We start from the raw sequence: 121896 nt of genomic DNA on the forward strand, positions 1-121896 counted from the left end.
TCATAGTAATTGAGGAGATTTGCATGGAGGCAGTTCATGTACCTGTAGATGAACCTTGGATTATTAATAGTGGTGCATCGCGCCACATGACCAATCGGAAGGATTGGCATACCTCTCTACTGCGGTAGGGAATGACATCCTGGTAGCAGTCAGCAATGATGTAAAATGTCCAATAAAAGGACAAGGTACAATTGCTCTCAAGTCGGATGGAGTTGTAAAATAGTTGTTCGATGTTCTTTATGTGCCAGATATCAAGAGGAACTTGTTGTCCATTTCTGCGATCATGGATCAGGACCTCAAAGTTCAATTCAATAAGAATGGTGCACAGATTTTGGATCTTCAAGGGAAGGTCATTGGTAAAGGTACATGGCACAACAACATCTATGAACTCTTAGCTTTCAATGCTCGAGCTGATGTGAAGAACACTGCGCTGTGGCATGAGAGGTTTGGTCATCTAAACCTTAGTTCTTTAAAGGAGATGCATAAAAGTGGAATGATTGCAGACCTACCAGAAATTACAGATCTGCTCGATGTATATGAAGCTTGCATGATGGGCAAGCAGCATCGGTAGTCCTTTCCTAAAGAGGCCAATAGGGAAAAGGCTCCTCTAGAGCTCATTCACACGGACCTCTACGAAAAGATGGAGATGGAAGCTTTGGGTGGTTCCTACTACTTCATGACACTGATCGACGACTACAGTAGAAGGATATGGATATACTTCCTGAAGACTAAAGATGAGGCTTTTAGTAAGTTCAAAGAATGGCATGTAATGGTCAAGAAAGAAATGGGGATTCAAAGAATGGCATGTAATGGTCGAGAAAGAAACAGGGAGGAAGGTGAAGAAGTTGAGATCAGACAGAGGTGGTGAGTTCACATCAAGTGAATTCGAAAGTTACTGCAAAAGTCACGGGATCAAGAGGCAGAAACCCCCGCCACATACATAACAGCAAAATGGAGTAGCAGAACACAAGATGCATGTCATCTGCGAAATGGGCAAGAGTATGATGAAAGGGAAAGATTTGCCAAAGACTTTTTGGGCTGAAGCATGTAACACGGCAGTTTACATTCTAAATCGTAGCTACACGAAGGTTGTGAACTCTATTGCAGGCCTTTTCTGGTAAGAAACCTTCAGCTGCACATTTCAGAGTTTTTGGATGTGACTGTTTTGTGCATGTCCCTGATGCTAACAGGACCAAATGGGAACCGAAGAGCTAGAAGTGTATTTTCTTGGGCTACAGTGAAGAGGCAAAGGGTTACCGTCTCTATAACCCTATTACCAAGAAGGTAATAGTAAGTCGTGATGTGGTCTTCTCAGAATAGCCGCATCAATTGGAGGAGGATGCTTCCTTCCCAGACAACTAGGACTAGGATATCCATCCAGTACAATCACCAACAGTAGACCGAACTCCCCCAATGGTGCTTGGGAGGATTCAAGACAAAGAAGAGGAAGAAGAGCCTGCGGAACCACAATAGCAACAGCCATTCCCGAAGTGGGTAAAGCAACTTTTAGATGACAGAGAACCTCTAGCCATTGAGGAGGAACCATCCGAACACCGCCGGTCCAAGAGATTAGAGGAGCAAAGAAGGGCGTAGGAACACTTGGTCAACTACGCTTTGATGACCGAGGTGATCCGTGCTGAAGAACCCAAGTGTCTTGAAGAGGCACAAGGTGATGATAGGTGGATGGAGGCTATGCAGTCAGAGTATGGCCCCATAATGAAGAACAACACTTGGGACCTTATGGATCGACCACTAAAATGCAAGGTAATCGGAACCAAGTGGGTGTACAAGACCAAGTACAAGTCCGACGGCACGTTGGATAAGTACAAGGCTCGGCTCATGGCAAAAGGATTCACACAGGTACATGGTTTTGATTATCAGGATACTTTTGCTCCCACATCTCGATTAACCACAATTCATAGTGTTTTGGCTATAGCATCACAAGAAAGTTGGCTTGTGTTTCAGATGGATGTAAAATCCGCCTTTCTAAATGGAGATTCAAGGAGGAGGTATACATGGAACAACCACCAGGTTTTGTGATCCCCAGTTGAGAAGGTAAAGTCTGTAAACTGAAGAAGGCACTTTACGGGCTGAAACAGGCCCCACGAGCATGGTACCAGCAGATTGATGCCTACTTTTTGCAAAACGGGTTCAGGAGGAGCCCATCTGATGCAAATTCATATAACTACATAGAAGGAGGCAGGTGTATAACCGTGGTCCTTTACATGGATGACCTTGTCATAATAGGGAACCAAGAAAAGAAGATCTTGTAGACAAAGTAGTTGCTAGGAAGAGAGTTTGAAATGATAGACCTCGGACTCATGCATTTATGTTTGGGGATTGAAGTTTGGTAAGAGCCAAAATAGATCTTCATCTCACAGCTGAAGTATGCTAGAGAGATACTGAAGGCATTTGGCATGCTGAGTGCAAGACAGTTGGCACCCCTATGGAGGTTGATGTGAAGCTCTCAAACGAGGATTCATCACCACTGGTGGATGAAGCGAAGTACAGAAGGCTTGTGGGCAGCTTGATTTACTTGTGCAACACGCAGCTGGACATCAGCTTTGCGACTAGTGTACTAAGCAGGTTTTCCAATAAGCCCCAGGGAGGGCAAGGATGCGGGTGCTGAAATACATCAAAGGCACACTTGATTATGGCATCACCTATACCAAGGGCAACATCTTGACTAGATTCTGTGACTCAGATTGGGCAGGAGACGTGGACAGCATGAGATCAGTGACAAGGTTACTATTTTTTACTTGGATCTGGAGCTGTGTCATGGGTCAGCAAGAAGCAACCTACAGGGAACCAACTAACTCTACTTGTAAGCCCCCCCATATGAGGAGAAGGCATTTGAGTAGCTCGGTTATCTGGTAGGTCTTGGTTTGGACACCAGATGGGGGCCATGTGTGGCCTGATGGCTGGATAGCTTCAGATAGAGTTGGCACACTGCCAACTAGGCTACATGCAAGTGCAGGAAGGCATCCCATGACTAACCGTAGTGAGGGTAGATGAAGCATTTTTTGATGCAACCCACTCTCGGGTTGCGGGGCCCATTTGGAGCCCCAGATGATCTCGGATGCCTGTGGGCCGAACGGAGATCATAGGTTAGTTGCTCTATTCTGTGCCACAGTTCTATCATGTGGTCGGTGGCCTATTTCGGGACCGACCTCCAGTCAGCCGGTTTGGGCAGACTGGGTCGGTCTCCTAATTGGGTCTAATCAACTACGACTGGTGGCTATATAAGAGCAAGCCCGTGAAGTCCATTATCATCACTGGCTATAGCAACCCTGATTCCTTAGCATCCAGTCTCCGTCCTCTACTATTTTTAGTATGCCATCGAAGCTTCTCTCACAAGAGCGCACGGCTGTTAGGCAGCACCATCTATTGTATCAGTTTTATAGTAATCAAAATTTTGATTCTCCATACTAACTGCTTTTCTCTCTTGCATACGAGATCCTGTTATCTGTTGAGCATAGACGTATTGTTTTCTTATAGGCTGGACTCCGTAGGTACTTCACACTTTGGTGCAGGTGGACGGTTGGTGTTTGAGGCAACTGTGGTAAGTCTACTTCTTCTCATTTAATGTATTGTTCTATTTGTTTTACTACATATTGCATCCACTTTATCTCACTCTCGTAAATTGGGCCCATAACAAGCTGCGATGGGTCGCCTTCCTACAAACACAGAGACGAGATGCACGTTTTGTGTAGAAACAAAGCTGTGGTTTATTGAGCAAGAGGCACTGGGAGGGATGATCGATTGGGCTGAGGTGGCTGCTCGCACAGTATAAGTCTACTCCTACTTGTAATCTCACTTTTTAAACTATTTTATTCTTTAAGTTTCAATTTAATTTCCAATTAATATGGTTTCACTCTTAGAATCAAAGCTCGAATGTCCCATCAGTGGAGGTGAGCAGTGACGATGAGGGATTAGAGGCTTACACGGCTTCGATGAGGGCCAAGGATCAGGTGCAGCTCATGAGGGCCAAGGATCAAGTGCAGCAGATGAGGGCCAGGGATCAAGCCAACGCGATGAGGATGAGGGCGAGGATGAGGACGACGATTTGAATGAGCAGTAGTAGTAGTAGTAGTAGTAGTATTAGTAGTAGTTTGCATATACTTCACCATGTATATGCTTTTGTATATCGGCTCGATTGAGCAATTTTGTGTCACCCTTTTCGAAAGGACAATTTTATAACAAACAATGTTGTATATCTTCGACATGTATACACTTTTGTCACTCAGTTCATTTGAGCAATTTTTTATCACCCTTTCCACAAGGAAAATTTTGTAACAAAAAACATTCTTTTGTAATTACTAAATAAAAAACATTAGTGGGGCAAAACAAGGCTTTTTGAGGCCCTGTTTAGTCCCACTAATGTTTTTTCAAAGCTTCTATTAATCGTCACTTTATAGAAACGTTTACCAATGTCGCTATATAGTGACATTTACCAATGTTGCTATAGCGATGTTTATTAGTATCGCTATATAGCGACGCTTATATAGCGACCGTTCTTTTTTTATGCTTATAGTGACATAAATACCGACCTTTGCACTCATAAAAAAAAAACTTTTTAGTGTAAAAAAGGTTAGTATTTCCATCGAAAAAGGGCCTATGCCTTGTAGTGATGTTATCATGATTTTTGCAAAAATTTTATGGAGGAGGTTATTGGAAGACATTCCTTTGACAAACTTTGTGCCATAAAGAGTGTAGTTAAGAAGAAAGAATTCATTTTTCTATTCTTAAGGACCCCCGTCAACATGATATTACAAGAGGTTGCAACTAATTTAGAGAATCTTATAGATCCATAAGAAGTTGTCCATGCATGTGATGTTGCTGGCATTAGTCGGCAAGGGTACTTAGCTGTGTATAATGTCTTTGTAAATGCACTTTGAGGTCAAGGCATTAAGAATCCTCTATTGCCGAGACCAGTATACATTAGAAATGGAAGGAAAGAAGCAAATTCTGCTGTTCAAGATTTGTTGGGTGGATTTATACACATCTCAGAAAGCATGACATTGGAAGGCACAAACAAGACAAATGTCCAACATAGAAAAAAGAAAGGAGGACCAACTACCAAAGGGGCAAAGCAAGGACCAAGAACAGCATAATAATGTTTCTTTAGATGTACATAGGGTCTAAGCTGCAATGGTGGAGTTTTACAACATGAAAGCATGGGGTAGGTTAAAATTATATTGTTTAGAGAGGTACAGTTTTTGTTGAAATCTTTTCTAATCATGTAAATCTTTTAATCTTTCAGATTGTGAAGGAAAGTTAGTATTCATTATCAAATTGGATGAGTGTGAGGTTGTAAAAGGCCACATGTTGGACAGGGTTAGTATTACTTTGATGAATAAAGCCCTCGGACATGACAAAGATAAGGAAATTAGGGAAGATTTTAGTGTGCAATCGGAAAAGCACATTTAGTGGCTTGCTGCGTTTGAACTTCCTAAAGAGACACACTCATTCTTGAAATGGGTATTTGATAGATCTCCAATTCCAAGTGTCATAGATGCATAAACGAAAGCTTCAAGTTGAAGGGTTCGGATCATTTAAAGTTGAATGGCACATGGCAGGAGATCTTAAGACATTGAAGTGTATGTTTGGAATGGAATTGAGTGCAAATGCGACATATATGTGTCTTTATTGTATGCACTCACAACAACTTCAAAGAAGTAACATAGGAATACATAGAGGGAAAGAGCAAATAAAAAGAGGAAAAGACTTTGGGAATGTTAAAGATGTAATGAATGACGTAATAGATGATGATGCTAACAAACGGATGTATTGGAGCAATGGAACGATGGAGTAATGAGCTGCAATCAGGATGTTGCACCCAATAGAGATCAAAATGATAAAAATTGGGATACAATTTTAAACATTCCATTACAAAGAGTGCATTTTTGTGTGTTACATGTAAAGATGCGGCTCATTGATAAATTGCTTTACTTGCACATTGTATATGTATGGAACATGAAACTCGAGGAGAGAGCGACATCATAATAGCAAGGGTCGAAGCTTTACTCTCGAGCACGGGTCTACATGGGGGGAATGTAAACCTAATCAAAGATGCACAATTGTCAGGAAAATCAAGAGATCATTCAAATAAAGTGTCCATGGGGTTATCTAAGACACAAAGGTTTTTGTTCAATCATGGAAAACATCGATTAAATCTGCATTGGAATTATTGGAAAAAGTTATATGATTGGACCACTAATTTGGAAGCTCATCCTCATGTCAGAACCTTGACAATACGTGTTTGGAAAGAATTGGATAATCTGGTAAAAATCTTGAGGAAGCCTTCCATAGACGATGATGATGTGCAACTATATAAAGTCATCGTGAAAGAGTTCATTGACGCCATGGTAGATGGATGGGATGAATCACACATTACTCACTACATGGTGTGTTTGATCTTTGCCTTTTTTCAAAATCTTAATTGCAATCAATTTATTCTTGTTTACCTCATGTGTTTTTTCTATGTATGCAGCACATTCTTTATGCTCATGGTCCATAATTTCTTCGCCAATATGGGTCCTTGAATGCTTGGAGTGCCAAGGGATGGAAAAGTCTCATTATAGAGCTCGAGGTGCTTATTTCAAGCGTACACAACATAGAGGGGGGATTAATGGAAGTAATGCTCTTCATGAGATGTTCAAGTGGTTCTAACGTGGTATAGTCAAGTCCTCCTATGCAAGGAATAAAGCTTTGCAAACAGAGTTAGCCCAAGTAGTTCATCGAACTCAAATGAGTAAAAGAAGGCATTCATGGATATCTTCACAAGCTTCCCAAAAACATAGAAGTTGGATGGCAACCAGAAGTCGTGTTGGAAAGCGTTGGATCGCTAAACCAAATGTACTTTGATGTTATTTAAAATTGCACTTCAACATTTCTTGTGGACATTTGATTAATTGGCTCTCTTTTTTTAAAACAAGCATTAAATTTTGTACTTGTGGACCTAACAAGGGCGAGCGATGAGAAAAGGTTGGGAGAGCGATGACCTTGGGCTAAGAAACCCTATTTATCATGGGAGTTCAAGGTAAATTTCAAAAACCCCTTAAATAAGTTCCCAAAATAAACACCCCTCTTTACGTAATTTTTCCCTAAAGTTGAATGAAAAAACCCAATGTTTTAATGAAGAAAAAGGGGGTAAAGGGGGAAAGGGGGGGGGGGGTGGGGGGGGGCTAACTAATAATGATGCACAAAATAAATGTACCCCTATATATATGAAAATACCTTCATTTTCTCAGTACCACTAGTACTCTCTCATACTAGTACATTCCTTACTACCATCACATCTCCCATAGCCCCACCATCACTGACATGGCAAGAACAAAGCAGACTAGAAGACCACTTGATTCCAGAACAAGTCTCCCAAGTTGATTCCAGAACAAGTCTCCCAATCCCTCCCGATGTATACAATGCAATGATCGAAGAGAGAAGAAAGAGGAGGTAGGAGGTAGGAGGAGGAGGAGGAGGAGGAGGAGAGGACAGAAACCGATGAGTAAATAGATGATGATGAAGAAGATCATGGGGAGCAATCAAATCCTCGGAGTCAACAGCCCGAGGCACCTCAAGAGCCAGAAAGCAGGCCGAAAGAACAAGAGTGCAAAAGATGCAGATTCGAAGAATGGGCCAAAGGACAAGAAGATGCCAGGAAAATGCGGATTCAATTGGCTCAACAACAAAGGCACGAATGGAGAGCCAACAACGACGACCCACATGGAACAATGCCACTCAAGACTTTCAATATTCTAGACAGGGTGGAAAATCTTTACCAGAATTGCATCACATAACAAAAGTAAAAGGCAAAGCTAACAGTAGGTGAGGTGGAGGTGAGATGGAGGTGGAGGTGGAGGTGGAGGTGGAGGTGGAGGAGGAGGAGGAGGAGGAGTCCCTAGAAGACACCACAAAAAGCCTAGAATGAAGGCTCTTCAAGAGATAAGAAAGTATCAAATTAGTGTGAACCTTCTATTGTACTCCAGAGAAAAAATCCAGTTGCAAAAAAGATGAACCGCACGATTCAAGAAAAGTTTCAATGTATGCTTTCCAATGCAAGTCTTTCTGGTGCTTTTTGGGATGAGGCAATGAAGACTATAGTGCATGTGATCAATAGATCACCTAGTAAGGGTCTTAGCACATGGATGGGGCTAGCATGGGTTTAGGATGGGAATCTTTTTGTCATCATTACTCCCGTCCTACACCAAGTGGTCTAGGATGGATTAAGAATGGGAGTAGCCACTTTTTCTCCCATCCTGGGGACCATGGCCTCTAGATCCTGGTAGCCAGAATGGGTTTCTCTTTTGTTAGGGATTCAAAAACACCCAACCATCCCTAGTTCTTTTTTTGTTAGTACATGGTGGGATAGGAATAGGATAGAAATATGCATGGGACCACCTTTTCCCATTCCCATCCTATTTCTTCCCATGTGCTAAGCCCCTAAGAGTTTGGATGGTGGTATTCCTAAAGAGGCATGGAGTGGCAAGAATCCCTCTTACTCTCATTTGTGTATATTTGGGTGTGAGGCATATGCACATGTGCCAAAAGAGCTTCGGAAGAAGCTAGATCCTAAGTCTAGGAAATGCATCTTTCTAGGTTATGGTGAAAGTGGAGAGATTTTCTATTGGCTAGCAAGAACAATTATGAGCTGGATGCATTGAAGGCCAAGTTGCATGAGGCCTTTAATGATGAAGGATTTGGGACCTACACGTTATATTCTTGGTATGTGAATCACACATGATGGGAGTAGGAAACTCCTTTGGCTTTGACAGAACGATTATGTTACAAAAGGATTGCAGCATTTCAATATGGAGGGGGGGAAGGCAGTAAGTACTCCATTGCCTCCATATGTGAAATTGAGTTAGACAGATAGTCCAAATCAGATGAGGAGAAGGCTTCTCCATTAAAGGCACATTGGCCTTTAAGTGGGAGGTTGTGGGGGTTAAAGGCCATTGGACCTTAACCCTAGCTATGTACAATACTCAAAGACATATATGGATGACATAGAAGATTAGGGTGTTCTGCACCCACCAAAACTTGTGTGGCTCTCTCTTCTAGCTCTCCCTCTCTCTCACCTTCTTCCATTCTGCTTCCATTGTTGAAATCTCTCAACCCTAACCCTAAAGGGGTTTGTATATATTCTACATTTTTAGCTAAATTTAGTGTACAATTAGTCATTTGTTGTGCGGCTCTCTAGTTGTTCCCTCTCTCCTCATCTCCACTCTTCTCCTCTCCCCTCTTCATATTTTGTCACTATGTTAGTGCCAGTATATACCGATGCTAAAGAGTGTCGGTATATATTGAGACTTATACTGAGAAAAGTCGCTCGTTGACTATACCGATGGTTTTCACACCTGTGCATGCTAATCGTCGAGAGGTAAGTGACAGAAAAGGATGAAGGTATAGTAGTGTTGAGTTAGCATAATGTTGGAGGGAAATGCTTCCAAGGAAGCACACAGCCTCAATGGAGTCCACCCTAGCCTTCTTGATGCTCAATAAAGAGATCTCAATTTGAGAGATCCATTTATTTCACGTTCCAATATAAGATTTAAAATTTGCTGCTCATTCAAAATTAAATAGAGTATAAGGCAATATATGATAATAAGCACACCTTGGCAGGATATACTATCCAAGCAACAAAGGAATCAATCGTAGATATAGTAATGCACCACAATCCTATGAGCATTCAAGAATTAATGTCTATTTGAAGCACATAGAAGGGCATGTATGTATGTATCCAATATTAAAATATTTCCAAAGTGATTAAAGTGATGTTTTCTTAGCTATGTGACTAGATAGTGTCCTTTGCCTATGACCATAATATGACACAAAATATTTTGATTAAACTGAGTTGAAGATCTAAAATAAAGTGTCAGATAATGCTAATGAGAGAGGAAGAGATGTCGCTATGATGATTATATATATTCAATATTATAGATATTTCCAAAGTGATCAAAGTGATGTTGTATAAAGCTCCAAAGTAATAAGAGTGATCCAATATCAAAAATGTTTCCAAAGTGATCAAAGTGATGTTGTAGAAAGTCAAGGACACTGCCTCTTTTCGAACACCAATGGGACACATGCATTTCCATTTTTAAAGAATACTAAGCTTAGTGGCCTAGAGTCCCATCATTGAGAAATATTGTACAATGCCAATCCTCTCTAAATAGACGGCCGCAGATAGGAGGTATGTATACAAAATTTTCACCAAATCCCCTTTCAAAAATTGAATGGGGCAAGGGGTGCTCTCCACACTCATCGAGGAGGGGGTACCCAATCAAGAGGGGCATTGGCTGGGTGAATCTAGACTTTGTTGATGATATCATCGATACACTGTTCTGTGAACAGCTCCACATCCAGTTTAGAGTAGAATGTACAATGTGTGCCTTAAACCGTGTTTAAATGATTATCTGGATGGCACCACCGGGCCTCCAATCACCACAGTGGCTCGGAATTCTTTTGCCCTCATTTAGGATTTATTGCAACAAGGACTAAAATACTAGTAAAGTAGAAAATAGTATTCCACTTATCCATGTGAGTTTGCTTCTTTTGGTAAATCCCAATCTAGCCACTACTCTTGTTTTGTAAATCTCAAACGATAAATCCCATACTTTTTTTTAGTGTATCCCAAACAACCACCAGCATGCTATCATTAAATTGTTGCAAAGTGCTATACTAAAACATAATATCTTGTAATAATAGAAGCAAAACACCATGCTAGTGGCAGTTAATATCCTAGTGTGCAACTAACATCCGAGCTACAACCAACCAGTGCTATATTAAAACGAATCGCATTGCTACAAAGGGCTATCATAAAATAGATACATTACCCAAGTAAACTTTGGTGAACATTAATAATTTAATAGGTTACATACAAATTACGTAGATTACATCTCAAAGACTCCTTTCCTTCAAGGGGTTGGTTCCACATTGTTTTGAGAAGGTCACCTTTTTGAGCTTCCTGATTGCAAGCTCGGTCCTCCTTGTGCTCCTTTCTGGAAGGGGGTTGGTTCCTCCCTTTAGGGGCTAGTTCCACGGCTAGTTCCACATTGTTTTGAGCAAGTTGCCTTTTTGTGATCCGTAATTGTAGGCTTGGCCCTCCTTGCTCCTTTCCTGAAGGGGTCTAGTTCCTCCCTTCAAGGACTGGTTCCACATTGCTTTGAGCCGATTGCCTTTTTGAGCTCCCTGATTGCAAGCTCGGCTATCCTTGCTCCTTTCCTGAAGGGGGCTGGTTCCTCCCTTCAGGGGGCTAGCCCCTCCCTTCATGTCACTTCCTCCTTCCTTGCTTTGAGCTCCTTGGTTGCAGGCTCAGCCCTTCTTGCCCTTTCCTGAAGGGGTTTGGTTCCTCCCTTTAGGCTCCTTTTCTTCGTAGTCAGAGATTCTACAATTCAAGCTCCTTATCTTTTGTAAATTTTTCCCAAATGACAAATTGAGCGCTGTAGCATATACTTTCTCATTATGGATAGTTGTAGTAGGCATGCATATTTAACCTGCTGTCCATGACCTAGGCAGCGGCACATTATGTACTCTACATACCGATCTTGTATGCACAAACACCCCAAAGCAAAAAACATGCACAAGGTGGCAGTACGCAAGCCATTGGATCATGCAGTCATCTATGATGGGGGTATGGTAGACCATGCATTTTGGACCCTATTGCAGATCGACTTTGAGAAAGAGACATCACATCCTTGCAGTTGCTCTACTACTGCTTGAACCTGCTAGAACTTTACGGTTCCTTTCATATTAGGAAAGAAATGCATTGTCTTCTTCAGCACATTCTGGAGGTCTATTGGCAAGCTAGAAAGCTTGAATCCACTATCTTTACTAATCTGAGTGTTGGGATATACATCCAGAATATCATGTCAATTCCATGGCTTCTCCAAGAAGTGTGCTTGCAAATTGCCTCTAGTCTTGCCTAGCACATTTTCAATCATGCTTTCAATGATGGTAATCTTCTGACCTTGATAAACTATTTGTCCCTTCTTCACCTTCACCTCCTGTACCAACCTGGTGAAGTTGGTGAGAGCATCTAAATTGGACTTTTGAATAACGAGTGAGGAGCTCCCTTATATCGTGATTTCAAGATCGGGGGAGGAGATGCTCTCACATTGTACTATAGAGGGGGAGCTCCCGGACTCTACAAAGGAGAGGAAATATTATGTGAGGAGCTCTCGAACTGTGCAAGGTAGGAGGAAAGATTATGTGAGGAGCTTTCACACTGTGTAGACACATTTTGGAGCTCAATGTGTCCATGGGGATCCATTATGAGAGGGGACAGAAGTTGCAAGAAGAGTGCAAGTGAGAAATAAATGGTCGAGAGGGATAGAAGACAAAATAGTGACATAAATGGAATAGTGGATGCTTAAGTTTGCAGTCCTAGTGCAAGGGAGAAAGAAATAGTCAAGAGCAATAGAAGACAAAACAGTGAAGGGAATGGAATAGTGGAGGCTTAATTTTGCAGCCCCACTGCAAGGGAGAAAGAAACAGTCGAGATGGATATAAGACAAGACAATGAAGGGAAAGGAATTGTCAAGATGAGAGCCACCACAGTAGTTGGCCCGAATTTTGATTAATTCAAGAAGACAATACTACCTTGCATGGTATTGAGTGATTAGAGGTGATCAAGCTTCATGATTTACATCTATGGTAATTACTGCCACCTTAAGTTTGCATTCAATGAGGATACTTGAGATCCTCTTGAGATACTTTATTATATCTTATGTATGATGCAAATTTTGGTATTTTTGACATCATCGGCGCGTCTAGAGCGGACCAAAACTGGGTCCAACTTGTCAAATTGCTTTCATTTGTACAGGTGGCTTTTCGGGCCTTTTTGGCATTTTTCGAGCTTCAAGGGCTTGTTTCCGATGTTTCAAAAGTCTTTCCAAAGGTTTTGGCCTACTCCAGATGCACCGATGATGTCAAAAATACCAAATTTTGCACCATACGTCAGTGGGGCTATGTCATATTTTATTATTTTAGAGGAATGAAAAATGAAAAAATCGTGAATTTCTCTCTGGGCCCCAAAATGAGCTCCATTTTTTCCTAATTTATGGCCGATGGTGGTGGCTTCGAGGTGGTGTCTAAGATTACCAGCCACATCTGTAGTGGTGGCTAAGATCCCACTGGGCTAGTAGTTAATTACCAGCCACCACAATGGCCTGCAATTACTCACCTGCCAGTTACCACCACCAAGCTTGCATGATCAGTAGAGTATAGTTAATTACCATTCACCGGGCTTGCATGCTTATTAGTAGAGTGTAGCTAATTACCAGTTAATTATTAGGACAGTGACATCCGCTTCATGATTACCAGCCATGCTGTAATTAATTACTACTACTGTCGGTGGCAAGGTGGTGCCTAAGATTCCACTGGGCTGGCAGTTAATTACCAGCCATCGTGGTGGCCTATAATTAAAATGGATCATGATTATTTGGATGGCACACCGGGCCTCCATGTGAAAAGGGAGAAGAAGAAGGTGATCTCCGGTGGCTTAAACTTTGATTAATATAAGGTACGTGGCATTTGGCATTTGGCTACTTTGCTAAATGTGGCTCATGGTTATTTGGATGGCATCCTCCTCAAAATTTTGATCAATTAAGGCGGTGGCTTAAAATGGCTCATGATTATTTGGATGGCACACCGGGCCTTTGAGTGAAAAGGGAGAAGAAGAAGATGATCCCTGGTGACTCAAACTTTGATTAATATAAAGTCTATGGTATTTGGCATTTGGCATTTGGCTACTTTGCTTGAAAATGGCTCATGAATATTTGGATGGCACCCTCCTCGGATTTTGATTAATTGAGGTGGTGGTTTAAAATGCCTTCAGTCACCACGGTGGCTCGAATTTTGTAATATATAAGGTCCGTGGCATTTGCCACTTGGCATTTGGCTACTTCGCTCTCATCTGCCCCTTCTCTGCCACTTTGCTCCATGCACCCTCCTCCAGCTCTCTTCTACCCTTGCTCTACTTTGCTCCATGCTCACTCATCCAACTCTCATCCACTCATCTACTCCCCTGCTCATCCGCTCCATTGCTCACCCACTCTTTTCACCATGCCTATAACTGCTATTACCCCTTGATGCAATGTGATCCCAATCTTTTTTGCCTTCTTGGATAAGGTCATTGTGTTGCACTCGTTAGGATTTGAAATGCTCTCTCTTGTGGAATCTCTTCGTTCCCTTGGTCGATTCCCCCCACATCTGCATGTCACCACCTTAGATGGCATGCACACCTATGGCCTCTATATGGATGTGCTCTATGGATTCACCACAAATGTTGATGAAGGGCTAAGGATTTTCACTATAGACTACTCTTGTCTTGTTGGGGGGGGCGTATTTTGAGTCCTACATTTGTGCAATGTGCACGCGGTCTTCAGCCTCTCTAGCATCTCCTCCATCAGCTCCCCAAAATATTTGAATGTAGCAAGCTGTGCTGGTGTCAATACTGAGTTGTAAAGATATCCTCTTGCTCAATGAGGCTGGATGCAATCTTTTGGCCTCTAAGGCTCTCAGTGGTATTTGGCTTGCTAGATGTAATCTTTTAGTCTCAAAGGCTCTTAGCAATTGCTGAGTTTTTACAAATGTAATCTCTTTTTTTAATTTGAGGCTCTCAGTATAAAGTGTTGTTAGTTTTTATATAAACCACTCAACAATGGGGCTGAGTGGTTATGCTCGCTAGATGTAATCTTTTGGCCTCTAAGAATCTCAGCAATTGCTGAGTTTTTATAAATGTAAGATCTTATGTTCAATTTTTGCTCTCATTATACATTGTTATTAATTTTTATATAACCATTATTGGATATAGATGTAATCTCTTTTGATCAATTTTTACTTGATGAATTATAGTTGATTATCTGGATGGCACCACCGGGCCTCCAGTCACCATGGTGGCTCAGAATATTTTTGCCCTCATTTAGGATTTATTGCAACAAGGACTAAAATACCAGTAAGGTAGGACTACATTTTCCTTGGTTTGGGACCAAAGTAGCACTAAAATAGCTCCAACAACCCACCATGGTGGTTGCATGGAGATACATCTAGAAAAATATAATTAAACTTTTAGAAAATACAATTGACGATATGGCCCTTGAGGGGTCCCCTCTAGGGGCAAGGGCCATATTGACTTGCATTATACAATATCCAGGATGCCACTGCATAGATATGGCATGTTGATATGGCCCTTGCCTCTAAAGGGAGGGCCATATCGACAATTGCATTTTCCTTGGCTGCATAAGAAAATACATTTTCCTTGGTGCACTAATATATAACTCCAAGAACTTGTATGGCCATGCCCCTAAAGGTAGGGCCATATCGACAATTGCATTTTCCTTGGCTGCACAAGAAAATACATTTTCCTTGGTGCACTAATATATAACTCCAAGGACCAGTACGTCTGTTGTCATAGATCTCCTTCTATTTGCCAACACGGTGGTCATCATAGATCTCCTTCAGTAATGAGTAAAAATAGGTGACTCCATAACTCCAAGAACTAGCATGGTGGTCGCGCTCCACGACAACCTTGAATTTTCATGATCTGCATGGGTGCACTGCCCGGTGAGATAGGTGGCAAAGCTATTGCAAAAGGCTCAATGATGACAAGTACTCAGTCCAGAGACTGTGCTACACGAAGCAAGGTAGAGCTACCATGTGTTGAGCTCTACGGTGTTTAGAATTATAGATTGCATCTCATTATTATGCCAAAAACTAGTGTAGTGGTCGCTCCAAGCCAACCTTGAATTTTCATGATCTACATGGGTGCGCTACCTGATGATAGGTGGCAAAGCTGCGGCAAAGGGCTACACGATGATAGATGCTCAAGCTAGAGACTATGCTGCATGATGTAGTCAGGCTAGAGACTACGTTGTGCAAAGCCAGGCAGAGTTACCGTGTGTCGAGCTCTATGGTGTTCAAAATAAATAGATTTTGTCTCATTATTATGCAATTGCGGCATCATGACATCCAAAAAATTTCCAGTGAGAGTGGGGCACTGGGGGTCTACCCCAGATTAAAAATCTCACCCAAGAGCTCCCCAAGAGTGTCTGGCATCGTGGCTCCAAAATGTCCCAACAAATAGTTCTGTGATTGGCTACATCCAAGCAAATGTTGGTCGAATATGGAAATGGAGTTCAAAAGTAAGTTCACTTACTCTCAATGTTACGATGGTTGAAAATTTTTATTTCTTATAAGTTTGATTATTGTACAATCTATTGAAATTACAAACTATATTTTATGCTATAAGATTAATGTTATGGTTTCTTATAGTCATATCCACATCCAAGAAGTGATGATCAAGATATTGAATTGCAATTTTTGGGAAGAAGTGCTTCATGAAAGTCCAGCTCACCAGATGTATTGAGTATTTTTTTTTTCCATTCAAAATTTGGGTAAGCATGAATATCTTTTTCCTAATCTTTTTTGGGATATATATGGGTTTAATATTTTATGATATGTCAAATATGCGACCTATGAGTTTTTTTGTTGTTTTATGAATAGTGATTAGAAATCTTGCTCGAGGAAAACAAAGGCAACTCGAGTTGTAAAGGAAAGTGATTGTTCTTAAAATTTGATGGTACATATTAGGAGAGCAAAGCAAGAAAAGACATGCAAATTCTTATATCCAATGATACCGAAAATGAAGATCATTTGTCAGCTTGCTAATCCCATGAAGGAGATGATTGCATGAATAATTGTGCCACACACTTTCATTCCACACTCTCAAAGCATTTATAAAAATAAGATCTCTCACAAACACATAGAAAGGTCATACCTGCATGCCAACTAATCTAATGATCAATGGTACACCACATGCACATGGATGCAAGTTCAGAAAAGATGCCACTACTAAAGAGGATGCATAGAAAGAGCCCACCGCCTCAACCACGAGACCCCCTCCACAATTTGTAGCCATCTACATCCTCTTAACCACGGCGACCACAGGCCTTTGTGGTCCAAAGCGATAGCTCTGAAGAGGATTTAGTGCATGACCATGGAGAACAAATGCCATACCAATCACCACCAGCCTACACAACCATTGATGGGGCCCAGTCAATGGAACTTGTTTGGCCACCCACATCAACTTATGCTCTTTCCCAAGAAGCAACATCTTACCTAGAGCAAAGGGGTCTAGGCAGTTTGCATGAGAGTCTGAAATCCTTGGAGGACAGTCCTACAATGACCACATACATCAGGGACTTTCTCCATTCTTACCACTCCATCAATGCACAAGTTGGCAAGTACGATACAATCACTGTACATCAGAGCCCACTTAACATTATCCTCGATAGTACCATCATTCAAAGGGCTTTCTCACTGCCAACACACGGTGCCAAATACCTTACACAGCCTGACGATGCAAAGTTTCTCAAAGTATAGCCTCTCCTCACCAAGGGCACACTGTTCCATAGGGATAGCTCCAGAGCAGCCTACTAGTCAAGAACCTAGTAGCTAGAACCCTACTCACCAAGAACTTGGTCATGAGACTCTAGAGCAGCCTACTAGTTAGGTGCTTGGAACTGAAGAGCAAGCTACTAGGCAAGACGATACTAGCTAGGACCTTGCTACTGAGACTCCAATCTTAGAGCAACCTAACAGTCAGGACCCTGGTAGTCAAGAGTGCATTGAGGACATTGGTACTGTCTTTGAGCAGCCTATTAATCAAGATCATGGTAGTCAAGGGCCTGGCATTAAGGACATTGGTACTGAGGAACATGATGGCTGATGGCTTTGTAATCACAAGTTTTGAACTTCGCAAGTTAGCCACAAGGGGAGCTAGTGCCAGATCAACAGTATGACTATTGTACACAAGGGACTGAAATACCATTGGAACAACCTCCCACAAGTACTACAGAATCATCGAGATGGCTACATGGGCACCACTTGTATCAGCAGTATCGCCAGTCCTCATCACCATCTGTTATTCTCCAACATCAAGCTAGCCAAACGATCCAAATGTCAAAACTATTCACTAGCTTGGCCAAGGAAGAATACGCAAGAGAATTGGACAGACAGACTGCAACAGAAATCGAAGACCAATTCCAGGCAATCGCCATAGAGGTCGAGGCACTTCGAGTGTAGATAGATGAAAAGGAGGTAGAAGAAGTGCGCATGAACCAAGCTCTCCAAGCTCAAGAGAAGGCAGTGAGGGATGTGACCTCCAACCTCCACCAAAGTCAAACACAACTAACAACAGCAGTACAAGCAACGGCAATCCTATAGACCTACTATAACTCCTTAACATCCGCACATGCTCAAAAGATGGAGGTAGTGGCACAAGCTCGACTCACTTTAATTCACAAAGAAGAAGAGCTCTAGGATTGCAAAGACAAGCTTGAAGACATGAAACAATCTTTGGCGGTACGTGCCTTCAGCATTGACGAGCTTACAAGGGAATGCAGAATCTTAAAGAACCAACTTGCTACCGCTAAAGAGGCCAGCACTTCACAAGCACAAGTCTTGGACCAATGGTCCAATACTAGTGAAGACATTCCTCAACAGGCAAAGGTCACCTTACAAATGAGAAAGATTAAGGAGGCATATACAACCATCTACCAGAAATACAAAGAAAAAATGAATGAGATGCACTCCCAAAAGATAATCATCTCCAAGCTTGAACTCCAATTGCTAGTGCACAACAATGAGTGCACAACAATGAGGCAATGGAAGACAACATCAATGAAGCCCCACTACAACGCACAACGGGTGTGTACCAAGAGCTTGTGGCTGCTCTACAAGTGGAAGATCACCTCAACGCACGCGTGCTTATCCAATGGAAGTAACTCCAAATCAAGATCATATCTACTTATCCAACAATCAAATGGGAATGTTCCATAGGGACCAAAACTCTACACATAATTTGCCAAGACTTGTCTAAAGATGAGAAAAGTATCTTCTGCCTGTCTATACATGCTAGGTTTATAGCACTCAAGAAGGATGCTTTCATTGCATATGTATGCCTCATGGGTAGTCCTCCCCTCAGGGTTATTGCTGGATTGTTGCCATTGCTACAAAGGCCATCACTATTATTTGCAAGGCATGACATAACCGACATCCCACCCATGTAGCTGATGATCCCATCGCACCAGCAAAAAGAAGTGTCGAAAGATGACAGGGCCTACTATCTCACATCCAACTTCCCATATCTAACCACTCTCTCTACCAACCTCATAACCTCACTTACTTTTGCTGCTACCACCCTCTTAACCTTCTCCGAGCTCCATCCTAACATCTATTCCCTCCATCGTCTCTTTGCTCATGCCTCTCACCATTTTCAACTAACCCAACAGTTACAAACTTAAGAGCCCCTCACACCTAGCTTCTTCCCCTCCCTTGCTAATCCTAGCCTTGAGGATTACCAAGCTGCTTAAGCCATTTGCCCTATTCTTCCCCCGCTCCCCTCTGCTCCCCCTTCCACAACTAACACTCTTCCATATTTCTCCCCCATGTCCCCAGATTCTCTCCCTGCCCCGTCATCACCTCCGACACTACTTGTGCTTCCATCAGCAGAAAATGACATAGTATTTGATTTTGAATATCAGGATCCAAATAATCCAATTCGTACTCCCATGCCAAGTTCCAATGATGGGTATGATTTTGATGAGATACCACTTCCCAGTAACACCATCAAGGAATTTTGGAGCAAATATCATGATATAAAAACTCGAGGTGGATGGACCCTAGACAACTTTCCTACCAACCTTCATCCGCGTCAAATTAGAGAAGGTTGGATAAGCAAGTTGGATCCACAACCATGGATGATTTTTTCTATACAGTTCCATGACATAAAAAATGAATAGCCAACATACATACTTTGGATGAAGATCGCACCATTAATTGGCCAATGATCGAACCATACTCTAGTGTATAGACCTCTTCTTGCAAATCACCATGCAAGAAAGCATTCTTTACATCCATCTGATGTAAGACCATCCCTTTGATGCAGCCATAGCAATGACTGCTCTTACGGTTGCCATCCTTGCAACCAAACTGAATGTTTCTTCATAATCAATGCCATATTTTTGTGCATACCCCTTGACAACTAATCTTGCCTTGTATCTGTTCACGGAACCATCTGCATTGTGCTTCACCATATAAACCCACTTGCAGCCAATTGCATTCTTGTCTTTAGGCAAAGGCACCAATTCCCATGTAGCATTTGCTTCCAAGGAATCCATTTCTTCATCCATGGCTTTCTTCCATTTTTCTTTTCCCATGGCTTGCTCAAAAGAAGTGGGTTCTGGTTCATGTATCACTTTGACCATATAGGCATAGTGAATGGCTGTAAATCCATCATATTTCAACCTGTCCACAGGATACTTAACTCTGGTAGACCTGTGCAGAATAGGCTCACTACTAGGTGCTCTCAAAACATCCCTTGTCTTCCTTACTCCAGGTGTAACAACAGAAGGAATACCCAACTCATCATCATGGCTTTGTTCTGAGCCACTGGATTCACCATCCACATAAGAGTGATCTGCCTTCACATCAAACATGCGCTGATCTACTTTCTCTTTTCCTTTTGTGATACTTGCATACCACTATCTGCATTGCTTTGAGGAGATCCTCCTGATCTCAATCTGCCTGTCCATGGTGAAGTATGTGAACCACTGCTAGAGGACATTATAGGTCCACTAATATTTTGTGATTGCTGCTGTGAATTCTATGCAGCATTACCATTTTGTGCATCTACATCATCAATCACATTTATTGGTTTATACCAGCTGCTCATCTCATCAAAAACAACGTCTCTGCTTACTGTAAACTTACGAGTAGAAGGGTTATAGCATCTATACTCTTTCTGCTGTAGAGAATAACCAATAAAGATGCACTTCTCAGCTTTTTGGATCCAACTTGGATCTCAACTCATCTGGCACATGAACATAGGCAATGCAACCAAAACTTTCAAATGAGAAATATCTGGTTTCCTACCAGTATACCTCTCCTCTGGCGTCATGCCATGTATTGCTGCAGTGGGATTCTTGTTCATTATGAAGACTACTGTAGCAACTACTTCAGCCCAATAATAATCTGGCAGGTCTTTTTCGTTGAGCATGGCACGAGATACCTCTCCAATATGCCTGTTTTTCCTTTTTGCAAGTTCATTTTGCTGTGGGATTTGACTGCATGAATATTGCTGCTTTATGCCATGCTCCTGCAGGAACCTTGCAAACTCATTTGAGAGGTACTCTCCCCCTCCATTTGACCTTAGGCATTTTATTTGCAAGCCTGTTTCTTTCTCAACCATAGCTTTAGAAGCTTTGAAATGCCCAAACACTTCACTTTTCTTTTTCATAAAATACACCCAAACTTTTCTGCTGTAGTCATCAATAAAAGTGACAAAATAATGACAGCCTCCAATAGATGCAGCTTTAGTAGTCCACACATCAGAGTGGATTAATTCCAATGGTCTCTTACTCTCTTGAACATGCCTCTTTTCCAAATTGACAGGCTTCACATACCTTATGCATTTCTGCAACCTTGAACTTAGGCAATCCTGCAATAATATTTTGGGCTTGCATTAAGTCGTTGTACATTAACATGACCAATGTGTTTATGCCAGATATCAATATCTGCAACTACACCGGTTCCATGTGCAAACATTGCTGCACTCAATTCAGGCATGTCTGCATCCAACGTAAACATCGTGCCTTTCTGCGACCTTTATTTTTCCTATCCTCAACAAAGCATCCATGAGGATTAAATTTGACCTGCAAGCCCTGCTCAACCGTTTGACAAACAGAAACTAGGTTCTTGGTGATATTTGGGACATGAAATACATTAGACAAGTATTTCTTTTTCCCATCCTGCATAGACAAAGGAATTTTACCAATCTGCACAATAGGATGTGCAATATCATCACTAGTCTCCACAAATCCTGGTCTTTCCATTTTCCTTGCATCCTGCATACATTCTGCATGACCTATCATGTGGTTTGATGCACCTGAGTCAACATACCACACATCATTGCTTTCTTCTGCACTTGTCACAGAATTGGTCATGTGCTGCACCATAAACAAATGCTCATTTCTGTCATCACCCTGTCTACTAGAAGATGCATAATTGCCTTGCTGCAATTTTCTAGTCATGATGTTATTCTGCTTTTTATAGCATTCTTTAACCATATGACCCATTTTACCACAATAGTAGCATTCAACAATGTTGTTTGCATTTTGGCCTCTCTGCCATGCACCACGACCTCTTTGGCTCTCCTTGCCTCTAAAGTTACCACGTCCTCCATAGGACTGGTTTTCTTGAATTTGTTGCATATTATGATTTTTGCCACGGCCTCCAGATCGGCCTGCTCTACCTCTGCCTCTATCTCTTCCAGCATTTGAGTAGAAGATAGTTTCTTTTGAAGTTCCTCCTAAAGAAGATGCACCACCATTTCTCTGCTCTTCAGAAATTAGAAGAGCAATCAACTCCTCACAATCAGGAAAATTCTCACGGATGGCAATGGATGTACGGAATTGTGCATAATCCTTTCCTAGACCATTCAAGGTCACAAAAACTAAATCATCATCTTCCACTGGCTACCCAATAGAAGCAAGTGCATCTGCAATCTTCTTCACCTTCATGTGGTAGTCATTGATGCTCATATTTTCTCTCTGCACATTATGCAACTCCTGCTTGAGCTGCATTTTCCTGGCTTGCGTATTTGTGCTATACATTTTTATCAAAGTATCCCACGCCTCCTTCGGCGTGCTTGCATCCTAAATATGCACAATCATAGAATCTGAAATACTGATAGACAGCCAGTACATAAATTTTCTGGCTCTCTCATGCCAGCCTTTAAATGCCTACAACTCCTATTGATTGGGAACATTAGGAATAACTAGTTCTTATTCAGCTTCAGTAATGAACTCCCAATAGCGTTTTCCCTTAAGGAAATTTTTCATTCTAAACTTCCATGCTTGGAAGTTGTTCTTATCAATCTTTTTAGTGACTATCTGTGAAAGAGCATCAGACGCCATTACAGAACACTGCAAAAATATTCTGTCACTGCAAAAAACACAACTTCTACCTCACAAGGGCAAATCTGCAAAACTGACAAAAGTGGTATTTGACCACATAGTCACTTCCTAGTGACGATTTTGCATCAACAGGCAATAAGAATGATTTTGTCACTCCCAATATCTTTGCGCACAGGCATACGATGCAATTTCTATAGCAACTTTTCACCGACCTACGGACCAGTGGTCACACAGCAAAAACAAGGCACTTTTCTGAGTGCCTGCGAAAAACTTCCGCCACCAAAACTGGCCCCGAAATGGCCTCGAATCAAAATACTGCCCTCTCGCCACACCGCGAAGGACGTCCCAATCTGAGACAGTGCACTCTTGCACTTTCCGACTATGCTACCTGCAGAGATTTGCTCCCAAACTCGAAAAAGGAAAGCAACACTGATCCTCTTACCGAGATAGGGGAATATACACAAAGGTGGAGGCTGAAAACAATTTTCCTTTTCTTTTTGTTGTGAAAGCCAAAAGAACTCTCTCTAAGTACAAAAGGAATAGGTGAACTCTATATGTGGGTCTCAAACCAAACTCAGCTAACCTAGGTGGCATACTAACTGAGCCACTAACTAGAGTACATAAAGATAGCTGTCATCTAGCTATTATTCATGGGCGGTGTACCAACCGCATCTGCAGCTAACAAGTCGGTGACATAAATGCACAACAGTCACTCTGGCATATCACGAGTGGAGCTCGATATCTCAACATTAGTCCCATCTTCATCAGCACAGTCTGATTCTAGTGATGTACAACCATCACTTTCATGCATGGATCCGACTCCATCTTTTGCCACAGCTGCTACTATAGACACATAGTAAGAGTTCAATTATGATCATGCAGTTATTCAATGGGTAAGTCCTCAATATGAGGCACTCACATCTCAAGCCACATGTAGAGATTTATGCCATAGTGTATTCAACTCTTCAGGTGATTCCATTCCAGCATCCATCATTGATGCTTTCACCTCTGACACAGAGCATACCTTGGACACAGTTCCCCTTAGCAGTTCAGATTGACAAATCAATCTACAGGACATTCTAGCTTCAGCTCAGTCATGCTGCATTGCATCATGCTTGTTATATCATGCTTGTTATGTGAACCACCTCTTTCGATCAGCAAATCATTCCTCAACACCAGGATACATATGCATTAGTGCAGTCCTGCCCTAGTGCAGTGGACATCATCAAGTTCAGCCATAGTGCAACTTGGGGAGACTCGATGTTTCATCATTCTCTTATGGGTGTCGTATTCCTTCATCCAGCATTCGCCACCACACATGCCTCAAGGACATTTTATGCATTCTCAGTTGTATTTCAAGCTTCTAGGCCTTTATACTATCAGTTGTGTCTTGATGAGCCTACAACAGATGCTACATCCTATGTCGATGGATGTTTAGCCATGCACATATCAGACGACCTTCAGCTCATGACAGTTGAGCATACAGGTTTGACAGGTTGCCATACCTTGTCATTTGTATGGGCATTTTCATCAGTAGAGTAGTGTATCATCATACCCGCATCTTTGACAATGCATGGCAACATGATGATCAAATTGAGGGTGAGGTAAACAAAGAAAATAAGTCAGATGAACATAAAGCTAAAGCCCAACTCTTTGAAGATTGTAAAATGCAAATAAGCTCACTTCAATCATTGGGTGAAGAAAACATTTCTCTCACAAGGAGTAGCTTGGAGTGGAGGCTCCATCGGCATCTCTTCAACATCCTTACGACACGTGAGTCACCATCGAGACTACACAGAGTCCCCTAATCACCTCTACTTCATATCAAAGCAAACAAAAATTCAGCAAACAGTTCTGACATATTTCAGGCAATTTGATGAAGGTTGGATGCATTCCAAAGGTTGGAAACAATCTGAAAGTTGTATTTTTACTCTAACAGACCTGAGGATGCAAAAATAGTAATCTATGTGATATTTTATTCAGCAAATGATGGGCAGTTGGATTAGTTTTGACAGCCCGAAACTAGTCCGAAGTCGAAATTCAATCATGGAAATCCTTCTAATTCAGAGTTCAGTATTCCAGTGGTTCAATCGAGGTCAAATGAAGATTATTCAGAGGAAAATGATGGATTACTTTGGGGACTCTACACTAACATATGCTGCAAATGTTGGAGCTTTATCGGCATATTTCTATTTGCTTTATCGGAGCAATGTTTCCATTCCATGCCAGTGGAATGTGGACATGCATGGTTCTACTTATTTTTTATGAACTAGCATGGATGACATTATATTTCATGGGTTCCCAGCCGTGGCATGTAGCCATGAAATGGTACAATTGTAATCAGTAGAACTTGCAGCATGGAAGTTAGGAAGGGTTCATGTCTACGTTGTTCAATGCTTTTCTTTGATGAGAAACTATATCTGGATTGCTCTTTGTCTTTTGAATATGATCTTACTGTACTTTCTTTTCACTGTTTTCTATTAATGGTTGACAAAGCTCAATCTTTGAGTGTTCACGGATGATTCCACCTTGAACGATGACCAACCCCTACCTGAACATCTACTACTAACCCGGATGCTCCATTATGTTCAGGATATGGGGTGGACCATCTATACAAGGACTATCCCATGAGAAGGGCACCTAGAATGGCCCCTAATCCTAAGACCAGCATCAATATTCTGAGTATTGAGAGAGGCCAGGCGTCTTGAGTTTCATTGAGTGTGATCATGAGGGCCCAAGCTAGGGCTATGAGTAAATAAATCCATAAACAGGCCAAGAAAGAAAAAGCGACCACATCTCCATCCAAGGGCAAGGGCCATGCAAGTGCAATCAAAGTAGGGAAGGGATCAGATTGAGTCCTCATTCAAAGTGGTTTGGATGAGGACACTGCCACAATTTCTACCTCCACATCTTCAAGACCTGCCCGATCAACCCTAGATCCTACGACTCCTTAGATAGAAGCAAAGGGCAATGTGAGAGAGGTACAATCGCACAGCTGGGACTTAAATCTAGTCAGCCATAATGAAGACCCTGACCTTGCTATTGAGAAGCGATGCCTCACAGAGGCACAACAACTAGTCCATGAGTGCCATGAGAAATTTGAGCAAAGGCTCTGGACTAATAGGGCATAGACACCATTCATCCAAACCATCAAGCCCTAATAAAAGCCCCCAAACTTTTGCCCATCCTAGAAAAGTTGGATGAGGAAGTCTCAAATAGCACATCAGTGGGACGATCGCTCTTACAACACAAAATGTTTGAAGAGGATCCTACCTGGCACCAGGCTATAGATGAGGACCATGTGTCCTTTTATAGGTTCAAAGAACTGCAGTTAGAAGGCCAAGAGCTGATTAGCGAACCTCAGGATGTGACAGGGCTCGCCGCATTCTTGTCCATAGAGGTAAAAATGCCTATAGGTGTCCTACTAAGAGGAACCCCATCCTTTGGAGAGATCACTCCAATTGGATAAATGGACAAATGGTCACCCCTAGGTAGTCGAAGCCCTCATGAAAGAGCCAAATTTACTAAAGAAACCGATCAACAAACTAGGCTAGTGCTTTGAGAGTGATGATATAAATGATGTGCTTTCGATCACCTACTAGAGCAAGAGTGCTATAGCAATATTGGATGGAAGGGTGTGAGTTAACATTGTCACCAAACAGTGCTAAGAAAAATGGGGAAGTCTCAAGATGGAAAGCACTAATCTGCTAGCCAATGGAGTGAAAGCCCAGTCAGTAGGAGTTTCAAGGGACATTAAGACCAATCAAGAGTTGGTGGTCCTCTATCTTAACCTAACATTGAAAAATGCAAGGCTCTCTAAGTTGTGCAGTTGAAGAATCAGATATTAATGAATACATTACGCTTATGGGAAACTATTTTAAATCCAAGTGTGTGCTTGCCTTAAATGCGCATAGCCACCAAATGTGCTTTTCTAATTACATAATGAAGTGTTTTGAGTCTGGTGTTGTAATTCATGGATCAAGAGCTTATTCATTAGTGTGATAGTCACTTATTTAATCTTTTTCTCCTTGACAATTTCACATTTGTCCCGCTTTATAACAAATTGCAGATGTCCTTGGCACTCTTCAAATAAGATACTACAAAACTTAACCATTCTCCTTTGTACTTGTTAAAGATTGACAAAAATTGTTAAAAGGATTATATATAGTGTTTCTCTTGTCACTTTCGTACAATGCTCCAATATGCAAACAATGTCCAATATAATCATCTACTTGTTGGCTGAGTAGGCCTCTTAACTTCAACACTTCTGCAAGCTTATGTAAGAGCACATGTTTTATTCTCTAATCTTTCAAGGTTATTGAAACTACGAAAATAGAGGTGTAACCTTTTCTGTTCACTCTGCTCTCATCACGTGCCCCTTGGATTTTGTTCACATCAACGTTGTTGCTATCTACAAAGTGTTGCACAACATTGTGTTTGATTTTTAAATTCGTTCGCCTCTAGCATACTTTTTGAAACTGTAGTTGACAATAGACCTTTAATTTGTTTTATTGGAAGGACATTAGGATCAATATTCTCCTTAGAGGCTCAAGAAATTCCTACTCTAAGAACAAACACAAGGGTTTCTCTATGCTCAATTGCTATTATCATCGAGAGATCATTGTCCTTGTGTTGCATTCAAAATAGCAAAAGCAAAAGAAAACTTACCTTGCTTCTTGAACTCTATGCTTACATCCTCTACTATCATCTTTCAATTCTGCAATGCTGCAAATGTTTCTATTTCTGAATCTATCTCCCAATGGAATGGCTTTTTCTTTGGCTTTCCTCAACTTCTCCTTCATTTTCATGTGTTCTTCGGTCTCCTTCTGTAGTTGCTCTTTCAATCTAGAGCTTTCTGCTACCTTTTGCAATTTCATCTCCGTCTCCTGTTGGTACAAGCGCTTATACATTTCTGCAACAACAGATCGAGTACTAACGTATCCATGCAGTCCTTAACTGCCATTGCCTACAAACTTTAGCATTGTTGTCAGACTGAAAAATGGAGGACATTTTCGGATAAATGCCTCCATCTTCAATGCGAATCCATTTTTGTGTATTTTGGAGGACACATAAAAGAAGAAATTGTGAATTTCTTACAGGCCCCAAAATGAGTTCCCTTTTTTCCTAATGCACAGATCTGAGCCACAAACACCTAGTAAAGAGGCCTTTTATAGGCCAGCTAGAGGAACAGACAGGTCGGGCAGACCTAGTCTATTCCAGTATGCTAGCCAACCAAGCTGGTCAGCTGACTGTCCTTCCCACAAAGTGCCAGTTGGCAACTCCAGGGGCTAGACCATGCCCCTATATAAAAACCCCCCATTCAGTTTTACAAGCAGTTCCCCCTCACAGCCTCTCGTGTGATTCTATTCCTACAGGCATTTCTGATGCAGCATAAATTCCTTCAAGCTGTTGGAACCCTACAATGGATCCTTACAGGTTCACCATATTGGTGCTACAATAAATATACAGTTCTATTTGAGAGTGAATCGGTGTTAATAATGTGTACTATTTCCTGGGAAAGTCTTTATTACTGTGCCATAATAGGGAGCATATGGGAAGCTACTTCATCTGTAGGAGCTGCTGTGGAGCTGTGGATGAAGATGGACCTGCTGATGATGCTGGGGCTGATGTTGCTGGTCCAAGGGCTGGAACTAAGGCACCATCTGTTGTTGCTATGAAAGCTACTGTAGAAGCTAAGTTTGGGTGAAGTGGAGGAACTATTTTTACACTGGAAGATGGAAGACTGGTGGATTTTCTAGGAATAGGGTTGCTGACAGGCCAACCCTGGTCGTCCGGTCAATGCCGACCATTGACCAAGTCAGTCAAATGTCAATAAAGTCAACATGTTGATTTTTTGACTAGAAAGGTCAACTTTATGTTTTTTTAACTTCTTTGCCTATCATGTGTATGACCTAGAGGTGTTGACAATCCTATATGTCTTCAATTGTAGTGACTATATCGGGTACTAAACACAGTTTTAGAAACATCTGATGGCTTTATACGGATCTGATGGAAGATCAATCTTTGTAGAGCAAGACGCAGCTTAAAAAGCAGATCATCCGTCCACGGAAGTGAATTCTTATTTTTCATGGTGAATCAACTCGACCCCTTCTAATCAATGCACACATGCGAAAGCTGCCATCTTCTTAGCAAGAAGAGCTAGAGCTTCCCATGGTAATGTACTGGGGGGAATATGACCCATATTGACGTAGTCCTATGGTTGTCTATAGCAATCTTGTCTTCCCTCTGCTTGGCTGAACTTACAAAGCTTGTCAGAAAACAGGCTCATCTTGAAAGCAACAGTAGTATACACTCCCATATTTTATTATCAAGTTACGCTCTTTTGCAATTACTAAAAGCGATAGTGTAGGATTGCTATTAACGTGAATCACACATATGTCTGATCTATGGACTATAGAGATAACATGAGTCTTGTTATTAACTTGTGAGTCCTCATGCTAAGATTCATTAGGTGGAAACTCATGTCCTCTTTATAATCATCCATCCAAAGTTCAATGCATGATACAATACGGTCCCAAACCTTCAAATTGCTCTATTTAAAGCCAATTGACCATATACATATACTAACTTGGCACTTTTACAAGTCAGATTTCTGCACCAAACATAGTTTACAGGAGTTGATTGTTGTCAAGCCACACACATACTGGTGTTCCCCTGACTCATCCAGTAAAGTGGATTGTGTCATGTGGCAATGTACTGAAAATTATAACCCAATCTGGGACTATCATTAAAATGGTGTATTTCAACCAAAGAAACAGACTAATTACTTAATACTTCCATTACATGCCTTTACCTTGCATGCAAGCCAAGCTTTGCCAAAAAAGCAAAGCGGAGCATGCAACTGAGCAACTCATCTACAGGTTCATGATCTGTGACTTTGTTTTCAGGAGCCACTTCTTGGCTCAATCAACCAACAGATCCTCTATGCAAGTATCCTGAGCAAATTGGATCAATTATTTGCTCTCTCGAAGCCTAAAGAGCTCGGTACCGGGTTGACACCAGACTCATGAAGAAAAACTCATTTTCTTCTGCATTTAAAAGAAAAAAATGAGATTCTCTAAGATTCATCTAAAGGATCACGTTTTCAAATTTGCTCAAGAAGCTGGACCCCATGCCATAAAAGCACTCCTAGTAGATCCCTGGCTATGAGTTCACATACTGGTTAGACAATGAAAGGAGGCTCACATCCAAGCTATAGACCCAGATGACGCAGAGTCACCTCCAGGCTTAAGCTTTAGGGTTACCCTCTTGAGCTAGAGCATTCAACAAAAAGCCATGGTGTCCCATATCGCCATGACACACCTGAGGGTGTCATGCCGAAGTCTTACTGAACTGGCTAACACTGAAGGTCAAGCCATGTGTATGGCTTGAGCCCTGCAGCTACAATTTACAAACCTTGAGTAACTTCCCTAAACCTCCCCTTACAGGCCAGTTAACCAGTCCTTAGCCTCGAGGGTTATTCCATACCCACTATGCCTAGGTTAATATATAGCACAAGAGGGTAACATCGATATATAACCTGAGCTATAAGGTTAATATATAGCACAAGAGGGTAACATCGATATATAACCTGAGCTATAAGGTCTGACCAAACCGCAGGAGATCGTGTTGAAGCCCATGAAGCAAAAATCTGACCAAACCACAAGAGATTGTATCATAGCCCCTGAAGAAAATGTGCCAGCTTGTCCTTATAACAAGGTTTGAGATTATCCTTGAAGAAAATGTGTGAGCTCGAACTATTTTGACTGCTAAAACTGAGTGGCTAGCTAAGTGAGATGTTGCCAAAGTGGATGGCTCTTTCCCTTTGTCATGTCAAAAGATTAAATACCAATGGCGAAACAGCTCTGCTCTTGACACAACTGTGAACTTATGTGCACGCCACTATTGCCAACATGTGCTCCTTTTTGCAAAACTAGCAAGCGTGTTTCATTGGAAATTCTTGACACAAACTCGTAAATATCTAAAGAATCTACTAGCTCTATGGGCTGCTCTGGAGATCTCTTACACTGAACAGCCATGTATTGCTCAACAGCTGAGAGAAGCTTGGTGATTAAAAAACCCCAGCAATCTTACGTGCCAAACAGAAAAATCAAAATGATGTCTGTAAAAGAAACTAAAGAATACTACTGAAGAGTCAAGGTAGGTTAAAGAAGGAAAAGTCATGCAAAGGTCCAAGCAAACTGTGGCAAGACCATCTGAGGTGATTATTCCTACCAATGGGTGACCTTAAAATCTACAAATTTTCTCCTATTTGGGTCATCGTCGAGGGCACGTGCTGAAAATGGGAGAAAAGGGGAGGGGGAAGATGTCTACCTATTAGGGGAGGAAAGTTCAAGTGTCCTCAACCTGCCACAGTTGGCCTTACCTTCTTCAAGCTTGCTGTCCACCCAATTACTACAAATAGCTGGATAAGCTCCAAGCTCCACCTTGGTCATGCTGCTTAGCTTGCCTCTGTAGATTAAGCTCTTCAAGAAGAGCTCCGGCACTGGTATGAATATAGCATGCTTAAGATTGACTGTCTGTCATCTCGTGCATGCATATATGCTAAACTGATATGCTACTTAAACTGGACTTGCAAGAAAGTAAAATGTAATGGAAGGCAGAGACAGGCATCGTACACATCACCAATGCAAAGCCCCTTCAGATAGTGTTCATTTACATGTTATTATCTTGAAGATCTGAAAGTGCAATGCCATGATAACACAAAGAGGAGGCTGCTGCTCATGGCATCAACCACTCCTTGCAATGGATGGGAGGTACAGCTGCCATGGCCTTTTTACAGACCCTTTGATGAATTTCTGCTGGCCCGACTCATTGCCTGGCCGAACGGACAGACCAGCATCAGACCAACGGTCAACCAGTGCAAACTGGTCCCAACCCCAGGCACTGGAGTGCTCGCACAATGGGCTGCAGCTACACACTCAAATGCATCACACATGACAGTGTATACTAAAAGCACCCAAAGGGATGCATGCTACACAGACTGACCAGCCTATTCTGCTGGTCAGTCCTTCCGTGTTGTTCTTCTACTTCAATCAACAGGAGACTTGTGCAGGCTGAGCAGCCTACCCTGCTGGTGGGCCCTCCATGTTCTCGTTCTACTTCTCAATTCTCTCAACCATTTTCATGGAAGACAAAAACTCAAGTTGTAACGGCCTCTCAAATACTTAGTCTGCCTGAGCTGATATTATGGTCGGTTAGCCTATTTATTCTTTAAAATTGGCATTACCGGTGTAACTTGCGAGGCTTCAATTCCTAGAGCTCACTTGGACTGCCAATGTTACATCTAGGGTATTGTATTCTGTATTTTTATCTGTAGTAGTTGTATGATGTGTTGTTACAAGTTTAGTTGCAAACAGTTCTTTAAGGCGCTGGTGCATCAATGAAATATCAAAATGCTTTGTATAATCAGAGAGTACTTTCAGGACAAATTTTACGCTGAATGCAAATAATAAATGGTAAATTGGGTCTACCTCCCAAGGTATTCAGATTTTGTTAGTCCGAGTATACACAGAAAATAATTCAAGGGGCGACCCACTGACGAGGGGTTCATTTTGTTGTCCCGAATCTAGATGCAATTCGCCAGCATACAACAGAAACCATGAAAACATTTGTCAGATCAAGCTTGATCTGAGAAAATATATTTTTCGACCATTTTTCCATAAGGAAGGCCGATGCAAAAAGAGGAAAGCCTGTTGCGTTTTCTGCACCATTTGTATTGCCACGTCTTCTATTGCTCTGGTGAATCCAGCTTGCTCATTCCAGACAGAGATTGATACTGCATGTGGGAGTCGTCAAGAAGTTTCCTACGGCCTGGCCTTCTTAGCAGCAGTGCACGCTTTATTGCTCTGTAAGTTGCCACCTGCAATACAGACATCTGTTTATCAGCAGGTTTAACCGGAATCTCTCCAACTCCAATAAGAGTTTATCTCTTCTATGCGTCTGTTTGAGATGATCAGTCTATCGAGGCAAAATCCAGATAGTGAAATTCGCTTACAAAGAATCGAGAGCCTCTCCTTCGCAGCCTACACAAGACTCTTCTGCTTCCCCCTTTTCTGTGTATTCTGTGCTTCCCTGTCACCGAAGATCGGTATGTCGTGGACGGTAAGGTTCCCGGAAAATGGTCCTGTTTCTTAGAGACAATTCGCCTTTCGTCCATTGCCCACTTTGCGTCTGTTTCTGCAATATGTTTGGAGTCGAAACAAGGACGGTCTTCAACAGCATCCTTCTCACAAACGACTCCGCTTTTTTGACGTTCCTCCCCGTCCTCCAAGAGATAAGAGTTCCCCTCAATCCGACCATCACTGGTAGCAAAACGATGGAAGTAAGCGCCGCTTTCGAGAAGGTGTACGCTCTTTCCGCGTCCTCTTCGAAACATATTTGCGAAGTACTTAAAATTCCTCCCGGGGCTAAAACAATTTCGGTTGCTCTCCACGCATTCATCATCCGTTGGACCTAAATATCGATAGGGCGACGTCCTCGGAACGATGGTGGCAACATAAGGAGAGGGAAGCTGATAATCGACCTTCAACTTGGCTTCATAAGCATCCCCATTCGCGGGCGTATCTGCTGCGGCTGCGTGAGAGCTTGGGGAAGGACTGGGCTCAACGGAATTGGAAGAGTTAGCTGACGGGGACTGAGGAGCCTCCGTAGCTGTAGGCTCCGATGAATGTATCGCATTATCAGACCTTCCAAGCTCCAAGGCAGGCTCATCCTTCGAAGAACGTCGATGGTGACCAGGGAAGAGGTGTTGCAAGACGCGCCAAGAATGCGTGCTGTTCCGATGACGGCCATGGCTAAAGCTAATGTCGCAAGGAAGGTGAGAAGCGGATGAAGGCACAGAAACGAGGCGAGGGGGGAGAGGCAAGGAGTGGAAGGGAGAAGCAAGCTCGCGAGGCTTGGGCTTGCCGGGGAAATCTTCCCAGAGGAAGGGGATGGAGGCAGGCGTTCTGGCTGGTGTGATTGGCGATGGAGTGAGCTCCCATGGCATGATTTGGAGCAGGAATTTGGCTGCAGGGGAAGCTTTGAGATCGATTGTGGCTTCGTCCGTCGAAATTTCGCTCAAGTTTCTGCTGAGAATTCGTTCGACACGCTTCCTCCTCAGCGTCTCTGCCTTCTCTGCTGTTTCTTCCAAGTCTGGCCTCGCCATAGCCACCTCCAGCTCCGGCAATGGTGCCTTCAACCTCGTCCTCGCTGCTGATGATCTCCTTCTTCTTCCCACGCCGCTTATCCCGCTGTCGTCCTGCGCTTTCACCACCTCCCTCCTCGAATTTTCCTCGCTCCACTGCTCTTCCAACGTGCATTCGTCCATCGACGCAGCTTTTTTCCTCTCCCTCGCCGCCGATGGCGAACTCTGCTCCCTCCTCAGCAATTGTCGGCCCGCCGAAGCCCTCTCCGCCTCCACCACCCCCCTGCTCTTGAAAATTGGAAAGGAACCGTTGCCTCCGGAAAACAGTTCTGCTCTTGGACTTACAATCAGCGGGGTTTGGAACGAGAAGTCGTCATCAGCTCCGCCGTTTTCCTGTGTAACGTCCTCGCCCGGAATCGCGAGCTTGTCGCACAGGTCGCGAGCCATACTTCCAGGCCGCGCTGCATTATTGCCCTCGGCGCACCCTGCAATCTGATCCTTCCGCAGGCCGATGCCATCGACAGGGAAGAGCTGGAGCTGCGAGAGATCGAGTTTCTCAAAATCGGAACTGGTAAGGAGTATGGAAACGATGGTTTCCGTGGAGTCGGGAGCAGCAACAACGGATCGCAAGCTGTCGCTGATGATGAGGGGCATAGTCAACGTCCTACGCTTGCAACTTCGCAAGCACAGCCTGCGATTCTGCAAGGAAATTGTCGAGCGATGGAGCACATGCACCGATTTTCTCAAATAATTGAGGACGAAGAAAAGTATGCTCGAGCAGGAAAATTTGCAGGTCGTCGAGCGGAATTGATTCAAAAACTCTGCAAAACGGCAGCAATCAAGCTCAAAACCGCTGTAAAAGGTGCAGCAAATGCGCCGAACGTCCTAGGATCAAGCATGTTGGTCGACCCGCGGATGACAAAACGAAGAACTGGACGCTGCACGAACAAGCAAACGTCCGCACGGGTCTTGGCAAAAGTGTAATTAAAAACGGCAGCAAACGCACCGATTTTCGCAAGGATGGAGCACGAAATCTTGTGTGCAGGAAGCTACAGAATCAAGAGACGAGACAGCGAATGCACAGAATCAAGAGAAGAGACAGCAAATGCGCAGGGAAGCGTGTCGGAAGATTACCGGGATCAAGTGAAACGGGATGAATGTGAGCCGAATTCTTTTGTGCATGAAATGGAGAGCCAGAAAGCTGGTGGACAGGAGAAGAGTCAAGGTTGATGAACGGAATGTGGACGGAAAAAGGATTGAAGAAGAAGATGGATGACGGAGATTTGGACGGAAATTTTGGATGATGGTGAAGTGACGACAAGATGGTACTTGCACCTTTGAAACTTTGAAGTCCTCTTTATTTTTGTCTTTCTACTTTTCCACAAAGTCTCTCTCACACATCATTTTTTTCTCAACACATGGAGAATTTGCAGTTTTTCCTTGCGCATTTGCTGATTTTTTAGAGCGCATTCCCCCCCATAGCACAGCTTGCCCTCAGAGTGTTCCGCCGTGTCGGACCATCCATCCTAATCCGTCTTTTCCGCCATGCTTCCTTCATCTCTTCCATCCTTCGCTATCTCTCACCCTGGGCACATGGAGGGTTTTGCGGAAGGTTCAGGCAAGATTCCAGCAAAAATGCCTACCGGAAGCCTATCGGATGCCTGACGAATGCAAAGGGATTGCACCGTCAGGTAAGGTCCAGCAAGAGGGGATATCCGATTGGAATGGAGGAACGATCCTCTCATGTGCCCCTATTTCCGGCAAGGTCCATCAACCTTCCGGCAGCCATGTGCCCCTGATTCTGATAAGTCTACCCTTAGCGGATTGCAATCGGAATCCTATCATGTGCCCAAGCTATCTGATCTGTTGTCATGCATCTGCACACAGTCTACAACAATCTACACAACAGACGAACCTCCTCATTTTCAGGGCCCCCTATTATCAAGCCTAACATCAACTAAATACCCGATGTTAGCGGAGCCCTCTACTACTGCTAGAAATATGGCGAATTTCAAGGTAATCTACACGAGAACAACTCCAAACTGTATTTGCAAGAAATAGGCACTGCATTTCATGGGCATGGGAATGCCCTCTCAGCTCGCTTTGAAGTTCTCTCTCACCGAAATTTGCGGAATTTTGAGCCAGTGCGTGCGCGACACCATTTGTGCGTAGATCGCGGCACGAATGGCGCATCGGGGGTAACTTAATCGAGAGCCCCATTTCCCTGCTAGGTTGTCGACTCTATTATGTTATGGAAAGGCTACAAGAGATAATAACTAGCCATTTAGAAACAAATCTCAGCCATAGTGTTTAGGTGTGCTAACATTATTTGCTACAAAGTAGAAACACTCTAAGGAGGAATTAGTTCTAAGTTTAGAATTTCAAAACATGACAGAAGTGTGGGCCTTTTGGTTTGGAGAGGCATTCTCTATCCTTCTAGCTAAACAATTTTAGCATGAGGATTCTCATGTTGGTTTGGAGAGGTCTTCTCTATCCTTCCAGCAAAAAAATTAGCATGCGGATTCTCATGTTGGAGCTACTCTTGTTGCCCCAATCATTTGCTTGGTGGCAACTTGAATTTTCTCACGACCTTGAAGCAACAAAAGGAGCAACGTGTCGGAATATCGAACTCTACCATTTGCAACATGTTGGAATCTCTAACTCTACAATCTACATCGACCAAAAAGAAGGCAAATGCCTTTTGCATGCTATTTGTAAAGTGCTTTGAGACCTGAGATCACATCTCTTAGTGTTCCCTTTTCATCAAATAGAATGTTAAAAGGTCTCCAAAATGCAAAATCTTATCTCAAGATGTTATTGTTAATCAAAGAGGGGCCTGCATGGGAATAAGTAGGTTCTAATCCAAAAAATATATAGGATCCAATATAACAAGATAATAAAGGATAACGAGGCTAGCATGACCCATCTATTATGAAAACATCTAAGATACCTATTGCATGTGTTTTAACATTAAAAAAGATCGCAACCTAAAAGAGAACTGTAATTTGATGAATTACAAAAAGGGCCATTAAATATAGGAACCCATCTTAAAACGATTGTGGATAAATAAATTTCTTGAAAATGACTTGAAAGAATTTTTGCAACTCATAGAAAATTTTAAGCATATGGAGTTAGCAAAAGACGAAAGACGATTAGTTCAGTGATTTTACACCGGAGGATGTGTATTACTTTATTTGTTATTCAATCTAAGGGTAGCCAAGGGAAACATGTGTACGCACCTACGGGGTATTAACCATGCCACCTTGCATCTATGATGGAGCCACACAACAACCCACACTAAGCCCATGGGAAGGGCCCTTTGTGATGGGCCCATGGACTAGGCTATCACCTTAAAGGTTGGACTCTAGATATAAAAAGCTTGGAATAGACAAATAGCAAAGCCTTTTAAGGTGACTGGTATATTGATAACAACACCCATTGGAAGGGCCCTTTGTGATGGGTCCATGGCCTAGGCTATCACTTAAAGGTTGAACTCTAGATATAAAAAACTTGGAATAGACAAATAGCAAAGCCTTTTAGGGTGACTAGTATATTGATAACAACACCTTGCTCAAGGTGAAACTATGTTTGTGAAGGGATTTCAATCCTATTTGTGTGGACTAGCTTGTTACACTTGTCTTGTTGTAGCAAGTGTCCTTCTCTTACAATTCCTCTCAGTTTGTCTTACAATTCCTCTTAATTTCCACTCCTAAATTGACTAACTCTCTTAGATGAGGTGTTCTTGCCATTGTTGAGTGCTTGGACGTTCAGCTCTCCCTTCCACATGATATTCCTTCACTTGACTTTTCCCCCCATTCCCTTTCCCATGCGATCATATTCATGGAGGGATTTATTCATTTTTATATCGACTATCTTGTAACATTTGTGTTTGTTTTAACCAATAACCTTCTCTTACACTAAAGTTTGTTATCACCAATAATCTTGTCTTACACTTCCTCTCAATTTTCACTCCTACATTAGCTAGCTCTGTTGGATGAGATATTCTTGCCAAGGTTAAGTGGTTCAGCTTTTAACTCTCCCCTCCATGTGAGATTCCTTCACTTGACTTTCCCCCCATTCCTTTCTTCATGCTATCATGATGAGAGAGAGAGAGAGAGAGAGAGAGAGAGAGAGAGAGAGAGAGAGGGAGAGAGGGAGAGAGAGAGAGAGAGAGGGAGGGAGGGAGGGGGAGGGAGGGGGAGAGAGAGAGAGAGAGAGAGAGAGAGAGAGAGAGAGAGAGAGAGAGAGAGAGAATGAATGTCTATCACGTCTCGGGTGCATTGGTGACTCCCTTGTTTTTCTCCAAGCTTTGTTTTTCTCCATCTAAGATATAATCCCTCACAACATAATCTCTTCCTCATCTTGCGTTTGCTTTAAATCCCTTTATAGTGTCCTCCTTCTTGTCTCTTTGCTTGAAAACTGGAGTCACTACAAAGAAATAACACCTATTTCAACACCTATTTCAACACTATTCTCAATGCTATTTTGATGCTATTGCAATTTGAAAAAATTCAAGAAGCAATTATTTTATTCAATATCAACATAGGTATAAGCATCAAAAACATAATGTCAAAATAAGAATCACTTTTAGCATAGCATGAGTATTCCATTTATAGCATACCAACACATAGCAACACTATGCGCACAAAGTTTTCAGTATGCAGTCCATGTCTATGTCAGGAGGCAAATTCAGCTTTCATTTTGAAAATGTAGACCTAGTTGGGAGCATTAGTTGGGAGCAACAGTGCAGGCTATGGGTTGGCAGTATTGAGGAGCTTCAAAATTAGGTCAAATGGAACGATTTGACTGATGTTAGATGGCTGACAATTAGTCATGTATATGTTCTATACCCACCTAAAATAGTTTTTGATTTGGATAAGTCTAACCCATTCATCTGAGTGTGTTTTTTTCAGCAAGAAAGTTGATTTTCTGCAATCCATAAGTGACAATGCATGGCAAAGTGATGATCCAATTGAGGGTGAGGTAAACAAAGAAAAGAAGTCAAATGAAGATAAATTTGAAGAACAACACTTTCAAGATTTCAAAATGCAAATAAGTTTAGTTCAATCATTGGGTGAAGAAAATGGTAAGGTTGATATTCCAGAGGGATCACTCATTGAAGTGGTTTCCCAAACAGAAATTTCAGCTTTGAAGGACGATATATATGAAAGGTTTTATGATGCTTTTATTGAGTTTGAGGATAAATTCTGTGATGCAAAAGATGATATTATGCAATCAGAATTTGGTTTACATTCAGATTTGAATGATGGTACAATTTTCAACCTTTGGCAAGATGCAAGTGCAAGAGCACAATGTGAAAAATCAAATGCAACAAAAACAAAAACAAAATCAAAAAATGAGAATGCTGATGTTGATGTTGATGATGAAGAAATGCAAAAGGTGAAAGATGAGGGTAAGTGGAAGAGCCCAAATCAGATCCAAAAGAGCCCAAAAAGGAGCCAGAAGAGATCGGAGGAGTTCCAAAATCAATTCCACTTCATACCACGAATATGCAGATACTTGGCAAGTGTTCAAGGTCAAAATATACAGCAAATGAAAGCTTGGAATCATGAAAAACAACAAACAGAAATTCAGCAAACTGACAAAGAGAGGAATTTCATGAAGTCTAAATGATAGAAAAGCAATAATTTTTGTGTTCTTTAATTCAGCATATCTTGTTCAAACAGTCCTGATCATTCAGTCCAAAATTCAAAATGTTCGAATGTGGTAGATTTCATTCCGAAATCAAAATTCAATCATTGAAATCAATGAAATCCAGAATTCAAATTTTCAGTGGTGGTTTGATGAATGGAATTTAATTCAGATTTTTCAAAGACAAATGAATGATTTCTTTGAGAACTCTACACCGACATATGTTGCGGATGCTGGAGCTTCATCAACGCATTCTTATTTGCTTGATCGAAGCGATATATCCATTCTGCGCCAATGGAATGTGAACATACTTATTTATGCATGGTTCTATTTATTCATTTTGTATCTCGCATGGATGACATTGTATTTTATGGGTTCCCACCCTTTGCATGTTGCCATAAAATGGGAGCACTATATTTACACTCACATAATGATGATATGCACTATTTACTGCATAATAATCTCTTTCTTTTGGAGATTAGTGAACAGCTATGTATGGGGGTGGTTTGAACCTTGGTACTACACCAAGCTCTTCACTCTACTAACCACATGGTCTGGGATTGATGTGACATTTACATCATGAACGGGGTCTACTAACTTCCATTAGATTGAACCTTAGAATAAATCGGTGGGTCCAAGTCTTGGAATTTTTCAAATTCCAACCACCGGGTGTGCCAGTGTGAGGGGATAACTAGGCACATAGAATAAGGTTAGTGAATAGTCACATGGAGGGATGTGAAGGGGGGTGTGAATGGACCCTTGAGGTTCCAATTGCCAACTTCCCTTAGTCTTCTATCTTGGGGAACTCAATCAAGGATTGCACGTATGCAGAATGAGAATAATTCCTCTACTTGTATTTCTGAGTTTCTGAAATTCTGTTCTAGTTCCGAAATTCCGAATGAGGAAAGTCTATTTATCACCTTTGAGTTCCTATAATCTAATAGGTAGAATTCTAGAATAAGTCTCTACCTATTACAATAAGGTCCTTTAAGGTCCATGTTTGAGAGAGAGAGAGAGAGAGAGAGAGACACACACACACACAAAGACCAGACATAGGGAGAGAGAGAGAGGCCAGACATAGAGAGAGAGTCGATGTTTTTTAAATGTTTGTGCACACGCACGCATGTGCATGTGTTTGTGTGTGTCTGTGTGCCTACGTGCGTGTGTGTGTGCATGTTTGTGTATGTGTGTGTGTGTGTGTGTGTGTGTGTGTGCGCGCGTGCATGTGTGCATGTGTGGGTGGGTGGGTGGGTGGGTGTGTGTGTGTGTGTGTGTGTGTGTGTGTGTGTGTGTGTGTGTGTGTGTGTGTGTGTGTGTGTGTGTGTGTGTGTGTGTGTGTGTGTGTGTGTGTGTGTGTGTGAGAGAGAGAGAGAGAGAGAGAGAGAGATTTCTTGCTCTTCCTACTCATTTTTTTGGTTTCTTCTTCACCCTCTCCCTCTCTCAATTTGACTCAGCTACATCTTTTGAATTCGACTCAACTAAACTCTATCCTAAAACGTACGGTAGCACTATATCACTGAGCAATAGCTCCAATAGTAAGATAAATTTGACAAACATCTAAAATGCACTATACAAAGCAACATTCTGACCCAACTTCAAATACTTTGAATGGCAAGTAAAGAAACAAAGATGGTGTGACTCAAACGTGATGGTAAATAGAGAAAGATCAAAGACAAATGATGGACCAGCCACTTAACTCTATAATATGTTAGCATATGATGCATATATGTCCAATCCCTCAAAGGAAACGACAAAAACGATGGGCCAATCACACAACTAATAATGATACCATTCATGCTAGCACATGATGCATCTATGTCCAATCCCTGAAGATCAATAAGGTCCAGCTCGGTATCATAAACTATTACATACCTCTTGGAATGAAATGTCAAAAGTAGGTTTCACTCATGTGGAGCTTAGTCAATAACTCTATATCATCAAATTGATATGAGTGCTATGAATAGCTCCATGAGAGCTACATGTTAGACACTATTTGGTGCTCTGGCTAGAGGCTTACACATATACAACCAAGAGTGTCTAGCCACGAGAAAACTACATATGAGCTACTACTGGCTAGAGGTTTACACATGTACAATCAAGAGTGTCAAACCATGAGAATATTACCACTATGGGACTTATGCTGAATATATCAATCCACAATTCTCTCTCAAAAAACAAAGTTATGTTTTGTTAGCATGATCCAACCATGTGGATGGGAGAGAAGTATTCAAGAACTCTGTGAATCAAGTCGTGGTGGACGAACTCTGTCGCAAAGATCAAGCATGTAGAGAATAATGACAAGTGTGTGTAGAGAATAGCCAAGAGGGTGTACAAGGCTAGTGTATGTGTAGGAACCAATTCCAAAAAATAGTCATTCAAGGTGATTGTAAATGGTTGCATATGTGTGCAACATGTGTGCAACTATCCTAAATCCAAGAGAGAGAGAACTCTGCCAAGTGTCACAAATATTTGGTATGATAAATTTCCAACTACCAAGAGTACCAAGCGGGTGTTAGATGTACGAGTGTGAGAATCGATGATAAAATCAAGGGGAATGACATTGGTGGGAACTAATTGGGTGATTTATCCAATGGCTCGCTTGAATTGGTGGAGTTCAATATCCTCTAAGATTGTGCTAGACTATAGCTAGACTACCCGTCGATGAGTAGAACAGCAATAAAAGGTTTTTACTTCATTAATTTTACATGGTGGATGGCTGCAATAGATCAGGAGGTGGTTTTGATGAGAGGATTGAATGATTTTGAACTGTGGAAAAGTTAGAATGCATATTTGATCAGGATCTACTATGTTTTACACCAATGCAAAATTTGTGAAGGATCTAAGGCCATGGCTGGTTGAAAATTGTGCCAACCTTTTTCCAAGGAGTATTTTAAAATGATGTGGCACCATGTAATGATGTGGTAGTGTGCATTCACATGGTGCTCATAAAAGTGTGCCTATGTGGCACTATGTGCTTAGGTTGCATTGATGGCATGGCATGTTGATGTAGCATGTGCATACCACTTTTTGATGATGTGGTATTTTAATTGCACTTGGTGTTGGGATCTATTGATGTGGTTAGATGATGTGGCTATTGTTGACATGGCTAAATGAAATGGCACTCTTGAGATGTGGTTGATGATGTGGCATATGTGTTGACTAGATACTCTATTGATGATGTGGTAGTGACATGTGCCCACTCATGACATGGTAATGTGGATAAGGTTGCCACATGGAAAATGTTGACCTAGGGTTTGCTAACCCTATCTAGCCTAATTTTTCGCTATTTGCCGCATGTGGCCTAGGTCTTGAGCTTTTTGAATGGGGAATTTGAAAAATGTTGAGAAAGAAATGTCGTGCAACAACGTCATTGTTATGTGGAGGAGCTTGTCGCAAAGGCAGTGATAGCCTATTGGAGAAGCTCATTGAAATGAGAGAATACCATTGCATTGTGCATGCAAAAGACAAGCCAAGCATCAATGACATTGAATAATGAATGATATTCAAAGAATAATCCATCTGAGGAAATTTTGTTTCTTGAATCCTCATCTTTAGTATGAGACGACCATTCCCATTTTCATTTTCCCAACCCAAACACCATTTACATCCCCCCAATTCCATGCATTATTGCATTGATGTGATTTTTCATTCAAGGATGAAAAAGGGTGTTGTGATGACAATGCATGTCCCATGGCAAAGAGCATCATTTCACAATCAAACTCATGAGCCTTTGGTGCCTCTTAGCCATAGGCAAGCATTACAAAAAGAGTGGCCTAGGACAAGTGCTACTGTACAATGTGGGGAGGAGGCAAGGGAGAAAGAGGGACAAAGCCCACTTAATTTTATATTAATGATGCAATGGATGCCTTGATTCTATGCATTCTATGGTAGAGAAAAGAATAGGATAGCCCAGCAATGGAGAGGTCCCACAAAAGACGATGATAGACAAGGGGAGAATTGTTTAAGAGGACAAAACCATGACAAATAAGGAAAGATGCGAAATGAGGTAGCTTATGGATAGTCAAAAAAGAGTCTCGGGTTTCTTTCTTGGTGTGTGATCTTGGAAAATATTGAAAACAATCTTTTGTGTTGATGTGTTGTTCGGAAGTTTATCACCACATAGACAGACCTTCCCCTAATCACATGCAAGGTTTCTTCACAATTGCTCACAAATTGAAATTTAATGACAGAATCAAGGAAAGAATTGAAAATTTTCATTAGCTCCTTAGGAATGGACTACAACTCAATCAATGCTTGTCCAAATGTTTGTATTCTCTATATCAAAGAGTAAAAGCATGCAACATCATACATGATGTCATACATGCAAGGCATTCCAATACATGCAAGGCACACAAGGGGATAGGATACCAAAGAAAATCTTGCAACACATGCCTACTATTCCCAAAACAAAATACATGATCTAGCATCCCCCAATTGTATAGCTCATGGGCTGGCATGCTCTAAATAAATTGACATATGACAAATGCTCATTGGCATAGCTCATGAGCTGGCATGCTCTAAATTAGTTGACAAATGACACATTATGATTTCCGCAAATGAATACTTCTAGAGGCACGTGGAGGAGTGATAAACAAAGCTCGAGGAACCATGACATTTTTGCCTTGGGTTGGAGATGGATGGGCTAACCCCTTTGGTCACACATTCACCTCTTTATTGTCTTGGTCAATGATTGTGGTAAATGTAACATCCCACCACACTCAAATCAAATAAGGGACACTTCATGTTATTGCTAGTTGTGTTGGGCAAGACAAAGGTTAAGAGGATGGATTTCTATCTTGCTTCATTATTGTTGAAGTTGGAATTGTTTTGGGTTAGCAAACTAGCTTGCAATATTTCTAAACCAATTTGACACAGGGTGTGCATTTGAGGGGAATTTTAACATGGATGATGCTCAAATAACCCGGCTCGCACAATTGCTTGAGTCCTCTTACTATAGGCACTCTTCATACTTCTCTTGATATCACATGACTAGCTCTTTCATACTATCTATTACACGAGTTAGCTTTTCCATACTTCTCATTAGCTTCTCACATGGGTTGCTCTTTTCCATGGCCTAATCATGGCACTTGGCTCTCTTGGGGCTTATAGATTTGGAATATTATGCTTTTCCCCTGTGGCTTGTTGGGAATATATAGGTTACCTCCCTACCTATGATCCCCAAATGAGGAGGAAAGGAAGAGGTAGACTTGTAGCACATAAAGGGGCACAGAGATGCCATGTGGGTAGAGGGTAAAGGCTGCCACATGGGTAGAACTGATAGAAGTAGTATGGCTACCACATGTGTGCACATGGCCATGTGAGCAAGAAAAACATATACATGGAAGGATTGCTACATGGCAATAGCAACAACATAAATAACATGCCTTTTATAGGCCATGAATTCGTAGAAGCAACATTAGTTATAGACACCTGGAACACATAGCATGTCGAAGAATACAGAGCGTGCACATAGTTGCAAAGGCCGACATATGGGCCCTAGAGGAGGCAACAACAACAATTTCTAGGCAATAGTCTACATATCAAGTCAAGGTAGAAGGAATGCATCAGGCCTATCAATGAGCCACATGTCAGACTTGTACAAGGAGGATTTGGAGGTTGAGCCAATCTATGCATAGTTTGCAAATATGATTCGTGTCGTTCTTAGGGAATTCCATCCCCATAAAAAGGTCCTTGGAAAAGCACAGTTCTCATTCATTTTGTGCCTCAATTGTCTCGCTATAGTTCTAGTAGCAAGGGGGCTAGGAATCAGGGAGTCTTGTGCCTTGCCATTGGCTACAATGAGCAAGTCTTTGCATTATCATTGTGCCTCACCATTTCCTATAGATAGGATTGGCAAGGAGGTCAAGGTTTTGTGCATTAACATTGTGCCTCACCATTGCCTATAGATAGGCATGGCAAGGAGTTCAAGGTTTGGGAAATCAATAGTACCTCAGCTAACAAGGAGTTTTGTAAGGAGAGCATGTGCTTTCATGACTAGCTCTTTCCTACTATCTATTACACAAGTTAGCTTTTCCATACTTCTCGTTAGCTTCTCACATGGGTTGCTCTTTTCCATGGCCTAATCATGGCACTTGGCTCTCCTTGGGCTTATAGATTTGGAATATTATGCTTGTCCCCTGTGTGGCTTGTTGGGAATATATAGGTTACCTCCCCACCTATGATCCCCAAATGAGGAAAAAATGAAGAGGTAGACTTGTAGCACATAAAGGGACACAGAGATGCCATGTGGGTAGATGGTAAAGGCTGCCACAAGGGTAGAATTGAAAGAAGTAGTATGGCTACCACATGTGTGCATGGTGAGGAAAGAAGTAGTGGTTTCTTTATGATACACTCCACCAAACTCTGGATCGATGAAAGTGATACTTTTGTTCTTCCCAAGCATAGTGAGCAGGTGCGTGAGCAGGTGCGTAGTGATGACTTTATTAATCGAACGATTTCCTCAGCAGAGGGGCTTCAAAGACACCTAGAGGCACTACAATTCTTTTGTGTCTCATGATTTGAAGGTCAACCTGGGTAAAACCAAGGTCATGATCTTCAATACATCTCGAGCAGACTAGAGAGGCAGTGCTTCCGCTCGCACTTTCAAGGATACTCCGAGCACGGAGACAAGAGCATAATTCTTCCTCGGCTGATCCCTCTCAGAGCTCTATCACGGAGTTCTTTCAGCTAGTTCACATGGACCCTCACGAGACAAGGCCTCGACATGACCGTGACGCGGAGCCTGTGACCTGACAGCTTAGACAGAGGGTCAACACACAGATCACACTTGGGGACATCCCCTCCTTGTTTAGAGTTGGGAGCCCGACCGACGGGGGTTACAGTAGCCGTGGTTAGACGCAGAGCTACGACCAGGAGACGTGCCAGGACCGCACCTCTGAGGGACTGATGGCACTCTATTGCTGACTTCATGCCTCCACTGCCTCATCCATCCTGATATCTTGCTGCTGCCGATGATGATGATGATATTGATGACGATGCTGAGATTGATATATAGTCAACCATCGACATGACTATGTTGTACTTAGGACTTAGTACTGCCATTCTGCGTTTTTGCATTTTGCATTGGTATGGACGCTCGTTTAGTAGCTCCACTACCAAAGCTTGTTGTATCAGGATTTTCAGTCTCATAGACCCATCGGTCTTTCGAAGACTTTAATAAACTCTCTCTCTCTCTCTCTCTCTCTCTCTCTCTCTCTCTCTCTCTCTCTCTCTCTCTCTCTCTCTCTCTCTCTCCCGTAGCCTCTGCGCCACCCCCTCCTCCCGTATCTCCGCTCTCCCCCTCCCCGCGGTCGCTCAGCCCCCGCCCCCGCCGCCGCTTAGCCCCCCCTCTCCGTCGCTTAGCCCCCCCTCTCCGTCGCTCAGCCCCCCCTCTCCGTCACTCACCCCCCCCTCCGTCGCTCAGCCCCCCCCTCCCCGTCACTCAGCCCCTCCCCTATCTGTCGCTCAGCCCCCGTCTCCCCTCTCCTCTCACAGCCGCTCCCCCCCCTCTCGTAGCCCCCCCTCCCGTAGCGCCGCTCTCCCCCTCCCGTAGCCTCTCGCAACCCCCCCTCCCGTATCTCCGCTCTCCCTCCACCTCTCGCAGCCGCTCCCCCCCTCCCCCTCCCGCAACTGCTCCCCCCCTCCCGGGGCTCCAGTCTCCCCCCCCCTCTCGTAGCCTCTGCGCCACCCCCTCCTCCCGTAGCCTCTGCCCCACCCCCCCTCCCGTAGCCTCTGCCCCACCCCCTCCCGTAGCCTCTGCGCCACCCCCCCTCCCATAGCCTCTGTCCCACCCTAGCCTCTGTGCCACCCCCCCGCTCTCCCTCCCACTCTCACAGCCTCTCCCCGCTCCCCCCTCTCTCCGTTGTGCCCCCCCCTCTACTGTAGCCTCTCCGCTCTACCCCCCCCTCCCGTAGCCTCTGCGCCACCCCCCCTCTCGTAGCCTCTCCGCCCTGCTCCCCCTCTTGCAGCCTAGGTAGGGACCTACTGCCTACCCTCGCTTGCGCTTGGCCTGCTGCCCCGTGGTCTGAGGGCCCTTGTCTGCTGCAAGCCTTGGCTTGCCACTGGCCTTGCGCAGGCCTGCGCACCCCTACAGCAATGCTGAACAAGACCTGCCTCTGCAAGAAATCGTGCACCTGAACAAGTCCTACAATGGCCCACAAACCCAAACAGTCTCCGAAGCCAATTGTGGGAGAGATCACAAAGCGCATCTCTAGGAGTGGATTAGCAATTGACAGCCAACTAGTCCTGAAAACATCGGGTGCAATGGGCACCAATGCAGTTCTTTCTCCCACAGCCATCATCTCTACTCCGACCACTGCCTCCCCCACCACTGTACCACTCAGCCTGCCCCCCACAGGAGAGGGTCACACTTCCTCACCCCCCACACAGCTCCCTTCTGTCTCCACCACTCTTATGTCCCCCCTTCCCCTCACCCAGCAGCCTTTCTCCAGTCCTCTGCCATATACAGCCAGCCTATCGCCCACGCCCCCTCAGCCATACGCCATGTCCCAGTTCGCACCCTCCCATCTCCCTTTACACTATTGCTGGTGTTCGCTTCTAGGTCATAGATTGTTGTGCATTGCGGTTCATTGGAGCTACTCTACTCACAAGTTCTCTTCTGGTTTTGTGATTGTTTGCTGATAGGATTGATCATTTAAGATATATTTAGAAGGATTGCTATGTGCCAGTAGCAAGGACATAAATAACATGCCTTTTATAGGCCATGAATTCGTAGAAGCAACATTAGTTATAGACACCTGGCACGCAGAGCATGTCGAAGAATATAGAGAGTGCACATGGTTGCAAAGGCCAACATATGGGCCCTAGAGGTGGCAACAACAACAATTGCTAGGCAATAGTCTACATATCAAGTCAAGGCAAAAGGAATGCAGCAGGCCTATCAATGAGCCACATGTCATACTTGTAGGCAAGGAGGATTTGGAGGTTGAGCCAATCTACACATAGTTTGCAAATATGATTCGTGTCGTCTTTAGGGAATTCCATCCCCATAAAAAGGTCCTTGGAAAAGCACAGTTCTCATTCAGTTTGTGCCTCAATTGTCTCGCTATAGTTCTAGTAGCAAGGGGGCTAGGAATTAGGGAGTCTTGTGCCTCACCATTGGTTGCAATGAGCAAGTCTTTGCATTACCATTGTGCCTCACCATTGCCTATAGATAGGAGTGGCAAGGAGCTCAAGGTTTTGTGCATTAACATTGTGCCTCATCATTCCCTATAGATAGGTGTGGCAAGGAGTTCAAGGTTTTGGGAAATCAATAGTACCTCACAAGGAGTTTCATAGGGAGAGCATGTACTAAGCCAACTAAATCTCATGGAGAGGATGTAGGCTGATAGAGTTTTGAAGGTGATAGGATTCTTCTTGTTCCTCACCATTGGTTACAAAAAAAAGTAGCAAGGAGGTCAAGGTTTAGGACATCAACATCACCTTACCTTTGGTTATCCATCGAGGTGGCAAGGAGGCTTGTAAGGAGAGCATCTAATTAGTCTACTAAAGCTCTTGAAGCACGTAGGATGACAAAGTTTTGAAGGTTTTAGGAGGAGGTAGGGAAACAATTCTGTAGTATCTGACTTAGCTACTGCTGCTGCTGCGAATAAATTGCCGGTTATTGGGTGGGCTTTCTGTGTCTCGAGGTTGACCCTTACTATTTGTTTGTCCTTATGGAGATAGATTCTATTAGAGGCTCAATCATGGACTAGACCCATTGCATGCATAAAGGTTCTCCCTAGAATGAAATCATATCCATCTGTCTATTCGTGGAAATCTATTACTGACAAACCAAACATGGTAGGTGAGGCCAAAGGTCTTGATCTTAATGTCCTTGAAACTCCTACTAACTGGGCTTTCACTTCATTGGCTAGTTTGACAAGCAGATTGGTGCTTTCCATCTCAAGATTTCCCCATTTTTTTTAGCACTATTTGGTGACAATGTTAACTCACACCCTTCCTTCCAATATTGCTATAGCACTATTGCTCTAGTAGGTGATCGAAAGCACATCATTTGTATCATCACTCTCAAAGCACTAGCCTAGCTTGTTGATCGGTATCTTTAGTAAATTTGGCTCTTTCATGAGGCTTCAACTACCTAGGGGTGACCATTTGTCCATTTATCCAATTGGAGTGATGGATTTTTGTTTGTGGTGAGCTCCGTCTCAATGTCTGCCACACAGCTTCACTTACTATCTGCAAGGTTTTTGGTTGCTATAGTTTGCTTGATCACATGACTCTTCTTGAGAGCTTCTCAAGCTCCTTTTCTTTGCAAAAACTCTTTTTTGTTTCTTACCTTTACAAAAGCTTGTTGTTATGCTTGTTCATCATAGCCTGATTGCATGTTCTTCGGCATGCCTTATTGTAGCTCATGTCTATAGGCAGCTCATCTCTAACTCCTTCCTAGCTCTCTACTAACTGCACCTTTGTTGGCCATCTTTTGCTTGAATCTCTTTTAGCTCCTTCTTTTGGTAGAGCTTCTATCTTAAAAAACTAATAGAAGAGAGGATTTACAAAGGTGTTTGAAAATTTTACAAAGACTTTCGAGTATAAGGGCATCTGTGGAAAAAAAAGAAAGCTTGTGAAATTTCCTAAGAATAGATTAAGGTCATAAAATTAATAATTGCCCCATGTTAAGTAAGTTCAAAGCGTGAGGACATGCTAATGTAACCTTCCTTGGCATAATACATCTGGTATCAAGTATACCTTAGTAGAATATACCACAGTATTCCTTAACAAAAATAGAACTAGGATTCGTTCAAAGGATTGGATTCCTTAAATAAGTAGCTAATTCTATTAGACAAATGTTCAAAAAAGGAGCAAAAGTTGGTCATCTAGTGTCCATCGGGAATTAAATCTGGTGATTTAAGCACACCAAGTAGCAAATTATATGTAAGGCTATTAGAATATCTCTATGTAATTGAAGCTAGACATGGGTGAATGGGTGAATAGTTTGGCTAAGCATGTGGGGAGCCAATGAGATATGAGTGTGGATTTGGGGATGAGGACCCCAATCCAAATACTTATATAAGTACACACAAATTGGAGTGTGGTGTGTGGAATGAAGTCCATCCTAGAAGTTGGAATAGATGCTTGGTTCTTTTGCTCTCTTGTTCTAGTCTCCCACATTTCATTCTAGAGCCTCTTCTTTTTGTGTGAGATTCCACCATGTTTTGAGCATTGTCTCTCTTGTGAGCACTTAGATCGTGTTTCTCTACATGGGTCACTTACATTTTACAATTGTTCATCATTTCAAGGCTCTTGGCTGAATTCTAAGTTTTGTATCTACATTATTTTCTAACTTTGCAGCTGTGCTGATTAACGTGTCGCAATTCTGATCGGCAAGCCATTTGCATCTACTAGAGTTCTCCTCATCCACTAGAAGCTTATGGGGGGCATTCCCCAACCTTCAGCTATTATTAAAAGTTTTTTAAGTGAGAAACTGTTACATCGATGAATCACTCAAAAGGTGGTTGTTCATGGGCTAAGCTTGTGTAACTAACGTGGTTCTATCTGCAATGACTCTTTTACTCACAGCCTTTGAAGCATAGCAGTCCCGAGTGGTTTACTAAGTTCTAGGAAAAACTCTTGGCTGTTGGTTGTGACTGAGCCATATCTATAGCAACCCCCTCTTTCTTCACATTGAATCGCAACTTATAAAATGTTATGCCATGAGCTCATCCATTGTCGTCAATTGCCAAGAAGCCTTATGTCCACCAATTCACCTTGTTTGTTACAGTTTTCCATCACACTTTCTGAGAAGATAAGGAGGTGCCTACCTCTATTGTTGCCAGAGTTTCTTTCTTGTTGTCGATTCAGTTGCCTTAGAGGAGTTCTAAGGTCCAAAAAGGCAAGCAAAACAATAGTGAAGAATCTTTTGTAAATTCTATGATACATACCGACAAATCTGTTTGCCATCTTTCAAAATATTTGGTAAGATTAAAGAAACCTTGTGGTTGGCAAAGTGTTTTTTTGCTCTCCTATCTCCTCTGTCAAAGGTTCTTGTGTACTAATCAACTACAAGATTGACTGGGCTATTTTAGCCACTTTTCTTGGATTGCCAACCAAAAAGGGCCATATGTTTTTTGGATAGAAGCTTTAGATCCAAACAAGGAGAGTTGGAAATGCAATCCCCTAATTAGAAGAGGACTATGCATGTATCAAGAGGGGATAATTGAAACCTCTTATGCATTTTTTTCTAACACTCACACATGAACTTCTCTAGTCGAGAGAGAATAGTGTTTATAACATTGATACTTGAACACATGTAGCACACACATGCGTTGCAATCTTCTAATCGTTGAAGATGAGTGCAATGTTCATCCTACATGACACATGTTAGCATGGAGAAGGGATGTTAGAATATCTCCCTGTTAAAGCAAGACATGGGTGCATGGGTGAGTGTTTCCACCAAGCATGAGAGGAGCCAATGAGGTGCATGGGTGAGTGTTTCCACTAAGCATGAGAGGAGCCAATGAGATCTAACTATTCCCCAATCCAAATACTTGTATAAGTACACACATAATTGCAGTATGCACTGTGGAATGAAGTCCATCCTAAAAGTCAGATAGATATTGTTGGCTCTCTTGCTCTCTTGTTTTTGTCCCCCATGTTTCATTCTGGAGCCTCTTCTTTTTGTGTGATCTTCGACCATGTTCTGAGCACTCTCTCTCTCTCTTATGAGCACTTAGATCCTATTTCTACCTTTGAATTAGTAACAAAAGTAAAATTTAACATATGAGACGTGACCAAAGTACCTCCATCAAGATGAGAGAGTGTCATCTAGAATCTTAGTCTAAAAGAAGGGCCTTTTCATGGGCTTCCCTTGTTAGTCCACATAAAGGTAAGCCATGTCTCAATCTAGGAAAATAGGATAGTTTATGGTGAGAAAGAGGGCAGCCTCTGGCTACCCTTTTCAATATAAGAGAAGAAATAAGGCATCCATTGACAAAATATGAAGAGGGGAGAGGAGAAGAGTGGAGATGAGGAGAGAGGGCACAGCTAGAGAGCACACCACAAATGACTAACTGTACACTAGAATTAGTTGAAAAAATAGAATATATACAAACCCTTTTAGGGTTAGGGTTAGGGAAGCTAACCCTTTCCTTTATAGCACTCTATAAGGTTAGTGCTATGCACATATGATCACGTGATGGTGCTATGCACACATGATCACATGATGTTGAGCATGAACTCTCAACACCTTCCCTCAAGATCAACATCATGAAGTAGGCCTTCCCTCAAGATGATGATTCTGGGGAATCGAAGAAGGACTGAGCATTACATTCCATCACACCCCTTTAATGGGAATGTCCTTCCTCTGCATCAAACCAAGAGCTAGTCGGTGTTTCTCGAATAGCTCTTTACCGAGTGGTTTGGTAAAGATATCTGCAACATTTTCTTTGCTATCACAATGCCGCAGTGTGATGTCACCAAGTAACACTCTTTCTCTGATGAAGTGCTCTCTGACATCAATGTGTTTTGTTCTGGAGTGATATACTGGATTTTTGGCCAATGCTTGAGCCGATTGATTATCACAGTATATTGTTGTTGGCTTTGACTCATCAAAGTAATCTGTTTCTGACAATAGTCTTCTGAGCCATATAGCCTCACATGCACCTGTAGTGAGTGCCCTATATTCTGCTTCAGTCGAAGACAAAGAAACAGTTGGCTGTTTGTTTGACAACCATGATATAGCACCTTGACCAAGGAAAAATGCATATCCCTGTGTCGATCTCCTGGTCTCATGATCTCCAGCATAGTCACTATCACAGTATCCATGCAACCGTGGATGACTTCCTCTGTATTCTATCCCAAATTGTCTTGTACCTCTGATGTATCTCAAGACTCTTTTGGCTGCATTCCAGTGAGACTGTTTTGGATTTGCCATAAACTGTGCTAGTGAGCTTACTGCATAACAAATATCTGGCCGTGTGATTGTCAGATATATAAGAGATCCAATGAGTTGCCTGTAGTATCTGTCATTGACTGTAGGCTTTTCTAAATCTTTAGTAAGTTTCAAACTCTGTTCCATGGGAGTGGCTGCAATCTTGCAATCTGCCATATGAAACTTCTTCAGGAGACTGTCAACATATTTGAGCTGACTCATGAATGTGCTATCTGAATCTCTCCAGAACTCAATTCCAAGACAATAGTGCATAAGTCCAAGATCTTTCATGTCGAACTCTGCAGATAAGTCTTGTTTTAGCTTTCTGATGAAGCTATCCTTGCTTCCTGTCACAATCAGATCATCTACGTACAAAAGTGCAATAGTAATATCTTCCCCTTGAACTTTGTAGTAGAGAGTATGATCTGCATTTGACTTCATGTATCCCAGATCAGCAAAATACTTGTCAATTCTGCTGTACCAACTTCTGGGTGCTTGCTTTAAGCCATAGAGACTTTTCTTGAGATGGCAAACCTTGTTCTCCTGTCCTGGTTCAACATAACCGGCTGGTTGTTGCATGTAGACTTCCTCGTCTAGATAACCATTGAGAAATGCATTCTTGACATCAAGCTGATACACATTCCATTTACTGAGTGTCGCTAGTGATATCAAGAACCGTATGGAATCCATCTTTGCTACTGGAGCATAAGTCTCATCATAATCTTGACCATATTGTTGTGCAAATCCTTTTGCAACTAATCTGGCTTTGTATCTCTGAATACTGCCATCTGGATTGTACTTCACTTTGTATACCCATTTGTTGGCTATGGCCTTCTTTCCTGGTGGAAGGTCGCATAATACCCAAGTGTTATTTTTATACAAAGCATCCATTTCTTCATTCATTGCAGTTTGCCATTCTGGCTTATTTACTGCGTCTTCGAAGTACACTGGCTCTTCTGTAGCCATGATGGTAGTCATAAGAGCATAGTTGGTGGTTTCCACCTGAATTGCTTTGCCTTTCTGAGCATATGTCAATCTGACTGGTGGTCTGCTTTCCCTAGTAGACCGTCTGAGCTGCTGTGACGCTGATTGGGGTGTTGCTGGCAATTCTTGCTCTTCTTCATCAACCTGTTCTGTAGATGACTGTGAAGTCGATGCTTCTATCTCCTGTGTAGGTGAGGTTTTCCATTCTGATTCCTCATCGAAGATTACATCTCTGGAGATAATGACTTTGCGGTTGATGGGATCATACAATTTGTATGCTTTACTTTCTTCACTGTAGCCAACCATGATGCATTTGCGTGACTTCGCATCCAATTTCCTGCGATGATCATCATGTATGTGGGCATATGCTATGCAACCAAATATGCGGAGATGCCCAATGCGTGGCTTGTGTCCAGTGAATGCTTCATAAGGAGTCATACCTTGTATCGGTTCGGTAGGAAGCCGATTAAGCAAGTAGTTAGCTGTAGCTATTGCTTCTGCCCAATACTGATTCGGAAGATGCTTTTCACTAAGCATTGCTCTAGCACTGTCTGCTAAAGTCCCATTCTTCCTTTCAGCTATTGCATTTTGCTGAGGAGTATCTGCACATGTGAATTGTCTTCGAATGCCGTGAGTTTTGCAAAAGTTCATGAAGGCTGAAGACATGTATTCACCTCCTCTGTCTGATCTCATGACCTTGATCTTTCTGCCTGTTTGGTTTTCTACCATGGCTTTAAATTCTTGAAATCTGGCAAACACTTCAGATTTTTCTTTCAGAAAGTAGACCCAACAATATCTGCTGTAGTCGTCGATGAAGGTCAAGTAATAAAGTGAACCATTGATGCTGCGGGTCTGGGCATAACCCCATACATCTGTATGAATCAAATCAAGAATACCTCGTGCACGAGAGGTACTTCTGACAAAGTTGGTTCGCTTTTGTTTGCCGAAGCAGCATGCTTCACAAACCTTTCCAAGAAACTGTAGCTTCGGAATCCCAATTGCCATATTTTGATTCCTTAGATCTAACAAGTACTTGAAGTTGACATGACCATATCTCTTGTGCCATTTTGCAGATAGTGGCATCTGTTGCATTTGAGCTGACATGGCATGCTTATCTGGTACGGTAGCTAGCATCCTGTACAAGCATCCTTCCTTGACACCTTTTGCTACTAGCTGACCTCTTTTGGATTTGTCTCTGATAGTGCATTCATCACCGTCGAAGATGACTTTGTAGTTGTGTTCCGTCATTTGACCTACTGACAAAAGGTTCTTGCTGAGCTTCGGAACATAGAGCACATCTTTGACTAATCCTTTTGTACCAGTGAAATTGTTCATAGGGATAACACCTGTCCCTTGAACCGGATTCGGTGTATTGTCTGCTGTATAGATGACATTCTTTTGACCTTCTAATGGCTTCATTTCTGTGAACCATTCCTGATGATTTGTCATATGAGATGATGCACCGCTGTCGATGTACCAAGGATCCTGTTCCACTTGGTCGACTTGATAGCTGAAATCCTCTTTGGGATTGAAATCAGTGTCTTGGTGCATTATATCAGTCTGATGCAATTCCTCACTTGCAAGAAACATATTGCCATGTTCATTTGCAAAATGACTGTGACTAGAATGTCCACCACGATGATTTCCTCTTCCTCGAGAATTCCCTCGATTACTGCTGGATTGACCGCCTTGGTCATACTGCTTCTTGCGGCAATCTCTTTCATAGTGTCCAAACTTGTGACAATAGTTGCATTGAATGTTTGACACATTGGTGGATGCATTCCCTCGTCCTTGGAATCTTCCTCGGTTGGAATGATTTCCTCTTTGCTGATTTTGATGTTGCTGAGGATGCTACTGATGCTGATTCTGACTTTGATTTTGACCACTTTTCTGATATGATCTACCTCTGTTTCTGCCTTTGCCTCTGCTTCTGTCTGAAGCTGTGAATGCCTGATCATTAGAATGACCTTTACGTGCTTGAATGGCCTGAGTCCTGAGTTCTTCACCAAGTAGAACTGACTGAAGTTCTTCAAGTGTTGGAATTTGCCGTTGGATGGCAATACTCTGGACCAGATTCTCATATCCTTCTCCTAGTCCATTCAGGATTACTTGAACCATTTCTGCGGGATTCATAGTCTCTCCTGCTGCTGCAAGTTGATTGTTGTAGTCTTTGATGCGGAGTACATAAGCATGACCGGTTTCATTGCTGTTGCGGAAACTCTGGTTGATCTGGTTTCTCAGGGTGAGAATCCTGGATGTGTTCTTGGACTCGTAGAGAGCTGCGAACATATCCCATGCTTCTTTTGATGTCTTGACTGTGTTGAGCTGTGCTAGCATGACATCTTGCACATTCTGCTTGATCAGGTGATAGGCATACTTGTCTTTCTTATCCCATTCTGCTTGAGCTCGGGCAATAGCAGGATCTGCTACTGGTGCGGAAACTGTTTGTGTAGATGTAGATCCCGATGTAGATCCCGTTGCTGGTGCTGTGACAACAGATGGAGTAGAGCTACTGGTGGCTGGATCGGCCAATGGTCTAGGTATGGATCCATCAACATACTCCCATTTGTCCTGAAGCACAAGAATGGTCTCCATTCGGTATTTCCATGTACCGTAATTGGAGTTGTCTAACTTAGCAGATGCCTCCAGATTGAGGTTGCTAGTCGACATGGTGCAAACAATGTACTCAAAAAATGTCCTGGAAAAACTCTGTATGAATCAACTGCAAATACACTGAAGATGCCAAGTGAAATCTCTGTACCGTCGGTGAAGATAGAACTGCAGTAAATAAGATCTGACCTGTATTACAAGGCTTGTGGCAATGATGCCGGGAATAGCCAAGAGGCTTTACAAGGCTGAAAAATGATGTGCACGATGCCGTGAGATAGCCAACTAGGCTTTACAATGGTGGCATGTGTGTGTGAAATCAAGTGCTATCTGCCCACTGAATCAATCTGCAATGCCTCTGAACTCTGAAGTCTGCTCACTGAACTGATGAACGTAAGATTTCAGGTAATGTAATGATGTGAAATCGGATGTGAGCGTATGGACTGACTCCGAGTAGGTACTAGTCGGGAATTTCGGGCATGGCTTAGATTGGCAACTTGGGGAATTCAAAGCGTCCCCTCTATGGCGATCTAGTCTACTCTGATCTAGATCTAAACCAACCGTCGATCGATGAAAGAGCAGCAAATAATTCCTTTTCCTTTGTTCTTTTTAAGTGCTGGGTCAGATGCGTCGATGTAGAGGCAAATGTGCGTGAAGGAAGTGGTTTTGTTGGCGAGGCTTAAATGTGAGTGTAACTTGCGCCGAAATGTGCGCGTGATGTAACGAGCGCGTAGAGCACAAAAAATCGAGCGACTTTCCTTTTTGGAGCACCCTCAAATTCTTCCTGGATCAAGAGATATGACTTGATCTATGTGGAGGGGCAAAAGGAGTGCAAATGGTGCTCAATGATGATGTGTCACTGTGAGTCACATGCAGTGATGATGTGGCACTGTGATTAGCAAGAGGTGTGCCAGTGAAGCTCTGTGCTGAGGTGGCAGTGCTGAGGTGTCACTAATGACGTGGCAATGATGACGTGGCAATGATGACGTGGCACAGATGACGTGGCACAAGTGACGTGGCAGATGACGTGGCCAAATGACGTGGCAGATGACGTGGCCAGATGACGTGGCAGATGACGTGGCCAGATGACGTGGCAGATGACGTGGCCAGATGACGTGGCAGATGATGTGTCAGTGCTGACGTGGCAGTCGGTGATGACGTGGCAGTCGGTGCTGACGTGGCAGTCGGTGATGACGTGGCAGATAGGATTGGCTGATGACGTGGCAGATGGATAAGGGCCACGTGTCACAAGGAGGACGATCGGAATCTTTGGAGATGCCGACGGAATCTCGGGATTCCGTCGTCTTCTACGATCGTTTGTTGAGAAAAAAAAAAAACTGGTCGTTGGAGAAGCCGCCGCTGCGTAGCCTTCTTCCAACCTGTGACCTCCTCTTACGAAAGGCTTTCTGTGGATTTTCCAAATGGGAGTTTGGATCTTTTACGTTCAAAACTTCGAGCTCTTCTTCCGTCAAATCTTTACGTCGAAGCTCTTCGGGAGCTCTTCCGTCAATCTCTACGTTGAAGCCTGGAAACTCTCCTGTCAATCTCTACGTTGAAGCTCTTCGGTGAGAGTTTCCGACAGTCGCAGCTGAGAGTTTCCGACAGTTTCTCTGTCAATCTTTACGTGCAGCTGGAAGCTCGTCCGTGGGTCGCTACGGCGAAGCTCTGCGAAGGTTGGAAGCTCGTTCTGTCAAAATCTGCGAGGTGAAGTGAGAGTTTCCGACAGTGGAAGCGTGCGGGAGCTTGGAATCATCGTGTGATCAGATCTAAGCTCTGGCAACAGCTCCATATGCGGTCGGTCGTAGGACTTGTAGATGGCGCGTTGGTCGATAGAAGAGCTCGTCGTTGGAGCTGGCGGCTACTGCTGTAGAGGAATTGAAGAGGCTACCAGACTGTGTGTGAAGCCAGTGAGCCTTGGGCTGCCTTGATGTTGAGGAAGGAGCTCGGTTGATGCTGCTTCTTCTAGTCCACTTGCTCGCGCTGGAGCTGAGGTGCTTGTTGAAGAAGCATCCGCTTGTGGATAGCAAATCAACTCTCTTTCCTCTCAAAACCAGTAGAGCTTCGGCTCTTTCTCTCAAACCTTTCAAATCTCTCCTCACATGGATCCTCACAAAGAAACTACTCAAGGGACTCTCTTATGCTCAATGAATCTTTCATGAAATGGATCTCTCTTACTCTCTCAATGACGGAAATCTCTCAAGAACAAATGACAGAAATCTTCTTCCGATGGACGGAATTTTCTCTCAACGGAAGAGAATGGAACACTCAATCTCACAATCTCTCAATCTCTCAATCACTCTCACAAGAAGGATGGCGCCTCAACGGAAGGCAGAACCATGCTCTGATACCATGACAAAATATGAAGAGGGGAGAGGAGAAGAGTGGAGATGAGGAGAGAGGGCACAGCTAGAGAGCACACCACAAATGACTAACTGTACACTAGAATTAGTTGAAAAAATAGAATATATACAAACCCTTTTAGGGTTAGGGTTAGGGAAGCTAACCCTTTCCTTTATAGCACTCTATAAGGTTAGTGCTATGCACATATGATCACGTGATGGTGCTATGCACACATGATCACATGATGTTGAGCATGAACTCTCAACATCCATGGCAAACAAATTATTGTTGTTGTTCATAGTACGATAAGGAGAAACAAGGAGCATTATAAATTTTACATGCGTGCGTGCATGTGCATGCTTGTATGTGTGCATGCGTGTGTGTTTTCTAAATAGAAGACTTACTCACTACTACTACGAATTCCTACAGACACACACACACACATATCTTCTAACAAGGCTGACACTGTACAAGTGAGAATAAAGCACCCATACAAGTAGCAATTCAAGAATTAGTAAAGTCCCTAATAAATTTGTAAGAAATCACATTAGCTCCCTATTGGTAAGAGAGCCTCTACCCTAGTAGAACTGCAATCACCCCAACACCCACCTCTCCCCATATGCTCTCTTCCATCGATTACTAGATCCTCCACTTTATCCCCATCTTCCTCACCTCCCAGTCCTGCTTGCCCTCCACTTCGGTTATCCTTCCTCTTAGTGAGTCCCAAATTTGTGTATTCTCTTTCCCTTAGAAAAAATAGTCCAAAGTCCCAAAAATTACAAGAATCCATCCTAGACCTTTCTTGGATTTAGATAGCTAGGTTGAACATTCCTTTTCTTTCAAGTAGTAACTCCTAGAGATGCTAGTCAACCATGAAGCGTACTACTTGTGTGTGAGTGAGTAGTTATTAGGTTTGCATGGAAATGGCAAGCTAGCAAGGATGCATTACTAGATGACAACAATGGTCTTCAATGAAAGCTTCCATGTACACTGGTGATGCATAATCGTATTGATCTTATCGAGTTACTAATTTTAAAATATGGGCTATGTAAACTTCGTTATGAAATATTATGGTATTGATGCTTTGCAAACGCACTAGGATATCATTGGATTTGTGAGTTAGCTAGGTTGAGTTCTTATTAAAATTGCGAGTCCTAGTGATGACAAAGTGCACTAGGTTGAGACTTATTAAGTAATAGGTTTTGCAAGGGATAATCATGGGGCATGGATTCCTTTGGAATCGAGTGTGGATACAAAATACATATGACCATGGGAACATCCAATGTGCTTGAAGTTATAGAGAATTGGAGTGCAAACCATATTGAAAACAATTATCCATAATCTAAGGTCGTGATTCCTATTTTTTCTTTCCTTTGAATTCAATGTTAGAAGCTCTATATTTTGTTCTATAAGCTAAGGTATAGATGCTTTGCAACGGAAAGATGCAACGTAATACTCCAATCTTGTCAAAGAACCATTGGAACCGAACCTTATGCGTTCTTAAACATAGTTCCAACGTCAAAACACTAAACTATTTGCACCTAAATTTATCAAGTTTAACCTTCTTTTTAGCATAAGAAATTCGCCTTTTCCTGACCTGCCTGGATTAGATGGTGCAGATATATATATTTGGAAATCAAATAAAGGTCGTCACCTACAAAAGAACCCCTTTTACAACTTTGAATCAAGCGCACCGGCAGTTTACTACAGCAGAATTTTATCCTGTCCCAAGTCACTAAGGAATTAATTGATAGAATGTTCTTTCTCTGAAAAAAAGAGCCTGTACCAAGATCATCAAAAGCAGCCATTGAAACAAAACATGTGAGGCAACCTCCCACCTACGAGGGACATCATAGCCCCCCCCCTTCGTTGAGATGACAATGAGCACAAAACCACAATACTGGGCTACATGTCCACCTGAGTAACAAATACCACAGCTGCCCAAGGAAACAGTCTCTCAGAACCGGAGTCTCAATGTGATGATGTATATTACTTCTATTGAACTATAATATAAGGTGAAGCTATTGTAAACTTATCAATAGCTGCTCCCAAATGGCATCCACCTAAGTTTCTTTTGCCTCTTGTCTATAAAAACGGAGGTCGTTCAGGTTTATCAGCGCTTCAGCTTGTTCATGCACATCACCCCTCACAAAACTCATGAAAATAAATTTGAGAGTTATTTACCTCAATTAAACAGTAAATGGTTTACTTCAGTGATGGGAACATCTGAGATGGGGTCAATGGGTCTTTCATTCTGTAGTGGGTCATTTGCACAGAAATTTACTGGTGCCCTTGTGAATTCATCTGCAACAAATTAACCATAAGCTCTCTGTCTCTCTCTCTCTCTCTCTCTCTCTCTCTCTCTCTCTCTCTCTGTGGCCTTATTAATGTAGTTGAGGCATGGCAGATGGGGAGAACAAGGGTTGGCATCTGAAGGGCTACTGCTCCTACATACGGATGACAAAATCGTCTTTGCTAAGGATAGCGCAAATATACAGAATCATTGTACATCTGTTTTGCAGGGGCTTTCTTTCTTCGAAGACTTACTTTTCAATGTGGAATCGCAATAGGATCCAAGTTTGAGACCAAGGTATTTCTAGATAGACACTATTCCAAGGAGTTTCGAAAATAAATTCTACCTCCTTGTCTCTAACGTCGACCGAGTAATTTCAGAAAAACTCAAGAGTCTTTCTCGCACTTGCAGCACTGCTGAAGGGCATTCGCTAATGGAAGCTAATTTCCCTTCCATCAATGATGTGTAGAAAATGCATAAGCGATTATAACAGCAGACCATTTTCCACTGCAAACAGATGTATAATGATTCTCCTAATGGAATTGAACACAAATGTGGGGTTATCATCTTTCTGAGAAGAAGCTAATTCCCCTTCCATCAATGGTGTGTAGAAAATGCAAAAGGGATTATAACAGCATTCCGAGAAGAAGCTAATTTTCCTTCCATTAATGATGTGTAGAAATACATAAGGGATTATAGCAGTTCCAGTCAGATAGAGTCCAAGAAAAAGTTTTCAAAAAAGTTACTTTTCTAAAGTAACTTGGTAAATTTTGACATTTTTTACAATGCTCAAATTGTAGAGACAGTCAACAAACTCACTCACTAAAATTAATTTAAACTTGCTATTTCAGAACATTGTAAAATTAGGCAATTTTTATGCAATGCCAAACTTGTTAGAGAGCGTCAATAGACCTAAATCTAACCATACCTGCCAAAGTTACAGATATTTGCTAACTTAGATTGACTCACATATTTAGACAAAGGGTCCAAGAGAGTAAAAGAGAGACAACGCAAGATAGATGGCAAATATGAGAACATTTCGTCAAGTCAGGTTTCAGCAGTGCCATGCGGTGGCCATGAAGATGGCAATTGGTTGGAGAAAGGAGAACTCATTCGATATGTGCAATAGCTCCCCTAAACACTCGGCTGCTTCCACCACTTGTTCCCTCTTGCAGCACTTGACAGGCTGAAAATCCCCACTTCTCAGTTCAACTACCACTCGTCAAAAATTTCCAGTTTCACCCCTTTTTAAGTTCTGAAATTCCCTACTTAGAACAGCAAAGGTCCTCTCAGAAGCATAATGCAATTTCAGTTATTAACAATCCAAAAGTGACTATTATGTGCAGGTGTATTCCCTTTGATTAAAAGATTCTGAAGGAGAAATGATTTAACACTGGCATCTCTAGGATGAACAATCATCCAAGTAACTCAATTTAATGAGGATTGTGGAAGGATTACCCACAACATTATGTCTGTGTCTCAAAGATATTTATAAATAGCCCTTGGATAAGCGCCCATAATGGGGTAGGGGGGGTCCCTCTTGTGAGAAGTGCAGTGTAAACTGAACAGAAAGAGAAAGAAAGAAAGAAAGAAATTTTATTAAAGGTCCACGGAAGGCCATACATGGCCTATGGGACACAAAATCATCTGAAAGAAAAATACATCATCAACGATGCGCCAACTAGGTGGCCTCGTCGTAATACAGCTAAGATGCCAAAAATGGCTACAAAAATCCTAGATACAAAATGAAATGAAATAGAGTACCAAAATGCCTAGATACAAAATGTAAAATATGAAATATGAGGAACATCGTCTTCCCTAAGGGGTCTGTGATCCAAAGAAATGATGGAAGTCATGGCCATCGACCATGCCTCCTGCCATGAGTGTGAAGATCTGGGCAAGTGTCAAGTGGGCTGCTGGCGGTGCCAAGTCTCCATGGAGCAATCTCCTCGAAAATCTGCCATCATCCTCCGTCGTCTAGAAATAAAGCGACGGGTACGGCCTCTGTGTAAGATCATCCTGCGGTGCTGCCGGATCATGTCATATGTACATCCTCGGGGTGGAACCATCGGTGCTCTCTCGCAAGATGGGCTATCTCTGTGCTCATGGTCCTGCACCTCGTCCTGCTCCTCATGAATAACCAGGTCTAGAGAGAGAGAGAGAGAGAGAGATTAACATCTGCAAAAGCCCTCATGGAACCATGAGACAAAGTACACATCCAAGAGGAAACATTTACATCTCTGAGAGTCGGAGAGAGGATGATAGGCGGTGGAGCGGTATGCAACTAGGTGCCCTTGCATTTGGACATCTGATGCTCGGCCGTAGGTCTGCATCCAGTTGATATCGGCTTGGAGGCCGTTGGGAGTGTAGACCCATGGGCTGAGTTTATCGGGCTTGGCTAGTTGCATCACGTCATTGTCCTATGGATAATTGGGGGACCCGGCACCATGCTTGGAAGTTGAGCAGGATGGGGTGGGCAGCAAGGGTCTGAAGGTCGGAGGAGGGAGAGGCTGGCAGGCTGAAGATCGAGAGAGAAGTATGACATGGCGAGGATGGGGCGCCAATGGTCGGGATTGCAACAGAGGATTGTTTGGAGTGCATTGGGAGGAAGGTGAGCGTTGGGGTCTGTGGAAGACGTGGTTTTGTGCACGGAGGGCGTCGAAGTGCATTTGTAGGGTTTGGGGGACAATGCGTGGGACAAGAGTGTATGTGGCGAGTTGGGCGGAGCCCTCCCAGTACATCTGGAACTCCTGTTGCTCCCTATCTTCCAACGCGGATTCCTCCGGGCGGCCAGAGGTACACATGCGCTCGTTTTCTATCTGCATGGTGACGGTAAAGCCAGGCTCTTGTGCCAAGAGATCCTGGAGGGTTTGGATCTGCCTGTCGATTCCCTCCCTGAGTCTGGCTTGCTGCTCCTCAGCTTGCGCCCTGCGTTCTTCTGCAGTGCGAAGGTTGGATTCTGCCTTATCCAACTGGTCCATGAGGGTTTGGACCAGGGATTCACTAGCAGAAAGCTCATCCTTGAGCTTGGTGACAGAGACCTCCAGCTCTTCGGCTTTGGTTTGATACTCCTCCGCTCCCAAGGAGTGCACAAGGCATCTCAGCTCGAATTATTCAGCACATTACTAGAGTCTAATAATATTTATGTGAAGTGGCCTTCATTACATCAATTTTAGACTGAGAGTCTTTGGGTCTAGAGTTGAAATCTTTGATTGGTGCTATACTGGCCATTTTCCCTCCTCTCGAGCTTCTTTTACTTTTTTCAATTCTGCAGTTTTTGCCCTGAGCTAAATCGGGGTGAGCTCCTCTGAAATCCATTTTCTAGTACCTCTCAATCTGTTGGTTTGTTTGAGGACTTTATTCCTTGTTGTCTTGTCTTGAAAGATTATTCTTGCCTGTTATATCTCCCGGATCCCAGATTGTCTTCTTGAGATGTTCAAATTCATACTTCCACGTTTCAAAGTGGCAGTCCTATGCATATAATCCCGTTATTCCCAGCCCTGGTTTCTTGCTCTTTTCCCTCCTCATAGACATCAGACTTATTGATCTTGGAATTCAATGTTGCTGTGAATTTATTTTAATAGAATTGAACTGAGTGTAAACCAATTCCTGTACAAGCTATGGTGCAGGTGCTGCTATACTGCATTGCTGTAGAACTTCTCGAATTCTTCCTTGCTTTTCATTTCCGAAACTGTCTTCTCCAGGGAAGCAATGCGGAGCTTTTCATCTCTGAGTTCACGCTGTAGGAAGTAAATCTGCTTGTGTGGATCGAGTTTACTCTGGAATCTATGGTAGGTCAAGGCATAGGGAGAGGGTGTCAAGGTAATGGAGGCATAAGAGGGCTTTTGGCTGACTGGGGTCATGGCTAAAAGCTTTGTTTTTGCGAACTCCATCTGGTGGCCTGCTCTAAGAAACCCTTTGCTAGAGCTAACCCCCAAGCTAGGCCAAGGGTTCAGCCCAACTTGGGGTGGGTTAGTTCTTGCTGTTAAACAACCCGAGGCAGAGGCAGTCCAGATCCCTGGAGGCAGCTAGGGTTCATACGGCAATGGTGACCTGGAACCGGCGGCGGCAGAAACTTGAAACAATTGAAAGTGTGGACCTGTTGACATAATAGTGAACACAGATCTGAAGCCTAGATGCCAAAATTTGGAAATTTAGAAGATGAAACCTAGGTAACTAAATCTAGGGAAGATTCCCTCTTCAATATCCAATAAATCTATAAAAATTAAGGTGTATGTGCATGTGAATGCTTGTTATCCATCTCTCTATCTACTATCTATCAACATGTTTGTGACAAAAAACAAGCAACATGCACACTTTTTTTTTGGGGTGAACTTTTTTTGGGGGAGAAAACTGTGAAAATACACACACACACACACTCACACTCACACTCTCACTCTCATTTGTGTTGGGCTGCTGAACGACGAACTATTGGAGTCAAGCCTTACCAGCGGCCTGCTGAAGGGCGTTGAACAACGAGGTGCTGAATGACAAGCTGAGCAACGAGGTGCTGACGGGAGTTGAACGACAAGCTGAGCGGCCGACTGAGCGATGGCCTGAGCGACGGGCTTACACAGAGAGAGAGAGAGAGAGAGAGCAAACCACACACAAACTGGACTGAAAGGAGAGAAAGAGATGAGAGACTGCAAGGGATCTCAAGAAAAGATCCTTGAACTGCTGGGGAAAACCGCCATTGAGAGGTAAGACTGATCCTCCACTGAGATGCGAAGACACATGAGGGAGGGGGCCTATAAATAGGCACTCCAGGCCCCCCCCCCCCCCCAGTCAGCTGGTCAACAGGCCGACCTGAAGGCCTATGTGGGCCGACCCACCTGCTCCAAGGCTGACCCCCCTACTGCATAAGAGGGGCCCTATAAGAGGCTTACCCCCTGCCTCAGGCAGGCCATAAAAGGGGCTGCTCCCTCTGCCATATGGGGGCTGAACATCGAGCCTAGGTGACCGACCAGCTGGTAGGCAAGCCCATCTCAGCCAGTATATGCTTAGAAACCCGCCAGTCTACTGCCCCAAGGGTGGCCACACAGGCCCCCTACATTGGCCCTGACCTAGGTGCCTCAAAAGGGGTTGCCACGCGGCACACGACCAGGCTGCAATAACCCTGTACTGCCTCTGAACAGGGCAGGACAGAACCACCTCAGATATGCAGACCATCTGGGGCACAGGATCAACCAGGATCTGCCACAACGGCCTGGCCATCCACATGCCGGGATATACCCTCAGCCCTAGCCTACACTACCCACACAGGGAGGCAGACACACCCACAACAAAGGCCCTCTCTGACCTAACCTAACCATGATACATCAGGAGATGCTGACCTCCAACACCACCTCTCAACCCCTAGATGTAACATGATCTCCAGGGAGCTGGATGTACTGCTGGAACAACTGGAGGAATCCATCGGGTGATACTCCGTCACTGTAGATGGCCATAGGTGCTGTCGAAGAAGGATCGATATGTGATCCCATGGCTGGTTATGGCTCTGAGGTACCTGAGAACACTAAATCCATCCTTCATGTGATCCTCGGTAGACTGCTGCATCGACCAACTGAGACGTGTTCTCATTGCTCCGCTTTGTCCCGACCTCCATTGGAATTGGTGCTTCTTTGGAATCCTGCATCTGAAATCTTGTCAGTACCTCCTGACAGTATCTCTCTTGACAAATGAAAATGTTGTCATTCTTGTGCCAGACGTCTATGCCAGGAAATAAAGAAGTTCCAAATTTGTCATTTCGAACTCCAGCTCCAGGAGTCCTTTGACTTCCTGGATCTTCCACCTATGATAATTAAATCATATGTGAAGATCCACACTTTTCGAAAATGCAAATGTGTGCAATGCATGCAGAATTTGAATGCTGATTGGCCCTCCAATGGGGAAGAGCGCCCTCGTGAGAGTACTTGTTTCTTTTTCGACCTACATGCAAGGTGGGAGAGAGATGACGGATGAATGCAATGTGGTAGAGAGAATGCAACGTGAGATTCACAATGAAAGGGTGATACCCTTTCATTAATGTCCCTTGAGATCACTCAAGTTCCATCTTCCCATTTACACCTATCCTTAGCCTATGACCCATGCATCTACCATTCAATGCACTCTAATGCACCCTTTCCCTTTCCTATTGCCCCTAGGACCTAGACACGTGTGTACACATCTTTATTACTAATCATTGGCCAATGTTACATAGTTTTGGCGGTACTATTTACACCGCTTGATCGATCATAAATACAAACATATAACCGCACCATCAAATTGGCGCCTAACAATAATAAAGTTCTAATGACTATTAATTAACTAAATAATCATTTCTCTTGTCATGACACTCCCTCCTGCTTGAATGAGCGGAAGTCCTCTTCTGGATTATTGCTTGTCTCTTCCTCTTACGTGCACTTTCTCTTGTTACTTCTGCCATTGCATCGCCTCTTTGTAATCTGCGAGTATCTGTGGAAAATCTGTAAAGAACTCTTCTTCCATCCATTGTGCATCACTAGCTGGCTGGTTTTTAAACTTCAGTAAATACATTTATCTCTTCTTTCCACGAGTACTCTTCTCTTTATGGTACACGATCTGTTCCGGAGTAAGAACTTCAGTCCCATCTTCAAGTTCAGGTTCTTCTTGATGCTGAGTATCCAAAAACGGAGAAGTATCGCCATGGTATCTCTTCAAATTGCTCACATGAAAGATGTTCTTCATATGCCAGTGGGCTGGTAACTTCAGCTCATACGCTCTAGATCCTTCTTCTGGATATAAAGCTGCTGAAATCCGTCTCCTTGAGGATGGAAGGCTGTAGTAAATTTCAGTTTGGTTCCGAGATTCTCTAATAGGGCTGTCCAAAAGTTGCTAATGAAACGGCCATCATTATCGGATACAATGGATTTTGGTAACCCATGTAACCTGAAGATTTCCCTAATGAGTAACCTTGCTGTTTCAAGAGCAGACAACTCTTTTTTACAGGGAATAAAATGAGCTTGTTTACTCAACCTATCTATAACAGTGAAAATCTGCTCAAACTGACCAACCTTGGGGAAACCAGACACAAAATCCATTGTAATGTGTTCCCACCTTTCCGAAGGAATAGGCAAAGGCTGCAAAAGACCAGCAGTCTTACTTGTGTCAGATTTAATGCGCTGACATACGTCACATTGTTGAACAAAGGTCGAAACTTCTTTGCGAAGTTTAGGCCAATGGAAGTATCTCTCAATATTGTCAATGGTCCCTCTAATGCCTCTATGTCCAGAATATGGACTCGCATGTAACTCACTCATGACTAGATACCGAAATGTTTTGGGTACACATATGGCACGTCCCAAGAATAAGTATCCATCCACGATGGAATAAGCCTCTAAATCCCCGACCTCATTACGCTGAATCTTCCCATAAATGTCAGCAAAGTCCTCATCTAAAGGATAAGCTTCAACCATTGCTCCTAATGATTTCTCCTTAATCACAGAAACGTGATTAACTTGGGGCCGTCTACTCAAAGCATCAGCTACTAAATTCTCCTTTCCTAGCTGATATTCGATATTTGGTTGCCCAAAGGATTGAATATATTCAGCCCATTTGATTTGCCTTGAAGTGACAATGGGTTGAGAAAACAAGTGCTTGATACTTTGATGGTCAGTCTTAATCTTGAAAGCAGAACCATATAAATAATGCTTCCATAACTTTAGAGCATGAATGACTGCCAATAACTCCTAACGTGATATATTTCAATTCAGCCCCTTGAAGTTTTCTACTCTCATAAGCAATGGGATGCCCTCCTTGCATCAACACTGCCCCAATCGAGGTACCACTTGCATCCGTACATACAACAAAGAACTCTTTGTCCATGTCCGGAAGTGTTAACACTGGTGCAGTCACCAATGTTCTCTTAAGCTCCTCAAAATCTACTTGGTGAACCTCTCCCCACTCATACAAGGAATGCTTCTTCAACAAATCTGTTAGTGGGGAAGCAAGACGTGCAATATTCTTAATGAATCTGCGATAATAACTACACATCCCTAGGAAGGATCTCAGCTCATGTATGTTTTTGGGTATTGGCCATTCAATTATGGCCTTGACCTTTTTAGGGTCAACCCGAATTCCCTCGGCAGACACAATGTGTCCCAAATACTCTATTTCTGTCTTGAAGAACTCACTCTTCTTGGTATTTAGGAACAATCGATCCTTCCTTAGGAGCTCCATCACCTTAGCAAGGTGATCCTTATGCTCTTCCTCATTCTGGCTGAACACTAAAATGTCATCAAAAAAGACTATGACAAATTTTCCCAAGTAGGGTCGCAAAACCCTTCTCATCAGCCTACTAAAAGTGGCTGGAGCATTAGTTAGGCCAAAAGGCATGACCAAAAACTCATAATGTCCAGTGAGAGTGCGAAAAGCAGTCTTATGTTCATCCCCAGCTTTCATACGAAGTTGATGATAACCAGATTTCAAATCCAATTTGCTAAAAAACTTTAGCACCTTTAAGCATATCCAATAAATCATCCACTCTTGGAATCGGATACCGGTTCTTAATCGTAAGTTTATTCAAAGCACGGTAATCTATACACATACGATATGATTCATCCTTCTTCTTAACCAATAATACAGGTGCTCCAAACTGCTTGGTCGAATCAGGCCTTTTTGCAACAGATCTTCAATTTGTTTTTCTACCTCCTCCATTTCTATCCTGTTCATCCTATATGGGGCTCTACATGGAGGAGAAGCTCCTGGCTCTAAGTCTATGGCATGATCATCTTCTCTCTCCATAGGCAATTCGAATGAGTCATCTCTTGAAAATCGATCCTCATAAGCTCTAAGGAACTCATTTCTCTTCCGATCTTCTTTTGAGATATGAAGATCTCGTGAATCCCGTATATACACAAGATTACAATCTACCCCTCTTTTTACCAATCTTTTCGCTTGGGTAGGAGTAATCAATGGAATTGTATACACGTCCCGATCCCCTACGATCCTTATGTTTTCATCCTTATGTACAAAGCAACAATGATGAGTATGAGGATGAATAGCAGGGTTAAAATCATACCGCCATGGTTTACCTAGAATCATGTCAACGTCTTGTAAAGGGGCTACTAGAAAATCCCTTCGATCTCTATATTTTTGTATACAAAAAGGAATATTCCGTACTATGGATGTGTCTTCTTCATTGTGTCCCCTAAAAGCTCCTAAAAGCGACATGTTTTTTATAGGTTCTGGTTTAAGATGGAGTAATTTTGCCAATCTATCACTTACTAAGTCATAATTACATCCATCATCTAGGAGAACCACTATTCTCTGTCCATTCACGAATCCATACACCTTAAAAAGATCATGAGGCCCAAAGGTATTGGCTGAATGGACAGCATTCACTATTGGCTCAATAGTCACAGTAGATTTCGAGGGTGACAAGGTAGAAGCCTCACCCTCCTGCTTGGATGCCTTGGCTTTCCCTTTTACTGAATTCGTCTTGGCAATCTTAGCCAAGAGAACGGGACACTTATGCCATACGTGCCCTGGCTTATGTTTCTTACACTTTCCTTCCTTAATCAACTTCCTCTTCTCTTCGTCAGTCATAGAAGGAAATGGCACCCATCCAGGACATGATTGGCTGTTCACATTCCTTACAAGAGCTTTACCCTTCCCTTTATTATTCTTAAACCGGTTTGGTTTCCTAAAAGTGGGTATATTATTGGTCTTATATGATGACCCATACTCCTTATTGAAGGGTTTACGAGGATTCAATTTTCTCTCGGCTATTTCAGCCAGCTTAGTGAGGTCCTTAAGCGTGGTCGGGTTAAACATTTCAACCTCGTACCTTACTTTTGGGCTTAAAGCTGCTAAATACTTCTTTCTCCTATCTTCCTCACTCTTTTCGGGTAGCTCTAGAGAGAGTTTCCAAAATCTGGCTGTAAAATCTGCATTGCTCTCATTATCGAACTGCCTAAACCTCTCCCAACGAAAGGTTAGGTTCTCTTCATGCCTCGGTGGCATGAAAGTGGCTTTCAGTTGCTCCACGAATTTAGCCCATTCATGAATAGGCTCTTTTCCTGTTTGTGACAAGGACCACCACATTAGAGCATCCTTCTGCAGATGCAATGTGGCAAGAGCAAGCTTCTCTTGCTCGGTCTTGTCTTGATGGGCAAAGTATAGCTCAAAATGACGAATCCAATTGAGGATTTTGTCAGCCCCCCTTGCCCCATCATATTTGGGGAACTCAATTCTCTCTCAAGGTTGGAATTTGGACCTCTTAGAAGGGTTACTCAACTCTTCATCCCCGAAGTTTAAAGTCCTCTTAGTCCCTAATTTTGTCATAATGGACTGCTCAATCATATTGCTAAGCTGGAAAACCAGCTTATCAACAGGAGTCTCCTCTCTTCCTCTTGCACTTGGATTATAATCCATGTGTATTGGGTTTTGAGTTGAAGGCGTGAACTCAGCCCCTTGTTCTTGGTTGGTATCATTTCTTCTTTCATTACGAAAGGAGAACTCCCTATCAAGAGGTTCTTGAAGGAGAGACTGCTGTAAATCTATTTGTGGGTTATCATACTCAAGATGTGTATAACTCTCACCTAATCCATCCTCTTCAAGAGGGGGTGAAGGTGTTCTTTCTCTCTCTCCTTGGGTAATGGAGGAAAAGGAATAAGTTCATTGTTATATGTCCCTTCCCCTTCCATTCTTTCCTTTTAGTAATACAAGAGAGAAAATGTCTTGCTGTAATTTCAAAAAAAAAAAAGGTTTATTTTACAGCAAACTTCAAGTGTTGTAGAGTTGGTGGTACTTATCCGACTCCCGCTTCGTTTGTGTTGAGAAGACACTTAAAATGACCTCCTTTCCCTTCTCTTTCAAGCTTTTCTTCTTGTATTTCTGCTGTAAACTGGTACGCTCCGTTTGGGCTACTTGTTTTGAGCGGATTGGAGCTCTAGATACCGTTATAGGGGGTACTTGATGGGTGGATCACTCCCTTAAAATCTTATTCCGATCCAACTTCCCGTTTGGGTAGAACGGGGATCCCTTTTTCTCACGGTCTAAGGGTACATTCACTTTTGGGGGGAGGGGGCAATCCACCCCGTGAGGACACCCCGTTCACCGTTGAAGGCCAGAATTTTTCAGAAAAATCCCTTGTCTCAGAACCTCGAGATCGGTCAGTCGTGATCCTTTTCCGCAACCTCTCTTGCGACTTCCGTCGTTCGCAACTGTCGCCCTCTTCTCGTCCCGCTCGTGGATCGTCGCCGCTCTGATACCAAATGTGAAGATCCACACTTTTCGAAAATGCAAATGTGTGCAATGCATGCAGAATTTGAATGCCGATTGGCCCTCCAATGGGGAAGAGCGCCCTCGTGAGAGTACTTGTTTCTTTTTCGACCTACATGCAAGGTGAGAGAGAGATGACGGATGAATGCAATGTGGTAGAGAGAATGCAACGTGAGATTCACAATGAAAGGGTGATACCCTTTCATTAATGTCCCTTGAGATCACTCAAGTTCCATCTTCCCATTTACACCTACCCTTAGCCTATGACCCATGCATCTACCATTCAATGCACTCTAATGCACCCTTTCCCTTTCCTATTGCCCCTAGGACCTAGACACGTGTGTGCACATCTTTATTACTAATCATTGGCCAATGTTACATAGTTTTGGCCGTACTATTTACACCGCTTGATCGATCATAAATACAAACATATAACCGCACCATCAAATTGGCGCCTAGCAATAATAAAGTTCTAATGACTATTAATTAACTAAATAATCATTTCTCTTGTCATGACATCATCTACATAAAAAATAATGAACATGATCTTACCTCCTCCTGCGAAGATGTAGAGGTTGGGATCAGATGGACTATGAGATAATCCAATCTCATGAAAGTAGTCATCTATCCTCAAGTACCATGCCCTCCAAGCTTATTTCAGCCCATAAAGTGCCATGCAAAGTTTGCATACCTTCTTTCCATCACCTAGATGTCGGAACCCTTCCGGATGCTCAACATACACTTCTTCTTGAAGTGCATCATTTAGAAATGCAAACTTCACGTCCGCCTAAAAAATAGGCCACTAATGATGGGCTGCCAAAGCTATGAATGTCCAAATGATTGTGTCCTGGATGTAGGAGCAAATGTCTCTGCATAGGCAACTCCTGCTGCCTATGCATAGCCTTTAACCACAAGTCTTGCCTTGTACTTCTCCCTAGTGCCATCGGATTTGTTACTTGTGACGTAAACCCATTTGGTTCCTATAATCTTCCCCTTCAGGGGTCTATCAACCAGGTCCTAAGTGTGGTTCTTCAAAATGGCAGCCTGCCACTCTAGGACTCCCTTCACTTCTTCAAAGGTTCTTGGTTCAATGATGTTTTTAATCTGAACCATCAAAGCATAGTTCACAGTAGCAGATTTTCTTTGAGACCTCTGAACTTTTTGTTAACAAGAAAAGTAGAGGGCTCATAGATGCCTCCCTGAACCACATGCTGTCTACTCCTCAACGCTTGCTCTTGGGATCCCAATTAGTCATGTCTGCTTTGTTTGCATGAACATATGCATCAGAACCAAAAATCTTTAAATGGAAAATAATAGGCGTCTTACCAAAATACACGTCGTATGGAGTCTTCCCTTCCAGCTTTGGTCTTGGTTCTATTCAAGAGTGGACAACCGTGTAAACTGCCTCACCCCAAAAAAATCTGGGTCCCTCATTCTGCTGCATGTGTGTGCTGCAGTCAGTCGTCTTTTGGTCCCTTGCTTCCTGTAGCAGGTGTCCAAAGCCTCTGAGGTAAAGTCTCCCCCTCAGTCAGTTCTAAAGGTCTTGATTCTTCTTTCCCACTCTTTCTCAATCTGGGCCTTCCACTATTGGAACTTGGTGAAGGCATCAGACTTTTAAACAATACAGTAGATCCAAGTCATTCTACTGAACTATCAATAAAGGTCAGAGTACCCAGCTCCTGAGATGATGTCGTGGACATATTTTCACACACGTCAGAGTGTACCAACTCAACTAGAAGTTTGGCTCGCTGTGTAGCCTCCTTAAGAATTCCTCCCAATGTTGCTTGCTGTCCATGCAAGCTTGGCAGACTTCAGCACTGCCTCTAATACGTGAAGCCCATCCACGAGTCCAGCTCTTTTCACTTCTGAAAGAGTTCCATAGCCCACATACCCAAACCTTTTGTGCCACAACTTTGAATTACTTGTATCTGCTTGAGCCATCAAAGCCTCGATCTTCTACAGCCCATGCTCCTCTGTCCCTCTTGCCGGCATTTTTCCCATTTCATTTTACTGGATCAGCACTCTTCCATCATCAAACTCATCCTTCATCTTGTTCTTTGTGATCTAAATGACAGAGATTCTTGCAGAGATTTGGAACATAAAAAACATCAGTAAGTACTTTTCTTAACCTGAATCCGCGCTATCCCCAACAGTCAAATGTGAATCCGGATGTGCAGGCTGTGGTTCCTTGAACCAATTCTTGTTGTTTGACATGTGCTTAGAGGCACCGCTATCCACGCTATGACTAGAAAGAGCTCCTCTTTCACTGAATCTGACTTTTTACTCCTCCTTGGGATTGTCACCTTCCTTTCAGTTTCGGTCTGCCTTCTTCCGATAGTCCTTTGCTCTGTGGCCTGGCTTCTCACACTAGAAACATTTCCAATCCCCATTCCTTCTCTTCTTGTCTCCACTGTCATTTGACTTGCCCCCTCTAGAGTCATTGTCGTCTTTGGGCTTGCCTTTTCCAGGCTTATCCTTTCCACCTTTACCTTTTGCAAGGAATGCCTTGTCATTGGATCTGTCAAATTTCTTCTCCCGAGATTCTTCAAGCAAGAGAAGCGGCACAAGTTCTTCAAAAGTGACTAGTGCTGACTGCTGTCTGATAACTTCATCTTGGTGATGTGCTCTTGAACGGAATCCCCCTCGTCCATATGCATGTTGTAGAGCCCTGTTTCAAGATCAAGGATTCTTGCAACATTGTTCACTTCGTACATGTCTTTGAGAATGGTCCATACACCAAAGGAACTGTCTGCAAGCAGAATATGCGAGAGAACAGAATCTGCAATGATGCCAATAATGATGAGCCCTAAGTGATGCCAATGATGATGGCCAGGGCTTCGCATCACACATTACCCAATCTCTCATTGCTATTGCATCTGCTGGTGTCACAACCCCAGCCACACCCACACTTGTGGCATCACCTCCACTCCAGTCGTGATCTCCCAAATCAACCTCACCATAAGTTGGCTCTAGACTTTCATCATTCCACAGAGGATAATTCGAACCATCAAGCTCGCCTGCTTTCCCAAAGCATGGAATTGCATATTGAACCGCCATGATGAGGATGCAAAAGGCTTAGGAGGGGAGATCATCCTTTTCTGTATTGTACACAGAATTTTTCTTCCTAAAATGGGGTCGCCTCTTTTACAGGAGGGGCTCCATCCTTCAAGGCTGAGGGGTGTCACAGGATTCGCTTACGAGGCTCTGATACCATGTTAGATTTAGGAACTTTTTAGAAAGCAACCCTAACACAACAGAATAACTCACAAATCTCCCTCAAAAACAGCAGCAAACACTCACTGAAACTCGCACAGATATTACAGCATGTAAAGAGCTCAATATACTCATCGACAAATTCAAGGATGGCTGCTCCTACTGAGATCTATAGAAGAGATGATTTGCCACACTCTACAAACTCTACGGGCCTTAAGAGGCTTCAGTACCTGCATAGAAAATAGGTGTCGGAGGGGAGCTTGGACCCTGCCCGATCAGCCGACTAGATCTGCTCGAAAACCCGACCAGACCTGTAGATCTGGCCCAACTGGTTTGCTGCAAGAAAACCCAACTGGAACTGCTTGATAGTTGCTGTTGCAGGCACATACTGCCCAGGCTGTAGATGGGTCCTGGCAGTGCACGACACTGCTGTAATTCCTGCTCAGTGCCACACAGACAGCCACGTGTCATCGTGGCTGTTCCAGCTTCTGTTCCAGGTGCAATCAGTTCTCCAAATTTGCTCCAACCTCTGCAGAAGTGTTCTGTGCAGGTATACTCCCCTCCTGCAGTGCCCTAACCCCTTGTCCTCCTCCTATGGGGGGCTCACAGGTGGGTCAGTGACACTTCTAACAGAGACTGGTCCTGCCCCAAGTTCATTGTCATTGGGTCATCCCCTGCCAAGACTGGCCACAACCAGTACATCCAGCCAGAGGTGCTGGGTAAAATGGCAGTCAAGGATGGCTACTCCTACTGAGATATACAGAAGAGATGATCTGCTACACTCTACACAATCTGTGGGCCTTCAGAGGCTTCAGTAAATGTATATAAATGACTGAGTAGCCCACCTATTTATAGATGTAGGAGGGTGTATGGACCCTGCCCAATCAGCCAACTGGGTTTGCTAGAAAACCCGGCTAGGTCTGTAGATCTAGCCCGACTGGAGAAAACCCAACTGGAACTGCTAGATCTAGTAGTTGTTGCGGGTGCCTACTGCCCGTGCTGTAGATGGGACCTGGCCAATCATTGTTGCAATTCCTGCTCAATGCAACGCAGACAGCCACCTGTCATCGTGGCTGTTCTAGTTCTCTAAATCTGTTCCAATCTCTATGGAAGTCTTCTGTCCAGGTATGTTCCCTTCCTAGTGCCCTAACCCCTTGTCGTCCACCTATAGGGGCTCACAGTTGGGTCAGTGACAATTCTAACAGAGACTGGTCCTGCCCCAAGGTGGTTGGTATTTGTCCATCCCTTGCCAAAACTGTCCACAACCCTGATTGCTCCCATACAACCTTGGGTCCCCCTCTACCTCTTGCTAAAGTAGACACCCTGGCCCCCCTCTGTACTACATGAGCACGAAGTGTCAAGGACTCGACACAAGGATCCTCGGAGACATCCTCAAACTGCCAAGCTCTATCAAACCTTCTTCCGGGAGTTGAGGACGGGGGCGTCTATCTTCAACATCTTTGTACTCGCCCCTCAATGCAAGAGGCTCCCTCCAGTGCCTCGATCTCCCAAGGAAGCCAGCTCCATGCTCCAAAGGATCTACCCAGGCCGTCGTGCCATTGTGCCCACCCGATGTGAATACGTTGTCCCAACATACATCCTTGCTGGACTTGGACCTCCGGATGCCAAAGTAGGGACGGGGGCTTAAACTCCTCCCGACATTGTATCAACCAAATGCTGCTACACCTATGTAAGCTCCTCATTAACAGCCACCCCTTCTCTATGAGGGTGGCATCTAGCTGTACTCCCATGCGGGAGGTGTTCCTGAGAAGCCCTCGCCGAAGCAAGAGCTTCCAGGGATTCAAACCTAGGGTAAGCAAATAGGGTTATCTTTGTCTTCCCATCTTTTTACGACTAGGTCTTAAACAGTTGAAGCACTCGTGTTTCCATACCGCTCTTTGCTTATAGAGATCTTGCTATACATCTTGTATGCAAATGACATGCCCTAACCCAATTCTAAAATAGGTTAGGGCATTCATTAAGCTCAATATCCATATGTCGATGCAAACCTTCACAAATGATTTTCCCATCAGTGGGTTAGTCAGTCAACTGTCCATTAGAATGTTGAAACCTCTGTACATTCTTTGGGGAACTAATGCCGCCGGTTTGCTCAAGATAGAGTAGATGATCTCATCGAGAAAGGAAGTCAATAAAAGGATGTTGTACACAGTCTATCTAGGCCCCTCTCTCCTCCTCTATGATCTTCAAAGAGGTAGCTCGTCACCTAGCAAATGCCACCATCACTCTCGTAGTCTGTCTCCCCAAGGCGAGGAGTATAGAGGAGACATCTGCGGTCCTCTAGTCCAAGTCGCCAGGGTCAGAGGAGTCTGTGATCGTTCTCTACCTCGACTCCGATGGGGCCCTCTAATCTTCCCTCTGCAACCGAAGGTATCGGTATCTATGTCGTTGGGCCTCGAGTAGAAGGTTGCTACACATCGCTCATCGAGATGGGCCAAGAAATCTGACAGTGGTGCCAACCTCTCGAATTTGAGATTGAAGGTTCTGAAAATCAGGTTGCCAGCAGTTAAAGGCCCTCTATGGTTTAAGCAGGCATTGGCACATGTGATGCCAAGACACTTTTTTTTTGCTATGCCATGGATTTCAAAACAACCCTATGTTGAAATAGGACTGGTCACCTCCCCACTTGTGAGCCCCCATATGAGGAGTGCATCAGGGGAATGGACCATAGAGTAGTAATGTGCATGGGGCTGCCATATGGGCAGCACATGAGCTGTCATGTGGGCAGCAGAGAGAAAGGACAAGTACCTGGTAGTGGAGATTCACTATGGAGGGAAGGTCTGGAAAAGGAGCATCCAGAAGTTGTCCATACATGGAGAGGACAGAAATGCACAGGTCGCTTATGTAGACTGTCCGTCAAAGGATCGCTCATGATATAGTATTGCTTTTGAACAGACTAGCTTCTCAGAGAAAACAGAATACAACAACCCAAACAGGCCAAACAGGCCAACCAGCCGACTCCCTGCTGCTGCCTATAAATCCCCTCTAGGGGCTCATTTGTAGGCTTTTTTCTGGCCCTGCCTGGCCATGTGGCTGGCTGCCACTGGCCCAGGCAGGCCAGTCCCGTAATCCTACCTCATTTCCATGCCCCTCAGGTCCCAAAACATTTGATGACCTGTGCAGTTCTGTCCTTTCCATGTATGGACAGCTTCTCGATGCCCCTTTGCCAGATCTGCCCTCCATGGTGGATCTTCACTGCAAGCTACTTGTCTTTTGTCAGCACTCGGAGTTGCCACCAAGAAAAGTTCTCCTACCGCCACTTGAGCTGACTCCTCCGACTCTAAGGTGGCACCCTTCTTCTTCTTATCAGCCGCCTTCTTTCTGCAATCTTCACAAAATGTCCTAGATCATTGCAGTAGAAGCACTTCCTCTCTTTCTTTCTCTTCTTCTTCTTGTCTTCATCTGAAGAGTCTGCTCCGTCGTCAGATTTGGGCTTAACTTTACTAGGCTTACCGTTGCCCTTGCCTTTCCTCCTGTCCTGAGCTATCAAGGCCTTGTCATCCTTACCTGTACCATCGTACTTCTTTTCCCAAGCTTCTTGCTGCAGCAGTAATGGAACCGTCTCCTCAAAAATCACCGGTGCCACCCTATGCCCTGCAGTCATCATAGTCATATAGCTCCGGGGGAGCATTCCCAACAACAGCCTTGCCATCCTAGTCGAGCTAGTTGTTTGACCAACCGCCAGGAGTTGATCCCGCACCACCTTCATCTTGGTGATGTGTTCTTGTACTAATTCCCCTTCATCCATCCTTCATCTCTCTCGAGGTTCAAGATTCTTTCCTCATTGTCAAGCTCCGCGGGCCTTGAAAGAAGTGTTCGCCATCTGAATATGTGGCTGCAACATATCTGCCATTGTAGCCACAATGATAGCCAAGGCTTTCACATCCCGGATCTGCCATGCTCTCACTAATATAGCGATCGTTGGCATTATCACCGCCATAGAGGATGATGTGGCTAGGGTAGGTATCCTAAGGTATCAACTCCATCCCCATCGCAATCCCCCATGATTCCCTCAACACTACGTGGTTCCGCACCTTCCTTTTTCAGAACGAGTAGTTGATCCCATCGAGCTCTCACCAAAATTTGGGATCTGGTGTCTATTGGCCATGATAATGAACTGAAATAGGAAAAGGGTTTTAGAGTGTCGTACACCTATCAGAACCTAAGCCTCCTGCCTGGGTACAATCCTTCAAACACCAAAGCTAATTCCTCCGAGCAATGAATCAAGATTGTCCTTCAGCAAGGTCCTTGCCTTCAAGCTCCACTTCCCGAGAACTTCCGTAAGGTCTTTGATACCATGTTAGAAAATGAAATCCCACCAGAGGGTATCCCACAGCAGAATACTGATAGATTAGCCCAGGAATTACACACGGAAGTGTTTCACTATGGAATCAAGCTTCATCAACATGTGTGTACTTCACAACCATTCATGTGTGTTCAGACTAGCAAATAGACTGTGCTCAAAAACAATATAGAAACAACTTTTATATATTTCTGTCCGTCCACAAACTGGATGTTATGCTCTAGCCGAGATAGCATGACCTCGGAAAGATCGGTGGGCATTTTCTCTTAGATGACCGACTTTTGTAATATTTCATGTGCGTAAATTAAATGGTCAAGGGAAGTAACTGCCAAGGTCCTAGGTGAGGGTGTAATGGCATCGACTAGGTGGTTCTCAGTGCTAAGGCCTAGGTGCACCTAAATGTGTAAAAATGCCAAGGGGCAAATGGTTTAATTGTGCCCCAAGAGAGGGGTAAATGGTGTACCAAGTAAAAGTCTAAAATGATGACATGTGGCAGAGGGAACCATCTAGGGAGTTGTGGGCTTGTGGATAGGCGTGAAGAAGCTGAACTACGTATTTTTTTGGTCCATGCCATCCATGGGAAGGCTGGGAGGAAAAACATGATGCCGACGCCTGTGTAATTGTGAACAGAATCTTGAAGAGTTAGACGGGCTGCAGTTTTGGTTGTATCATTTTGGTATCTAAGCACAGTGGGAAGAATTTTGGGCAATCTGAAACGCTGTGCACAGGAGCGATTTGGGAAAGATATTGATCAGGCCGTCGTCTTATATTTGGGCGAGAGCCTTGAACGGTGGCGCACGTGACATAGCGTTGGGGTAATAGCGACTGGTGCAGGATTTCGTACATAACAGCTGGCTACGGAGTTTTGGATAAGTCGCTTGTTGACATGCCGGATTCCGTTGGGGAGAAAGCGTTTTGGGCAAACGCAGCAAACGCTAGCCAGTTGCAGGCCGCCTATATATAAATCTGATTCTGAATTGCGGTGTTGAAAAGGCCGTCGCCAGAGATCTGGAACACGTTGCGCGCCGTTGACGAAACCCGGCCGTCGCCTGAGACGGGTAGAGCAACTCGGCACATGTATAATTGGGTGGTAACAGTTTTGCTATCAGGCTGCATATAAGAGCGGCTATTCTAACGCATGACTACGCCATAAAACAGGCCGTAATAATTCAAATCGTGCAGTTGGTCCGTCGGCAGAATTTATAGTATGCGGCTACAGAGAACCTGCGTATTATAGCCGTCGTGACGAATTGGAAGGGCCAGAATAAAGCTGCAGTTGCAGGCCATATATTTATAAGTTTAATTCTGAGCGCAGTTGGCAGTATATGCCTTTGACGTGACAGATTTGGGCACATGAATTAAAAAAAATATTGTGACCTGTGAGAAAAGATAGTTGGTGGTGCCCATGATAAGATCGAAGATAAATCTGGTCTGCATGTTCAAGAGGGATTCACTGAGAAATTGACATAGACGCAGACTTCGAAGATATCCAGGGAGCATCTTTTCTCTTTTATACAAATCTCCTGAATTCCAATTGCAGTTGTTTATTTCTGTATATATCTCTGGAGTTTTTGTGTGCTTTTTTTTTTTTTTAAATTTAAATTAAATTCCCTTTTGAAACAATGGAGACAGAGGGACAAGATTCCAAGGTGAATCCTAGTGAATCTAGAGCACGGTCTACACAACAAGTGTCCCATCACACAACACCTACTCTGGTGGGTAGGATTTCTATACTAGAAGATGCTTTACAGCAGATCATGAACCAGCAGCTTCAAGTGAACGCTGGTCAAAATGAAATTAGCCTTGTCGGCTAGACCATCTAGAAATGAAAAGGGCAAAGCTCCAGCAGAGCCAGAGCCCAGTATACACTCATCAGAGCGTGCGAAGGTCAAGGTACCTAATATTGCCAACTATAGACCGGAGAAGTACGCTGGTCGGATGACCGAGCGCAGTTCTGATGTGATCGAGGTTTGGTTACACAAGTGGGAAGAAGCCTTCGCCATTTGTGAAATCAGATCTGATCTAAAGAAAATCCGCGAGACCACTCACCTGTTTATTGAGGCAGTGGATAGATGGTGGATAAAGCAACAGAAAGATCAAGTTGCCCCTACCACCTGGGAAGGGTTTAAGGCTGAATTTAAGAAAAACTTTCTTCCACCTGACGAAGAGTCCCGAGCTTGGGATGCTTATAGAAACCTTTGCCAGAGGAATTTGTCAGTGGCAGAGTACACTGACAAATTCAGGGAATGTGTTATGAAGATAACAGACCCTCTCCCTATGTCGGTTAAGTTAAAAGACTATATCTATGGACTGAACGACAAGATTAAAATGGAAGTTCGGGCTAAATATGTGACTACATTAGATGAATCTATTGTAGTAGCCCTGAACTATGAGGATGCCAGAGGCAGATCTAGTGGATTTGTGCAGGCAGGGACTCAGCATGAGTACCCGAGAAAAGGGGAATTTCAGAGGAAATGGACGTCAAAGACAAGTGTCTCGCAGCCAAGTGGCCAAACCAAGCAGGTGAAGCCGGTTGAGGAACCAGCAAAGACAAGTACCACCGTTGGGGTGAAAAGGAAAGTAACTCCAATGGCAGCCCGGGCTTGGTCAAAGTCCTCGTTGACCCCTGAGCAAAAAGAGAAAGCTAGAAAAGGAGGATTGTGCTTCGGCTGCCTTCAACGACATTAGTGGAAAGATTGTCCACTGAACAAAGCCCGTCGCACGGCCACTATGATAATATCTGAATGCGATGCGGAAATGCAGGAGAGTCCCAATGCAGAACATATGCAGATGCAATTGGCGGGACCTTCTCAGAGGTTAGTACCTGTGTTGTTAAGTGTGTCTGTTACTAAGTTAGTAAGCGGTGCACCTGATAACATCCTTTCAAAGCCCGCAGCAACGGGGTATACGGTTTTTGATGAACCCGAGTTGATTAAAATGAAAGGACAAGTAGCCAATCATGATGTGATTGTGTTGTTTGACTCAACGTCAACGCACAATGTAATTAACTCGAAGCTTATTAAGAGGCTTAAGTTGAAAACTAGTCCGTTTGACTGTGCTTATACAGTCTGGATGGCGGACGGAAGTTAAACTGAAGTATGGGACCAAAGGGTTACCCAGTTGGAACTTCAAATTCAGGACTATGTTGAGAAGCTAGACTTTGAGTTGACCAGGCTTGCTCACGCAGATATAGCCCTAGGCATGGCTTGGCATTTTTGGAAAAGTCCAGCCATTGATTGGAAAAAGCATATTTACCAGTTCAAGATGAACGGGGTAGAATATGTTTTGCGAGGTGAAAAGGATTTACCAGGAGGACCATTGATTTCAGCCATGGAAATTCGGAAGACTTCGAAAGAGTTTCTGTGTCCGTGTATAGCATCAGTAGAGTCGATTGATGATGCATCGACTAGCACTGAGGCTACCCAAGATGGGAAAATGGCCGAGTTGGCTAAAGAGATATCAGAGAAGTTCTCTGATTGTTTTAGGGATGAGTTACCTTATGGGTTCCCTCCAGAGCGGAATGTTCAACATAAAATTAAGCTTATCCCGGGGGCAGAACCTGTAAATAGACCTCCCTATAGGTTAAGCTTTACAGAAGAAGCTGAGGTGCGAAGACAACTGGAAGAATACCTCAAGCTGGGGCAGATTCAACCCAGTTTTTCACCTTTTGCTTCGCCAGTGATATTAAAGAGAAAGAAAGATGATACTTTTCGTCTCTGTATAGATTACAGAGCATTGAATAATATCACTGCTAAGCACAGGTATCCGATGGCTCGGATCGATGATTTGCTAGATGCATTACATGGGGCCGTAATTTTCAGTAAGATAGATCTTAAGTGTGGTTACCATCAGATCCGCATTAGAGCCGAGGATGTACAAAAGACCGCTTTTAGAAGCAGGTTTGGTCATTATGAGTTTTTTATAATGCCCTTTGGACTTACCAATGCTCCAGCTACATTCGTCATGCTTATGAACGATTTACTACGTCCGTATATCGGAAAGTTTGTAGTACGTTTTATTGACGATATTCTGGTATTCAGTAAAAGTATTACTGAGCATCGCGAACACTTAAGAATAGTGTTCAGTACTTTGAGGAAAGCCAATCTTTATGTAAATAAAAAGAAAACTATACTGTGTATGGTTAGACTTGAATACTTAGGATTCATAATTACTCCAGAGGGGGTAGAAATGGATCCAAAGAAAGTGGCTGCGATACTGACTTGGCCAATCCCTCAAAGTCTGACTGCTTTGCGATCATTCTTGGGATTTGTCCAATTTTATCGAAGGCATATCAAAGGATATTCCGAAATAGTATCGCCATTGACTGATCTGACCTCAGATAAAGTACCTTTTATATGGGAACAGAATCAACAGGAAAGTTTTAACACCATAAAACAAGCTGTGGTCACAGGACCGGTGTTAAAAATAGTTGATCCCCAGAAACCGTTGTTCCTTGAAACCAATGCAAGTGGCATTGCGGTAGGAGCAGTTCTTCTTCAAGAGGGAAGGCCGTGCCCCGCAAGTGGCGGATTTATTTATTAGACATATATTTCGTCTGCATGGATTGCCTAGATCCATAGTGTCAGACAGAGATGTCAGATTTACCGGTCATTTTTGGACAGCAGTAGTTGAGACACTAAGGACTGAGTTGGGAATGAGTAGTGGGGATCATCCTGAAACGGATGGTCAGACGGAGAGAGTCAACCAGATTTTAGAGGATATGCTGAGGGCATATGTGTCATTGAGGCAACATACATGGGACAAGTGGTTGCCATTGTTAGAGTTTGCCTACAATGATAGAAAACATTCCTCTACAGGGTTCAGTCCGTTTGAACTGAATTATGGTTATAGACCAGCAAATCCAACTATAGTTGGAGTACCTCAGAAAGTGCCTAGTGCCGCGAACTTTGTAATTCAGATGCGAGAGATGCTAGCACTTGCGAGAGCTAATATCCGCCAAGCTATGGATAGAGCCAAGGCGTATGCGGATGAAAACCGGTCTATAAGAATATTCAAGGAAGGGGGAAAAGTTTTTCTCAGAGTTCCTTCGCACTCTAAGTCTTTGACTGCAGGAGAGTTGTAGGCCATCTTTTGGTGGTTCTAGTGATGCCCTATAGGCCATGGTATGTGCCTTGTAGGCATAAGTGTAGGCACTTATAGTGTTAGTGCCTTCTATGCCACATAGGACACTTAGTCCTATGTGACACCTAGGACACTTAGTCCTAGGCCTAGATACAAGTACTTTGTACTTGTGTTTTTGCAACCTTATCTAAGTTTGACGTGACTTCTTTTTCGACTCGTCTTGTACCTGCACTCTCTCTCTCTCTTCGTTTGGCATCTACAGTGGTATCAGAGCAGGTTTTGCTCTAGCCTTCCAACTCTCCTCAGCCCCGAGCCTCCATTGCTCATTGGAGATTTTTTTGCCCTGCTGGTCGACAAGCAAGCGTCGTACAGTCCGTACCTTCCGTACAGTTTCTGCGTACATTCCCAGATCTGGTTCGAGGCCCTTCAGCGCTATCTGCTCCGTCGTACCTTCAGTGTCCTACGTACCTTCAATCGTACGTACCTTCAATCGTACGTACATTCAGGTCGTACCTACGCATCGAGGGTCGCCGTACTGAGGTCGCTGTACGCCGTACTGAAGTCGTGCATCGCAGTATACTTCGCCGTACCTTCAGTGGGTCGCCGTATGCCGTACTATAGCCGTTGCATCGCCGTACTCTGCACCTGTACCTGCGTCGTCGTACTGTACCGTACGTGAGCAGACCTGTGCCGTACTCGTACTCTGCGCCGTACATCAGTCGTCAACTGTACCTGTGCCGTACCGTACGTTGCGCGTACTCCATCCGTACGTCATACTGTACCGTACGCCGTTTCGTACCTTTGCTGTACAAGGTCCTTGGTCTCACTGCAGTCATCTACAGATTTGGGGCTTTTGCAGGACATTGGCAAATTTGGGGTTTTCATTTCCTTTCACCTCCTTTAATTGCAAATTCTTGCAAGAAATTGGAGTTTTGGGATTTGTTCTGCAATTTCTTGTTTAGATTGCAGTACATTGGGTCAGACTGCAGGACATTCAGTTACATTTGCAGGACATTGAGTCAGATTTGCATACATTGGGTCACATTTGCAAAATTTCAGCAAAATTTGGGGCTTTTCTGAATTTGCCCTCTTTTTGGCCTATTTGCCCTCAATAAATTTGGGGCTTTTGCTAAATTTGCTGATTTTGCAGTGAACATTGCATGTCACAGTCACATTTGGGTCAGATCTGCATTTGCCCTTTGATTTGGGTCAGAAATTTGCAGATATTTGCTGTCATTTTTGGGACAGCCAGCTTTTTGCAGTGATAGCCTTGAGGCTTTTGGGTTTTCAGGTCTTTTACAGGTTATCACAGTTGCTATGGCTGGGAACAATCAAGATTTATTTGGAGTTCTTCATGAAGATGATAAGTTGGATGGCACCAACTATCCGATGTGGTCTTATCTCATGAAACATATTCTTGTTGCAAAGCATTTGTGGAATATTGTTTCTGGGGCTGATCTGAGGCCAGCCAATGCTACAGTGGTTGATTCTACTACTGCACCTTCTGCAGGTGGTACTCCTCCTCATGCCTCTTCCTCTAGCACTCCTGCTGCTGCTCTTCCAACTCAAGAACAGTCTAGATGGGATGCAAGAGATGCAAATGCACATTCATGCATTGCTTTATCATGCAAGAGAATCATTATTCCACACATCTGGTCTTGCAAGACAACAAAGGATGCTTGGGATAAATTGGCTTCTCTATATCAGATTCGCAATGAAGCTCGTGTTGCATATTTGAGAAGGCAATTACAGGAAGTGAATATGAATGAAGGTGAGTCAATGGATGCATATTTAACAAAGGTCAAGGACCTCATGGAACAGCTTGCCAACATTGATGAGGTGGTGCCAAATTCACAGCTTGTCAGTACTACATTGAATGGACTACCAGATACATATCAAGGGTTTGCTACAACCCTTCGATTAGTGGCCATGGGTAATCCAGACCACTATTCTTTTGATCAGTTAGTTACTTTGCTTTTGTAGGAAGAGCAAAGTAGAGCTAACAGACAAGCCATTATTCATGATCATGCATTCGCTTCACAGCAGACAGGAAGAGGCAAGGCTTCCAAGCCTATGGGCAAGCCAAAATCTGCGCACAGCAGCTGCAATTCCTCTACGCATAGCAGCTGCAATTCCTCCCATGCATCTAAAAATACAGCAGATAAGGGAAAGAAGAAAAGATGCAACTATTGTCGCAAGCCTGGACATGACATTTCAGAATGCACGAAGCGCATTGCTTCGGAGAAAAAGAAAGCAGGATTGATAGTTAATGTCTCACATGCAATTGAATCCCATGAGCCAGCATATGCTTCACATGCACATGCTCTTCAGGATGATTGGGCATGGGCTGTCCATTGCTCATTTGATCCCTCCAAAGCTGATGCACTTTTTATTGCTAATGATGCTCAGTCCTGGTACTTTGATAGTGGTGCTTCCAAGCATGTCACATCTTGCAGACAGTTGTTTCATTCTCTAGCTGATGCACCTCGAGGGGGGACTGTTACATGTGCCAATAATGCTTCATATGCTGTAAAAGGAGTTGGAGATGTGCAGCTCACATCCATTTCCAGCCATCCTGTCACTCTGACAAATGTTCTTTTTGTGCCTGGAATTGAAGTCAACTTGATTTCAATTTCAGCAATTGCTACTTCAGGTTTCAGAGTAATTTTTGATGGCTACAGATGCCTAGTGTATGATCTTCGTGATGACAATGCCATAGTTCTCACTGGCACTTTGCAAAAAGGACTTTATCACCTTGATCATCATTCAGCTGCACTTTCTATTGAAGCATTGGCTATTTCAGATTCACAGCTTGCTGAAAGTCATCTTTGGCATGAGAGAATGGGCCATCTCAATTATAGAGCTCTTGCAAAGCTACATTCACAGCAGATGGCAAATGATGTACCTCAGACTCACACAGTTTCTAAACATGTGTGTGAGGGCTGTCTTTTGGGTAAGATGCATCGATTTCCTTTTCAAAAGAATTGTCCAAAACTCTCACGAAGGAAATTGCAGCTAGTACACAGTGATGTCTGTGGTCCAATAAGGACAAATGCCATTGGAGGATACAAGCATTTCATGACTCTCATTGATGATTTCACAAGGTATTGCTGGGTATATCCTTTGAAGGCCAAATCTGAAGTTTTCTTATGCTTTCAGAGATGGCTGAATATGGTTGAGAATGAATCAGGATGCAAGCTTGTCACCCTCAACACAGATAGGGGGGGTGAGTATATGTCAAAGGAGTTTGATGCATTTCTATCCTCACGGGGCATTATTCACTCATGCACTACTCCTTACACTCCTCAGCAGAATCCTGTTTCTGAAAGGAAAAACAGGTCCACAATGGAGATGGCCAGATGCATGCTTAAGGCCAAGTCTTTGCTCAATAAATTTTGGCTTGATGCAATAATGTGCGCCAACCATGTGCTGAATAGATCACCTACACGGGCATTAAAGACTATTACACCTTATGAAGCATGGAAAGGCAGGAAGCCTTCACTTTCGCCCATGAAAGTTTTTGGGTCTCTTGCATATGTTCATGTACCATCTCAGCTGAGACATAAGCTTGATGACAAGGCAATCAAATGCATATTCATTGGTTGCAGCCAGAAGAGAAGAGGGTATCGGTTATATCAACCAAATACTGGGAAGATTATTGTCAGTAGAGATGTGATCTTTGCTGAACATTCAGCTTCTCCTCTTGTGGACTGCAAAGCAAAGCCAGATATTGACATGTTTGATGCCTTTGAATCTTGGTTACCTCTACCATCATCAGAAGAGGATTTTAAGCAGCAACATGAGCCTCCTGCAGGCCCTCCACTAAGCAATAATCAGCCACCACCTCATGCTGATTTGCAGGTTTCTCTTCCGGCACAAAATGATTCCACTACTCATGATGCAGTCATTGAAGAAAGAGCTGTCAATAGACAGCAAAGGCAAGTTCCCAGATGGCTTCTTGACACATTGAGGGACAGCAAACAAGATCAGCCTTTTGCTGCCCGGACAAGATCAGGGAATAGACAGCATGGTCACTTTCTTGAGTTTGCACTCCTTGCTACAGCTTGCAATGAAGAGCCTTTGTGCCATAAAGATGCTTTTGACAGCAAAGAGTGGATGGATGCAATGATAGCTGAGTTACAATCTATTGCCAAAAATGACACTTGGGAATTAGTAGATCTCCCACCTGGCAAGCATGCCATTGGAACGCGGTGGGTCTACAAATTAAAAAGGAAATCTGATGGCAGCATAGATCGATACAAAGCCCGTCTTGTTGCAAAAGGGTATGCCCAACAAGAAGGCATTGACTTTGAGGAGACATTTGCTCCCACATCCAGGATTACTACCATTCGATGTGTCATTGCCATTGCAGCCCATCATCATTGGCAAGTGCACCAACTTGACATCAAGACTGCCTTTCTTCATGGGGATCTGCAGGAAGAAGTCTATGTCACACAACCTCCTGGCTTTGAGGTTGTTAATTCTGAAAATAAGGTATGCCGGCTTAGAAAAGCCCTTTATGGTTTGAAGCAGGCACCCAGGGCATGGTATGCCAAAATTCATGCACACTTACTATCCCTTGGTTTTCAGAATAGTCCCACAAAACCCACTCTTTATTTCCGTGGGAGTGGATCTGATTTTTTAGTGCTGATTTTATATATGGATGATATGCTTATCACGGGCCCAGATACTCAGCAAATTGCAGCTTTCAAGGCTGATTTGCAGCAGATTTTTGACATGTCAGACATGGGACAGCTCCATTATTATTTGGGCATTCAGTTTGCTCATGTTGAGGGGGGTATCATGATGTCTCAGTCCAAGTATATTGGACAGCTCCTTGATCGTTTTCAGTTTGAGGATTGCAAGCCAATCTCTACTCCAGTGGACCCTAGCTTCAAATTCTCAGCTCATGATGGGAGCCCACCATGTGATATCACTCTTTATCAACAGGCTGTTGGATGCCTTATTTATTTATGTCACACCAGACCTGACTTGCAGTATGCAGTATCTCAGCTCAGCAGATTCATGCACATGCCCAGTTCACAGCATTGGCAGGCAGTGAAGAGAGTCTTCACATATCTCAGAGGCACTCAGGATTTAGCCCTCTTCTATGGTGATCAGGGTTCACTTACCATGCATGCTTACACGGATAGTGACTGGGCAGGATGTTCCGACACCAGAGTGCCACATACTGGCAATTGTTTTTTGCTTGGCAATTCATGTATTTCTTGGCTCAGCAAGAAGCAACCGACAGTTGTCACGTCTAGTTGTGAGGCTGAGTACAGGGCAGCCTTCACCGCTACAGTAGAGTGTGTTTGGCTTCGACAGTTACTTACAGATCTTGGTATTTGCCAGACATCCTCCACTATTGTCTACACTGACAGCCAGAGTGCTTTGGCCATTGCACGTAACCCAGTGTTTCATGCGCGTACCAAGCATATTGAAGTTCACTATCATTATGTTCGGGAGCGGTTGTCAGCAGGAGACATAGAGTTGTCCTATCTTCCCACAGAGGACAACATCGCAGATATGTTTACAAAGGCACTTCCTCGTCCCAAGTTCGAAGTCTTCCGACAGGCTTTACACTTCGTTCCCTTTGTTACATGATCTGACATTCCTTATACATTCATAGGTGGCTATATCCTTTTGGATGAACATGTGCCACCATGACCAGAAACTACCAAGTATTCTGAGACGTTTCCAGAGTACTTCAGCCCATCCCATGGAGGGGGGTTTGTAGGCCATCTTTTGGTGGTTCTAGTGATGCCCTATAGGCCATGGTATGTGCCTTGTAGGCATAAGTGTAGGCACTTATAGTGTTAGTGCCTTCTATGCCACATAGGACACTTAGTCCTATGTGACACCTAGGACACTTAGTCCTAGGCCTAGATACAAGTACTTTGTACTTGTGTTTTTGCAACCTTATCTATCTAAGTTTGACGTGACTTCTTTTTCGACTCGTCTTGTACCTACACTCTCTCTCTCTTCGTTTGGCATCTACAAGAGTGTGCTAAGTTATCACCTCGATACTGTGGGCCATGGTTAATTCTAAAAAGAATAGGCAAGGTAGCCTATATATTAGAATTACCACCGGGGTGTAAGGTGCACCCAGTGTTTCATGTTTCTCGTTTAAAGAAATTTTTGCATACTGGTGACTCACTAATCGAAGGTGTGGTTTTGTTTCAGGAGATAGAGGATAATGCAAGACGCAAGCCAACAAGAATCCTGGACCAAGGAACAATGCAAGTGCGCAATCGGAAGATACCCACGGTGTTGGTTCCATGGCATGGTCTACCTCTATCGGAAGCTACCTGGGAATCCGTATACCAGTTACGGAGAGTGTTCCCAGATTTCATCATCGAGGACGCTGATGCTTGAAGAGGGAAGGAATGTTATGCTCTAGCCGAGATAGCATGACCTCGGAAAGATCGGTGGGCATTTTCTCTTAGATGACCGACTTTTGTAATATTTCATGTGCGTAAATTGAATGGTCAAGGGAAGTAACTGCCAGGGTCCTAGGTGAGGTGTAATGGCATCGACTAGGTGGTTCTGAGTGCTAAGGCCTAGGTGCACCTAAATGTGTAAAAATGCCAAGGGGCAAATGGTTTAATTGTGCCCCAAGAGAGGGGTAAATGGTGTACCAAGTAAAAGGTCTAAAATGATGACATGTGGCAGAGGGAACCATCTAGGGAGTTGTGGGCTTGTGGATAGGCGTGAAGAAGCTGAACTACGTATTTTTTTGGTCCATGCCATCCATGGGAAGGCTGGGAGGAAAAACATGATGCCGACGCCTGTGTAATTGTGAACAGAATCTTGAAGAGTTAGACGGGCTGCAGTTTTGGTTGTATCACTGGACAAGATTCAATAGCAAAAAGGTTCTCCTACCATCTCTCGATCTCTAATGCCGCATGCTCCACTGAGCTTTTGTAGACTCTCCGTCCAAAGGATCTATTCCACCTTGCTGTCTGGAAACTCAGCCTAGGTGGGCAGCTCCTTGAGCTAAGTCTGCAGCCCTTTGTAGCTCATCTTCACCTCATGTGTATATGCCCAAGGATGGTCCTCCTGCTGCTCCTTCCTGCTCTTGGATTGCTGCTAGTATAAGGCTGTGGTTCTCCATTTGGTTTAACAGAAGAACCAGCCACATTCAACAGTATGAAGCTGTGGGCTTCCAAGAACCTCGTCAGCAAACCTGTTTGTGTTTCTGGATGGCATCCTGATCTTCTCCAAAGATCCCACTCAGCATAAGCATCATCTCTCGCAGGTCTTGCAAAAAAAATTAATTTTAAATTTTTAAAAAAACTTTTGAAGGACAATTACTTCCACATATGCCAAGAAATCCAGTTTCTCTTTGGAGAAGGTGCATATCTCAGGTAAACATCAGTCCAACTGATGTCCAAAGGTCAAGGACGTTATTGAGCAGGGCGTGCCCACGAAAGCACAAGAGGTTCGTATGCTCATTGGAATTTGGCAGGTCTATTGCAAGAACATGACAAAAGAAAGCAGTTCCCATCACCAATATGTTGCAAGAAGGGAAGACAAAAAATGATTAACCATATAAGGATCAGCCTTTTGATATATGGAACGATGCCCGCGACTATGCCAGCAGTGCTGTATTGGAGCAGCACTGTCATCCAATCACATTCGGGGGTGCAAATCGATTCCAGCTTAGGTATTCTATGTATGATATGTTGGAAAACATACCTAAGCACATGTCGAAGTCAAGTCCTCCTGACTGTGCATAGCCTTTCACAACCAATCTTGGTTTGTACTTGTCCTAGCTCCCATCTGACTTAAACTTAAGCTTGTACACCCATTTAGTCCCGATGACCTTCAACTTGGTTGGTTTGGACACTAAATCCAAGGTGTCATTTTTCAAAATGGCATCCATCTTTGCCTGCATGGCTTCCTGCCATTCTGGAATATCCTTTGCCTTCTGGAAGAAACGGGGCTCCGCAAGCTGAGCTACCAAAGCGTAGTTCACAGAGGGAGTCTTCATGTTTCGTTGAGACCGCCACACTCCAGAACTGCTCTTGGGAATGTCCGTGATCCGTGAGTCTGCTAATGCCTTCAAATACCATTGAGGTAGCTTCTTCTCACATGGAGGTGCTTTTGATGGAGTTGACTTGGGAGCTAGCTCTGGAATGGCATGCTCCTCCTCCTCCTTCTCGTCGAGGTCTTCAGTCGGCTCCACCTCTCGGATGGTGACCTTGGGTGGAGGTAATGCCGGAAGTTATGGAACCTCTTCTACAGGCTATGGCTCGCTATGGCTCGGTCTCCTCAAAGATCACATCCCTGCTGATAAGGATCTTCTTCTTGTCCGGGACGAATAGGCGATAGGCCTAATGGTTAGAGATAGGTGACCCATGCATGCCCGAAGATGTGATTTGGGATCTAAAAGTACAAAAGCATTGCCGAATTCTCATACTTGGATGAGAAATTGGATCCGATGGTTGAAAACAGGCATCTATTTTGCACCATTAGGTGAAGGATAGATGTATCCAAACTCTCCAAAATGTCAAAAAAGTTAAGGAAATAGAAATTTAAAATCTTGACATGTACCATGCCTCATTATGCCTTGCATTTCATGCACATTACCATGCCCAATCAGCAAAAGGATTATGAATTTCACCTATCCACTAATCAAATTCTAACGAGGCCCTTTTGAAGTCCCTGATGTAAGGAAGGCTTTAAATGGGCTAAAACAAGCCCCATGCATGATCTTCCCCTTGCTTTCCATCAAGTCTTCCGGTTTTGCCTCCACTCCCGTTGTTAGCTTCCACAACTTCCGGGCCACTAGATGGCTCCGGATTTTCATCTTCCAGATCAGGTAGTTCGACCCGTCTAGCTTCCCTGACTCTCCGAAGTTCGGGATGGTGAATGAGAGGAATCTAGAGGAGGAAGGAAGAGAAGGGGCTGAAGAGGCAACAATAGAATCTTCTCCCTCCATTTTTGCTGTAATAAAGAACAGTAAACTGAATTTACAGCGGAGAAATTGACCACACAGCAAACCTAAGTGCCGATTGGAGTCGCCTACTTGCCGAGGTACTCCAATCTAGAGCTGTGAACCTTGCTCTGATACCATGTTGGAAATAGAGGATAGAATCACTCACACCTCACTCCCGATCTAGCTCATACAACACTCAAAGAGACGGAGAGATAGGTAGCAAAACGCAGATATATTCTTCCACAATTGTGGGCAGACAAAAGCTCAAAGGATGAGCGTGTCCAAACAGCTCTGTGATGCTGTCAACTGCTGAGCCTATTCCTCTCCCTCTATGCGCTTGCTTGTGCAAGGCTGTCTGTGCAAGTGATGGAGAATAGTGGAGGAATGGAGCCCCTTTTATAGGAGGGCATGGCGCCCCTAGAACTGGCCGGCTTTTCCAGTCGGTCTAGTCTGTAAAACCGACCCCCAGAAGGGCCTAGATGGCTGCCTTTTGTTCCGTTTTCTGGGCCAACCTTTGGCCTATATAAGGCCCCATATGCAGGGGCTTTTGGCCAGCTGTTGGTTGCTGCTGATGTGCAGTATAGATGCCTCCGTATAGGCATGGTGCAATCCTCCACACAGGTTGTTGTACCCTCAGCCCTTTTTCCCCTACAGTCTCCTGCCCCCTTGTCCCCTCAAAACGGGGGCTCACAGGTGGGGCAGTGACTTTTCTAACATTTGTAACAGGTTTCACTAGTTGTCATGGGAGCCCTGCTGCTTATTGTCCAGTGCATGCCCAGATGCTCTCCAATATTGTGATGTTATGCACTCCGGAATGCCTTGGACCTGTGCCTTGGTGGAGATGCCTAAGGCCCTGCAGAATTAACTAAGAAATGGCCCCACAAGGGGGCCCTTTAATATGGCATAGAGACTTCCACTTTGAAGGACCAGCCTTGGTCTGTAGCAAACCAGAATGGTCTGGCTCACCCAGAAATTGTTTATCGCTCTGTGGGTTCTGCAGACCTGCAACTTCTAGAGGCCTATAAATAGCCCCTCATATGGCAACTTTTCTGTTGGGTTTTATCCACTTCTCTAAAATCAATACAACAAAGATGTAAAGATGACGTTGTTGATGCCCATGTGCAGCCTTCTGATCAGCCCTTGTGGGCAACAAAACTAGCCCTTATTCTTTTCTTTGGCCCAATCTTCACGATGCGAACAGCATTGCAGGCCCAACTGAGTGGAGGATATGCCGGACTCACTAGACTTTGAGCAGCAGTGCTGGCATTCTCATTTCCAGGATCCGCAGATCAAGACTTGTCTAGTGGGGGGAGATGAATCTGTGTGTACCTGGATGGATCAATGATGCCCTCTGCTGAGATCCACAAGCAATGGTCTCAATAAAAGCTGAGCTTCACAGGCCCTGAATATGTGTAGCTGTAAGAGATCCTCTCGAATAACCTAGTTCACCTTGTGATACATGAGCGGGATGGAGGGAACCTCATGCTATACTAGAAGGGGGGTAATGTGTCTATGTGGAGCCGTAGGCTCTCAAACCATCTGCATGTGCGTGCATACCAGCACCTCTGGTCACCCTCCAAAGCGAAGGATGAGGGTAGGGCCAACCATGGTAGCCTGCATCGCAGTGTAGTGCAAGATCCATACTCCCTCATGCGGTAGAGATATGTGATAACCTAGAACGCTGCATCGAACTATATCGGGGATGCTCCAAACTTAGCTAGGACTATCTCTAATGTGGAACTGAAGGCTTGCTGCACATTATTCATGAAGCATGAGAACCTAAAGCCTCTCGCCTCGAGCCCAATCTATCTCCAATAGCTCCAGACCAAAGAGTCAAATCGTTGGGCAGTTCCACGTTTCATCACATCGACTTTGCATTGAGAGTATGGGCGGAGGGGACACCTAGAGAGGGTTGCTTATGCACTTTATGTGACCATCAAGAGATCAAGTCGGAAGAGCATTTCACTTTCAAATGCCCTGTATACTATGAGATTAGAGGTAGATATCACTCCCTCTTCAGGAATGGTTTCGGACCCTCTCTAGCGTCTTGCCCTACCCAAATCAACGCCAGGAAGGATTTGCTCAGGACACACAAGCAAGACTAGGGCGTGCAGACAAACTCCACCCAAAGCATGATCACTGAGTTCTTCTGGTTAGATAGCACCGACCAGCAATGCCTAGGGAGACAACAGGCCCCAAGGCCAGAGCGAGAGACAGAGCAAACTCACCACTGGGTTAAGACACAGATCAAACTAGGGGATCTTTCATCCATGCTTGCCAAATCAGCTGATAGGGGCACAGCCGATAGGGGTGACAGTGGCACTTGGTCGCCACAGGGGCATAGCTAGGAGACCACATCGGAGTACACATACGGACAACCATCAGCGATCCATCACAAGCTCCACCACAGCCTCCTACATCGACAAACCCCCCCTTAGGTTGGAGACGTCTCGGCTAATTTCAGGTGACCGTCACAGTGGCTCTAATCGTCATCCTCTCCATGAGTTCAGGGATTTTTATTTGTGTATCGGTATCACTATGAGCATGGCTCTTTTCTGTATTCGCCATGGGTGTTGATGCCTACTTAGAGGCTCCACCCCTTCAGCTTGTTGTGTCAGGTTCTTTTAGTCTTATAGACGCTTCGATATCTCAAAGACCTTTACCTTTCTTTCTGGTTTTCTGTACCTAATTTGACCTTAGACTAGACTAACAGGACTTGCTCTGACCAACCCTAACCAAGGAACAGTAAATGATCCGAAGCTGAGTAGAAAAATGCACAACCAACAAGGAAACACTAGACTAGGGGAGCAATGCAGGAGTACAGCAGGACGTACCTTCAAGGTTTGGAGAGGTATGTAGATCATGGGCTTTACCACATGCCTTATGAGGGGCTGCACAAGAAGAGGGTTCCATGCTGTATTCAGCTTGAGCAATCACTCGGCTGTTCATTCACAAGGATTCTCAATGATCAATGAAGAAAATGTAAGTACAACAAGCAACCAAGCCTTTTAAGTTGGGCCAGCTGTGTAATTTTACAACTGTTTGTGTGGGATTAAACCCAAGTGTGCCATGTGGCAGCTTCTGAGCAGCCTGCTAAAAAGATTACTAACTAACCAAATAGCTATCTAACTAGCTAATTCGCCCCTTCGTTACAGTCCACCCCTCCCAAAGAAATTTGTCCTCAGATTTTGAATAGTCTCTTGGAAGAATAGTGGACGTAAATCATCTTCATGCAGCAACAATGGTGCCAAAGCCCCTTGAATTCTGCATCAGCTGAGTAGGTAGGGGTCTTGCTCCACAATAGATGAAGGCTGCCAAGAAGATTCTTCACCTAGTAAGCCTCTCCATTTGATGTAGTATTCCACATATGACTTATTTCTCAGCACATGATCTCTGAAGACCACTTCTCTTCGAGAATAGGCAGAGGTTGGAGAAGACCAGGAGGACTTAGGTTGACATGGATTACAGCTCTGCACATATATATCCCTCCAAAGCCCCTTCCAATACAAACTTTGCTTGACTTTTTCATAAGTCTTGAACAGTCCTGTGCGGCCAGCCATAGGAGATGAGTGCAACTCCTGCAGAACTACCAGCTTATAATTAGAATTCTCCACGAGAATTGTGCAAAGTAAAGTTTGGATAGTCAAGACAGTCAGGTTTTTGCAAGGCCTGGAATACAGCAGCAGCTTTGGAATCTGAGAGGTGCTCGTCTTGAATCGCTTGGATCCAATCCTTGTAAATCTCTGAATTAATGATAAAGTACAGGCCCGCATCCTACAAAGTGAGTCTGCCAATATATTCTCTTTGCCCACTTTATATTCAATATCAAAATCATAATTTTGCACAATAGCTAGCCACCTTCTCTGCTTAGGAGATAGATGGGTGTTATAGAGGAGTATCTCAGAGTCTTACGATCAATTTTGACCTTAAAAAAGGAATAACGCTGTTGTTGATGAGACTTAAGATATGCATTTAGAGTCCTTGCTGTCATTAGTGCTTTCTAGATGTCTAGAAGCGATTGCACACCGTTTGAGATACATGCCTTGTGTTTAGTATTCATTGGCATATAGGTTGGATACATAATGCAACACCTTTATGGTTTGACCACACACTTTAGTTCATGGTGAACAATCTCATGATTTTCTATTCAATGCTGAAGCTATTTTGGAATAGCGACCGTCTAAGAATTAGTATCGGTATTACCTTGGATATTAATGCCACTTTTTCATTTTCTTTCTTCTCTTTTTCATTGTCACTTGTACTTTAGGCTTAGAATTTGAAGAGTTCCCTTCATTAAGTATAACTAAATTATGACTTAGAATTCTAGTCGGCATACACTAACTCCTGAAAATCGGGGTTTTTTTCCTTCCCTACGTAATCTATTAAGATTATTAGTTACTATACAAGTTGTAGGTGCATGTGGCGCCGGAAATTACGCCGGGTGCGGGGGTCCCATACCCCATCCCATAGCCATGCAAAAAGGCCTCACTCTCTAGCAAAAAGTCCCGGGAGGGATTAGAGAGAGGGGCTCAAATCGAGGCAATATATCCAAGGTCCCCAAGGGGGCACCTTTGCATGTGGGATTATTTCCCACCAAAGTACACGTGTCCTGCAGCCGCGAACCCCCGCCAATAGACTATGTTTCACTAGGCCCAACCGAGGGTGAGCCCACCACCTCCAACGCCCCCCCATGGACAAACCCCGAGGTGAACAAACAATGTGGCACTGACCAAACCTTGACCACAGCCAGACACAAGACTGGGTCAATCACAAAGACCAGCTGCCACCAAATGCCACAGGTAGCACAGATGCCAAAGACCATGAGGGAGTTGCCACGTGAGAACAATCAAACAGCCGCCACTGCAGTTTTTTAAAGTCGCATTTCAAGTCACTTTCGCGGATCGCTACAAATCCGCCGCCAGAACAGTCCGCAAGTCTCAAGGCAGCCCGCACGACAGCCACAGTCCACCGGCTGCTTTGATACCATTTGTAGGTGCATGTGGCACCGGGAATTACGCCGGGTGCGGGGGTCCCATACCCCATCCCATAGCCACACAGAAAGGCCTCTCTCTCTCCCAAAAAGTCCCGGGAGGGATTAGAGAGAGGGGCTCAAATCGAGGCAATATATCCAAGGCCCCCAAGGGGGCACCTTTGCATGTGGGATTATTTCCCACCAAAGTACACGTGTCCTGCAGCCGCGAACCCCCGCCAATAGACTATGTTTCACTAGGCCCAACCGAGGGGTGAGGCCACCACCTCCAACACAAGTTGCAATGAAGCAACATCAATCATTTGCAGCATTCTACTCAACTGTTTTTCAAATACCCCAAATAGTAAACATGCAAATGAAAGATAAAAGTATGCAACAAAAGAGATGTTTTTGTGTTTCAAAGACAAGAAAATTTACCATATAAAGAGTTCCATGAGTCGGGAGGAATGGTTGCAACATAATTCAAGCTTGTGTATATGATACAGATGAACAAAATTGACATCATAGCATATGCAGGAAAGGCCACCGCCCAATACCTAATAAGCAAGACAAATCTAAAATCAAATTCTTGCTCTCTTGTACTTCCCTATAGCGTATTTTCTAAAGCATAATACAACCAAGAATTATCTTGTAAGTGCAATCCATTCTTTTTCCGTGGCTTGTCATATCAAGAAACCCTCAGCCACATTTTGTTAACTTCTAATTTAACATGATAAAGAATAACTACAAATTTAAGAGCTAGGCAGAAAATTACCGACTCGGATAGTATGTAATGCCCATGGAATAAAGCCATGATTCAGGTAAATAAGCCCATGCAAAAAAAAGAACTGCAGCAAAGCCAACAATTCAGTCCTCTCTCTCTCTCTCTCTCTCTCTCTCTCTCTCAAACAACTCCTTGAGCAATAGGATGCCATGATACACACCACTAGTTGTGACCACTACGGTGGCTTTCACACCATCTATCATTTTTTACCACTTTTGTAATGTTGTATTCAACCTCTAGTGGAAATCATCATCATCATCATAATCATCATCATCATCTCTCTCTCTCTCTCTCTCTCTCTCTCTCTCTCTCTCTCATGAGCCCTGAAAACAATAGAACCATGATGATCGGACATGGCTGGTCTAAGATATATGCATCATGACTTAACACAGAGGTCAGCTGATTCGCAGGGATGCAGGGACTTAAGTCAGAGGGGGTAGAGGAGGCCAGGGCTATTGTTGCTTTGTGAATTTCTGCAAGCCTTTGACACAGTATTGAGAGCCCACCTTATTAGATGACTACAGGAGCTAGGTTGCGACTAGGAAATGATACAGTGTTAGAAATGACACAACAAGGGTACGCACAACGGAAGACTAATAGAATAGCCCAGGAGCTCACACAGTGTCGTGTGGAGTGTGGAATCACAAACTTCTTAAACTTATGTGCATAGCATAGGTGTGCAGACTCATCAATAGACAATGAACCAGCCAGATATAGAAGACACCAAAATAATATATTTCCGTCCAAAGCTATGGACACAATACAAAAGAGATAGATCCAAAGTCCCACCAATGGTATGGTCCTCTGATCTTACTACAAGGTCCTTCTCCTATCTGCCAACTATCTCTAGACTTGAGCCCGCATGCTCCACCTCGAGCATAAGTAGACCGGTTCACCTCCAGGATGAGGCCCAACTTCTGCTGCTGGTGCTGCTCCTTTCTGCTCCTCAAAGGCTGCTCCAAGTGATGATGAATGAGGGCTGAATGGCCCTCTTTTATAGGCCCAGGGCCTGCTTGCAAAAACCAACCAGCAGCATCATTCTGGCCGACCCAAATAGGCCGCCGAGTCTGCTGAAAAACCGCCCTTAGAGGGCTCTCATAACAAGGGCCCCTGGCCCACAACACTAAGGCTTTGGCCCTCACTTCAAGGGCAGATGCCCTCCTATATATTCAGGGTCCAGCCCCTTCTTGCAGCCCTTGATCCGACCTGGTAGACTAGCTCTTGACCAGCCCTACCAGTCCTCTACAAGGCCGGCTGCTCCTGCAGGCTCCCCTGCAATCTCACGCCATGTATCAGCCCTGTTTGCAGGCCGTGTACCTGCCTACAAGCCCTCGCCATGCTGTGCCATCTGTCCGGGATACCCTGCCATGTGTCGCCTGCTGCCTAGAGCCTCTCTGCCATGTGGCGCCTCTGGCCAAGCCTAGATCCAAGGGTTGTTGCCCTCACCATCCATCCTGCACAGTCTTGCCATCTGAGGCAGCCTCTGAAACTACTCCAGGTATGTTTTGAGCAGTGCTGCCCACATGACAGCCTTGCTGCTGCCCATGTGGCAGCCCCCTCCCTCTCTCTTTTCTTTTGGACACATGCCCTAGGTCTCCCTGCCCCACGCTCTCCTCATATGGGGGCTTACAGAGGGGGAGGTGACCCTTCCAACATACGGGAGAGGGTCTCAAGCAGACTCCGGACAGGAACTGGATGGACAAAGGAGATCATGAGCACTATTTGGGTCAAACAAAGTTGCCCATTATCACCAACCCTGTTGGCCTCTACACAGACGATCTCGAGACCTTTATGGAGACACTAGAGGGGGCTGGATGCTCTCCTGCTGGTTCCTTTTGGAAAGGTTACCTCCCCATCTGTAAGCCCCCAAATGAGGAGAGCATGGGGGAGGGAGACTAGGGCATCTGCCAAGAGAAAAGGTCGAGGGGGCTGCCACATGGGCAGCACCTCAACAGCAAACATGGCAGGGTTATCCCACGGCAAAGGCACACTGATGTCGAGGTGTGTGGGCAGGGTTATGGCCTGCAACAGGACCAGTAGATGGCACATCAGATGGGGCAGATCTGGAGCCTGCAACGGGGCTGTCAGAGGGCAGGGTATGCAGTCCAAAGGGGCTGGTCCCTGCATGGAACAATGGAGCCAGCAGCAGCATCAAAAGGGCTAGTGATAGGCCCTTATATGGGGCAGGCAGGTAGCCAGCCAAGCCGACTGGAAAGTCGGCTGGTTAGGGCTGCTTAAGGTCTGCCAAAAGTCGGCTGGTTAGGCCGACTGGAAAGTCAGCTGGTTAGGGCTGCTTAAGGCCTGCCAAAAGTCCGCCAAAAACTGCCTGGGTCAGCCAGCCAGACTGCCTGGTTCGGTCAGTTTGGAGGGGGTTTTCCCCTATAAAAGGAGCCCCTTGGGGGCATTCCCTCCAGCAGTTCAGCAAGCAGAAGAGCAGAAAGGAGCAGCCAATGCCTCATCCTTGGGCCTACATCCAGGAGGCACAGGAGGGCCAAAGGTGCTGCAGACTTAGCTCACTTGGGGCCAAAGCCTAGGCTGTCTACCTGGGCAGTAAGGTGTTGAGATCACGGACGGAGAGTCTATAGAAGTTCAAGGTGGAGCGGTTCCGTGTTTCCTCACATCGACTCCACACTGAGAGTGGATGAACTGATGGAGTACCCAAGAGTGTCGCATATGCACCTTTAGGAGATTGTGGCAGAGGAGCACTTCGTCTTTAGATGCCCTATATACTATGAGATCCGAGGCTGCTCATTGTCCCTTCAGAGATGGCTTTGGACTCCTCTCCCGATTCATCTCCTATCCAGATCAGAAATGCCTAGCCACCTTCATCCATGAGGCAGTTAGGCACAAAGAGCGCTTACTCAAATTGCAGAGACAATGACATGACTATGATTACGGAGTTCTTCCAACCAGATCACACAAACCACCAAACCACGAGTGGTCGGTGAGGTAGAGATCCAGAGCCAACGAACAACACACCCGACAGAGGGCGGACGCACAAATCTTGCTTGGGGACATCCCATCCATGTTCACGACCAAATCACTACCGACAGGGGTTACCATGGCCCTTGTCAGACACACAGCCATCACGAGGCCATGAACCACATCCACAAATAGCCGCCAACTCTCTATCTCTAACCTCATGCTAGTGCAGCCCCACCCATGACAACAAAAATGATTATTTAGTTAATTAATATCAGCCAGGAATTTAGTAGCTGATGGTTTGAGTAGACGGCCCCAAGTTAATCACATTTCTGTGATTAAGGAGAAATCATGGGGAGCGATGGTTGAATGAGGCCTATTCCATTGTGGATGAATACCTATTGTTGGGACGTGCCATATATGTACCCAAAACATTTCGGTATCTAGTCATGAGTGACTTACATGCAAGTCCATATTCTGGACATAGAGGCATTAGAGGGACCATTGATAATATTGAGAGGTACTTCCATTGGCCTAAACTTCGCAAAGAAGTTTCAGCCTTCGCTCAACAATGTGACGTATGTCAGCGCATTAAATCTGACACAAGTAAGACTACTATTCTTTTGCAGCCTTCGCCTATTCCCTCTGAAAGGTGGGAACACATTACGATGGATTTTGTGTCAGGTTTCCCCAAGGTTAGTCAGTTTGAGCAGATTTTCACGGTTATAGATAGGCTGAGTAAACAGGCTCATTTTATTCCCTGCACAAAGGAGTTGTCTGCTCTTGAAACATCAAGGTTATTGATAAGGGAAAATCTTTAGGTTCCATGGGTTACCAAAATCTATTGTATCTGATAATGATGGCCGTTCCATTAGCAGCTTTTGGACAGCCCTATTAGAGAATCTTGGAACCAAACTGAAATTTACTTCAACCTTCCTTCCTCAAGAAGATGGACAAAGGGAGAATGCCAATCAAACCATAACTACTTTACTTCGAGCTTATGTCCATGACCAACCTAGAAGGTGGCTAGAATTCTTACCCATGTTAGAGTTTGCTTATAATAACATTGTACATACTTCCACCAAGAAAGCCCCATGTATGGGCAATGTTTACGCACTTTAATAACACACTTGAGGGAGCGAATTTTTGTTGCTAACCAGTTTGCTGAGGATATGTCACAGGTTATTGAGAAGGTAAAAGAACATATTAAGAAGGCCCATGTTCAACAATCCAAGGCAGCTAATAAGAAAATAAAAGAAGTTTATTACACGGAGGATGACTGGGTTTTACTGAAGATTGATAAAAGAAGAATCCAGTCAATGAGAGGAAGTACAGAACATGTCAAGTTAGCACCGAAGTTTTATGGTCCATTTCAGATTTCAGCAGCTTTATATCCAGAAGAAGGATCCAGAGCGTATGAGTTGAAATTACCAGCCCACTAGCGTATGAAGAATATCATTCATGAGAGCAATTTGAAGAGATACCATGGCAATACTTTTGCATTTTTGGATACTCAGCATCAAGAAGAACTTGAACTTGAAGATGGGACTGAAGTTCTTACTCCGGAACAGATTGTGTACCATAAAGAGAAGAGTACTCGTGGAAAGAAGCGATATATGTATTTACTGAAGTTTAAAAACCAGCCAGCTAGTGATGCACAATGGATGGAAGAGAGTTCTTTACAGATTTTCCACAGATACTTGTAGATTATAAAGAGGCAATGCAATCGCAGAAGTAACAAGAGAAAGTGCACGCAAGAGGAAGAGACAAGCAAAAATTCAGAAGAGGACTTCTGCTCATTCAAGCAAGAGGGAGTGTCATGACAAGAGAAATGATTATTTAGTTAATTAATAGTCATTAGAACCTTATTATTGCTAAGCGCCAATTTGATGGTGCGGTTATATGTTTGTAGTTATGATCAATCAAGCAGTGTAAATCGTACCGCTAAACTATGTAACATTGGCCAATGATTAGTAATAAAGATGTGCACACACGTGTCTAGGTCCTAGGGGCAATAGGAAAGGGAAGGGTGCATTAGAGTGCATTAAATGGTAGGTGCATGGGTCATAGGATAAGGGTAGGTGTAAATGGGAAGATGGAATTTGAGTGATCTCAAGGGACATTAATATAAGGGTATCACCCTTCATTGTGAATCTCACGTAGCATTCTCTCTACCACATTGCATTCATCCACCTTCTCTCTCCCACCTTGCATGTAGATCGAAATAGAAACAAGTACTCTCACGAGGGTGCTCTTCCCCATTCGAATTCTGCATGCATTGCACACATTTGCATTCTCGAGAACTCTGGTTCTTCACAGACCACATCCACAAATAGCCGCCATCGCTCTATCTCTAACCTCATGCTAGTGCAACCCCACCCATCAACGGGCCCATCATGACATCCCACTCCCCATTTGGGACCTCCACTCACGTATCTCATGTATATGACTAGACTTGACATTGGATCTGATTTGATGTGATGATGATTATGACAATGTTATGACTGTGTAGTACTTAGCATTTAGCATGGGTGATGATGCTCATATAGTAGCTCTTCCCTTTCAACTTATTGTATCAGATTTCTCTTAGTCTCATAGACCCATCGGTCCTCCAAAGACTTTAATAAACTCTCTCTCTCTCTCTCTCTCTCTCTCTCTCTCTCTCTCTCTCTCACAACATTAGAGTCTGAGGCATCCCTCGCACCTCCTCAATTGTCGTAGATGCCACCCACTCTGTGCAAGGGATCCCATCAGCCTGAAAAACTCTGAACTAATATGATTTATTTTTTTCAAGGAGAAGACTTGTATTAAGTATGAAAGAAACTCCGAGAGCAAGCTCAACGGAAAAGTACATCATGCAAGGCATGAAAAGTAAATACCCTAGGAGAAAATCCAAGGCTGAGGCTGAAAGTGCCATCTCAACCCTGTGGGGGACTCGGAGAAGAACAAGGATGCATATTGTTGGAAAAAAAACCCTTTCATCTAATGCAATCGTGCTGTATCTTATCTATAAGGACCCAATCTAAGGGTAAGGCTACATCAATCTGCTTCCTCTAGGGTGACTAACCATGTGAAATCTGCACCGCTCTTGGCTTTAAAATGGCCACCCTAGACAATCTTTCTTCAATGAATTTCAAAATACTAGCGTCCATCTCCAAAATAGGCACTTTCTTTCACACCCATGCTCTCTAAAATAGAATCACAAGTAAAAGAGCACTTACATCAACATTTGCCCTTGAAAAAGCCAATACATGCACCATAGATGTGTGTCCATGATGTAGATTGAGCTCCTACCTCACTTGCCATCACTGCCTTAGCTACACGCCAAATTTCAAGCTAATGGTACACTCTTCCACGTTCATCTTTCTAGAATCTCTTTTGTTGTATGCACAAATTTTAGCCTATACCCTTGGTGACAAAGGCCATCCATGCACCGAGATGCTCCATGCTGTCATGATGGTTGCAAGAACACCTTTTGCAATCCACAATTACTTTGCACAAAAGCAACAATCAGCAAGTACATAGCTTTAGGATCTGATGGTGAACCTATCTGAGTGCCAACTCAAGTTGATCCACACTCTTAGCTTAACTTCTACTCCCCAATAGCCACAGTCAAATGCCTTCTCCTTTGAATTGCTTTCACTATTCACCCAAACTGACGCTTCCAGCCCTCGACACATAATCAAGACAGCAAATCTTCAGCCATAGTTACCAGCCGAAACGGAAACGGAAAAAACCGGGGAAACGGAGTTTTCGGCCCTCATCGAAATGGAAACGGAAGAAACGGAAATATGATACAATTTATGTATAAAATTTTATATTTTATACATAATATAATTATCAATAGAATGCAAATCATACATAATACAATTGTTTATACTTGAAGCATCAATGCATCATGCATGCTTCTAAATCAACATGTGTCATGACTAACAAGTTTGACATTACAAGAATCTGAAATTTGAAGTACTTTAAACTTAGCACACAAGTTGAAACTTGAAACTTGAAAGCATCCAATGTCCATAGATGATCATGCTTCATGATCCACCAATTCCATGAGCATGACTCATGAGTCATGCAAGACTCAAAATAAAAGCACCCATGGATGATACAAAAAAAAGCAGCTGCCACCTGGCACCAAGGTCCAAAGTATACTCAATATTGTTTCTACTATCATAAAAAAAGAAATAACATAGTCTACGATCCATCATGATGCATGCATGATGCATCTAAAGTGTCATGACTAGGAGTAGGCTAGCACTGTGGTCTGTACAGTCGTAGTCAAGGACCAAGGTGCATCACTACTGATCATCTGCATCATCCATGGACTCCTCGTCATCGTCATCGTCATCGTCTGTCTCCTCAGATGAGCCTGAGGCATCTGTCACTGTCTAAAGAAGAATCGTCAACATCAGGATTGGGACCATCGGGTGTAGCTGAAGTACAAGCACCATCTCCAAATGGTTGAGCCTGCGACCGTGTGTGGAATGCTAGTGCTGACAGCTCCTCATACAACATGGAGTAAATGTCCAGCTCCTCCCGTGGGATATCTGGTATGGCCTTCATCTTCTCCACGTCCACCTTGTCTACATTCACTTGGCGAGGTTCGAGGCAGCCGGCGGCGAACTCAAGGAGACGGAGGTTGCAATGACAAAACACCAACCGCTCCAATTGAGCCGTGCTCAATCTGTTCCTCTTCTTTGTGTGAAAGAGGGCCCAAGTGCTCCAGTTCTTGTCACAAGGACCGAAACCGCAGTCCTATCAAAGAACACCTATAGCAAGGCATTTCTGCCATAAGCCATTTAAGCAGAGATAAGTATCATGAACTTAATAACTTTAAACATATTTGTAGTAGATAAAACTTCAAATTGCTTAACTACTAAGTTCTAACTAGTACGTTGTAACTTGTCTCTTACCAAGGTAGGAGTACAATTGCCACATTTCTCCCCAGGCTGCAACTGTGTCTCTCGGAGCCTAGCCGTAGGTCGACCAAAGGAGAGGCTGTGATTGTGGAACAATAGAAGTTCATCCTCCATTCTTCGTTGCATCTCCAAGTCACCACCTATCCAATTTTGTATATACTGTTGCATCCTCTCCTCCAACTCGCCATTCTCTTATTGCTCTTGACTGCGCCAGAGGGGATGCAATACCTATGCCACCGCATGGATTGGGCGGTGGAACCAATTCCACCGCTTATTCCATTTAGCACGGATGGACTCAACCCTAAATCATGCCACAAGAAATTAGAATGCATTATGCATGCAAAATTCATAGTACATACATAATACATATCTGAAAATTCCAGGCTCCAGCCGTAAGCTTTGATAGCAAATTGCAATTTAGTAACTGCAATAATTATACATATTACAAAAGTAAAAAGTCTTACTTATCAGGCGATAGGGAAGTGTTTCTGCTGAGGGCCTCTCCAATCGTGTCCATAAACTCATACAAGAGCCCTAATGTGCTTCCCTCCATGTCCGTGATGCGAAGCACCGAGTAGATAGGATTAATCGATTTGATTCATGCCTCCGCCTAATTCCACCAAGACTCATCCATGATCATGCGGACAAATTTGATAGACTTTGCTTGGCCTCTATCATCCCAATCTCCCCACTCCCGAGACACAACCGTGCGCAACAAGGCTTGGCCCACTCGCACAAGCCTCTCCACCACTATGAACATGTAAGCAAACCTTGTGGCTGGAGGTTTCAGTAGCTCAAGGTCACTATAAGTGATGGGATATCTCACGGTGTATGCCCCAGGCACACCTTGGGTTCTATGTGTGTGTGCTAGAGGCACAGTTAGGTGCCCATAAGCACTGTTAGGTGGTGGTAGATGCCACATAGGATGATTGAGAGATTCTAGGAGCTAATTGAGGAGATGATTGTGGAGCTTGGTGGCTCATGTAGAGGTGCCTACATATGGACCTCACCTTTCTTCATTCCATAAGCAAGCAAGCATTCTCTTATTTCATGTTCAGCTTCATGCTTTTCTTTCACTTCTTCAACATGGTATCAGAGCACTATGATCCTCCTTGAGCCCATTTATGCCATGTCATCATCTTCTTCTTCTTCATCTTCTTCTTCTTCATCTTCACCATTTCTTCCCCAAACTTGTGAGAGCTTGTTCTCCCTCGTCGTTTCACCATTCTCCAAGTCCTTCTGGCTGGAGAGACCCTTCGTATGGGCGACCTTCCACATGCAAGGAATTAGAAAATGATTGTCGCTGCTGGTCGCCATTCCCCGAATTCCATCGAAGCTCTCTTTCGCGTATTCTCCTTCTCTGCTCCACCTCTTTCTAATTCCTTTTAGGGAAAGCTTTTCCATACTTTGGACTCTCGTGTTCAAGTTTGAGCAGGAATGGGTGTATATTCGAGGAGAACAGAGCCAAAAACCAGTCGACATTGACGACGTTCCAACCAACAACACTGCGCGACATTACGCCTGACCTCTGCACCAGAGATTCGCCCATATGTGAGCTTTCATTTGAGCTAGAAAGCCCTGTTTTCTTTGCTCTAAAGAAGGAGATCTAAGCCCTCCAAGATCAGGCCTCTGTTTTGGACAGTTTTGACAATGTTGTGAGTTTGGTGCTACATTAGATGCTACTTTAGCATTTCTGATGTTTTAAAGTGTTGAATAGCATCAGTACAATTGTGGCTACAACTTTCCTTTAGGTTGCTATACCTAAAGCATTTCTGATACATTAGATGCTACTTTAGCATTTCTGATGTTTTAAAGTGTTGAATAGCATCAGTACAATTGTGGCTACAACTTTCCTTTAGGTTGCTATACCTGGATTTGCTTGGAATACTTTCATTTAGCCACCTCTATGAAGGATGCAAGTTGAAGTATCATTTCCATTATGATTTTTAGTATGGAATTTGGTTACAAGTCTTTGCTACACTAAATGCTTGTACTTTGAAGCTTTTCAACTCTTTCTAGCCTTGTAAGAGAGTAGACACTGCCCATTTTGGGTTAGACCCTCTCATGGCTACCTTCTTGAATATGGATAAGTTCAATGCTAAAGGCTTTCACACATGGCAGATGAAAGTTAAGTTTGCATTGATGAGAGAAAACCTCTAGGGCCTTGTCAAACCTGCTTCAACTTCTTCTTCAACAGCCTCTAATGCTAGAGAATCCTCAGCTCCTACACACCCGACACGAGATCCTGCTAGAGAGGAGAAAGCCTATGGCATTATTGCTCTTGGCTTAGGAGATGACTATATTCATCACATTTCTGATTTGGAGTCTCCTTCTGAAGCTTGGGCAGAAGCTTCATATTATTTTTTGTGCTAGCTCTCACATCTCAAAATTGTCACTTAAGATTGCTTTCTTTGAATTGAAGATGGCTAGTGGCACTCCCTTGGCTGCCCATGTCAATCACATGCGGAGTCTCGTGACTCAACTTGCTTCTATCAACTCTCCAATCACTACAGATGATGCAATGGCAGTATTGCTCAAAAGTATGCCTGAAGATTATGATCATGTTGTTACCACATTGAAAAATCTTCCTAATCCTACTCTTGAAGGTCTTATTACTGCCCTTCAAGAAGAAGACAGGCACAAGGAACTCCGGAGAGGCAATAACATAGCCTATGCCATAAAAACTCAAATGGGCAAGTTTTCACCTTGCAAACATTGTGGAAAGACTAATCACCTCTCAAAAGATTGCTTCAAGATCAATCCTTGCAAATATTGTGGCAAAAACAATCACCATGAAAAGTTTTGTAAGGCCAAAAAGGAAGCAACTACAAAACCAGAAACTGCCAATTTACTTTCAGTTGATGTGCCTCCATAAGATGAGGCCTCCTATGATGATTATGCTTTTTGAACCATCTCCATGTATGCTCCAGATCTCTCTTTTATGTTGAGTCAAGGTACTCTGCCTGGATAGTCCTCCAAAATGAATGGAATAAACTATTGTGTTCTTTGTAAACACCTCTGGTCACCATATGATGTAGGCCATGTGTATGTGTTTTGCTCCATGGTACCTCCTGCACACATTGTGTGCATGTACATGCAGGGGAGATAACCATTGGAAGGTCTTATGTATCCCTTTGTTTAACTTCACACCCTTGGGAACCCTTGCTAGCATGAGATCCTAGCCATGGATTTATCCTTGACCTCCATGAGATGGCTTGAGACACTATGTGACTAGATGTATCCTTGACATAGCCTGAGGCATTGCCTTGAGGGGGGGTTTGATGGGATATCTCAAGGTGTATGCCCCAGGCACACCTTGGGTTCTATGTGTGTGTGCTAGAGACACAGTTAGGTGCCCATAAGCACTGTTAGGTGGTGGTAGATGCCACATAGAATGATTGAAAGATTCTAGGAGCTGATAGAGGAGATGATTGTGGAGCTTGGTGGCTCATGTAGAGGTGCCTACATATGGACCTCACCTTTCTTCATTCCATAAGCAAGCAAGCATTCTCTTGTTTCATGTTCAGCTTCATGCTTTCCTTTCACTTCTTCAACAATAAGCCTGATAGATGCTGAGGACTTTGGGTCTCTTCGTGACAAACTTCACGATACTGCGGGCTATGGAGAAGATGGCATCAATCCAAGGTATCTTCCCTAGGTCCTCAATCAAAAGATCAAGGCAATGTGAGGCACAAGGTGTCCACACAATCTTAGAGAACTCTTCTTCTAACATGGCACCCATTGACACACAATTGCTGCCATTATTTGTCACCACCTGCACCACATTCTCAACACCTATCTCCATAATGACTGGCCGTATATGCTCCCAAATATACAACCCTGTAATCACTGTACCTGCAATGGAATCGTCTATGACTCCCAAGAATATGGCCCCCTTGCAAGAAGACACTAAAATATTGTACACACTCCTCCTGCGTGTATCTGACTATCCATCGCATAAGAGTGTGCATTCATATTTTTCCCAAGTCTCTTTCAAGGGCTTCATTTGGTTTTCCACATATGTGCTGGCATCATCCAATGGCTCAGTGTTAGTAGCCTCTTCTTCATCTTCCAACCCTTGCCCTCCACTTTCTGCAGCCAGGGTTGCCATGCGCACACGCTTCCATTCTGTTAGGCCACCTTCACTGGAGCAAGCACAAACTCACAAGGTCCTATATCCTTGCGGGGAACACCTGCTAGATGGTCTTTCACCCGTGTGACGGACCCCGTTTTGCTTATGCCGCAATAGTTGCATCTCCACTTCTTGGAGCCACCGCCTCCTTTATAACTATCCAAGAGGGAGACATGGACCCAATAAGGATCTCTCGGCATTGAGGAGGATGGAGAGGTGAGAAGGAGGATGTAGAGGTCACAAGTGAGAAAGGATGGAGAGGTAGGAGGAGGATGGAGAGCGGATGGAGAGGTGGAAGGAGCCTAGAAGATCAGAGGTAGAAGTGAAGGAGGATGGAGAGGTTACAGGTAAGAGAGGATGGAGAGAAGGAGGATGGAGGGATGGAGAGCAAGCTGCCAAGCTGCAGCTTGCAGGATGGAGAAGATGGAGAGAAGGATGAAAAGGATGGAGAGAGAAGGATGGAGGTCCGAGGGAATCGGGATGGAGAGTCCGAGAGCAAAGGATGGAGGGATGGAGAGAGCTTAGAGAAGGTGGAGAGAGCAGCAAGGATAGGCAGAAGGAGTGTAACGGGCGGGAGGCGGTGAAAAATAAAGCCAGGCGGTTTTTGGGGGTTAAGGTCAAAAGCAGGTTTCTGGCAACTATGTCTTCAGCCCAATTTGATTTTCTACAGCTTTTCTAAAAAGTTGGAACTCCTCTGGGGCTGAAGAATTCCAAACAAGATCACAAGCTGCAAGAAAGCAAATACACAACTGGCCGACACAAAATTCAAAAACATCTCAAGGCTGTCTTTGATACCCGATATTAGATCCCATACTTGGAATAAAAACCTTGAGTGAGAATTTGTCAACCTATCCGCTCACACGAAGAGTGTATACACATCAGATAGCAAGGAGGAACTATCTGATGTGGGTGTGTGAAAAAGAAGAAGGGAGGAGCTATCAAGCTCACCACCCAAGGTTGTTTTTCTAGACTAGCCCTGCTTTTCCTAGAATAGCTCTTTCATAAGCCTCATCCAAGCTAGCTCCAACCTGTACCTTAAGTTATAGCTGACCCTTGATTAGACTTTGTCCTAAATTTTACCTATACTAGTACTCTCTTAGCCCAGTTCTATATAGTACGAGACCTTGCATCCTGGCCCAGCCACTTGAACCCTAGGTCTCACCCACTCCGACCCTTCTAACATATGGGTTCCTCATTAGTGCTCATTTCTGTCTACCCACAGGTAGACCGCATATCATGGACATGACAATAGTGCACATATTCACATATATGTCATTGGGAAGGATCCGAGCAAAAGAGTGTGTTCTAAATACTACAAGACCTAGCATCATGGTCCAACCACTTGAACCCTAGGACTCACCCCCGACCTTCATTATCCTAACATAAGGGTTCCTCATTAGTGCTCCAGTCCACAGGTAGACCGCATATAATGGACATGACAATAGTACACATGTTCACATATATGCCAAAACATATTGAATTGCATTTGCTTTCAAGATTTTGAAAGAAAGGCCAGGGCGAAGGATCCGAGCAAACAGTGTGGTTGAGTTAAGAAGGTGAAGAGAAGGAAAGGAGGGCGCGGAATGGGGCAGTGGGGGGGAAAGAAAGATAAGGATCCAAGAACTATATAAACATCTTACTAAACCCACATTATTAGAGTGGCTAATACTCTATTAAAGAAATCACCCACGAGAGAACACCAGAAGACGAAGCTTTCAGCGTAAAATTGACCCAAAACCTTTCCGCCCGTTATGATGAACCACCTGTGCCGACTATAGTGGAGATGGAACCAACAAATCCGTACACTTCCGCGGGTTTGGCTCCTTGCTTGCTACCTTCTCCCAATCTGAAGATGGAGGCTCTGTCCTTGGACACGGAGAGTGTACGACGAGGACTCGCAACAGAGTCCGCCATCGGACTGGGGACTTATTGTTTTGTTCGCATTTTCTCGCATTAATATCGCATTATTTATTTATTTTGCGGTAAAATTAATATCGCATTATTAGATTGGTCTTTTTCTTTGAAAACATGTCCCTCTATATGCAGCTCCCCATTCGTTTAAATTCAAAACTCTTTTCATCTTCATGTAGTCCATCCTTTCTATGAAATTTGAAGCTACCTCTTTGACCTTAGCTTAATTGGGGTACTCCACCCTTTGACCTAAGAAATTTAGTTGAATATCTCAATTGAAAATTAAATGCCTTTCAATTATCTCTCTCGTTAAGCTATGTGTTTGGTTGAGATTAAGGGGCCTTCACAATACGTAGCTAGGAAGAATAAATGAGCAAACTATGGAGGAATTAGGTGAGAGCCATTAGGGGGGCATTTGAATAGGGTTTCCTTGCCACTATAGACCCTCCTAGGGTGGTAGAAGATTATTATTGATGCACAATGTAAATAGGGTGGATACATCACTATGTGTCATATGTCAAACTTGGAAGGTCAATATTTACCCAAAAAAAAGTCACCCCATATGCAATAGCCTCCTTAACAAGGCTAATAATAATGAAGTGGTTAATCTGGACTCCAAAATGCAACAACTCGTTGTTTGATTTTGTTGTACTAAATGTGATTAGTTGGGAAATGTATACTAACATGATTTGTTTGAATTAGAGTTAGATGCTATGTGAAGACATTATTTTTTACTATTTCAGTGCATAATGGCATAGGTCGAAGCATTTGATAGATATAAGAATTGAGGTTTGGTGCTCAAATGTAAGTGGTCTACATATGTATATCAATGTGCAAGTCTTAATTTCCTTTATTATTTCTACAATCATCACCTCGATGCCCTTATGCTACAATGCTTTCATGGAGTGGATGTCCATGTTTTTTTGAATCAGAGTGTAAGATCCTAAAACCATGAGTTCACTAAAGAACTCTATGTGGTAGTGCTTTATGGACCACATCCTCATGTCTGCAAAGTTAAGGGTATGTATTCCAATGAGTCATATCCCATCAAACACAAGCAGTTGTACTAGTTTATATAAAGAGATTAATGTGTCTAGTCATTCTCTAAATGAAGATGTGAGATCTTTACTATGACTTGGTAAGTGCATGGCAGAGGATTGTTGTGCTATTTATATTGTGTGATGTTTTGTTGGTGTATGCAATTAGTTTTGGAAGGCCAATATTTATGTTGTGTATTTGTTGATTGTAAAATCTCAAGTCCTAGATAAGAAATAAGATCAAATATGCTTTCTTTGTGCTAGTCCCACTTGTAAGAAATAAATGTATTTTCTTTTCCAGCTCAGTTCTTCTTTTACACATTACAACCTCAAATAGACATTTTTGTTCTTTGTTTAAAGATTGTATTTGTCAAAAGTTTATTTAATTTAGCATCAACGAAGGTTTTATAGTGATTGAGTAATTGTTTTTAATATTGAACATGACCAGTTATGCATGCAATTGTTGTCATTTTTGTGATTGTTGCAAGCTTTGTTTTCTTTACAATTGTTGGCTGTGCATTAATTCCCAATAGATCTTTGTAATTGCAGCTGAATAAGGATGTATTTTTGTGAATTAGGACATCATTTGTCATGTTTGCATTTTTCCATGTCCCATGGAGTTCCAATTACTCATTCTCAACATTATGAACAGATTGATCTAGCAACATGTGTTCCTTGTAGAAATTGGTTAGATCTTTGTATACAGAGAATTTCACAAATCATATGATCTTCTACTTTTTTCTCATTTCAAAATTCCCCATGGTCCAATCATATTTTTCTACAAAAGAAAATATCTTCCATTATTCTATGTTTTATAAATTTGTATATGAGAGTTTTGCAAATGACCTTTTTTCGATTTGCTTGAGCAATTATAATTGTGATTCTTTTTTGGAATCGATAATTAGTTTTAAATCTATATAAGTGAACACATCAATGCATAGGGAAAATAGATGTACAAATCTTCGAAATATGTAGAAAAAAGGTAGATTAGCTCTCACAGTGTCATAGATTCCTGAGAAGAGGCCATGGTTGATAGGGAGAGCATAGGTTGTGGAGGAGTGGTCGTGAGAGTAGAGAAGAGAGAACAATACGACACAACATGATGAGAGGGAGTGTTTTAGATGTAGGTGGCACCTCCTTATCATAAAGGTCTTCCACATGCACTATGTATCAAGCCACTGAATACCATCTCCAGTCTATCCACACAAATTTCTTAAATTAGGTTCAATCCTATGCACTATTAGATATTGTCAAACCTCATAGGTTCCAGACATAAACCCATGGGGTAGCATAATCTATTGTAGAACCATAAACAAAGAAAAGATTAGTCAGGAGCAAAAGAGGAAATCCTTACCCATCTCTAGCCTATCCAAACACATCTCTAGCCTATCCTTACCCATCTCTAGCCTATCCAAACCTACGAGTGATTAGACATCATAGAACTACATAAGTTCCTTTCATAAATCCATGGGGTAGCGTTCGGTGTTGTATAACCATAATCAGAGAAAAAGAAGGGAGGGAGGGGGGGGGGGGAGCGCTCGGGGAAGAATTTTCATGAATTTTGGATGTAACCCTCAATTACAAAAAGACATTTAGAAGAAATATCTACTATTTAAATTTTCGTGAGGAAAAGGTTAGGAATTATCAAAAGACATCATAACTAGTAGGACTGGCACATATGTGTACTTCCAAAATGAATGAAAGAAACGATCAATCAAAGTATCAGTAGATACATTATTTGTTTGCAAAGATTTCCCAGGTCTCACCAATGAGGACTTCTGAGGTATAAAAAGAGCTATGTGTGTGCATATGTGTGTTTGTGTGTATGTTTAGGGAGTACAAGTTGGATAAGAGTGTGTGTGCATGCGTGCATGCATGTGTGTGTGTTGTGTTTCTAGATTGTCAACATTAATGTTGTTTAAATGTTTGCTTGGAAAAACCATTGTAGTAAGAGTTTCCACATCCCTTTTGCACACTAAAAAGTGGAAGGACCTACTGGACACCATTGCAAAAACACATTTATGAACTTCCTTTTTATCTTTATAATATGATGAAGTCCTTAAACTCTTAAAGTCTTTGTATCTATTTTTTATTGTAGAAGTATTTACCCTTTGTGTTATTAATAACATCTTTAACATGCAAACCTTGTTTTGCATAAATCCTTTTCCTAATCGAACCCATATTGATTGCATTATTTCATCTATCATGACTTTGATTTTCTTGGTATGTTGTGTGCATAGCAAAATCTCAGGTGTAGTATCTCCCATTTGATAACTATATGTAAATTTGGTGTTTGGGATACAACTCGGACTACCAATGTTAAGAAATAAAATATGTAAGATGCTAAGACACATTTGACATAGAGAAGAAATTGGAATTCCTACAAGAGGAAACTCTTAATTTAAGAGAAGAAACACTCCAGTACAACTATGCTCTCAGGTATCTTAGTCTCAATCACAATCTCAATTAAAGTTAGAAATGATTATCAATCTCAATCATGCATAAAAATATATGCTTTAAGTGTCAATTACACACCTAATTTGGTTTTGGCAGCATATAGCACAAGTCTTTCAATCTCAAGATATAGACTTTGTAAGCATCAAGTGTAAACCATATGGAAAAAGATAGTATAATCGATAAAATGTCATCCAAAACATGCAAATTTCTTTTTATTTAGATCCAATTTCATTATATAGGAAAGACAATCATAGACTTCTTAATTTTAATCACACCACAATTTGATATTTCCTTTAGGAGATATTGATTTTCAAAAATATTGGCATACTTCATGCATAATAACAAAGGAATAACACACCAAGGACCCCATATTGTTTTCAAATTTTGACTAAACAAAGAGAAAGAACAAAAAACTTGAAGAATCTTTTTTTTGGAAGATATGTGCGCAAAAATATATAAGTTATCAGATAAAATATCCATGAAATTTCAATAACCAATTCTCAAGCCATTCGAGTTGTAATCCCTTGAAAATCATTCCATTTTATTGCTACTAGAAAAACAAGGGAAAAGATGGCGATTAACTAATCATTTTATTTTTGGAGCACCTTGAAATTCCTTTTTATGAAATCCCTTATGTCTAAAGAAATAGGGCCACTAAAAGTTCACTCGAGAAAATTCTTTTGAGTACTAGCTCCCATTTATTTTTTAATAAAAGGACTTATGATAGTATGGTTGCGGGATTTTTTTGAGTCTCACATAGAACTAAGGGTCGCCCTTGAAGGGGAGGAAGAAAAATTGGTTTTGATTGGGAAACAACTTGGACAAGAAGATGAAACCAAACTCAAAGCACTCCTAATGGAATACCGTGACTACCTAGCATGGTCATACAAAGAGATGAAAGGAATTTCACCAGAAGTGGCCGTACACACGATACCTATAAGGGAAGGTGCTCACCCTAAGGTATGTGGACCTTATCGCACAAATCCTAAATATGGCACCATGGTTTATGACGAGCTAGAAAAACTCCTAGATGCTAGATTCATCTACGAGATAGAGCACACTGATTGGGTTTCACCCATCGTCATTATGCCTAAACGCAACAAGAAGCTCAGAATATGCATAAACTTAAAGAATGTGAATGTTGCCACAATTAGGGATCACTATCCCCTACCCTTAACAGAAACAATGTTGGAAAAGGTGGCAAGTTCAAAAATATATAGCTTCTTGGATGACTTCTTAGATGCCCTAACCCTAACCCTAAAAGGGTTTGTATATATTCAACATTTTCAACTAAATCTACTGTACAGTTAGTCATTTGTGGTGTGCTCTCTAGATGTGCCCTCTGTCCTTATCTCCACTCTTCTCCTCTCCCCTCTTCATATTTTGTCATGGTATTAGAGCATGGTTCTGCCTTTCACTAAGGCACCATCTTTGTGAGAGTGTGAGTGTGATTGAGAGCTTCTTGAGTGTCCCATTCACTTCATAGAGTGATAGAGAAATTTTCGTCTATAGAATTTTCGTTCATTTGAAAGAAGAATTTCTATTCATTCTTCTTCCTTTATGTGAGAAAGAGAGACTTTGATTATGTGAGTGATCTTGGTTTGTATTCAAAATTCCCATTGTGAGAGAGTCTGAGAGTTGTGAGAATTTCTTGAGAGCTTTGTGAGAGTTTTGAGAGAAAGAGAAATCTGTATACTCCTGTTCTAGACTCTATTTTAGAGAAAAAGAGAGAGATATACTAAGTTCCTCAACCAGCATAGTGGCTCTTCTACATCGATCTGCAACAAAAGCTACAAGTTGCACTCCAAAATGGTTAAGCGGAGCTGACTAAGGGCTCCAATTGCTCCTCCAATGACTCAAGGCACTCCTCCATTGACCTCTACACAGAGGCCTCTACGACCTGAGTAGCCCATCAACTACAAAGCAAGCAACCTTTAGTGCCCGACCTTAGCCAATAGCCTTAGCTACAACTCCCTCTTGATTTACCAACGGGCTTCACCGTCGTTAGTGACCATCTAGCAGGTAGTGTCAGCTAGCTTCTAGCCCACTATGTTCATAGCTAGTCGCCTCTAAAGGCATAGCGTCTCCATCAACCAGGCTAGTCAAGTAAGTCGGCAATAGTTGCCTCTCAAAATACATAACCAGCCAGACATGCGCTCTAGCATCACCAACCGACAAGGGCTCTAGACTTTCAGTTGAAAGAAGCTCCAATGCTTCAACATCTTAACTCTTGGCTCTTTCCCGGTCATCGATCTACAGCCTCCATTTCTATCGTCCAAAGAAGAGAGCAAAGGACCCACAACAAAGCTCAAAGATGCCTTTTCCACAGTGATCTGACTCAAAAGAAATCTGACCAGAAAATCTATGCCATTAATGTCTCCATCTACAAATTTCTATCAGCAGAATCTATAAGATTCTATATGATGGAGAGGAGGTCTTATCGGAGAGCAACAAAGAAAGGAAGAACACTGAAAATTATGGGTGCTAACTCATCTAGATCAAGGTAAGCTCTTATTATGTATGTATGGTACAAAGGGGTATATACTAGGCCATTGGCCTTTACCCCAACAACCTCCCACTTAAAGGCCAATGCACCTTTAAGGGAGAAGATGGGCATCATAATGTCATCCGACACCCATCAATACTCTGCAATGTGCAAACCGCTCTGAGGAAAGACTCTTTGTAAGAAGATCTGCAGGGTTCTCATCTATGTGAACCTTGACAAGCTGGATGCACTTGTCCTCAATCACCTCTCTGATGAAGTGATACTTCACATCAATATGCTTTGTCTTCGCATGGAAGACATGATTTTGTGCCAACTGGATGGCACTCTGACTATCACAGTGCAAAATTAGAACCTCTCCTACAATGCTCAAGTCTCCCACTAGACGAGTAAGCCATATAACTTCCTTGCATGCCTCAGTGGCTGCAACATACTCTGCCTCAGTGGTAGACAAAGCCGTACATGGTCACAAATGAGAGACCCATGAAACTGCACCTCCAATGAATGAGAAAACATATCCTGTAGTAGACCTCCTGGTGTCTACATTCCCTACAAAATCAGCATCTACATATCCAACAACAGATGTGTCCTTCCTCCCAAAAAAAATGCACATGTTCTTTGTACCATTCAAGTATCTCATGATACCTTTCACTGCCTCCCAATGCTTCTTGCTAGGATTTGCCGTATACCTGCTAATAGCTCCCACTGCAAAAGCAATATCTCGACGTGTAGCAACCATGGCATACATCAAGCTTCCTACTGCAGATGCATAAGGTATCTTTGCCATTTTAGCCTGCTCCTCATCTGACTTAGGGCTGTCTGCTTGGCTGAGTTTCACATATGGAGGCAATGGAGTACTTATGGACTTCCCCCTCTCCATATTGAAATGCTCAAGTACCTTGCTAATGTACTCTTTCTATGACAAATGAAGGAGTTTCTTGTTCCTATCCCGAACAATCTTCATACCAAGTATGTGACTGGCATCACCCAAATCCTTCATGTCAAAGGTTTCATGCAACCTTTTCTTCAAGGCATCCACATCCAAAGTAGATTTCCCAGCAATAAGCATGTCATCAACATATAAAATCAAAATAAGAAGGCTACCATCTGATGCCTTCTTTGTGTAGAGGCAATGATCTGTCTCACTCTGTGTGTACCCTTGGGATCGCATAAATGCATCAAACTTATGGTACCACTCCCTAGGAGCCTGCTTCAGCCCATAAAGACTTTTATGAAGCTTGCATACCATCCGTTCTTTGCCTTCACAACAAACCCCTTTGGTTGCTGCATATAGATGTTCTCATGAAGATCTCCATGTAGAAAAGCTATTTTTACATCCATTTGGACAAGCTCCATGTCCTCTCTAGCAACCAATGCAAGATCTCATCAAAGTCAATACCCTTCTCCTGGCTACCAACCTTGCCTTATACTTAGACAATGCATCTGCTGGAGCTTGTAAACCCATTTGCATGGCAATGCATGCTTTCCTTTGGGCAAATAAACCAAATCCCAAGTAGCATTCTTCATCAAAGAATCCATCTCTGACTGCATAGCCTTCTCCCACTTATGCTT

The 121896-nt window shown here is 43.3% G+C and overlaps 2 protein-coding genes across 7 annotated transcripts; both read right to left on the reverse strand.

Annotated features, from left to right (window-relative positions):
• Positions 1 to 32438: 32438 nt before the first annotated feature.
• On the reverse strand, positions 32439 to 35437 carry LOC147887441 (uncharacterized). The gene is made up of 3 exons (XM_087394876.1): positions 35257 to 35437; positions 32992 to 34943; positions 32439 to 32856 (listed from the first exon to the last, which is right to left on the reverse strand). Exons 2-3 carry the CDS (start codon positions 34774 to 34776, stop codon positions 32725 to 32727), a joined length of 1917 nt encoding a protein of 638 aa, XP_087251002.1. The 5' UTR covers positions 34777 to 34943; positions 35257 to 35437; the 3' UTR covers positions 32439 to 32724.
• A 25765-nt stretch (positions 35438 to 61202) lies between these two features.
• Positions 61203 to 114370, reverse strand: LOC147887442 (phosphatidylinositol N-acetylglucosaminyltransferase subunit P-like). 6 transcript variants are annotated; one of them, XM_087394498.1, is made up of 5 exons: positions 114180 to 114366; positions 100432 to 100504; positions 100095 to 100213; positions 61778 to 61897; positions 61203 to 61530 (listed from the first exon to the last, which is right to left on the reverse strand). In XM_087394498.1, exons 1-4 carry the CDS (start codon positions 114328 to 114330, stop codon positions 61779 to 61781), a joined length of 462 nt encoding a protein of 153 aa, XP_087250624.1. In that variant the 5' UTR covers positions 114331 to 114366; the 3' UTR covers positions 61203 to 61530; position 61778. The 6 variants fall into 6 exon arrangements, with proteins under 6 accessions (XP_087250624.1, XP_087250623.1, XP_087250626.1 ...); XM_087394497.1 differs by having other exon boundaries at positions 61203 to 61678; XM_087394500.1 differs by having other exon boundaries at positions 61203 to 61532; positions 61779 to 61897; positions 114155 to 114289.
• Positions 114371 to 121896: the final 7526 nt, after the last annotated feature.

Source organism: Dipteris shenzhenensis, chromosome 23 (assembly GCF_047967505.1).
Source record: "Dipteris shenzhenensis isolate YYH24624 ecotype China chromosome 23, Dip_SZ_1.0, whole genome shotgun sequence".
Taxonomy (NCBI): domain Eukaryota; kingdom Viridiplantae; phylum Streptophyta; class Polypodiopsida; order Gleicheniales; family Dipteridaceae; genus Dipteris; species Dipteris shenzhenensis.

Bases quoted from the DNA above. Each gene is read 5' to 3' on its own strand.
- LOC147887441 (XM_087394876.1), bottom strand. From the start codon at position 34,776: ATGCCCCTCATCATCAGCGACAGCTTGCGATCCGTTGTTGCTGCTCCC. The intron at 32,857-32,991 runs GTAAGCGAATTT...TCTGTATTGCAG, and splicing joins GGAGAGGCTCTCGATTCTTT to GTGGCAACTTACAGAGCAAT.
- LOC147887442 (XM_087394498.1), bottom strand. From the start codon at position 114,330: ATGGCGGACTCTGTTGCGAGTCCTCGTCGTACACTCTCCGTGTCCAAG. The intron at 100,505-114,179 runs GTGGTTCATCAT...GCTTTGCTGCAG, and splicing joins CTCCACTATAGTCGGCACAG to TTCTTTTTTTTGCATGGGCT. The intron at 61,898-100,094 runs GTAAATTTTCTT...AATTTGTTGCAG, and splicing joins CTCATGGAACTCTTTATATG to ATGAATTCACAAGGGCACCA.